Source organism: Chrysochloris asiatica, unplaced genomic scaffold (assembly GCF_000296735.1).
Source record: "Chrysochloris asiatica unplaced genomic scaffold, ChrAsi1.0 scaffold00060, whole genome shotgun sequence".
Lineage (NCBI taxonomy): Eukaryota > Metazoa > Chordata > Mammalia > Afrosoricida > Chrysochloridae > Chrysochloris > Chrysochloris asiatica.
In genome coordinates, this window is record NW_006408578.1 from 13542164 (window position 1) to 13665997 (window position 123834).

The following is a 123834-nucleotide window of genomic DNA, read 5'->3' on the forward strand; positions in this document are numbered from 1 at the left end:
CCCACCCCCCAGTGAGATGGATTGGCAAAGTGTCAGCATCAATGAGCATGGCAACGATAGTGAGGTTGGCCCAGGATCGGACATATATGTCGCTATGAACCAGAATCAGCTCAACAGCACATAGCAACTACAACACTATGCAACATGTTTGAGCCTTGGTGTGGCACTATAGGTTAAGCACTGAACTGTTAGTTAAAACCCATCAGCTGGTCTCAGAAATCCTGTATAGGGGTAAGAGTCAGAACCAACTTGAAGGCTTATAACAACAACATAAAACATGTTTAAATGTAGGGTCTTTTTTTCTCCTAGCACAGCACAATTGCTATTGTTCTAATATTTTCAGTTTTACTAATTATTCCTTTCTTTCACTAATTCAAATCTGCTGAGTCCCCTTAGTACATTTTTCACATCAGTCACTACATTTATCAAGTCCAGAAATTCCATTTGATTTTTATTTCAAACAATTTCTATCTCTATATTGATATTCTCGATTGCTGAGACAAACTTTTAGTGTGACGCTGTAGGATAAGCACTGGACTGCAAACCTCAAGTTGGCTGTTCAAATCCACCAGCCGCTCCTTACCAACCCATTACAGGGTGGTTGTGAGTTGGAACTGACCTGACGGTACCACTTAACAACAATTGATGAGATACTGTCATCATACTTTCCATTCATTCTTTAATTCTATTTTCCTTTAGGTGTCTGAACATTCTGTAGTGGTTAATTTGAAATCTGTATCTGTTAAACCTGTTCACTCCCTAGCAGTTTCTTTTGTCTGCTCTTTTTCTTTTCTGGAATTCCTATTTCTTTGCATTTCTTACAATATTTTTGTTGTTGGAAACTGGATATTTCAGATCATTTCAGAGGGCTTTAAAAAGTTTCTGGAAAAATGAAATTCAAAGATAATGGATTTTTTCCAGGAACGTTTTGAAGCTACCTCATATACTGTGTGTCATTATAGGATAAAGCACAGAACCACAAGGTTGGCTGTTCAATCTCATCAACTGTTCCTTGGAAACCCTTTACAGGATTGCTATGGGTTGGAACCGACTCGGCACTTAACAGTAACATATGCCGTAGCAGGACTCCTGGTGTGGCCCCGGGGATCAGCACTGGATTGCGAACCACAAGATCGGTGGTTCAAACCTACCAGATGCTCCTTGGAGATTTTATACAGAGTCATTATGAGTTGGAACCGACTTGAAGGCACAAAACACATACTGTAGCAACTCTGGGTACTGTCCCTCCCCCTTGGGGTTTGTGATTGTCATTTGCTTGTTTATTTGTTTACTGGCTAGATTTTTATAAAGTCTGTTTCCCAACCTATCCTACCACACTACTGAGCAGCTGATGTCCCTCCTCAGGGGGCCTAGTCTGGAATGACATTGGTTTTAGGCAGAGGTTTGTCTGTCTTTTTTCCTGACTACACCCAATTGTTAAACTACTAATTGCTGTGGGATTGTTCTATTGGTTTTGATGGTGCCCCTGGGCATAATTTGTTCTGCAGACTAACCCATTGAAATTCAGGTTCCTTTGAAGGAGTAGTTCCAGAGGTCCCCCCAAAACCCATTGAATGGATTCCGACTTGTAGCAACTCTGTATGACAGAGTAGAACTGCCCCATAGGTTTTCTGAGGCTATAAATCTTCCTAGAAGCAGATTGCTACATCTTTTCTCCTCCGCACAGCAACTGGTGGGTTTGAACTGTGGACCTTTCAGTGTTTGATGTTTGCTCTTACCCTAGGAGAGCGCTTCCCAACTTCCTCTTTACCAGTTATCTCCAGCAAACTGATCAGCCTACAGGGTAGGCTATATGTCCAATGAACATACCAACCGTATGGTCAATGTGCTGGGCTGCAAACTTAAGAGGCTCAAGCTCACCAGCTGCTCCTCAGAAACCTTATAAAGGGTCGCTGAGTTGGAACTGACTCAATGGCACTTAACAACAACGTGTTATAACCAGAACTCCTAGTGTGGTGCAGTAGGATAAGCACTGGACTGCTAACGGCAGGTCCGTGGTTCACACCTACCAGCTGTTCCTCAGAAACCCTACACAGGGTCTCTATGAGTCAGAATTGATCATGTTGTAGCCTGCTTCTCTCCCAGGCAGTCTCTGAGCCAACGCGGTGAGAACCAAGGTCCATTTCTCTTGTGACACCCGCTTTAGGTGCCGAATGCTTGGTGGAGGGGTGGGCAGCTGTGGCGCCACTTGTCTTACAAGCCAGGGTAATGGAGCTCAAGGCCCCAGGGTTCTCAGCGTAACACCCAAGATTGGGACTTCTTACCTGAGAGGGATATGGTGGAAGATGGGAGCCCCCACCTCTTGACCACACCTGCCCTGAAATCAACGGCAGCAATAGGACTCTGGAGGCTGGACCAGACAGGGCAGTAACGCTTCTTCCGGGAAGACCGCCCTCTTGCGGGGAGCTCGGGGAGGGCGCCCGTGCCGTTAGCGCAACAGACCGGAATCTGCCGCGCTGGGAGTAGCCAAGGAGGCTCAGGTACCCAGTCTCTCCGTTGTTACGCTACCAAATTTAGGAAAATTTCCTCATTTGCTGAATTTCTTTAGGACCAGTTCCAGAGGTGTTAAATTGTGTGCTTTTGTATTTGTTTTTATTTTTCCTAAATCATCTGCACCTGTTTCACTGAAGTGCAAGTCTTCATAGCTCCATGCTGGGATTACACATTCCCATTCCCTGTTCTTTGAACAGGGTTCACATTTTCATTTTACAGTGGGCCCCACAAATCCCTGGCAAAAGCACACATATAAAAAGACAGGTGGCCCAGGGGTCCAGGAAGACACATCAGGTAAAGAACCCGGCTCCCATAATGCTGTGCCAATGTCTCACCCACCTTTTAGGGTGGGGCTCAGTCCCAGGGTGTGGTGAGGGTCTCTGTGCAGATACAGGTAGAAGAATGGCTGGGAAAGAGGTCAAACAGAAAGAGGGAAAGGGGCTTAAAGGAAGGTTCCAGCATGTCTCCTAGACCTCAGCCAAAACAATGGCTCTCAGGTGAGTGTGTACAGACAATTTTGCCTTAGGGTTAGCCTGAGGTGCAACCCGAGGTACAACTGAGGGGCAGGAGTCTCAGACTGCCACTGACCACTGGCGCAGTTGACTTTCAACCTTTCCTGGACTTCTGAATACCTTGGGAATTTGCTAAAAAATGTTTCTGGTTAGGCCTTACCTCTGAGATTCTGAATCTCAGTAGGTGTAAAGCTGAATTTTTAACAAGAAACCCAATCAATTTTTTTTTTCATTGTAGTAAAAAAAAAATATATATATATATATATATATATATATATATATATATAGAGAGAGAGAGAGAGAGAGAGAGAGAGAGAGAACGTTTACCAATTCAGGAATTGTCCCATGTACACTTCAGTGACATTGATTATATCCATCATGTTGTACAACATTATCCTTTTCCTCATCATGCAACCACATTAACAGAAACCCAAAACCTCCTTAAGAAACAGTTCCCCCTTTCCACCTCCCTCCTGCCCCTGGTCACCACTAATAAGCTTTGTTGTTAAGTGCCCTTGAGTTGTTTCTGACTCATAGCAACCCTATAAAGAGTTTCTGAGGAGCAACTGGTGAATTTTGAACCAAAGACTTTGTGTTTCAAATAGACACCGTGGTCTAGTAATTATTCTACAGTGCCACACCAGGACTCTAAAACTTGACGTTGTCAGGAGTGGGATTTGAACCCAAGCCTCCATCTGGAGACCAGAAGCCCCAATAGCAGGAAACAGAAGCTTGAGTCTGCTGCCTTAGACCACTCTGACACAAGTTTTGGCCTCTCTATGTTTACCTCTCTCACCACTGGACTGTGACCCATCAAGTTGGCACTGCAAACCCACCAACTGCTCCTCGGAATACAGGGTCGCTATGAGTTGTAGTTGACTGGATGACACTTAACAACATATTTGCCTGTTTCATTTCAGTGGAATCATACACTGCCCTTTTGTGACTGGCTTACTTCACTCACCATGCTGTTATCAAGGATCATGTTGCGGCATGCATTGGGAAACACCGCAGGGTGTTTATACATTCATCTGTTGATACACATTTTGTTGATACAATCTTTTCGCTATTGGGTACTGCAGCGAACACAGGTTAGTTCCGAGTCATAGGGGTTCCTAGGAGTGATCAGTGAGTTTGAATCGCCGACCTGACCTTGCAGTTCACAGTGCCACACCAAGACTTTAAACTGAGTTGTTGTGTTGTTAAGTGCCCTCAAACTGAGTAGGGGAAGAAAGAAAGGAAGAAAGGAAGAAAGGGAGGGAGGGAGGAAGGAAGGAAAGAAGGAAGGAAGGAAGGAAGGAAGGAAGGAAGGAAGGAAAGAAGGAAAGAAGGAAGGAAGGGAAAAGAGGTGGGAGGGAGGGAGGAAGGAAGGAAAGAAGGAAAGAAAAACAAAACAAAACAAAACCTAGCTGCCATTTAATCAATCAGTCCACACTCTCGGGGACCCCACGTATCTCAGAGTAGAACTGGGCTCCCCAGGGTTTTCAATGATTTAGTGTTCCTAAGTCGATCGCCAGGCCTTTCTTCATAAATGCCTCTGAATGTACTCAAACCTCCCATGTTTCCGTTAGCAGCTGAGTACTGGGACTGCGCAAACTTCCCTTTGATTTAAAACTCCAGGGGAAGAGCTGTCCCACAATCAGCGAGGAATGCAGACTGGAAAGCAGCTGCTGCAAAGCGCAGGCTCCCTTCCTCAGAAGAATCAGGCGCCCCTGGTGTGCATTAACTCACTCTGGGGCAGCCTGGAGAGAAGGAGCTGTGTGCCAGGATTCTGGTTTCCACATTTGGCTGTGGCCTGCCTTCCCCTAAAAGTAAAACTGGAGAGGAGTGACCACTTGTTTCTTATTTAGGATACTGGCTTTGGCAGCCTGGAGTCGGAGGGGGCTGTTTGTTGTTGTTAAAGGGCAACCTTCAATTTGAAGTTTAAAATAGGTGCAATGATCCTTCCTAGCTCCCACCTAGGGCAGTAGTTGGTGGTGGAAACAGCAGGAGAGAGCCCCAGGCCTGAGGCACTGTGTTGAAGGCACGCCAAGGGCACCACTCACTGACCCCTTCAAGGAGTCTTTGGGATGAATTGTTAAGTGCTGTGTAGTGAGTTCCAGCGTACAGAGGTCCTATATAGGGAGGGTTTCCAAAGAGCAACTGGTGGGTTTGAACCGTGGATTTTGCAGTTAGCAGTTCGGTGCTTACTGTACAGTGCCACCCCAGGACTCCTTGGAATTAATTAACTTGGTAAAAAGGCCAAAAGCTCAAACACAAATTTGAAGAGATTTGTGAATTAGATCCCAGCTGACTGGGGGTGGAAGATCTCTGGAGAGTAGTCCCCAGCAGGGCCTAATCTGGGGGCTCTAGAAACTTCTCTGGGCTTTGCCCCTGGCTCCTGAGCAGACATGGCAGAATCCAGCTTTGTGCTCTTGGATGTGCTTTGGTATCCCCTGGGGTTTTGGTAAAGTAGGTGTGGGATGGGATAGGGACCCAGGGTGTCTGTCAGGATTTGGGTTGCAGGCCCACACCCACGGGTGTGGGTGTCAGGTTCACGCTGGGCAGCCCCTCCCATCCCTGCCATCCTGATGTGGAGACTTCTTGTGGGGGAAGTGGCTCTGGAGAGGAAGATGCCAGAACTCAGGGCACGCCCCCTCCCAACATCTCCCAAGGCGGGGAGTGAGATTAGGATCAAGATTCACATGGACTTCTCTGGGCAGTGAGGCCAGTGTGGAGTGGGAGGTGGACTGAGGAGGCCGGGCCTGCTCTCTGGTATCCTCCTCCCTTGCAGGGGGCTCTTGCCTGGTTGGGTCTGCTAGAACCCAACCTTCTCCAACCCCAGAGGAGAGGGCAGAGCAGGTTGGGTCCAGGGCTTGTCTTGGGAACCCAAGGGACTGGGAAGAAATCTGTGGTGGTAGCGTAGTGGTTACGAATCAGGCTGTGAACCGCAAGGTCAGCAGTTTGAAACTACCAGCTGTTCCACGGGAGAAAGATGAGGCTTTCTGCTCCCGTAAAGATTTACACCCTCGGAAACCCTGTACAGGGTCGCTATGGGTCGGAACCAACTCGACAGCACTTAACAACAACCACCACCACCAGCAATCTTTACGGAAGCAGATTGCCAGGGATAAAGTTCAGCAGGCCAGCAGGGTAGGAGATGACAAATAAAATGTTAAGTATAGAAAAGGAGTGGGAAGAATGCTGGGGGACTGCATTTAGTGTCACCAAGTAGGTAGGAATTGTTAATGAAAAAGCAATTTGCTCTGTAAACTTTTATCCAAATCACAATAGTTAAAATAGAAAATGTATTGCCTTGGGCTAATAGGTTGAACAAGAACCTCTCTATAAAGTCACTGAAAATGCTGTGGAGCACATCTCTGTTGTGACACGCATGGGGTCGCCATGACGTGGAGTCAACTTGATGGCAAACGGTTGGGATTATGGAGGGAACCCTGGAAAGGGAACCCAGGAAAGGCATCTGTTCAGAGCACGCCCTCTTACCTTGCTGCAGACACCCCGGGCTCTCAGAATCACATTTGAGCCGTCACACTTCAAGCCATCTCTCTTTGCCCTGAATCCAACTTCCTTCAGTGCTGCCGTTGGAAAATGCTCTCCATTTAGTGAGCTTTACAGTGGAGATTCTCCTAAGCATGGGGTTTGTCCAGGGTGTCACTGCTCTGCCAAGCCCTACCTCCGCTCAGGATACCTACACTAACAGGTTTTGAGTTATCTGAGCTCTCTAGCTGGGGAAACTCAATCATCTCAATGATTGAGGAGGAAATAATGCCTGGCTTTGGCTGTTTGCTAAAGATGGACTGAGTCCCTGTGACCCACCTTTGGCCCCTCGTACCCTCAGGTCCCTGCCTGCTGGCCTTACAAGAGACAAATCCTGTGCAGCAAGCTGAGGTGAAGTTTCTGGTCCAAAGCTCTGACAAGTGATATACCTGAGTAACTTTGAATACTCTCTTCAAAGGCTATCCCAACAATTACGGCCAAGAGCAAGAGGTTGCTATTTAAGGATGCCACTCCAGCTGCCCATGCTGGTGGAAAGAGCGTTGGAGACCCTCCAGTAACATAAATTACCTGTCGGCAGGCAGGTAACACAGATGACTCCGAAATGAAGGGTTAAATTAAATCACAGCACAGCCATGTGACCGGCAATCTGCAATTTTTAAAATATACCATTTTATTGCTTAGATGGTTTGATACAGAACAGCTTTTCTTTTCATTTTGAATTTGGAAGTACTATACAACTGAACACAAAGAGGAACAAAAGTACCAAAAACCAAACTTGTGATTCTCTGTTCATGTGGTATAAACCAGTTTTGTACATAAACATGTAGCAGCAGTTTTTTAAGTTCCCTTTAGAAAAATAATGAATTCTACACATTTATTATTGTTTCCTGTTTAATGCATGGGCTGAAATCACTAGGATTAACTTCCTTCTTGAACTGAACGGAGGGGAGGAGAGAGACCATCAGAGGGTCAGGGGACACGGCGAAATCTTTCTGGAACTGCCATCTGACTGTTGCGTAGCTTCCCCAGGGTGAGCTAGAGACCAGTCATCCAGCGGGGTTTTGCTTTCACAGTCACGTGTTTAATGTAGTGATTGAATCTCGGCATTATGTTCATTCATCAACGAGTAAAACAAACAGAATAACTTGCACCTCAAAAAAAAAAAAAAAAACTTTTCAGAAGATCCATATATATATATTTTTTTTGTAAAAGCCCTGAGAGAAGGAAAAAGAGAATCAAACAAAATGTAAAGAAACAAATTAGCTGGACATGCAAAAACTAAGCTATGATTCACCCAGAGTTTAAACAAATCACAAATTTCACAGTTTAATATTAGGGGATGTGGGGGAGGGGAAACAACAAACAAATAATACATTTCTCATTCTCACTAATAAAATGTGGCAAGACCTTATCAACTACGAGGGTATAGATAAAGGCTAAATAAAGCTTTAAATCAATAGTGATTATTGCGAGCTGCAGTCCCGGCTACGTTGCTGGGAGCTGATTACTGCTACATCTCACGCAGCGTAGAGTTTAGTCATGGCCGCTCCCCCACAATATTGCGAGTTTTAGTGTGGGGAGTTGCAAAAGAAGAACAAAAACACAAGAAACCCCAAATAATAACAACAAAAATAATAATAGTAATAAAGACAAAGAAATCAAGGGTTGTATGAACTGGTTTTCACAGGCAGATCACACTTGGTAAAGTCGGGCAAGGGATCATTGGTTCTGATTTGCATTCATCTAGACTCAATAAAACCTCATTGTAAAACTGGTTCATACATCCCTCATACACTTAGAAGTCATATATACCTCGAACTTCTTCCTTTCATATGCAATGCTATCACTTTTCATTCTCTCCAGACTATGCATGCGTCTTCCCCTGACATTGGGTGGTTGAATTTCAGCCACCAGAAATGGGTGAAGAAGTGGAAAACGTAGGTGTGCGGCTCTCTGTGCACAAGTGTAATAAGCGCAGGAACACGGAGATGCACAACAGGCACCGTCCCGGGACGGGACGCAGGGGGTGGGGCTGCCTCCTCCAGATGAGGCAAGAGGGTTCAAGTGGCGGACAGCACCGGGAGCCCTGGGCAGCTCTGCGGCTTGGGCGTCCCAGACGTCTCGCTGAGGGCAGATGCTGAACGGGGTGCCCCGCTCAGCTCAGCTACAGTAGGATCTATTTCTTTCCACTGCTGACGGCTACAGCGAGGGAATTCTATTGCCTGCACAGGATGCTCATGGGGTCGGGGCAGCCAGGCTATTGCAGAAACTAGAAACAGCAAGTTTTATCTTCAAGCACCAACCCTAAACTGCAGGAAGGTTATTCCACATCTGTTTCTTTACTGAATCTCGCATGTATAGTTCCTATCACCAGTAGTAGTATTTCCTTGCTTTCCAAAAGGCAGTAACACAGCGGGGTTAAGGCTGGCGTTGGGTTTAACAGGCAGACTGAGAAGACCTTGATCGAGCTCCCCAGGCATGGGCAGGGACACACACACTCCAGCATCCTGCTCGGAACCGCTCCCCCACTGGTTCCAGAGGGCTCGCGCTACTTCCCGTGGAGTCTCCAGCCCGTGGACGAAAGGCTGGTCTGAGTACAGTAGAAGAGCTACCACAAGGGTGCTGGCCCCGGTGTGGCCAGACACATACACGGGGCCCCAGTGCTGGTACCGGGGCCCCGGGACAAATATTGCCCATTTGTTTCTGCTGACTGTAGAGACTCGCAGACTGATGATATTAAAAATAATAATATAATAATAACAATAATATTAATAATAATATATTGAAAGGGAGAAATAAAAATCTATGATAGCTGTGCATAATATTTCCATAGGTTACACTGCCAGGGTAACTCTTCTTCTCTGTAAGGCAAGAATGAAGGTCTGGAGATGTGAGCAGTCAGACCACCTCGGATGCTACAGGAGTGGGAACACTGTGAGGTGGACGCTAGAGTCTCTCGTGTTTGGGGCTTAAACCCAATATGAAACCATCAACCACCTCCTGCAACACCAGGGACAAGATTCAGCTCTACCAGGTAGCAAACAGGAAAAAAAAAAAAAAAGGTCTGAGAAATTAGCATTTTATCCATAGTTCCTCTGGTAATTTACATGAAATTCACATCATTTTTATTCCAGTTATTGGCTATGGGTATCCACGGGCATTTTTTCTTCTGTTTCCAGCTCACAGAACAAACAGTACTATCACAGATTCACAAGAACAAGCTCACACACACCAATACAAAAGGTAACATTAATGCTTAAATGAAAAAGTCCTCTCCAAAACAATTCATTGAAATATTTGCTTTGCTTTCGTTTCTTAGGAAGTCATTTTGGAACAAAACAAAACAAAACAAAACAAAAACGATGATACTAACGGGTCTGGTAAAGTAGTTAAGGCACTCGGATCAGTCTGTGAGTCGTCTGGTGCTGGTGGGGACGCGAGGCTACAGCACCGAGGCGCAAGGGTCTGCCTTGCGTTCGTTGTTTTTTTTTTGCCCATGCGCATGCGCGCTCCTGCTCCCAAACTGCAAAAAGGCATTGAGGACGCCTTGGGAGACGCAGAGTCGCGGCGCTCTGCTTTGCTCTGCTGGCTCTGTGTGCTGGGGTGCCGGGCACGAGTCATTCCATTCCCAGGATTGGCGCTGAGTCGTCCTCAGCCGCCAGGACGGGCTGAGCCGGCCTCCTGCTGGGCGTCTCCAACAGGTCCCGCTCTGGGGTGGCCGGGCCCTCCTGGTCAGCGGGACCCTGAGACGCCTGTTCCTTGGGGCTGGACTTGGGCACACTCTTGCTGGAGTCAGCCTGGCAGGAAGTTGCCATCCGACCCGCAGTCTTCTCTTCCTTGCGACTGGCCTCCTTGGCCAAGCTCTCCTTGCGGCTCCTTGTGATGGCCATGTGGTTGCTGGTGGTCAGCGTGGACTCGGCCTCACTCTCTGAGATAGGGTTGTTGCCGCTGTGTGTGGACTCGTTCTCGCTATCCTCCTCACCCTTCTCGTCCTGGTCACCATCTTTCCCGTGGTGCCGGGCCTTCTGGTGGATGCGCTGATGGCGAACCAGGCTGTGCTTCAGCGTGAAGGTGCGCTCACAGGTCTGGCATTTGTACGGCCTCTCCCCTGCAGGGACAGCACAGAGACAAGTACCCATAAGGGATAAGCCCACCACTGTTAGGCCCCCTGCTCTGCATGAGAGCTGCAGCTAGGGTAACAAAGGGAAGCCCGGGCAAAGGGGCAGTGGGGATGCCGTGTGCATAGGGGTGCCTAGGACTCACTCCTACTGAGGGAAACCTCATCTGTCTGCATGGCAACCTGGGGAGCTAGCGTCAAAGTGACAAGGGTTGTGTCCCTGTCCAATTTTTTAAATACTCTGATCTAGGATGTAAAAGTGGACATCTCAGGGGGTCCAGGCTGGCTGAGCTCAGGGCTTGGGATACTACAGGAGGGCCCTCTTGTGGGCAAGTGGGCGCGTCCTAAGGGCTGACATGGAGCAGCTGCAGCCTTCCTCCTGCTGGAAACACTGAGCAGCTGAGGACAACACCTGTCGGGAACCCAAGAATATCATCCTTCTGTTGGGAGCCAAACACCAGAGCCTGCAAACCCTGAGGCCACAGCTTGGGTCAGGTTGACTGTGCAGAGCCCGGCAAGTGTGTGGGCACTGGGCTGGCTACGGCACTGTGTGGGCCAGGGGTGAGCTTGCAGGGGAGCATGGCTGCATCAGGAGGGGGAATGGGAAGAGAGAGCAAATGTGACCCGCCTAAGGTTTCTGCGAGTGGCAGAGGGAGGTCTGTCATTTGGCCTCTCTGCTTTGGGTGTGGCCTCTGGCCTCCATCTCCTGGTGGGGGAGCTCCAGGAGGGACATGGCCAATGCTCACCCAGGTCGCTCTAGCCCCTGCACTGTTATAACAGCCAAAGGAAGGTCCTGGCCCAACAGGCCAGCTAAAGTAAAGCAGAAAAAGTCCCTGGGATACCACGGCGAGTGTGTAGCAAGCTTCCCATGTTACTGCTGGTGGGATGGGGGCACCCAGCTCTTCCTGGCATAATCTGGGGCAGTGCCAGAAAATATGGCTCTGCTGATGCTGCCCAGGCCAAATTCCAGTTCGTCCCCAGGGCCACACACACACAAAAATCCAGCCCACAGGCCCCAGGCCTGACCCACAAAGTCCTTGTAGATATCCATGCCCACCGTGAGAAAGCCTGGCAGCAACCCTCCCATTCCATAGCCAGGGAGACATGTGCAGAGGGCCACAAGCCTAGTTCTCTCTAATGCTCCTGAGCCCACAGGAAGGACTAGGAGAACTAGGAGACCCCCCACCCTTACCCAAGCAGAAGGGACACAAGTACATTCTCTCCCTGTGGCCCTGGTTCCCCTGAGGCCTCCCCCAACTCATCCCAGCCCCTTACCTGTGTGCGACCTCATGTGCCGGGTCAGGTCCTGCAGAGACCAGAACCTCTTATTGCACACGCTGCACACTTTCTTCCTCTTGTCAGCCTTGCTGGCCACACTCTTGGGGGAGTCTGTCTTTGGCTTCTTGTCATCATCGCTTCTCTCCGAGGCCTTCTTCTCAGCTGTGCCCTCCCCATCAGAGACGCCTTCCCCCTCCTCCGGGGGCTTCTCCAACAAGGTCTCCCCAGCACCTGGCTCCACAGCGGCGGAGCCGGTGGGCATGTCTTCAAGCTCCGGGGTAGGGCTGGCCACCGGGGTGGGCAGAGGCCCCTCAGCCCCTCCCAGCCTGCCCTCCTCCTTCTGCTCCTCCCGGCTGTGAGCCTTCTTGTGGCGGCTCAGGGTCCCCAGGAACTTGAAGTTCTTTCCACAGACATGGCAGGCATGCTTCAGCTCCTGCTGGGGAGAGCCCCCGCCTCCCGCGGCGGCACCCTCGGCCAGCTTGAAGTCCATCAGCTTGCTGGCGAAGTTGAGATCCAGGCTTTTGTTGCTGCCCGTGTCCTCCTCCAGGCTCTCGGCATCGTCAGCCCTCTCCTCGGCAGCACCTGTCTCCTCTGGTGCCCCATCCTTCTCCTCTCCCTTCTCGCCCCCACTTGTAGGGGAGGCTGTTCCTCCCCTGGCTTCCTCTGCTGGGGGGTCTTCTCCCACCTGGCTGGGCTCAGGAGCCCCTTCTGGTGCCTGCTGCTCCTTCTCCCGGGAGGTCAGGTCTAGCACCTCATTTACTGCTGTCGATGTCTCCGTGTCTGACTGGCTATCTGCGGGCAAACACACAGGGAGAGGGGCCTGAAACAGGATGGGACACCTACCCAAAAGCCCCCTTCCAGCTGAATCCACCCCCAAGCAGCCCACCTCCAAACCCAGCAAGGATCTCTCTTGACCCAAATTCTCTTCACCCCTTCTTCCCCTTAGAAGGTTACGGTGAATTTGGGAGACTTAAAAAACAGCAGAAATTGCCTTGACTTATATACACAGGCTGGGTGTGCAGGGCTGACTATGCCTTCCACCATGACCCCCACTGCCCACAGAGGCGAGTGACCAGGGTGGAGCAGAGAAGGGAACTGGGAGAGAGCAGAGTTGGGTGCATTCCGGAGACTCACAGTACTAGGGAGGTGGAGAAAGCGGAGTTCTAAGAGGAATTTACATGCAACATACACAGGACTCCTCCCTCTCCCAACACTCCCAAACACTGAGTCTGACAAGAGTTTCAGAGCAAATGCCCCAAAGCACATCTCCTGTGTGCATGGTATACACATGCTTGCCTGATGTCCTGCTAGAGAACGCAGAGCAGGAGACACATGAACACTTGTGCTTTCCTGGTTTGGTTAGTACTTCTAGGAGGTGGTGGGAACTATCAGAGAAGGGTCTCCTCGACTTTTGCTAGGTACGGTCAGAGTACCCAGGATGTGTGAGAACAAGAAGGGAAGGAGGCTGTGGAGTGTGTGAGGGGTGTGGGGAATGAGGTCGGGATCTTGCCAACTTGGATTCATGTCCCTTGACTGTGTCTATCTGTCCACTTTCCACAGCAAAACAGAATGTGAACACTCCTCTCCAATTTGCACGACTTCCTCAAGGGACGGGACCCCAAACAGGTGGCAGTCCTGTCTAAAGCGCACTCTCCTTCTTCTTCAGGCTAAGCGAGCATGTAGTGCCTTCTAAAGATCCTGTTCCACGATTATGAAGTTGAAGCCTATTGGTGCCTTCTTTTCAGTTGTAGATCTAGTGACCAGTTAATTCTGAACAAAATCAAACTGACTGCACACTCGATTTCAGGGCATAGACATCAGATGCGTGTCTCTAAGTGCTTTAGACCTGCGACTGTAGGGCTTAGGCAGCAAAGATCACTGTGTCTAAATGGGAGAGAGCTTTCTACAACTTGACGCACCCAAATGTCAAATCCTGTCCACGGCTCTTTCTCAGCTTCACACACTCGATTTATTTGTAGTCAGGTCACAGGGTGGGATCAAGGAGTCAGTTCCATACTCCCGTGACTTGAAGAGGACTAGTATGGGCTCCTCCTACCTATGTGGGTCGATGCGTGATGGCTTACTGAAATCCATATGCACAGCAGTTCCACACACTGTATTGCATGGCATTTGCCTACACCTTTTGGAAGTCATTGTTGGGTGTCCCACGGCTTCAGAAGTTACACAAGTAATTATGGTATGAATTCAACATTTTGAAAAGCAATGATTTTTGGAAATTATCTAAAAGCTTTGATAATCGGAATCTTGAGATAGGCACACTAATGTCTAGGGCATGGGCCAAGGAAGAACTATAAAGGCTCTTCTGAATCATTTAAATAGAGAGCATCTATTGAATGCATTTTGTATAAACTCTGAATTAAAAGACACAGAAGGCTGTTTCTTATGTGCTGATTTTGTGAGCCTTTAAATTAGAAAAAAGGGAAAAAATAAGGATAAATTTCTGGCTACTTTTCTGCTTTGTACTATCAGTATATTCTAGGCTATTCTCATAATCATTCGTTTTCCCCACCAAAGACAATTCCAACTCAGACTTGCATGGAAATTGAAGTTCACCCTTTTACCAAGGGAGCTTGGTTACACTCAACCCAATTTCCACTAGGGGGAGCGTTTCAGCAGGGCAGCTTCTGTCCTTCCATTTTCAGCGACTGTACTGATTCGTGATTCTGGTGAACAATAGACTGAACCTCTTCCCATATCCGACATGTAATGCCAGGTCCTATTTTGGTCTCCGCCCTCAACACAAACCCAGACAGCCTGGTGGATAACAACCTGCAGCTGCTCCTACAGGGAAGTGGAGATGTCCCCAGTCATTCCAACGGAACTACTGCCTCCTAGAACTGGACTTGACAAGCTACCAGTGGGAGTCACTGACCAGGCTGGACAATGGCAGCACACCAACAGTCCCTCTGCCGGTGTTTCACCTAATGCACCCTGGGGCTGGCAGCTTTCCCTGCAGCACCATCCACATTGGCGATGGGACTCCCAGGTTGGTAGGGGTATTCATGGTTCAAAGATTTTCTACAGATTCCAGAAGTCTGCATTCATTGTCACACAAGGCTGCCACAAGGGCAGAAGTGGCCACCACACTCTCCGTACACAGGAGAGGAAATTTCAGTTCCATTTTAACTCTTTAACTCTGAATATTCGCAAAGTCCCCAGAGCTAGAATTCTGCCTACTGAAGCATTTTTGGAAGGTCCAGATTTGTAAAGGGCTTTATATGACTGAAAACGGCAGACTCCCACCAAACAACACATGTTTAGGGATTTTAAGAAAATGTAATATAGACATAGATAAACCTAGAGAATCATTTACTGCCTTTGCTTTTTAATCCCCACACAACCTCCCTACCAAGCCTTACTTTTAATGTCACTGGAGGCAGCCTGGCAAAGGCTCCACCCTGGATCCTACTCTCCAGGTTTAAAAACCCTCCCTGGAGTCACTGAACGGAATGCTGTCCCAGACCTTCTTGTGCTCCCTCTGAAACCACAGTCCCTCGAGCTTACCACAGTGTGATCGCAGTTAACCCAAACATCCATTTTCTCCCTGATGGTTTTGCAGCACAACTTTATAAGATTTTCAGTTCCAAAAGATGTGTCCCTTAAAGTAAACCTGTATGTTTATATGGCTTACAGGGAAGGGCTTGGACTGGATTTGAGGCAGCAAAACTTGTGAATGCAGACTTAAAAACACTCACAGCATAGAACCTGGCCCTTCAGGGGAGCTGGGGCCCCGAGTTCCAATTTAACTTTCTGTCTGCAAGCTCCCATGCCCAGGCAGGTTGATGGTAAGAGTTTTTGTTCCTCAAGTATGACCAGGCTACTGAAAGCAAAATATGCGTCCAACACAAGTCGTTACACTTTAAGATTTTTCCAGACATAGGAAATTATGCTCCCTTCAAATGCCTGCAATCTGCATCTGTCCAACCTTCAGGACGTGCTGTGGGTGAATTACTTAGTGGCTTTCTAAATCATGCTCAGCCATTGATCAATCATCTATGTCCTGCATGTGTTCTGAACTTCACTCTGGGTTTCCTGTAGGTGGAGCAGCAAAAGATCCCAGGAATCCGTGTTTCCCAGGAATGACAGGATCCCCATCTGCATCTACTGCGTGCTTTAAGTCAAGAATGCCTAAAAAGTATGTGGAAATGGAAACTGAAGGGGAGGGACATGAGAGCAAACTGGCCAACAATTTCTATACTTTTAGGCCCTTGTTCTGGCCTTTGAATTGACCAGACTAATGGTGCCCTCTTGCACAATGCGCTACACTAACCCCATGATCAGCTGCATAATGAATCACGGTGATCCACTGGTTTTTGGAAGTAGATGACCAGGTCTTTCTTCCTAACCCATCTTAAGTCTGGAAGCTCCATTAAAACCTGTTCCACATCATGGCAACACACAAGAAAAGACTCCAATGGACAGATGTGTGGTGGTTGCATATGAGGTACGATACACTGGCTGGGACTCAGCCCAGGTCTCTGAATTCAGCCACGAACAGTGTTACAGCCTTAAGGAAAATTTCTTAGGGAAATAGCTACAGAAGCAGACTGTCCAATGTTTCTCTCACGGATTCAAACCACTACCTTTCCGTTAGCTTAACACCTTAATCACAGTGCCTTTAGAGCTTTTCTCTCCTCCTAGCTGGGACCCAGAAATGCCATACAGGTGCTCCGTGCCTTCTAACGACCCTCACTCAGTCTGGGAGCACCCCACCCCATCCAACTCCAGTTTGAGGAAGAAGCCACAAGACCCAGTATGACCCTGGAGAACCACAGCTAGGGATGTCTTTCGTAAGTGCAGAAACTTGGAGGCTTTCGTCCAATCCAGCACCTGTTAATACTGTTAATACTGTTACTAACCAGGAGCCAACCAGTCACGTGTCTAAGTTACCTGCAGCCAACTGTTTTGTGGTGTGCTTTGGTTCAGTTTTGGGGGGTGGGTGGGGGCAGAGACCTCCAGCAGTTAGAAATGATGGACGCTTCTGAGAGGAGGCACACAAGTCAACACAGGAGTGGTGAGAAAGGAAGCAAGGCATCAGAAGAAGTGTGGGTAGCTGTTAATTGCTCTGCAGGGGGCCAGAGGAAGGGAGCACATAACAGCACATCAGTCCAGGCAGAGTGTGGCTACAGAAAGGACATGCAGGGCATCGGATGGATACTGCCAGTGAGGGTGACTGAGGAGGAAACACCACCCTCTTCCCTCAGCATCACTCAGCCAGGGGGAGCCAGGCCTGGACCCACCCTGATTCCCAAATGCTGAATTCAGAGCTGTCTCCTGATTTCTGTGGGAGCTCCATCCATGGTCTTCATGAAGGGGATGGACGGGGCTGGGGTTAAAAAATCAAAACCCCCAAGCCTTTCATGCTTCAAATTCATTTAAATGTGTTCATACCCACTAGCTAAAATTGGGCCCTCCCCTCGCATCCCACCCTCCAGATGTGCGCCCACATCATACTCTCTTCTGGGAAGGTGGCCGGCAACCCTGGCAGATCAGACAGAGATGCCATCTCAGGCAGGAGGTGGGGGAGGGGTATGAGCACTGTGTTCTGAACCCCCTGGAATCCTGACTTGGGGTCACTCTCCAATCTCCAGTAGGATCTACCTTTGTGGATTCTAGGTCTGACACAAATGTTGGAAACCCAGCCCACCACGACTTGGATGGTTGGAGATTTCTAGAACTCTCAGCCCTTGTCTCTCTCTCTCTCTCCCTCCGTTCTCAACAACCTGGAAGCACTACCTGTACTATCATGGGCGCCAACATCACTCTCTCTGGACTGGGGGAAAAGCCCGTTTCTTCTCAGGGAACAGTTGGTAACTCCGTGTTTGCGCAACTGGTGGCGTTCACAGTTAGATTTGGTAGAAAAGAAGGCATCGCATTTTTGACAAGGGAAAGGCTTCTGACCTGAACGGGAAAAAATATATATATTTATCTGGCTTTCTAATGAAAAAAAAAAAAAAAAAAAAAGTTGCTTTTGATTCAGTTTCCTGTGAGTATTGACGTTTCCCCCTCCTCGTAAGAAGATAAACAAAATACTGTACATTTAAAAACAAAAAACCTTAGAGCACCAAGAATGACAATGATCGTTTTTCCTTATCCTGGCTGGAGTGGATTGTGTTTTTGTCTTCAAAACTTAAAGAAACTTACCACGAAACCAAGGCATAGACTTTCAAGAAGGCTTCAAAAAAGTTCATGGAAAAGTGGGAATTAAAAGATAATGGGATTTTCCCACGAGCTTTCTGAAGCTATTACAATTGAAAAGGTAAGTATCATCAACAACAAGGAATGAAAGTAAGTGTAGGAATTTACACTGGCTAGAAGTAAAAAAAGTGTACTAACAATTCCAAGCATGGCCAACAGTATGGCGTTAAGGGGAATCCACAGGGTTAGAAGAAGCCCTCTGGGTGGGATCTTTACCCCCTACCCCTGGGTATCACCACCACTGGGGAGAAGTCTCCCCACTGAAGTCATGGGCATCTTGGGAACGTAGCACCCCATGCACTGACTGGAAACAGCTGCTTGGGCATGACTCCTTGACCAGTGACCCCCAGCCCAGGTCACTGTGGTCCTAGTCCTTTAAGGCCTGGGGGGAGGAAGCTCCTTGTGGTATTAAAGGTTCTTTAGCCCCTTGCACTAAGCTTCTGCACTGCACTACACTACAAAGTTGATCTGAGCCACAGGCCAGTGGTTCAAATCTACCAGTTGGTACCAACTCGACAGCACTTCACAACAAGCTCTGTGTTGTTTTTGTTGTTGTAAAGTGCTGTCGTGTCAGTTCTGACCCACAGCGACCCTGTATAGGGTTTCCAAGGAGCAGCTGGTGAGCTTGAACAGTCGACCTTGTGGTTCAAACCAACTTTGCAGTCCAGCTCATTAACCCACAGCGCCACCCCAGGACTCCCAACAAGTTGCTGCAAGGCAGTAACTACATGAACAGAGACGATACTCCAGGCCTGCCTTAGATGGCAAGCACCCCCACTGGGAACCGGAGGGCTGGGGGTGGGGGCCTTGCTGTAGCCCACCCCCACCCCCTCTCTTACTGTTCTCCAAACTCCATAAATGGGGTAAGCCCAGGAAAAAGCCCCCGCCCCATCCTGCCTGCGTCCTGGGGCTTGGTCTGTTTATCCTCTCCTCTTATTTGGCTTCTTTCTGTACTGTAAACACGATGTTTCAAAATGCAAGCAAGACTCCCTTCAATTTGCCTGGGTCTGCCTGGATGGCCATGAGAGGAAAACAGAGCAAGGGCAAAGGGCACAGAGACTGAGAGGGCTGGGGTGGTGCCGTGCTGGGTAATTGTTTACAGGGTCACCAGGCTCCTCGTTTGTCCCCCATCACTAGATCCTAGGCTTCTCCTTCCCACCTGCGCAGGAGAAAGGTTTCAGGTATTAACACACATGACTCTCCAGCTGTGGCCAAACTTTGGGATTGCCCTGGTCAAACACTTCTCAGAGAGCTGGTGCTCCCGTCCCCGACACAGGAGCCTTACCTTGGAGCAGGGGCAGAGAGCCCTGGGCCAGGGAACAGAGCCGGCATGTCAGAGGGTTAGCCCCACCACCGTGGGTCTTCTGGGGGCAAGGTTAGCACAGCTGCACCACACAACTCCAGGGGGCGTTGTTCACACAGAGTGCAACTTAGTACCCCCAGCTCTGCCATGGATGTCATAAAAGGTACCCGTGGGGCTTTTAAGGAATCTGATGTCAGAGACAATCACAGAGCAGAGACTCGGGGAGCTATAAAGATGTTCCATGATAGACCCTAAAGCTCCACAGTGCCTGAGAATCCACCCCCTCTTCTTTACCAAGCTCATGAGGGGCTTTCTGCTACCATGATTTAAAAATTCCTTTCATTTAAGAATTTAAGCTGAATTTTTAAAAAGTAAACATTATGCGTTTGCATGAAGACTAGCAGTGAAAGAATTTAACCTTTACTGTGGTGGTGGTGGTGACGTGTCATGGAGACATCTTTCAAATTACTTCTCACTCTCCACTAAATCGTATACACAATATTTAACGGTCCTTTGGCGTCATTTTAATTAAGAAAACAATGCTTTCCCTTCTGAACACTGTCTCACAAAAGGCAACATCAGGGCTTTTCCACATAATGCAAGACTGAGCAGAGAGAGGCAGGCAAAGTGGAGAATAAGTCAGAAGCCATGATGACCGGATCCTGGATTTCAAAGGAAACTGCTTTCTTGCTCCTGCAGTCTATTACAACTGCCACACTGGGAAAGGCTGAACCTGTACAGTTGGTATGGACAGACTGATGCCCTACAATGAAGTCTGTTGTTGTCAAAGTGACCCCAGGTGACAAGGCAGAACTGCCCCATAGGGTCTCCTGCAATCTTCTTAAGAGTTGCTCGGTGGATTCTAGCCACCAACCTTTGGTAGCAGCTAAGTGCTTAACCACTGCACTACCAGGACTCTTACAATAAAGGTTACTCATGCTAACTTCAGAAAACAATTCAATGACAACCAAGCAATGCATTAGTTATAGAGATTCCCAAAGCAACAAGGAACACAGAATTATTTTAAAGTTCTCATTTCACTGCCCCGGACTTAATTTTTAAATAGCATTATGCTTGCTTATGAGTCCTGGTGGTGCTGTGGGTTAAGCATTGGGCTGTTAGCCACAAGGTCGGCAGTTCAAAGCCCCCAGTTGCTCCTCAGGAGAAAGAAACTCCCATAAAGATTTATAGTCTCGGGACCTCTCGGGAGCAGTTCTACTCTGTCCTGTATAGTCGCTATGAGTTGGAATGGATTGGATAACAATGAGTTTGGCTTGGTTTTCTTTAGTATGTTCACTGGTTACAAGAACATAGAGACACTTAAGGCTTTTCGTATTTTATAGTATTACAGGCATCAAAAAACTTTCGTTGATCATACTGATTTGGTAATCGCCACAAAGCCCTGCTTGGCAGGAGTGTTGTTAAAGTACCTGCAACTACAAGGCTCTACCTTTGCTCCCAAGACTCTGACCTGTTCCCTGTGGGCATTAGCCAATTCTCTCACAGAAGAGCTAAGTAATGAAGGTAGAGTTTGATACTCAGATCTGCAGTCTGGCAGACAGTGGTTATTAGAGACAAAAGTGAACCGTAAGTCTGATGAACCTGAAGACCAGCTACGAGAAATACACAAAAGGACAAATAGTGTATGATTCGACTTATATGAAATAAAGTAGGTTACAGACCCCCAGGGCCTGGAGGGAGGAGAGGATGGGAGCTGATGATTAAAGGGCACTCGGTTTCTGTTTGGGGTGGTGAAGAAGATCTGGAAATATGTAGCAACAATGGTTTACAATATGGTGCCACTGAATTGTATGCTCAGAAATGGTCAAAATGGTAAATTTTGTGATATTCGAGGGAGCTTTACAAAGCTCATGGAAAAGTTCCACTATCTTTTCATTCTATTTGTACATGGAATTTGTACATTTGTTCATTCTGTTTGAAGCCCCCTGGACTATTTTACCATAATAAAAGATCAGGAGGACCATATACACACATGGGTGTGCAGATGCACACACACACACACACACACACACACAGAGGAGTGTGACGATGCAATAGTGATCTTGCGCTCAGACCCATCATCAGAAGGATCAGGAAACCAGAACTGGCCATGTTTTTAAAGTTGTTTTCAATTTTTTAGTGAGCATCAGGGTTAGAAGAGCTGTAATTAGGGAGAAAAGCCTTTCAGCTGCCTTTAATACAGAGATGAAGTGGCTTCTGACCCTCAGATACCTCTCCATGGATGGCCCCCACCCTCGAGGGGCTCCTCCTGTGCATGGCACATGTGGGGCTGCGCGGCAGCGGCCAAATACAACTGCTATCACAAGTGCTTTCCACACTGAGGTTTGGAAATCTTACTGGTTTTCATTCTGATGCTTGGAAGATGGAGAGAGACCTAAGCTGGCAAAGAGCAGGGAATTAAACCGTGAGAAACGTGAGGGGGTGGGGGATCCCAGGGTGTGGTAAAAGTGTGGGACCGCCACAGTCCCAGCCCCTTGTGAGGAGGAAGCAGAGAAAGGAGGGAGCCAAGAACAGAGGCTGGATGGCAGTGGCATTCTCTCCTTCATTGTGCCCTGCAATCCCAGGAGGTGCTGGGGTGGGGGAGAAGGGCAGCACGAGGCTAGCTCCTCAAGTGTGGACACTGTTCAGGCAGAGAGAGGAGGGACCAGGAACTGTTCCTGCTCACCAGGAAATGCTGGGTAAGAAGGAGGCCAGCAGTGGAAGAGGAAATTCAGCAGCGAGTTGTTATGTGCTGTGAAGTCCCCGTGGAGTCGGTTCTGACTCATAATGACCCTGCACAGGGTTTCCGAGGCTGGAAATCTTTACGGGAGCAGAAAGCCTCATCCTTCTCCCGTGGCACAACTAGTGGTTTCAAACTGCTGACCCTGAGATAGCAAATTGATTTGTAAGCACTATGCTACCGGAGCAGCGAGTAGAGGGCTACAAAAAATGACAGTAGACTTCCAACTTCCCCATTCAAACACAATTCCTGGAACCACGTACTCCAGGCCCTCAGCATGCAGGCGGTGCTGCCTCTCCTGGGGGGTGGGTGTGGTGGGGCCATGTCAGTGAGACAAAGCACAGACATCACATGGGTGCCATGCATTGGTGGAGGGGCCAGGAGCAGGCCCACTCTGCAGACACAGACTTGTAACTTCAGTGTAATCTCAACTGAGGCCACTCAAAGCCTCTGACAGAACCCAACTAGATTTGAATACTCCAATTTAAACAGACTACCTGTTCCTTATGTGACACCTTTGTTGACAGGGAAGTTTCAAAGTTGATGTTTAATTTCTGTCCTCTTCAATGTACGCCTAGGGTCCCTGGGTGGCGCACACAGTCTGCGCTCAGCTACTACTAACCTAAGGGTTCCAATCTACCCCGTGGTGACTCGCAAAAAAAAAAAAAAAAAGGACTGGAGATTTGTTTCTGGAAAGATTACAACCCCAAAAACCAGAGGAAGCAGTTCTACTCTATAATATACAGGGTCACCTTGAGTTGGGGTCAACTAGATGGTGATAGGCTTTGGGTTTAAATGTACACCCTAAGCCTTTTATCAAAGCTTCTGGAGGCAGCATTTCCCAGAGGACTGGGGAGCAGAACATTCAGCTCCAAGATCCTCCAACAGCAGAGCTTCCCATCAGGAAAGTGTTAGGTCTGCATAGTCCCAACACGGGATGAATGGAATGTTCCAAAGAGAACCAAGCACCTTGGCCAAGTGACTTATACACCAGTTGGCGATGAGCTGACTCCCACTCATGGGGACCCATGTGTGCTAGAGTGGAAGCAAGCTCCAGAGGGTTTGCAGTGGCCCATTTTCCAGAAGCGGATCACCCAGTCTTTCTTCAAAAGGTGCCACTGAGTGAACCCAAACTGTAGACCTTGAGGTTAGCTGAGCACAGCAGCTGTTTGTACCATTCAGGGACTAAGTGCTTTACAACATGATTTAATAAAGATGATACTGAGATTGTTCTTGGAAGCAAATACAGTGACATCCAAACACACAAAGGTGTGAGCACAGTCTTAAGCCAACATTTATGACATCACTGGTGGGCCGTACAAAATTATCAACTTAAAAATAGCCTGCTATATTTGGTCAAACATTTAATTAACTCACCCCTAATGTGCTGGCCGGAACCGCGGTTGCCATGGCAGGACCAGATGCTCACCGTCCCTGGTCTACTGGGTGCAAACTTTATATGGTTGTTACACATATAATTAACAAAAGTCATTACTAGGAACCTAACTAATACTCTGCGTAGATTTGTGTTGGACTCTTATCTCAAACCACTTTCAAGTCTGCTGCATGTAAGACATGTCAGAACCCAGTCAGGAAGATGAAAGCATGCTCTATAGACATGCACCCTGACCCTGGGCTTGCTGCAGGGGGGTTAGCCCTGGCTTTGACTTTAATTCTACCTCTTATTTCTCACATGATGGTAGGCAAGTGGCCTCAATTTCCTCCTGGAAAAATGGAAACAACATCACTCTCATTGACAAGGTCCTAAAAGACTTACTAGTATAAAGCCCCCAGAATAAGAACATCTATGATAGGATGCATTTACAAACTTCCTTCCTTCTTGCTCTGTTTCTGACCCTGCCAAATTTTAAACCGCTGTAGGATAAGCACTGGACGGCAAACTACAAGGTCAGCAGTTCAAACCCACCAGCTGCTCCTTGGAAACCCTATACAAGGTTGCTATGAGTTCGAACTGACTTGATCACACGTAACAACACTAACACGACATTTTGGCATCAAATGCCGGGCAATCACAACTAACGGGTTCCCAAGTAGGAACAGACACCAGGCATCTGCAAAGACTCGGGCACAGCTCTTTAAGCAAGCACGGGCCACTCCCCTCAACTGAGGGAGACAGGAAAACATCCAAGAACAAACACCCTCATCCAAGGAACCCGCGCAGAGTATTACCCAGACAGGGACTCAGAACTGAGTAAGGTGGATGGTGAGAGGTGAGTTGTGAGGAAGGACAACAGCTAGGCTAATAATTAGATGCAGACCATCTGCCTTTTGAAAAGTAGGAACAGAAATACTCCTCCACAGATGCTCTGCTGGGACAGAGATGAGATGTCACCCAAAGGGGCAACCCCTCTTTCAACTTTGTCTTCTCTTCTGAACCTTCAGTAGAACGACTATTTTGCTCTCTTAGGAGCAAATGATTTCAAAGGCAAAGAGAAAGATGGCCTGTGAATGCAGTGTAAGCTTTATGAATCGAGAAATCCTGGCTCTAGTTAAAGGAGCCCTGCAAAGCCTGACACTGCTTAGTCACTCCTGCCTTCTGCTCCTCAATTCCTGGGCTCCAGGTCCCAGCCCTCCATCAAGGATGGTTGGCAACTCATGTGGCCAGGACAACTTCAGGAGATTCCAACTTCCTACCCACAACTCCACAGTGGCTCTCATTTCCGGAATCTCCTCAGTGTGTCTCTGGCTCCCAAAGGACAGTCACACGACCCTCTTCACACCATTCTCCCTTGTTCTGAGCTTCTTCAGAGACTCATGTTGTTGTTGTTAAGTGCCATCGAGTCGATCCCGACCCATAGCGACTCTATATAGGGTTTCTGAGGAGCAGCTAGTAAGCTTGAACCGCTGACCTTGCAATTCAAACGGCTTTGCAGTCTGGTGCATTAATCCACAGTGCCACACCAGGACTTCTAGGGGTGTTTAATTCTCGATTAGCGTCTCCACCAAGTACAGAGCCCCCTCAGTCCCTCTCCCCTCTCCATACTGCATAAACCTTGGGGTGCTAAACTCAGCAAGTCAAAGTACAGGATGTCCAAACAAATCTGAACTTCAGATAAACCAGGAATCAGTTTTTAGAATAGGTATATACAAGGAGGCTTCAAAAAGTTCATGAAAAATTTCATTATCTTTTCATTCCATTTTTCCATTAACTTTTTGAGGTCCCCTCAGATGTACCTCTCACTGGTGATCTGCCTCTGTAAAGATTACAGCCAAGAAAATGCTATGGACCAGTTCTGCTCTGCACCATACGGGGCTGCCAGGAGCTGGAATTTCTAATGCAACCACAGGGGTGTGGCTTTGGGTTTTCAATATCCCAAATATTGTGTGGAAAATACTTAGCTAAAACCCACCCGCTGCTTATCTGAAATGCAAACTGCACTCTGAGTACTCTGCATTTTATTTAGTAACCTTGCACAACACAGAATTCTTAGTTCAGTTTTGTTGTTGTTGTTGTTAAGTGCCATCGAGTCGGTTCCGACCCATAGCGACCCTGTACAGGGTTTCTGAGGGTGTAAATCTTTACGGGAGTAGAAAGCCTCATCTTTCTCCTGCGGAGCGGCTGGTAGTTTCGAACCGCTGATCTTAAGGTTCGCAGCCCGATTCGTAACCACTACACTACCAGAGCTCCATTAGTTCAGTTTTAGGATCCATTAATATTTTGGTTGCAAACTCCAGAAAGGTAAGCATTTACCCAATTTACTCTTAGTTCAATGATACTAATCGTGTGTGACTATTAAGTAGACTGTAATTAAAATAAGAGTTGTATTTATATTTGAATATTAGAAAGTACCTGGTTATAAAACCCTTTAAAATTTTTCTTTAAAAGTCAACTTATATAGTGACTTGGATTGGTCTCTGCAAAAATCAACTTGCATAAACTAACATTAAAAAAAGTAAACTGCTTGTGAAATAGCTTGCTGGAAATTTGACACTGCTATTTAAATATTACTTAGATTTCGATGTTTCCCTAGAGCAGCTGACAATTTTTTTGCCTAAGTATAATTGAATAAAGCCCTATCACAATTCACAAGGAAGACTAGACTGCCTTGGTAAACTGGCATCACTACACACATGATCCCTTAAAAAAAAACAAAAACAAACAAACAAAAAACGGACAGCCCAAACAATGTCACAGAACGTTCAAGTGTAGCAAGGTGCACTGAGGACGCCAGGATGCACCCTCTCCCACCCATGTACTTGTTGTTCGTGCTCTAACACTCTCCTGGAATCAGAAGGCAGCCCCTTCTCAAGGTAGGGCCCAAGGGCCAACAGACACCAGGGATTCCAGCTGGTGTACACTCACGATCACTAACACACCTGCTCTGCTAATACCTTGCTTCATGGGCAGCTATGCTTGGAGGGCTCAGACATAGGACAAGAGGTCATGCTAGTAAATGACCGGCTTAAAAAGGTCACTCAGTTTACTGAGAGTGCACAGGGGATAACCACAGCATCACCAAACTGGGAAGAGAGAAGGCAGGGAGGACTGTGGGATCCCACCCCTCAGCCTCTCCCATTACCCACTGTGCAGAACCCTGCCAGAGAGCAGCTTCTTACCTGTGTGCGTGAGCATGTGCCTCTGCAGGGAGCTGGCCCACGGAAAGACCCGGGGGCAGTGCGGGCAGCTGATCCTTTGCAGGCAGTTGGCATAGGAGTTCCGCCTGGCCCTCAGCCCCTTGTCCTCTGGGGGGCTGGCCTGCTCCTCGTCACTGGGACCGTGGGCATCAGCCGGGGCTGAGGGCGCCTCCTCCTGTATCTCATCCTCAGTGTTCTGCAGGAACGGACTGAACTTGTTGGTGTCGGTGGTGGCCAGCATCTTCTCAATGCTGGCAAACTCCCCGCTGGAGTCGAGGTCCACACCACCACTGGTGACCTTGGACCGGCCCCTCGTCCCTTTCTTCCGGCCCCTCTTCTTGGATGTGCCAGCAGGTCCCTGCTCGGTGGGAGAGGTGGTCTCAGGGCTGGTGGTTGTTGGGGGTAGGTCCCCAGATTCTTGCGGGCTTGTGGTGTCCACAGGGGTGTGGGCAGTTTTGGGCACGGCACCTCCCAAAGTTTCGGGACCTGCGGGGCCACTGCTGGTGCTGGCAGGCCCTGGCTCGGCCACCTTGGTCTTCAGCAGGGTGGGGGCTGAGGACACAGAAGAGATGATCTGAGCGATGGAGGCCAGCGGGGGCAGCTCCTCGGTCACAGGGGGCTTTGGCAAGAGCAGGGGTGGCTTGGGGCGCAATGGCCGCAACAGGGATGAGCTGCTGATGAGAGCTGAGTTGCTGAGAAGGGTGGGGCTGCCCAGGAGCGGAGAGCTGTTCACGACAGCTGAGGAGTAAAAGGGGACCGCGAGTTGCACAGGTCCCTGGAGGGCCTGAGCATGGGGTTCCCGGGGAGGCACTGTTGAGGCAGATGGGGCCGTGGGCTTGTCCGTGCCACCATTGGGCCCAAACACCCCTGGCGTGGTAGGGCACAGGGGTGGACAGACCAGTGATTTCTCGCCATCTTGGGGGTCCTGCTCAGACTTCCCGGCCTCGCTGGGAACATCTGTGTCCTTGTCTCCTCTCCGGGGGTTCTTCGGGATGGAGAGGTCAATAGGTTCCATGGAACAGTCGTAGGGGGCCAGGGAGGAGGGGCTGAGGAAAGAGGCTGCGTTTTCCTGTTTCACGTGGACCAGGCCCAGGCCCTTCTGGGAGAAGTCAAGGGGCTCATTAAAGTCCACTGCAAAGCCGCTGGTGGGTTCCAGCTTGACGGAGACGTGGGGGGCTGGTACAGGACCCCCGTGCAGAAAGCCGTTCTGGGCCTCCAGGAAGGCTGTGATGGGCTTGCGGTCCACAAAGGCACCACAGCCACCCTCCTCCACCATGCCGGTGGCCTCTGCTATGGGCCCGTCCGCAGGGACGCCCCCATCAGCAGCCAGGACGTAGCTCTCGATCTCGTGTTCGGGTACATGCAGGTGCTGCTTGAGGATGTGGTGGATGCAGTTGCGCTTGGCTGCAAAGGATGAGCTGCACTCCTTGCACTCGAAAGGTTTGCGGCCCTTGTGGCAGCCTCCCAGGCCACGGCCGCAGTGGGTCCGCATGTGGATACGCAGCGCCCGGTAGTGTTTGAGGTCCTCACCGCACAGCCGGCATATGGTATCTGGGGTGCAGAAGGCTTCCACCATCTCAGCAGCGCTGCTGGTCACATACTCGATGTTCTTCTCGATGTCCTTGCGGGTGGCCTTGAGATGCTTCTTGCGCAGGTGCCGCTCGCAGTTGGCCTTGACAGTGAAGGGGTAGTGGCAGATCTTGCAGATATAGGGCCGCTCCCCGCTGTGTGTGCGCAGGTGGCGGATGAGGGCAGCCTTGTCGGCAGCAATGTAGTCGCAGATGTTGCACTGGTATGGCGAGATGCCCAGGTGGGAGCGCACGTGGGCGCGCAGCACCCCTGAGAAGGCGAACACCTGGTTGCAGAAGCGGCAGGGGTACAGGACCTTGCGCATGGCGGGTGCCTTCTTGCCGGCAGGCCCTGCCATGAGTGCCTTGAGGTCGCCTTCTGTGATTTCCTGCTTGATCTTGGCCTCCATGCTCAAGGGCAGCAGCGCCTCGATGATGCTGTCTTGCTCCAGCTGCGTCTTCATCTCGGGCTGACCTGGCAGCTCGGCACGGGGCTGCAGGAAGAGCTGGGTGGAGGCATTGGCCTGGGCCCTGGACTTGGACTGCAACAGGTGGGCATTGGAGGTGGCCTCCACCGAGCCCTTGAGCATCTTGAGCGGTGGAGGGGGCAGGCTGGGGCTGATGCAGCCTGGGGAGGCCTGCTGGGCATTGACGAGGGGCGGGGGTGTGGAAGTGGCTACCACCGTGCGGGGTGTAACCAGGGGCTTTGGCTTCAGCGGGGGCATGTGCTTGAAGATGGTCTGCATGGGGGAGGCTGGGGCCTTGGAGAGGGGCGGAAGGCTGATCTGGGGGGGCGCCGAGGAGGCCATCTTCAGGATCTGCTGGATGTCGGCCAGCTCGATGGCTGACTCGCTGGAGATGGGCTTGACCACAATACTGCTATCGGGCTGGATGATGAAACCCTTCTGGAAAGGTTGCAGGGACAGATGTTTCATGCTCTCCTTGGTGGCGGGGAGGATGGTGAGCTGGTTTCCCAGGGAGGTGGCCTCAAAAGGGGGTAGACTCAGCAGGCTGGTGCAGGCAGGCTCCTGAGGTAGCTGGCACTTGAGTGTCTCGAGCTGGATGGCTTGGTTGTCATCCGGCGGCGGGTCCTCAGCTAGGGTGGGCTTTGCGTCTTTGGTGTGTTGCAGGCCCAGGAAGGCCAGGAAGACCTTTTGATCGAGTGTGTCCCCATCCAGGGGCTTGGCTTGCGGTTTCTCTCCCCCCGGATCCCCGGTGCCATGGGTCTGCCGGTGCAGGGTGAGTGAGAGGGGCATGGGGAATGCCTTGTCGCATGTCTCACAGACAAAGCGGTGCTGCTCGCTGATGCACCGCCGCAGATTCGCTTCACACCAGGCCTGCACCAGAATCCAGGAGAAAGGAAAGCATTAAAAACCAGAGAGCCGAGATGCCCACAGCACCCACCATACAACTTCTTACTGTGACCCCTGCTTGCTAACCTCCAGACTTGGCTTACTCTGAGTAAGTCAGTCCGCTGCAGAAGGACACATCGTGTACGATCTCACTAACATGAACTATCTAGCCAAGGGAAGCGTATAGAAACCAAAGTTAATAGCAGATCCCAGGAGTGGAAAGCTATTGTTTAGGGGCACTGAGTTTCTGTTATACGTGATGAAAAAATTTGAAAAAGGATAGTGGTGCTGGATGTATAACACAGTCAAAGTGTACCATGTCACCGAATTATACATTTAAAAAAAGAATGAATGGGTAAATGTTTTGTTGTCTATGAAAAGGCTTTAAAAAGTTGGTGATTAATGGAATTAAAATATAATAGAAGAATTGTAGATGCTTGGAAACAGTTAGTTCAATGAACTAACGAAACGTGAACATCAGTCTCCACGACTCTGAGACCAGAGGAACTAGATGGTGCCCAGCTGCCTACAACCAACCGTTCTGAAAGGGATCAAATGAGAAGGCTCCAGTAGAATGGTGGGAAATGTGGCATAAGACTCAAAATTATTATTAAGAAAAAAAAAAAAAAAAGATTGGCCTTACTGGTCAGAAAGAAACTGGAAGAACCGGAGACTACACCCCTCAACAATGCTTTTGGTCTGGAAATGAACTCAATCTTGTGGCCAAAATTTCAGTCAAACAGTAGAGAGGTTCATGGGGCAGGAGCACATTAGTAAGGTATGCTCACTAGGGAATTTCGGTCAATCATTCAAAATCAAAAGGGCACCATCTGCCTAAGGACACAGTTGAGAAGGGATGGGACGGTGGGTGGAATAGATAGGAACCACAGGGATAAAGATGGATAAATATTGTTGCATGGAAAAGATTGCCATCATTGGGGTAAAACAAAGCGTCTGATTGGTTTAATGTAAAACTGGTGTTCTTGTCTGTAAACCTTTATTCAATTCACAATAAAAACATTAAAAACTAAAATCACATTTGTTTGATGGATAACATTAATCCCTAGGGGAAGCAATGAGCCACAGGTAAGCAATAATTCCATGAAGGTAGCATTAGTTAATCCTCTTTTTAAAAAGGAAAACCATGCAAAGCTAATGGAAGGTGACACAGATGGTGGCGTGAGAACTGCCTAGGAGGGGCATCAGGGCGTCTTCAGGTGTCGGGGCATTCCTTCTCTACCGTCCTCTGGGCAGTTACACAGGTGCATGTGTATGCAGTAAACCAGAGCTCGAGACATTCACACCCCAGAACTTTACTATCGATAACAGCATATCTCAATTTTTAAAAAATAAACCAAGAAGAGCCCTAGTGGCACAGTAGGTTAAATGCTGGGCTGCTAACCAAAAAGTTCAGTGGTTCAAATCCACCAGCAGTTCCGAGGGAGAAAGATGAGGCAGTTTGCCTCTGCAAAAACTTGTCTCGGAAACCCTATGGAGCACTTCTACTCTGTGCTACAAAGTGGCCGAGAGTCAGAGACTCGATGAGATGGGTTATAAACAGAGAACAAGTAAGTTCTCTTCCTATTCAGATATATGATGACCTGTCATTTTCAGTAGAAGCTACAATGCTGGAAACATCTAGCTATGATGTGAACTTTAAGGTCCCTGGGTGATACACACCATTTACCCTCAGTTAAGAACTAAAATGTTGGCAGTTCGGAACCACATAGCAGTGGTGTGGAGGAAAGACCTGGAAAGCTGCCTCCCCAGAAAGAAATCTGTGGAGCAGCTGTACACATCTGGAGGGGAGAAACACCTGGGGCTCTCATGGTGGAAGTGACTCAACAGCAATAGGAGTTTTTGTGTGTGTTTTCTGAATGCAGACGTTAAATTACAAATTCCAGCCAAGATAGGGCTGCCATGGCAGTGGGGAATGATTCACAACTTTAAATCCAACCAAATTCCCCAAGGACACACAAAAGGCATTGATGATACAAACTCATACCCACATCAACACGAGATTCAACACAAAATCAAAGACCACCCATCCCTCTCAAACCAACGATCAAACAAAGGCTGGGAGGGGTCACGCTGAATTTTAAGAGAAAACACAACACTGAACAGACATTTTAAGGAAAGGGAGTTCAGTGTAAGGACAAAGACTGGGGAGCTCTAAATACCTGAGAAATTCGGGGAAACTTCCTACAGGAGAAGTCGGTGAATCCCAAGTCATGGAAGCCAGCAGGAATGAGAGGGTTGTTCTGTATGAATGGCCTCCCCATCGCGTCTCTCGGAAGCTGTTTGTGGACAAGTGCATTGTGGCGCAGCAATCCTCGATGTGTCCGAAAGGTGACGCAGCAAATGTCACATCTAAGGACAGGCAGAAGATAACACAGAAGGCAGCAGTTAGAGCTTCCAGGCATTTTAGTCACTTTATCTCAATTCAAAAAAATAATGGTGACAGGACATCAAGAAGCCAGCCTGATCACAGTTAGTGCTAAAAAAAGCTAACCTTTCCTTAAATAAATAAATAAAATTTACATCCTATTAAACTTCTGGTATAAAATATTTATAGGCAGTTCAGTATGTAAAAATGGCCTGACCATCAGGAGTACACATGTAGGACTGTCTGGCTGTTTGAATTTCAGGCAAGCTCTTTGCTGTGGAGGCATTAAGTCAAGAAAAGTAAGCTCATCGGGGGAAACTCCCTTCTAGGACTTAAACTTAAAAGTAATCATGAGCAGTCTAGCATGCTCACTGGTGACCACCTGGGTTTACTCATGCATGGAAGTGGGGGAAACTCAGCAAGGAAGACATAGGCTGAGTTTGACCACACTCCACTGACACCCGCTGACCTTGAGATGAAAGAGAAGAGGAAGGACTAGCTGGTCTGAAGTTATGAAACATTCGTGAACTCCTGAGCTCATGGGTAGCCCCTGGGGGGTAGGGCTGAGAGTCAAGTGGCCAGCTGGTCTGCAGTGCAGGAACGTGTGTGTGAACTCCCAAATCTGCAGCTAGTACCCATCTGACTTAGCCTGGATGGCCAGCTGACCAGAACTTGAACAGAGGGAGATACAGATGTTTGATAACTTGACAAGTGTAAACTGCTACAAGCTGATGAACTAGACTTTTGCTTATGGATGCAGTTGCTCAAAATTTGAACTGGAATGGAAAGATTCTTCATATTAAGGTACAAGCTTATTTCCTCAGTGTACTGGGTTGACAAGGATGGACAATCTAGATATTGGCTATCAAAAATGGGGGGTTATAAAGTTATGAAGTGGCTGGCTTATAAACTTTCATGAGTGTGCTTAGTTTCAGAATGAGGGGGTTAAGGCAGAGTCCCCCCTGACTAGTCTTCCTCTTTTCCAGATGGATCTGGTGAAAGGGGCTGGGGGATGATGGTTATAGGAATTTATGATTCAATTGTGAGTAATTGTTAGCAGGACTGAGATGGTCACAACTGTAATTGTAGAAGATGTGTAGCTAAAAGCAGGGAGTAGTTACTCTTTCATTTCAGGAACAGACAATCTCAGGACCATCAAGGAGGAAAGAGCATGAGTGGAGCGTGAGATCCCTACCTAGAAAAACGGCAACAGCAGAGACGGTGGCAGAGGTGATGGCATGGAGAGCGCAGCTGCAGGCTCTAGGCCCATAGACTGAGAAAGGCTGTGTGCCTGTGGGCAAGAGGCTGGCTTGCAGAATATGTCCTTAGGATATTTAAATAAATATATATTTTTTGTTTTGTATATGTGCATCAAAAATTTTTGCTTTGTTCATTTGTGCAATCAATGTAAGATGCAAAAGGGAAGGCCCAGGGAGGAAGCAGGGTAACTTGTTGCAGGGAAGGGATTGTAATGATTAAGATGAAACAAAGCATGTAATTTGTTGAATGTAAAACTGATGATCTTATCTGTAAAACCTTCACACAATTCACCATAAAAAGGTTTTTAAAAAAGGATGAGAAGTTGAAGGATGAGAAGCTGCTCAGAGTCACACAATTTAAAGTCTTTGTTTCAGGGCTTTCTCACAGCATCAGCCCATTGGAGCCTAGTTATTCTCAGTGTTTAAAACTCAAAAAAGCATACACACACCAACATCTAGAGCAATCAGGTCAGCATCTCCAGCAACACAAGGGGGTAAAATGGCAATTCTCCAAGCAGGTCAGTAGCATGTGACAGAGCATGTGACGTATGGACTTCTGATATTACTACCATCCTTATCTGAAAAGTCAGAGACTCCCATTTATCAAGCACGGACTCTGCAGGTACGGCCCACACAGCTGTTCTGACAGGCAGGCACTAGCATTATTACCATTTTATAGACGAAAACACTGAGGTTCAAAACTGTGAAGCAAAGTGACCAAGGTCGCATAGACATAAAGAATTAAAAAACAAGTGAGAGATGAGGCCTAGTCGACTTCCATGGTTTTCCTGCCCACACCGACCATGAATGACTCTCAAAGATGGAAATTTACTAATCCTCTCCTATCCATGCAAAAACTGTACACTGAATAAGGAAGACAGAAGAATTGATGCTTTTGAATTATGATGTTGGCAAAGAATACTGAATATACACCATGGACTGCCAGAAGAACTAACATTTGTGTCTTGAAAGATGTACAGCCAGAATGATCCTTAGATGCCAGGATGGTAAGACTTTATCTCAGGAACTTTGGACGTGTTATTGGGAATGACCAGTTATCCTTGGTAAACACTGTCTAGGCTTGTGCCACTCCCAAAACTGCTGTTTTGTTTGATTCCATTAATTGCCATCACTTTGTGAATCCAACTCATTGAGGGGATCTTCCTAGTTTTTACTTACCTGATACACCAAATTTGATGCCCTTCTCCAGGGACTGGTCCCTCCTGATAACATGTTCTAACGTGCATGAGGCAGTCTCGCCAGCCTCGCCAGCCTCGCTTCTAAGAAGCATTCTGGCAGTACTTCTTCCAAGACAGATTTCGTTGTTCCTCTGGCAGTCTATGATATGCATATTCAATATTCTCCACTAATACCAAACTCCAAAGGCATCAATTCCTTAATACAGTGCCCAGCTTTCACATGCATATGAGACTAATGAAAATGCCATGACTTGGGCCAGGCCTTAGACCTTAGACCTCAAAGTGACCTCTCTGCCCTTTAAAACTTTAGAGAGACCTTTGCAGTAGAGCTGCCCAGTGCAATATATCATTTGATTTCTTGACCGCTGCTGCCATCAACAAGGATTGTGGATCCAAGTAAAATGAAATCCTTGACAACTTCAACCTTTTCTCCACTCATCATGTTGTTCAATGCTTCAGTTGAGGAGTTTGTTTTGTTTTTTACGTTGAGCTGTTAATTCACATTAAAAGCTGTATGCAGTCTTTGATCTGCTTCACCAAGTGCTTCAAGACCTCTTTGCTGTCAACAAATAAGGTTGTGTCATCTGTACACCACAGGTGGCTAACGAGTCTGTCTCCAATCCTGATGCTAGGTTTTTCATACAGTTCAGCTTCTGGGTTATTTGTTTAGCATACATTAGCCCCATGGAGTGATTTCAGTTTAAATGAATGAAAATTCCTTAGTTCACAATTCCGGCAGTGCACTTCTATTGCAGAAACTTCTATTGGATCTACCTGGACTCATAAACTAATTACTGATAGCTTGCTGTATGCAGAACTTCATTCCCGGTAGTTACACATACAGATGTGTCTGACCCTCAACAGCCCTCTAGAGTAGGAACTATTGTTTCACAGAACTAGAACCTGAGGCACACAGAGGGGCAAAGCCATTTGTTTGTGCTGGGAACTTTTTTGCATTGGAATTCTCTAGAAATCAAGAGGTGACAATATCACCCATGAACTCCTGAGCCTGTCTCCATTAAGACTGAAAGCACCAAGTGCCAAGAACTCTCACTGTGGTGGCTTTACTTATCACGCTGGGACAGGGCACAGCGGAGAACTGTCCTGATGTACATTACCCGCCTAGCTCCACTGTTACCATCAACCCATCAAAATGCCAGTTCCCACCAGGGAGTTCTGCGTAGTCTACCAACTAGGGCCCAAGTTTCAGATAAGGGATGCACCAGTAAGCCAGAGCACCTCCAGGGCAGCTGACAGTTCAATGGGAGAGTCCCCACCTTCCATGCGGGTGGACCAGGGTTTGACTCTCAGCTAGTGCACCTCCTGGGCAGCCACCGCCTCTGTCAAAGGGGGCTTGCATGCCGCTATGATGCTGAGCAGGTTTCAGTGAAGTTTCCAGACTAAGAGACTAGGAAGAAAAGCCTGGTGATCTACTGAAAATAAGCCAACGAAAATGCTATGGATCCCAGTGTTCTGATCTGCAACCCACCATGGGGATGGCCCAGGTCCTGGTAGTGCTTTGTTCCACTGCGGATGGGATTGGTCATAGAACGGAGCCAACTAGACAGCGGCTAACAATAACAAATCCTGTCAGTTCTTATAGCCCTGTGTTCAGACATTAACTCCTTCTCCTTGCCCATGTCCCTGGCAACCCCTCATGTCATCAGAGTGACCATCTCGCCCTGCTTGTCCTGTCAGAACTGTATCCAGAGGTGAGGGTCAGAAAGCCGGGGAGAGGGAAGTTAGTCTGTGCCTCCCCTTAAGGGTGAAAATAGGACAAAGTGGGACAGTGTATGCAGAGAGTGGGAACCTGTCACCCAGAAAGGCCAACGGGCATTTTCCAATTGCATCAACAATGCCCACTCCTCCTGAAATAACAACCGGCATTTAGCACACACTGCGGGTGAAGCATTCGCTGAGTGTTTTGAATAGATTTTCACTGTTACGGGGACTGCCCTTGGTGTGGGGACCTCAAGACAGACACCTAAGCTCCTGTCACTGTGACGATTTAGGAACTGAGTGTGGTCAGTGAATCACCCCAGAGTTGAACATATGTTCTTGGCGTACCTTGCCCTCTGTACATTCAGTCCAAGTAAGCTTTGCAGATAGGATGGGAACTGGTCAGTTATAGGTTGTTATTGTTGTTCAGTGCCGTTGAGTTAGTTCCGACCCATAGGGACCCTATATAGGGTTTCTGAGGAGCAGCTGGTAAGCTTGAACCACTGACCTTCCAGTTCAAACAGCTTTGAAGTCTGGAGCATTAACTCACAGTGCCACATGAGGTAGGGTTCGTATAATCACAACTCATAAAGACTTCCGTGTGCTTAATTCTGCTTAAGTCAAACTCACAATGCATCACCTCTGGTTTTTGTTATAGTGGAGCAAGGACTTAGCTTTCTGCAGATTGAATCTGAGATTTTGATCATTTCTCCTAATTGCTCAGTGTTCTTGCCTACCCAAAAACACTCTGTCCCATCTGGGCTGTGAACAAATCTTTCCAACTTGGTTTTCAGACACCATTTTTAGTTAAAAACATTTCATTGGCTTGTATAAAATTTAATCAAATTATGGCAAACAAAAGCTAGTATTGCTGACATACACCGATTTGAGAAGAGAAAATATCAACTCTTTGTACACATGCAGAATCACCAGCAGAGAAGAGCAGGAAGGCCTGCGAAAGTCTCCCATTTTTGGAAGTAGGCAATTCCTTCCATATCAGTAAAAAAATGTGAACATTTACCCATATGTATTTGTTGTTTATGAACAGGAATGTGTGTATATGCATGCATACATGGATATATCTGTATGTGTATATTTATGAGGGGACTTCAAAAACTTCATGGGAAATGGAATTAAAAGATAGTGGAATTTTCCCACTAACTTGTTGAAGGCCCTCATATATGCATGTAAGGTCCCGTGGTGGAACCGTTTGTGCTTGTCTATGAATCTAAAGGTGAGCAGTTAGAACTCTCGCCAGAACCACCACAATCCAAGTCCTGGTGATCTGTTTCTGTAAAGATTACACAGGAAACCCAATGGAGCAGTTCTACTCCATACCGCATGGGTTTTCCATGAGTGGAATCAACTAGATGGCAATAGATGTACACACACACACACACACACACACACACACACGTATTTAATGTGTGTGTGTATGTTGTTGTTATGTGCCGTCGAGTTAGTTCTGACTCACAGCGACCCTGCATAAGGTTTCCAAGGAGCTGGTGGGTTTGCCAACTGCGTTTAGCAGTCCAGTGTTGATCCCACAGCACCACACCAGGACTCTGAATATATGTATAATGTTGTTGTTAAGTGTTGTTGAGTCGGTAGTGACCCTGTAGAGGGTTTCTGAGGAGCGGCTGGTGAGCTTGAATCGCCGACCTTGCAGTTTAAACTGACTTTGCAGTCTAGCGCATTAACCCACAGTGCCAGCCCAGAACTATACGTGTGCATATGTATCTACGCATGTATTTCATAGGTAGATACAATGTGAAAATAGAAAAATGAAGGGTGATAGAAACGTTCTCTTATTTGCTCCCTGTATCCCAGAGATCTTTCTGAATGCCTCTCCCACACCTGTGAGCTTTCTGTCCCAGCACACAGCCTGCTGGTCAGGCCTATTCAGTGAGAGGGCTCACATAGGGAATGGGGAGTGCTACTTAATGCAGTAGAATTAGAATTCGTGGTACCTTTACTGTAGCAGTGTATTGGTAACCACACTGAATTTCATCACTGAATTTGATGGCTTGGTGTCTATCGGGGTTCCCCCTTCTGTTCTCTTATTTTGTCACCTCCCCCACCCCCGATGCCTCCTGTTTCACACAGAGCCACTGTTTGCAATCCAGTCAGTCTGGATTCACAGTGACCCCACGTGTGTCCGAGTAGAACTTGGCTCCACAAGGTTTTTAATGGCTGATTTTTTAGAAGAAGATCATCAGGATTTTCTTCCATACTGTCAGGAGGGACCAGTCCCTGGAGAAGGATCTTATGTTTGGTAAAGTGAAGGGTTGGAGAAACAGAGGCAGATCCCCAGCGAGATGGACTGACACAGTGGCTATAGCAATGGGCTCAGGTGTAGCAACGATTGTGAGGTTGGTGTACAACTGGGAAGTGTTTCGTTCTGTTGTGTACAGGGTCGCTGTGATTCGGTACCAACACAATGGCACCTAACAACAACAGCAACAGCCATTTCCTAAACAACTGCTTCCTCCGGCACTGCCCGCCCCTCCAAGAGCCACAACTTAGGAAGTATATACAATCACCGCTGAATCCAAGCTTCCGAGACTTGTAATCTAGACCCACCATCCTTCCTTCTCAACTAGGGTGCTCCTATCTCACTTCTGGAAAGAGAGAGGATGCTATTCCACAGGAATCCCTAGGTACCCAGAGGCACCTCAGAAGCAAGCCCTGGAGATTTACTTCTGAGCGGTCACAGCCACCGAACAGTCTATAGCACAGTTCTACGCTGACACACGTGGAGTCACCGTGAGTCAGGGTTGATTTGATGACACCTAGTGGTGGTCATTCCACAAACAAACCCACTCACTGCCACCCACTTGATTCTGGTTCAGAGTGACCTTGTAGGACAGTGCGGAACTGCTCCATGGGGTTTTTTGAGACTACAAATCTTTAAGGGATCAGACAGCCTCATCGTTCTTCCACGGAGCAGCTGGTGGGTTTGAACCATCCATCCTGTGGTTAGCAGACCAATGATTAACACACTGTGCTACGAAAAAGTGACCAAGAAGACAAATCTGCTTTGAAACCAGAAGTATGCTATGAGGCTGGTGAAGGGAGAGGAAAGAAATACCAACAGGCAAGCATGGCCTCCCTCCCTCTTCACTCAGCACCTGACAGTCTTAAATCAGACCAGAGTGTGAAGCCACCACCCAGGACACTGGACAGGCCTTTATCAGCCGGAGGCTCTCCAGCTCAATGAGCCCTCCATGCCGGGTAGGCACGAGCTGCAATCTTGTTTCAGAGGCGCCCTTCAAGGACAATGGTGTCATTGTAAAGAGGGGGTGGGGGTGAGGCTGCAGGCCCTGTTCTCAGGCCTCTCACAGACTCGTGTGGGCACGGCAGTCTAATGAAAGGTCCAAACTGCTAAGTGCACAGACACACGACTGGTGGTCCACGCAAATCTCCAGTCCGCCACAGTTTTGGGGACATCTCCATGGGGCTGGAAAGAACAAACAGCAAGACTGTAAAATATTCACATGGGGTAAAACTGTACTTAAATCCAAGACAAAGTTACTTTGCAAGTGATTTTGAAAATGGGCCAAAAGGGAAATCTCACAGATCTGAGTGGCTACCCTTCTTGACTTTATGGCAACAGACATGACCACCATGTGTTGTGTTGGACACTGAGGGTAACTTTTCTAAATGGAAACACAGTTAGCTGTCAGTGAGGTACATGGATTTTGGGGAGAGTGTACTGTTGCGTAAGATTTTAGGAAGCTAATGACACTGCAAAGCTGTCTGAACTACAAGGTTGGCAGTTCAAGCTCACCAGCCGCTCCATGGAAACATTATACAGGGTCGCTATGGGTCAGAACTGACTTGATGGCACTTAACAACGATGCTGATGTTAAATGCCATTAAATACCACTCATTGATGCTGTTGTATAGGAGCGGCTGGTGGGTTTGAACTGCTAACCTTGGGGGCTAGTCGTCCAGTGCTTATCCTGGAGTGTCACACCAGGACTCTAGGAAGCTAACAGAGAACTTCATTCTCTGACCAAATCAATTACTCTCAGGAAAACAGTGGACAGAACTCCACAGGATGGTTCAGTAAAGTGAGAGTCCACTTGAGACTGTATTTGAACAGTAAAGATGAACGTTCACACAGCCCCAGCTTCGGGTTTGCAAAGGCTGCTCAGCTACCAAACCAGCGGCTACTGTGCTGACTCCGACTCGTGGAGACCTCATGTATGCCAAAAGGGAACTGTGCTCACACAATATTAAAGGGCTGCTTTTTCAAAAGCAGGATTGCCAGACCTTTCTTCTGAGGTGCACCTGGTAGACTCCAACCTCCAGGATCACAGCTAAGAACAGTAACTGTCTGCACCATCCAGGGACTCCTTTCCAAACACAAGCAAATTCCAAACCATTTTCTCAGTGTTTCTGTTTCTTCAGGCAGCCCTCAAATGCCTATTTCACCCACAAAGTGCCTGAAGTCTACCAAATGTTTTAGAAGAGAATGTTGTTGTTGTTATGTGCCGTGGATTCGGTTGAGAGAATGTAAAATTTTAATTTAGAAAGTCAGTGGTTTTATCACTCCCAGGAGTCCTGGTGTGGCACAGTGACAACACTGGGCTGCAAAGTCTGTTTGAACCACAAGGTCAGTGGTTCAAGTACACCAGCTGCTCCTCAGAAACCCTATATTGGGTCACTATGGGTCGGAACTGACTCTATGGCACACAAAACAACAACAAAGACCCAGACATCACACCCAGCTCCCAAATTATGGGATCCTGCCTCCTGCAAGCCCCTGGGTACAGGGGCTCTAGGAAGTGTCACTTGGGGTTGGGTGGGTCTAGGTATAGAGTTGGGGTCTGAAGTTGACACTGGAGACGGGGAAAGCAGCTGCCTGTACTTTATCGCCTCTGTTAGCACCACTTGTAATGACATTGAAGGGGTGGCTGGGTAGGCGTGAAGCGAAGATAGGAGGGAGGGGTGGTCTACACAGCACAAGCAGCTGGGTGAGGGGAGCGCCTCCTAGCATGCACAGTAGGCAGGCTGAGTTATAGTGGTGGCCACCGGCATGTAAAAGAACAGACAGGCAGTATTAGGGGCTGCCAATACCAGGCGTTAGGAGAGGCACCAGGGCCTCCAAGAGCATCCCTGTGTGCTTACACAAGTGGCCTGCAGCTGCCCATGGTGCAGGCAAGCACTGTCATAGAAAGTGTGGGTTCTAAACACTATATTCTTTTTGCTTTTCTTTCAACAAAAAGAATTGAAATCAACCACACGAACAAAATCCCATAGCACACTGGTGGTGAATTATTCAGAGCAAAATAAGCTTGATGCTAATATGGTCAGAAAAACAAGTCCGATCCTCACAAGAGCCAGCTTGAATCACACTTTCTTCCATCATCACCTGGGGACTTAGGTCTGGAAGGAAGCCATTCTTGTAGGGCAGGAAAGCTCCCAGTAATGAGTCAACCGTCAGCTGTACTGCAACAGCTAGCTAGCACTTTGCTGTGATGCTGGAAGCTACGCCACTAATATTTCAAACACCAGCAGGGTCACCCAAGGTGGACGGGTAAGCAGCAGAGCTTTCAGACTAAGACAGACTAGGAAGAAAAGCCTAGGGAATCCAGCCTCCAAAAATCAGACAAGGTAAAAAAAAAAACAAAACCCTGGAGATCACAAAAGAAGATTGTCTGATAAAGTGTCTGAAGTTGATTCTCCCACCCACCCCCCTGGCTATAAACACACAGTAGGCTGCAACAACGGAGTTGCAAATACCAATGATCAGGAAGATGGAGTAGGATCAAGATAGGTTTCTGTCTTGCACACGGGGTCACCATGAGTTGGTGCAGATGTGACAGAAATTAAAATTGTAAAGGGGGTGCACTGGGGGAGAAGCTTTCAATGAGCTTTTAGAAAAATGAAATTTTCTCGTAAACTTTTTTTTGAAGTCCCCTTGGACTTTACAATTCTCAAAGGACGTTAATGTAACAGTATAATGCTCTATTTCATACTGAAATGTACTATTAGTGTTTCGACCAACAACAAAAAACAGTTGGTAAACTGAAAACTGACGGGTAACACAGCACACTGAATCAGGCAAGGGCACCAAGTAGCTGTTGTTTGGACAGTAAATGCTCTTGGCCATGGGAACAGACACACTACATCCTTGCTTGTCACATTTTTTTAAAAACGAAAGCAGAATAATTCTGGACTGGGGTAGAAATATGGGGTGATGAACGTGTAGTGTGGCTACTCTGTGGGGAAAAATAAGCAGCAAGATATAAAAAATACTACCAATGCTAAGCAGTTTCAGAAGGCCTGATGTGGTGCTGTGGATAAGGTCAGCAGTTCAAAGCCGTCAGCTGCTCCATGAGAGAAAGATGAGGTTATCTGTTCCCTGAAGAAATCCCATGGAGCTGTCCCATTCTGTCCTACAGGGATGCTGTAAGTTGGAGTCAGCTTGACGTTTGTCGGTCTGAGATTTTTTTTTTGTTTGTTTAAGTAGATCCAGGAAACCCCTGGGTGGTACAAATAGTTAAGTGCCTTTTAGAATGTATCCCAGAAGTGGCACTGAAAGAAAGGCCTGGTCTGGTGATCTCTGACTTCTGAAAAGTCACAGCCACGGAAAATCCCACCGAGCAAGGTGTCATGGGTGGGAGTCCACTTGATAGTAACTAGTTTGGTTTTTAAATTGTTTTGGTCTAAGAAGACTTAACCTCTGTGCCACCAAGATGACTTTATTTGTAGCTAAAGAAATAAAATATTTATGTATTCAACATGTACCATGTGAAGCTGTAAGTTTTCACCTATTGTGGGTATCTGCCTTATGTTGTTTTGCCTACATGGCATCTCTTTAACGCTTCCCCTTGTGTGGTGCTGGGGAATAATGCACTGGACTGCAAAGTCAGTTTGAACCTGAAGGTTCAAATTCACCAGCTGCTCCTTGGAAACCCTATACAGGACTGCTATGGGTTGGAACCAACTCAACAGCGCTTAGTAACAACAACAACAACAACATGTACAGAGCCATAGAGTGGCACTGTAGGATAAGAAGTGGACTGTTAGCTGCAAGGCTGGGGTTCAAACCCACCCGCCCACTCGGCAGTACTTAACAACTGTACACACATACTTCTTTTGGGTATATCACCTCATTTTTCTTCTGGGAAACCACACTTTCCCTTACTCTCAGTTCACAAGCTTGGCAGCTGAGTTCTTAGCTAGTGTACCACGAGGTAGGGCAAACCACTACCAATCAAAATACACCAGCTCTGAAACAGGAAACCTGTAAGGGCCGAACTGAAACCATTTCCCAAGAAACCCTTGGGGAAAGCCTAGAACAGGAGGCAAAGGCGGGCTGGTGCAAACACACATCAGACCAGAGCTAAGCCTCAGTGAGTCACATCCAGAAACGAAACTTAGGCAAAAAAAGTGGAGGCTAAACAATTTGGGGATTAGCTCCCCTCTAGCTCCACCCCGGAGTCCTGGTGTGGTGCTAATGTGTCAGACTGCAAATTCGTTTAAACTGCGAGGTTGAGGTCAGTGGTTCAAGCTCACCAGCTGCTCCTTGGGAACTCTATAGAGTCACTACGGGTCGGAATCAACTCAATGGCACTTAACAACAACTCCCACCCTATGCTTGCTTCAAAAAATATCTTAGTCACCTAAACACAATGAAAATCCTGAAATTAAAAAAATTGGCTTAAGAACAGCACAGATAAATCATTCAGGTGCTCTTTTTACTTTCACATAATTCTATCAAGTCTACTAAGGAGTTCTGGTAGCATAGTGGGTTACGCGTTGGGCTGCTAACTACAAAGTAAGCATTTGAATTAACAAGTCGCTCTGCTCCCGTAAAGATTTACAGCCTGGGAAACCCTATACACGATGGCTAGGAGTTGGAACCAATTTGACATAACCACCAGTTAAGGCAGAGATATGAACCTACCCCATCAACTCAGCCAAAAAGTATCCCAAGCCCACTGCCATCGAGTCGATTCTGACTCAAGGAGACCCTACATAGGGTTCCAAAACGTTAAATCTTTATGTGAGCAGACAGCTCATTGTTCTGCAAGGTGGCTGCTGGACTTGAACTAAAGAACCTTGTCCACTGAACCAACTTAACCCACTGTGCCACCTGGGCTCCTGATGTTTATTATGCTGACTAGATTTCTGAAAGACTTCTGGTACACTGGAAAATTTCAAACTCCAAGAAACTAATTTCTTCAGACTCCCTAATTTCCCCCAACAATGTAGAGAAAAAGGACGCTGTAGGGTCGGCACTGGACTGTGAACCACAAGGTGGGCAGTGCAAAGCCACCAGCTGTTCTGTTCCTCAGGGTTGCTATGAGTTGGAACCAACTCAATGGCAGGTAACAACAACAACAACAATTTATTTAAACATGCTAAGCCCCTTAAAGCTTCTAATTATCTGGCTTTCAAGGAAGTTTAATCCCAAAATTTGGTAGGTAGGATTCAAACCAAATTTAAATAGTCAAGCAGTTTCCCCAATCTTTATAAAAAGGAAACCAGATAAAAAGCAACTCTTTCAAAATAATAACAAAGGGTAAAAGGACAAATTGCCTTTATGTTTTCTATCAGGCAAACAGTTCCTGGGGGAAACCCTGGAACTTGACTCCTTTTCATTAGCACTGGAATGGGACGCTCCAACAGTGGCGCAAAATCAGAACCGCCAATATTGGAAACTTTTAAATATTTAAAAAAGGACACATGTTCTAAATCATCGAGTCACAAGTGAAACGTTCATTTGGAATAGTCTAAGGACTATGGTATGGAGTCCTTGTGTGTTGCTGTGGGCTAACTGCAAAGTCGTTTGAAATACAAGGTCGGTAGTTCCAGCTCACCAGCCGCCTCTTGGAAACTCTAGACAGGGTCGCTATGGGTCAGAACCAACTCGAAGGCACTTAACAACAATGACAACAAGAGCTATGGTATCAATCTGTGGATTATCTCCCTGAGTCCTCACTAAACCAAACCAAAAAAAGTCAGGCCGACTCATGGCACCCCATGTGTCAGTGTAGAACTGCTCCACAGCTGATTTCAATGACCATGACCTTCAGAAGATCACCTAGCCTTTCTTCAAAAGCACCTCCAAGGCCCACCCAGGGACTTCTTAATCCTCACAACAGTCCTAAACTCAGCTTTGCTGATAAGGAAATTGAGCCACACATATATCAGGACTAGGCTGGAGCCTGTGGGCTCAACGCCAAGAAGTTCCCATAGTTATTTGCAGATACCCTAACTCCTCACACCACCCAAGTCATGCTCTTAATGCCCTGACAGGATGGTGGCTCAGCTGAGAGCATTTCCTAAAGGACAAGCTCCCTGCCCCCATCCCACTAAGAACATTGCAGCATGCCCTGGCCACTTCCTGGAAACAACTGCTTGCACCTTATAGTTTTCTAAGGGAGAGGCTGACTGACATTCCTTTTTAAAGGGAATTTCATGCTTCCTTTTTCCTTCTCCGTTTCCAGAGGCAAGGAGTGCAGGAAGCCCCACCCGGATTCAGGCATTCCTCCCCTCCCCCAGCCCTCTCCCCCTTACCCATCCCAACCCTGAGAACTGACATCAAACAGCTGCACTAATCTCTCCCAGTTGCTAGGAAAGACAGGGAGGGCACTGGGACAGCTCCCAGGCTGCCCGGTGGGCGGCGCCTCCCCTCCCTGGAGCCCAGGAATCCACTCTGGCTGTTTAATCAACCCTGAGTGGACAGAGAAGTCGGGCTGGCCATTCCTTACCCTTGCACAGTGTGGATGCTGCCCCCAGTGAACACACCTCCCTGTCCATCTTTAGTCTCCAGGACTCTCAAATACAAGAGGTGGTGGGTATTGTGTTAGACAAACTTTTCCAATTTTTAGAATGGCATTTAACAGGACCAATGCCGCACTAGTCAATCCTAGGTCTCTGCAAGTGACAGTTATGTGTATGGGGGAGGAGGGGAGTGGGCAGTGAAGGCACGGGACATTCCTTGGAACACTGGAGAATTCTGAAGAGGAAGGTCAGGGAGTTGGGCATCTACCACCAAGGGGCTGGCTTTAGGACCCCCAGAGACAATGTCCTTCCCTCCAAGATTGTGGGTTTGGGGTTCCCTACATGCTAATATGTGAAGCTGACATAAGGCATCGTCCAAAATCCCCTCAGAGACAACCAAGATCCAGAGTTTGAGAAGGGCCTCAGTCTGGAGGAGGCTCAGAGAAGTACCATACCATCTGAGGCAAAACACCACAAGAGAAGCTTTACTCCAACCAGACCCAGTCTCTTTCCTTGGACAAGAAAGCAAAGTGGTTCTGAATGCACCCTTTCCCTCTGCTTTGTAGCTACCCACTTACTTGTTTTCTGACTAGGCTGTGGCTGTCTGCAAAGGCCCTATTTTGAACACTAGTCTCAGTTCGGTAAAGTGCCTGACCTGTAATAAGTTCTCAATGACTTGTTGAATCTGCCTTAATGTTGCTCTCCTCTCACCCACGGTGGGCTTGTCCTAGGCCTGCTCCATGTGGTTACTGAGCCTTTGTAATGTGTCCGGTTCAAACTGAGATGCGCTGTCACTAGAACATACACACTGGACTTCAGACAAAGGACAAGAATGGAAAATATATTGTCAGTAGTAGTTTTTCTACTGACAGGTTGAAATTGTATTTAGAGATACCATCAAAAAAAATATTGCTGTCACCTGTTTCTTTTAACTTTTTTGAAATGACACATGTGGCTCACATCCTATTTCCATTGGGCAGGGCTGACCTAGACTTCCCTTCCATCTAACTCTATTCACAGAAGCTACAACCTGTCACTCTGTTCTATTCTTATAACCAAGTAAGATACCCAACACCACGCAGCATCCTCACACAGGGGTGTCCTTTTTCCATCTACTCGCTCCCTGAACACTGTTAGCCTTAGATTCCACAGGCCAGCTCCAGCAAGCCTGGGTCTCTCCCCTGGCTGCCTTCTCTGCTTAGGTGGGGGGCGGGGGTGCTGGAGAGAGTGAGGATTTACTGCTGGTCACGGCAGGGTGCCAACGTAACCCACACCAAGAGCCAGAAGTGCTACAAGAGGCTCCGTGTCCCTTTCTGTTGTACACCAACACTCGGTTCATTTGAAACACAGGGAAGTGGAGGAAAATGGACTCAGCATTTTGACGAGTTTGGATTCCCATTGCATTTAGGAAGGCCCAGCGGGCACCTTGCCAGCCTGTGGGGAGGAGAACAGAGCAGGAGAGAGTGAAGCCAACAGCTGTTTTGAGTTATAAACTTTCTGTCTGAGCTGGTAGCATCCCTCTGTGGTTCTGCTGCCTTTGGGGTTTGAAAATGGAGTTGGTGCCTATTTTAGCTCTGGTTAGCAGTGTCTCTCTCTCTGTACTAACTCCGGTCACAGTTCACTGCCTGGTTAGGCCTTCCTGGCTCCTGCCCACCCTCAGGCATCCTCTTATAGCCGGGTATTATGTGGAATGGCGGGGCACTTAGGGAAAAGAGGAATTAACTGTGTTCTGTAACCAGCCCTAAGCCCCACCCCACCCAGCAACAGTTATTAGACAGACAGGGTGGATGGCGGCATTGCCACCCTTGGGATTGTTCGGGGGGATCTAGGATGCCCACGCCCAGGACACCAGACCCACTGCCATAGAGCTAATTCCGGTTCTTAGTGACCCTACAGGACAAAGCAGAACTGCCCCACTGGGTTGGCTGTGCTGTTGTGAAATGCTGTCGAGCCGGTTTGGACCCATAGCGACCCTGTATAGGGTTTCCTAGGAGAGGCTGGTGAGCTTGAACTGCCGACCTTATGGTTCAAACCGACTTTGTGGTCCAGCACATTAACCCACAGCACCACACCAGGACTCCATAGGGTTTGTTGTTGTTGTTGTTGTTAAGTACCGTGGAATTGGTTCTTACCCATAGCGACCCTGAACAGGGTTTCCAAGGCTGTAAATCTTTACGGGAACAGAAAGCCTCATCTTTCTCCCGTGGAACAGCTAGTAGTTTCAAACTGCTGACCTTGAGGTTAGCTGCCCGATTTGTAACCACTATATGGGTCGGACCCGACTCGATGGCACTTAACAACAACAACAACAACATGCTACCAGAGCTACCCCCTAGGGTTTACAAGTCTGTAAATCCATAGGAAAGCAGGCTGCCTCAGCTTCCTCCTGAGAAACAGCTGTTGCATTCAAACTGTCAATTTCTGGTTAGCAGCCACGCACCTAACCCAGGTGCCACTAGGGCTTCACCGTAGTCAAGTCCTTTCTGACTTGTAGTGACCCTAAGGGGCAGAGTAGAAACTGCTCCTTAGGGTTCCTAAGGCTAAGTATGGGAGCAAACACCTCATAGCAGCTGGTGGATTTTGAACCAGCTGTCTTGTGGTGAGTAGCCCAATGCTTAACTCACTAAACCACCAGGGTTCTTGAAAGGTTGCCCAGGAGTGGAATCTCAAACAGGATGTTACTGTTGAACAGTTAAGAACAATGGTCCACCTTGCTAGGAAGGCAGGAAGAACCGGAGTCCAACATCAGCACCCTACTACTGCCTGCCTGGCCCATAGCCTTACTTCTCACCCATAGCTAGTATGTATATGGATGGAAGAAAGTGCCCAAGTGCACTCCCACCTTCCTCTTCTCAGAACCAACTGCCCTCCAGTGGTTAAACTATAGGATAAACTAACCACATGGTTGGTGGTTCAAACCCAGCCCTCCCCCACCCCCACAAAAAAAACCCCCACAAAAATCTGCTCCTTAATATGAGCTGGAACTGACTTGATGGCACGTACCAACAACAGCTTCTGGTGGTGTTATGTGCTATGTGTGCTACAGTAGACCTGGTGTGCTCCACAGGTATTTCCGGAAGTAGATTGTGAGACTTTTCTTCTGAGGAACCTCCAGGGTGGACGTGAACGGCCAACTTTTCGACAAGCAGTGGAGCACTCAACTACATCACCAGAGAGTCCACCTTTCCCCGGAGCACAGCTCCATTCAGAGGACCAGGAGAAACCACACGGCCCATTGCTCCACTCCGACTCATAGCGAGTGACCCTATACGCGGTTCTGAGACGGCAAATCTTCATGAGAGGAGACAGCCTCATCATTCTCCCATGGAGCAGCTGGTGGGTTTGAACCACAGACTTCGTGGTTATCATTCCAAAGCCTAACCCACAGGGCCACCAGTTTCTTTGTTCAAACCAGCCCTTAAGGATGACACACTTTTTATCACTGTTACACACCTGTAGGCTCGAGCTACTTAAAAATCTCTCTTGAGAGTCAAGTTTTTCCTGTGAAAAATTCTTTAGAAGCAGTTCTAGGATGGTATGTGATCACAAAGTAAACAGTACCAAATGCAATAAAATAAAAGGCAGAGGACAGAGACAACGAGTGGGTTTATTGTTCTGGGTGAGGGTGCTATTTGGCAGGGAGTCAGGGTTCCTGCCTCTCTACCACAGCTCCCCATGTACGGCTGGCTCCTCTAGAAACATCACCTCCACTTGTTCAGGTTCTCCCCCTGGACAATTAGTTCACTGTCTACCACCCCCTACAATCCTTCATCCTGGGAATACTGTAGATGCTGATGAGTCTCAGAATCAAGGGGCTTCCTGAAGGAAGAGCTAAATGCTGTTTCTGGGGAGGGCAGATTGTCAGTCAGGTTTTAGAGCCACAGAATGTAGACCTGAAAAGGGACCATGGTGACTGTCAGGTCCAGCCCTTCTGAATGTGTTGAATGAAGAAACTGAGGCTCAGATACGCCTGCTCAAGGATCCTGTGTCCATGCCACCTCAGGAAAGTGCCCCGAGACTGGGGAGTTACATAAAGACATTTCATAGCACTTCAACTGCTTTTCTCCCCCTAATGGAAGAATGTCAAGCTAATGTGATTAAGGATAATGATATTTGACATGGTTTTAAGTTACTATACAATTAGGTTCCCCGTTACCCCCCACCCCACCCCCAGACCTTCTCATGCCTAAGTCACAACTAAACACGTATCCTCAGGAATGAAATCCGGCCCAGAGAACAGTGCTTCAGACTAACAAATGCTCAAATTTTTACGCTCTCAGGCTGTCTTCACTTACATATACACACACACTCAGGCCTCCACTCTTGGATGAGACTTAAGCTATGATTTTCAAAGTACGGCTCCTTTGAAGTTTGTCATATGGTCCTTGTTCTTCTCAATGCTGAAAACTATGGTTGTTGTTGTTAAATGCTGTAGAGTCAGTTCTGACTCATAGCGACCCCGTATATAGGGTTTCTGCGAGTGGCTGGTGGGTTTGAACCACCGACCTTGCAGCTCAAAATGACCTTGTCAAATCTATGGTAATTACATTTTAACATGTAATAATTCCGCAAGAGAAGGTTCCAAACCTAGTGGCTCATAAATAACTCACGATTTTTCAATCAGATGAAGAAATAATCAGATTATCAAGGTAGAGAAGTAAAGATTGAGTTTTCCCTTAAGTTTGGCTGGAAAACACTCCCAGCATCTGTGTCTTTTGTCTGATGAGGCTGGGCTGGCAGCGGCAAAGCCAGTACAAACCTGAACTGAACCTGTAACAAGAAGCCCAATCATCTATCCTGGAGCCACAACGGCTTCACTTTCAGCCAAGTGTTTCACACTGTGCAGAACTCTCTCTTCTCCCACTACATGCCCTTAGGTTTCTGTGCTACTGGTCCAGCGTGGAGGACTTAGGATGCGCCAGCACTGTGCTTCTCTCCCTGCCCTTACCACATTCTCATGCACAGCTATGGGGAGAATATGCTTCTAAGTTAGTACCAGAGGTACTTCACTGAGGGAAAGCAAGCAGAGTGGGCCTGGAACAACTCCCTGAGACCACAACCACCCTCACGAGCAGCTCTCAGCCTATACTCTATGCCATCCTAATGCCTTACCAATGTCACTGGTACAGCTCATACACGGCGTTCCTCCCATTGTCGCTGTTGTTAGCTGCCCTCAAGCTAGCTCCATCTCATGGAGGCCCCGTGTACAATGGAAACGAAATGCTGCCCGCACCACCCCCAGGAATGGCTGCAGATCGAATCACTGTCATCTACAGGGTTTCCACTGGTTCATTTCCGGAAGTAAATCGCCCATCAGCCTTTCTTCCTAGTCCGTCTTAGTCTGGAAGCTCTGCCAAAATCCGTTCAGCATCACAGCACCACACAAGCCTTCCAGTGACAGATGGGTGGTGCTGTACGTGAGGTGGGTCTAACCTGGGTCTCCTACATGGAAAGCATGAATCTGACCACGGAGCCGCCTGTAGAGTTCCTGGGTGGTACAAAATATTAATGCATCAACTGAAAGGCTGGCAGTTCCAATCCACACAGAGGTGCGTTGGAAGAAAGGCCTGGCAACCTACTTCCAAAAAAGCCCAGTCATTGAAAAGCCAGTGGAGCACAGTTCTACTCTGACACACACGGGGCTGCCATGGGTTAGAATCAACTGGATGGTTTTGGTTTGATGGCATCATACACAAGTTAGATCATTTTAACCCAGTGTAGAAAACGAAAAATAAGAATGTATCACACATGAACCAGAACAGAAGCAACAGAAATTCTCCTACCTTAGGGGGTTATCTGAATGGGTCTCCATGTGGGTTTCCAGCCCATACTTGCAAACAAACTCCTTGAAACACACTGGGCAATGAAAAACTTCATCGGTTTTCTTCTCGAGGTCACCCAACTGCCCATCTTCTACCATCTTAGGGAAAAGGAAAAGACAGTCAGTCAGGAAAGACAGTCACTAGGGAGGGTTCCCATGTGGGTCTGCTTCAGGAGAAAGCCCAGCATTAAATCAAGACACTACCAAGAAGGAGAGGGGTGCTTTCCCCTGTAGGTGGTAAGGAATGCTACTCATCAGTCACTCCCTTACGTAACAAACACTCACTGAATACTACATTATCATCCTTCAATCCACTCACCCATTCAGCAACTACTATGTGCTGCACAAGCCAGTTATCATGCTCAGTTGGTAAATGAAAGGTGGGCAGTTGATGTCTATCCAAGAGGTGCCTTGGAAGAAAAAAACAGCCACTGAAAAGGCTAAGGAGCACAGCTGGATTCTGATGCATATGGGGTGGTCAAGAATTGGTGCCAACTTGATGGTAATTGGTGTTTACCATGTGCCAGGCACTGGGGACACAAATGTGTGGACAACTAAGATCCTAACTCCTATGAAGCTTATGTTCTAGCCAGAGAAGAGAAGCTATTTTTAAAAGAGCATGGGGAATCTTAAAGTTCTTCACTTCATCATGGGGCTCAGGGTGGTGGCTCCAAAGAGGAAGCACACCCGCATACTCATTTTTGTGAACACTTCACAAAATGGCATGGGAAAATGGGTTAAAAGTTTAGGGTGGATTTTTGCCAAGTCCCCAAACTATGAAAGTACAGACTAGAGGTAAAATTCTGCCAAAAGTCTCGTGATGAGGCTTGTTGATGCCGGGAGCAGACAGGACCTTTTTAGCAGGCGCAGGGTCTTCTTTCTCAGACTCAGCATCGTGACTCAGTTTCCGCTTGGAGGCCAGCCGCCTGCGCTTCAGTGGGGATGGAGGGGCTACAGCTGTGGCACTGCTAGGGTCCTTCTCATGAATCTTCATATGTCTGAAAAGAACACACACACAAAATGTGTCTTAACAAAAAACCTGTTCAGTAGTTCACATATTTATCTTTTACATTTTTCATATTTAGGCACTGGTATTTAGTTTCCCTTAATTGAGTGGAGAGATACAGAATCTAATTCATATGGTTACTTCTTTCTTTTAAACACTGTAATCTCCTAAAACGTCTAAAGCTCTTACAAAGTGCTATCCAAAAATGTTGCTCAATGCTTCGCTGTTTGTTGAAAGATGTTCATAAACTTAACTGGCGTTAATGAGAAGAAACCAAACTCTCTGATGGCTGTTCTATTTATTCCAACAAAACAGACTATTTTAATATAGTGCATTTTTAATAGAATAAAGGTCTTCCAGAGACCAAAGCTTTTGCACTAGCTCATAAACCCAGCTATCGCCTGTTTATGCTCCAAAATTCACCGCTAACTTTCTGGTATGTGTTTTCTCTTCCTGCCATTGGAAGTGTTGGCAGGGAGATGTCCTGAAAATCTTTCCATGATGTTTGTAGTAGTACGTGGATTTATAGATTGTAAAAGTAGCTCTGACACTGTGATGGGTAAATCACTTGCTGCAATTCTGCTATCTATGTTGTTGTTGCTAAGTGCCGGCGAGTCGGTTCTGACTTGTAGCAGCCCTGTATAGGGTTTCCAAGGAGTGGCTGGTGGATTTGAACTATCAACCTTACAGTTAGCAGTCTAGGGCTTATCCTACAGTGCCACACCAGGAGTAGGAATACACATCAAGAATGTATTACATATAGTATGTATGTATATGCTCCAAAAAAAGACTGATTGAAGTGACTATCAAATCTTAAATCAAACATGCTAAAAATAAGGTCCCAGCATATACACAAGGGGGCTTTACATAATGGAATTTGTCCATGAACTTCTGTGAGCCCCTTCGTACTAAAAAGAATAGCATCACAAAAAGATCACCAGTCTCAATTTCGTAGTGTGACATAAAAATGGTTTTGTTTTCCTGTGACCACCATCGCCATCATCAGACTGTGTGTTAAACTGTGCCAGGTGTAGCTGTAGCTTACCCATCTAACAGGCTTATTGTACTTGAGAATTTCTTGGGAAAGGGAAGCGACAGCAGTGTTCATAACCCATCCCGCCAAGCTTTGGTTTAGAAGGGCATTCAAACTCACGTCTTACTGTGCCTTCTTCAGAGGACTTGGCAGGTGAGCTGAGGGTGAAAAGACTCATGAACAGTCAGACGCACTGGCCCCAGCTGTTCACAGTAATCAATCAAACAAGGTGGCTACAAAAATGCCTGTCCTACACATAGGCCCTGCCCCTACAGTACCTGGGACTTGGCTTTTCTATGAGTTTGTGGAGATAAGATGCTGGGGATTACCACCTTACTTCTCTTGTTCAGGTTTAACGACTCTAGAAGGTGGAGGAGTCCCCTCATTAATGCCCCCCCAATACTGTCCTCCTACCAAAGCAACAGTCCTATAACCAATCCACCGACAACTGACCAGGAAAGGAGGCTCGGGCTCTGTCTCTAAGGGAACCAGAAAGATCTAGTGGGAAGAAATGCAAAGTAATCACAGACAACCATATGTCTACACTCAAACCATTCCTTGCCTAGATTATTAGAAAAGGATGCTTTATTGCTCAGTTCTTGATCACATGGAGACTTAAGAAAGTTAGTGGAAAGAAACAGGCTTACTCCCGTCCAAGGTGATTTGTTATTTATTTAAGGAAGACCATCACTTAAGATCAGCTTTTGGAGGAAAAACAGAAAAGGTGGTGAGTTTCTTTGGAAATTTATTAGAGAAGACACAATTTTAGAAATGTTATTAAAGTTTGTTTTTTCTTTTTTCTTTTACATTGAACAAAGTATGATAATATTTTCTTGTTAGCTGCTATCAAGTTGGTCCCCAACTCACAGCAACCCCATGTGTTACCTACAAAACAGAACTGCTCCACAGGGTTTTCTTGGCTGTGATCTTTAAGAAAGAAAATTACCAGGCCTTCTGCGGAATTCCTGGGTGGGTTCCAGTCACCAAATTCGAGTTAGCCATCAATTGCAAACACTTGCACCACCATAGCAATATTAAGGGCTATAAATTAGTATCAAAATTATCAGCCACATTAAAAAAAAAAAGAAACTCACCCTTTCAATAAATTATTTAAAATTAATTTTAAAAAGTAACACCATTTCCAAAACATCATTGATTTGTACAGATGAACTTAAGGCTGACTACAAGAACCTATAAGAATTTTAGAACTGAAGAAACTAAAATTAGTAAATAATTCACTAGTACCTTGTGAATCTTGCCAATCATATGATACAAATTTTTATGAAAATACAAAATGATGTTTTTATCATTTAGTTCTTGGGACTTATGAGAGAAGCTACTTTCCCAGACCAGAGGAAGAGGAAGGACAGGAAACAATACTTGGCGAGTCTATCTCTACTGGTTACAGATGATTATTTCCATTTTGCAGATCAGGCGACTGAGGCCCATAGAGCCTGGCCTGCCCTGACTGCACAGCTGATAAGAGGAGCATGACCTAGAAAGAATCTAGGTTTGCGAACTCCATAATCCATGCTCTTTCCCTTTCACCAAACAGGCCAAGTGAGTGGCCAGTTTCTGAGAGCTTTCACCTGAACTTAAATACTTCCTCTCTGCTGGTATGTGAGTGACTGTAACCTATGGTCAACCAGATGGTACAAACTGTAATCTAATTTCAACAGGAAGACAAATGCCAGTGAGGAACCCACAAATTGGGACTTTCCAGGTCTCCAGTTCTGCTCATCAAGGACTAGAGCCTATGTCTCTCATTCTTAAGAACGTGGTTTGCCTCAGGACTTCATTGCTGCTAGGGAGTCAGAGAGAACTGAGGTCAAAGGAATCTAATGGGCTTTGTTGGAGAGTACAGGGTTGCCGAACATGTCAACCCACTCCAGTGCTCTGACTAAGCCCAGCTGGAGTTCCAGGCTCTACATCCAAGCAGCACTCTCGTCTAGGGTTAAACCTCTGGGTGTTTGCTAAAACACAGGGAAGAACTAAACCACTTCGCTCATGGCTTCTCGGCCACGTGACAGATAATCAACAGACGCAAGCTTACTTAAGAACTCAAATTTTATCCATTCAATTTAATCCACAATTAACAGCCAGGACATAGAAAGGACAGCCATTCTTAAAGCTGGCAGTGATCTGTAAGTCTGAGTCTTTCTCATACTGACCCCTTCTCTTCTTCCCTGGCCTCCAATAGCAGAAGTGGCCACATTTCCTCCCCAAACACACACAGGAAGTGGGCCAGGCACCAGGATGAGCCAGTGATGGCTCCTTCACCTCAGACTGTGGTCAAAATAGAAAGGGTATATGTGTATGTGTGTTAATTCTAGTTCTCTTCTTTAGAAGGCTCAGCTCTGTTTTCCTCCCAGGTTTTATACAAGGGATAATTAATTTAACTTTCATGTACCACAGAATCAATAAATTACAATGTGCCTCAGAACTGGAAGTGACTTGAGAAACTAATCCAACCTCCCACTGGACACAGAACTTCCCTCCCACAGCATACTAAGGGGCTGTCCTTTAGTTCTGCTTAAGTACTCTGCCTACAAGTTGTTCTCCATTCTCATCAGCTTTAATTGTTAAAATCGACTTCCCTATATTAAGTAAAAAGTTCCATGTGTTAGACTTCCATGGACTTCAAATGTCTGTCTGTCTTCAGGGACAATACAGGATACTGCTCTTCTACATGGCAGCTCTTCAAATAGTTCAAGGATAACTACTGTTTTTCTCCCCCGTTCTTTCTTCGCAAAATTAAACAGCTCCTGCTCTGTCAAAATTGTGCTTCCAAATGTGTTCAGTATATGGTCACTCTTAGCCTTGGGGCATTCTCCAATTTACAAATGTCATAGTTGTTAGTGATGGTCTAGTTGGTTCCGACTCATGACTACCCAATGCACACAAAAAAAGAGCAAAATGTTACTTGGATCATGTGTTCAGCTGCCTTCCAGAAAGACTGTTAACAATTTCTACTCCCACCATCAATAGGTGAGCACCAGGTTTCTGTACTGTGCCAATATTGCATTTCATTGTAGGCTTTCTCATCCAAGCCAGTGCTGGAAGGGAAAAGAAGTTACTTGCTCAAGCGCAGCCTGGCTTAATGGCAACCTGAACAAAAGAAGCCATGAGAATTTCAGCTGACAATAAATAAACTCAGTAGGAACTGGGAGGGTAATTCAACATAAACACATAAGAGGAAACTCGGGCTGCGTTTATGACTGATGGAGGCAGTAGGTAGTCCAAATCCCTGAGCTGTTTGCTCACATCCACATACAGATTGGTGCTGTGTGTCTAAAATTTCATGAAGGATATTTGTAAACTCCATCCACCTGTCAGTTTGTCATACTGTGATGACTTGTGAGTTGCAATGATGCTAGAAGCTAGGCTACCAGTATTTCAAACACCAGCAGGGTCACCTGTGATAAGACAGGTTTCAATGAAGCTTCCAGACTACGACAGATGAGGAAGACTCTACTGCCAAAAATCAGTCAATGAAAACCTAGGAAATCACCACAAAATATTGTACAATACAGTGCTCAAAGAGGAGTCCTGGTGTGGTGTGATGGTACAGGATCAGCACTGGACTGCTCACCGAAAGGGCGGTGATTCAAACGTACCAGCCGCTCCTTGGAAACCCTACATAAGGGTTGCTATGAGTTGGAACTGACTAGACAGCCCCTATCAACAACAGTTCCAAAAAATGAGTGCCCGAGGGTAGAGGGCAATCCAACCACAACAGAGTGGTCACAACAGTGGAACTTCAACATACTCGTGATTATGAAGATGGTGAAGGGCAGAGAAACCTTTTGTTCTGTTGTACATGGCCTTGACTGTCTGAGCAGATCCCATGGCAACAAGTTCTGTCTAGGTTTCTCAAACACATCCAACTCTTGTCTGCATTAGAACCGGTACCCCGGGATGCATAGCTTCAGGTTATCCCATGACTGCTGGCTCCCAGCCATTCAAGGCTCAGCCTTCCTAGAGGACTTACTTCAGGCCCCCCAGTGCAGACGCTCTCAAGTTCATTACTCTGTTTTACTTACTTCAAGGAGCACAGCATTAACTACAATGTTTGTCAGTGTACTTACTGGTCTCTTCACCTTCATCTAAATTAAGTTCCATCCTAGCAAGGACCTTCTCACTCTTGTTCTCCACATTAACCCCTGGTGACACAGAGTAAGTGCCAAGTGACTAAATAAATGAGGTAATAAGATCAGTCAAAAAGTATCACTACTAGGGTTTCACTTCATATACACATAGGTTTATTCTAAACAAAATGTCAATAGACATATCTCTGCAATTAGTGGATGGCTGCAGACACGTTCTCTCAGTAACACACGTAAGTAGTCTCTTTAGGGTGCCATTCAAAACCTAGAATTTTCTTGTGTCATGAAAAAAAAAAAACAATTTTGAGAAAAAAGGCAGTATCAAATTTTTAATGAAACTCAAGTGGACATCTTCCCAAATCATTGAAGCTTCACAACAAGTCTATGGGAAAGTCAGTCCACATAAAACAACAGCTTTTTAGATGGATCAAGTGTCTTAAGGAAGGTCAGGAAGACCTCAAAGATAAGCTAAAACAGAGAAGACCATCAACCATGATGAATGAAGAAACTTGGTTGAAATCCAGATACTGGTAGACAAAGACCACAGAATTACCAACAGTGCGAATGACAGCTACTAAAGTTGGGATCTCACATGATTCAGCATTTTCAATTTTAAGGGAACATCTTGGCCTCAGCAAGCTCAGTAAGATGTGAAGCTAATGAAAACAATGTTAGGGAACGAATCTTAACCAGGGATGCATTTTAGATTTACCAATATGATCCAGAGAACAAGGTCAACCAAAGTAGCAGATTCCCAGGGGATCTGCTTTGTGAAACTCATAGCTGAAAGGCAAGCTCAGAAGGTTATGATGGCTACTTTTTTGGAAACTAAAGGGGTCATCTTGACAGATTTTCTCAAAAAGCAAAGATGACCACAAGGGCTTATTATGTAGAAGCTTTAAGAAATCTGAAAGCTGCATGATGAGAAAACGGCCAGGAGACTTGCGCTGACAACTTTTTCCCCATTACGATAGTGCATCTGTTCAATCTGTTCATTCGTCAAGAGTAACAAGGGTTGTCCTATGAGAATTTCATTGGGAAACTTTACACCATTCACCCCACAGTCCTCATCTTGGCCCTCCAGACTTGTTTTGATTCCCAAAACTCAAAAAGAACATTTCAAAGGAGCATGATCTGAAGCCCTCAAGGATGCCAAAACCTGCTGTTTTGACACGGTATAAATTCAAGAGCTCAGAAATCTTCAGGGAAGGGTTAGAGAGATGGAGACACCAGCTTCAGAAAGCATAGAGACCTAGATGGAGGATATGCTGAGAAACAATGGCTTCACATTTCGACATTTTTCTTAATAAAGACTTCAAAGATTTTATAGCAATGTTCCTTCATTTGCATACATGCAGAAACGCTGTTACACTCAGGGATGTCCTCAAGTCCTCAGACATCCTACAATTCATCTTGCTACTGCCACTACTGCATGTCATTGTGTTGGTTCCCACTGGTAACGACCCTGCATAGGGTTTCCGAGGCTGTAAATCTTTACAGGAGCAGAAAGCCTCATTGTTCTCCTGCAGAGCAGCTGGTGGATTCAAGCAGCGTACCCTGCAGTTAACAGCCCAAGTATGTTAACAGGGTACCCTATTAGGATTTAATGTGAGGGAACCTGACAGGGCTATTCTGAAGGATCTTTATGAAACAAACACCCCACCAATGAAAGCTGAGAACGAGTGCCGATTCTTTCTCTTAACAGAATTTGTCTGCGTTCACTCTGCACAAAACAGTACTACTACTACACGCGTAGTAGATAGAAGTTCATGCAAAGTCAACGACGATTCTACCTTTGCAAATCACTCTTGAGTTGTCCTTTGGGGGCATGACACTTCAACAGGAGAAAATCTGTCACATCTTGATCCAAGGGAGGAATTTTATGAGAACTCTTTCAGGAGTAACTAAAGAAGTTTCCCTCATTTATAACACTGGGGGTGGGGGGAATTGACACATTACACATTAAAAAACAAAACAACAACAAAATCAATTAGGAAGAGTATTAGAATCTAAATCTAAGTACTTTTTAGCACTGACTATCTCTGAATTTTATGGTGAAAGCTGACTTTCAATGTCAAGTCTTCTTCCTGGAAATATAATCCTTGATACAATTTGAAAATACCCACTCTGCATAGGGTGAGCTGTCCTAAGAATAGTGACTGTCCCAGAGCTAAAACACATTCACCTTGAACTAAGCTGAATGCCAGTAAGGAATTCAAAGGAGAAAAAAACCAATTCCTGAGACGCATCCCTCCCAAGCTCCCTGACCATCCTTGTTTCTGCTTCCAAATGTGGAATTTTTTGCTGACATTTCTTAGGCATGAAAATCATTAGGTTTGGAAAGTTCTTAACCATCCAAGCACTGGCCTGCTCTGAGAAGCCAGCAGGGAATTAGGGTAGATTACAAAGCATACTTGGAAGAGTGTGTAGTAGAGAGAAAGACACCATGGATCAGCAACACAGTTTGGGATGGTTTTCACAGGCAGTCTTGGAGCCACGAGCCTTTTCAGATGTTGGTGGAGCTGTAGGAGACTCATCGGACTGATAACCACAAGGTTTGTGGTTCAAACCCATCAGCAGCTCTACAGGAGAAAGATGAGGCTTTCGGCTTCCATAAACGGCCAGTATGAGACAGAATCAACTCACTGGCTGTAGGTTTGGTTTAGCTTAGTTTATACGTGTTCTTAGCAATCTACTGAACATCAGCCAGTCAGTTAAAACCCAACAGATCACAACAGTCTGAGCTATTTGTCCTGATGGGACACAGGGCTGCGCGGTGTTTCTCTCCATTGTGTATGAGGTGCACCAAATGATGGGAGACTGATTTGACAGCAGCTAATAACAACATCACCATCATGCTGGTTCTATAACCTGGGAGCTGTTACCTGGGCCACCTCAGCTTCAGTTTCCACATCTGTAAAGTGGGTTAATACTACTATTCCCAAACCAAACCAAACTAATCCCACTGCCATGAAGTCCATTTCAACTCAGTGACGCTCTTGAGCATTTCGGAGACTGTGCGTCTTTCCAGGAGCAGACAACCCTCAGCTTTCTCCCAAGAACAGCTGGTGGGTTTGTACTGCCAACCTTGCAGTTAGCAGCCCCACACCGAAGCCGCAGGGGCACCAGGCAACTCTCCTGGAACATTCATTTTCAAACTACTCCTCATCAGCATCACCTGGGAGTTGGTTTGAACAGCATAAGCTCAAGTTCCACCAAAGAACTGTTGGTTCAGAGACTCCAGCAGTCCGTTCACACAGTCTTCTGGGGGAGACTCATGCTTGTCTGACCCTGAAGCAGATAGTGAAATTCTTCATGTGGGTCTGGTTAGCTGGCCAGCCAGGATGCCAACATCATCCCAGATGCCAACCATTAAACCTTTCCAGGATCTCCCAGCATACCAGCCATACCTTGTAAGTTATATAACAAAAAGAAGGTGGTAATGTTCACATTCTTAAAGTTAATTTGGGGGCAAAAGCCTTTGGAAAGTTTTCAGACATTTAAATGAGAGCCAAACCAAGGAGTCATTAGTAGCAGCTCTCCTTCTGGCCTGAGAACATTCTTCTAGGTCTTATCTACCTACTTGATGTCTGAAGGTTAAAGGCCAGGAGAGAGCCAGACCCTTCCAAGTGCTAACTCTGCACACATGTTCTTTGCTGAGGGGCTGTGGCCTGACTCCGAGAGTGCCCGGCACTGCCATGAAGAAGGTCATTCTTTCGGTACACAAGATGCACGCTCGACGCAGGTGGCACTCACCATGCTTGGGGCCCGCCAGGCTGCATGCAGCCAACAGGCCCAGACAGGTTTTTGCAACCCGATTGCTAACCCATCCCCATCTCTACCCTGATGTTCGTTTTTCTTTTCTAACAAAGGCTTGTCAAAACCAAAGAGGGAGTAAAATGGAAAGAAGAAAACACCAGCGAGCTTGACAACCGACATATTTGGCTAAAGGAAAGCAAGAATCCAGAAAGAAGCAGTTTATGTTGTCATAACAAATGTTCAGGAGAGAAATTTAAGGGTGGGGAGTGGGTGAGCACCTTCTCATGATTTCAGTCAAGACCACAGTATGCAGACAGGGGGTGTGAGGAGGAAGACTAAGGTAGAGGAGGACCTGGGGAGGCTGGCAAGGCATCCAACAAATGCGCCATTCCCAGGCTGGCCCCACCTATGAGCTCAAAGGCACCTTCTAGTAATTCAGGTGTTGTTCGAGCTCAGTCATGCTTATCCAGGTGGCAGGTCACGCCAGCTGTGCCAGGGTGTGTAGCGAGGGGTGTGGATGGTGTAAGCAGCTGTGCTGACCCAAGAACCAGCACTCTCAGAAAAGTCTAGAAGGCAGTCTACTGTGGGGCTGCAAACCTCAGAAAGGCGTTTCCTGCTGAGTGCAGGGCTCTGTGGGAATGCTTCCGCCAGTCTGCTCCCAAGGCTCTGGGGGTGCTACTGGGGAAACACCTCACCCTGGGTTAGCAAGACACTATCTCCCCTGACAGGACAATAGGACAACTAGGACAAACGGAGGCCAGGGCAAAGAGCATCTGGGCATTTTAGTCCTAACACTTTACTTTTTAATCCCAGGAATGTTGCTTAAGGAGAAAAGCTGACGGAGGGGTTTCTGAAGACCATAGCTTACTTGGAAGCACAGTTTCCCCCCACAAACTCCTCTTTCTCACAGTGTCAGGGAGACACACTCAAGAAGTAGAGAAGAGCTGTCCTCCTTGCTGGCTGTTGTGTCAGGATACACCCACATCTCACTGAAAGTTATCAAAGCGGTCACCAGTGGATTCTGACCAACGGCAACCCCGTGAGTCAGGACATAACTGAGCTCCACAGAGTTTGCAATGGCTGGTTTTTCGTAAGTGTATCACCAGGCCTCTCTTTTAAGTGCCTCTGAGGGGATTTAAACTGCCAACCTCTCAGTTAGTGTCTAATAAAGGTGAAGGGAATCTTACTCAAAGTAGGGTGTACTGGGGATTCAGCTTCACATGACTCATTAACAACCATTCTTGGTCATCTCTCTGCCTTCACTGCCCTCAACTCACAGAGTTCCCATCTATGCCCAGGCCTGGGGGTTACAGTTCCAGCTGAACTACTAGTTCCGCTCTTCATCCTCACCTCCTCATCTCTAGGAGCCTTTGCAGTGTTTGGGAAAGGTGGGTCATTTTCCAGCCTGGTCCCAAGTAGAACCTTTCTGGATTCTGGTTAAAAGTCTAGGTACAAACACTTCCTCACTGTAAGACTGAGCTGGGATTATGATGCTGGAGAATTTTTTTTCCCCCTCAATGCCCCCATCCTCCCGGTCATCCCTCAGGTAGGAACAGGAAACCCTTCAGGCTGCTGCATCCCCCCATTCCCCGAACATATCACTTGAGCACAGAGGTGACTGTCTACTGAGAAAATATCGAGTACATGGGTGGTGCAAATGGTCAACTTGCTCGGCTGCTTACTGAAACACTGGACGTTCCAGTTCACCCAGAGGTGGAAGAGAGGCCTGGTGAACTGCTTCCAAACTATCAGCCAGTGAAAATGCTACAACAGGGCACGGTTCTAACACAACACAGAAATTTACAAAACAGAGGGCTCTTTGCTGCTAATTCTAAAGCTTCTTCCTTCTCTCTGGACTTTCAAACTCAGTGGGGCAAGGAAACAGGCAGTCAGTCCATGCTGATAAATATTAACCACTTCAAAATCTGCATTCTACACACCATTCCTAACTGAAAGCGTCAAATCAGCGTGCCTCAAATCTCTGTGTACTTTAGTTTTTACCTGCCCTTGTTTTACTAAGATAATTTTTCATTTGTTACACCATCCTCTCCATATATTTGGCCCTTTGATACCTGTTTATTATAGCCACAAAGATTCATAGGACACATTTCCATATAAAATCACAGAATGTTCAAATACCAACAACAACAAAGATGACCCTAGAGGTTGAATGAGTTGTCCTGTCTCTTACCCAAAGAGCTCTTGTGCTCAGCTGTAATCTGCCTTCCTGCCCCTTTCTACCTTAATCCAGAGAAATGCGTACACAGTTACTGTTTTCCCAAAAGGGAAGCATTCGAGTAGTTCAAGGAGGTCACCACATTGCAATGGACTGTTTCCTAACCCCAAGTTAAACTTCCTCCATTTCTTCAACTTGCCCATTCAGCCTGGGTTCCAAATCCCACATTCACAGCTGGCCTAACCCAGGAGTGACCCCGGTGTAACTACTATCTTAGGTAGTGGAGCCAATACTGCTAAAGTGGGCACCACAGCCCAGAGCCAGGACCTCCCAGGGAAGGAATAACCTGGGCAATGGTGGCAATACTACAGCCACGCCAATCCCCAAAGTTTCATGGTAGAAAGGAAACGACCTAGTCACTGAAGCCAATTCTCATGTCAGTCTCGATGGGAGTTAACTTTAGGTTTCTTAAAGACTACAGAATGCACATTCTTCTTTTTGGAGAGGAGGAAGAGGTGAAATCTCTTCATAATAAGCACTAAGTCTCTGTTTCTCAAAAGAGAAACAAGACAGATGTAGGGTGGACAGACATTTCAAGATGTCAAAGAGGAAAAGGAATGGCTCAGTCAGGGAACACTCAGAAGCACAGAGAAAAGAAGTCTCCACCACTCCAGGGACACAGTATCCTATGACGTATGAGGCAATGAGCACTAACCAAGAAGGAAAGAGAGAGCAGAATGAGGACTTCACTGAATTGAGAGAAAGAAATCTCACCTACCAAAACCAACTCAGCAGCAACAGCCCGTTTCCCTGTGATTACATAGGCCTATGGGATGAGCTCTGCTTCCCAGAGAGGATGTTAGCTCTGACACTTGGCGACCCTATGCACACAGAATGAAATGCTGCCTGGCCATGAGCCACCCATGATTGGGTGCAAGCCTCCACTGACAGATGGGGGATAGCTGCTCACAGGGTACACTGGGAATCAAACCCAGGTCTCCTACAAGCTTGCCTTCCACCACTGAGCTGACCCTTCCAGAGATGGGAGCGGTCACCTGATGAAAAGGGAAGAGCAGAACTCAGCTCTGTCAACAGGAACTGCGGGATCAAAAGGAGCCAGCAAGATGGGTGGATGACAACTGGCAATTTGCTTTAGATCTAGGCCGAATCCCATCTAGCTCAGACCTTGGTTTTCCTGACTGTACAATTGGAACAACAGTGAGGCTCCTCTTGAGTGGTGAAGTGTGAAGAATAAGAATGAAGGGTGGACACACCAATGAACCCACTCTGCAGCCGCACCTCTGGCTTTAAGGACTCTCCATTAAGGATCCTGGCACTTTGAAAAAAGTGTGTGTGTGTGTGTGTGTGTGTGTGTGTGTAGGAGGGGAGGACCAGAGAATACATATCAGAAAAGGACAATGCCATAAATCCATAGGCTTCTTGTTCACTCTTTAATGGGGAAGGAAGGGGGGGAAGCAGATTTTGCTGCTAATCACCTTCCTTAACAAATCAGGAAAAAGTTGACAGTGAGTGGGTACGTTTCAATGTTTGCTAGCACCAGCTTGCTCAGCTCAAACAGGTTGGACAGGTTGGATATTTAAACAAAGGTGGAAAAATGCATGTTATAAAGCCAGCCATGTGCAATGGGGGAGCTGTAGCCCATATCCTGCAAACAGTTTGAGTGTGTGACCTAACACTGGAAATTGGGTTCTTGCTCCTCCTCCTCACTTTGTTGTTCTCACATTATAAAACTGAACCGGACACACATTCAGGATCTGCTCGAAACCCTCAGGATGTCGTTAGATACTGGAACAGTAGGAGAGAGCTGTGCTTGGAGTGGAGCCCGCACTCTACGCCATATCCTACCCCCAGCAGACACATACCTTACTACCTTCCGTGACCTAATTTCTAGCACTCACAATTGCCTGGCTGTTCAAGTGTGGGCAAGCATGAATGCTCCAGATTTTGATGCCATTCTCCGGTTTTAGCTGGTGCAACTGAGTTTCTGACATATTTCAACAAGAGGTGTCAAAAACATTGCAACGCATTAAAGAAAGAGATTTTCTTCTACAACTGGCTATTCTCCCAAAGCAAACTAGCAAACACCACTTCCCAAAACACCTCAGTTATCAACATTAGCATCCCGTAGGCTAAATGATAAGAAAAGTACTTAGTTAAGAGCCAGCACATAAACTTGAGAAAAAGTGAGAGAACAAGAAAGGTTTGGATAGTTCTAGAAGTGAACTCCCTCTTAGGCACCACCAAACTTGCACTGGTCCGTAAGAGACACATTCAGGACACACAAAAAAGCACCTCCCGTCACATGTACCTTTTCCAAACATTCTCTGAAAAGAATAAAATACACTGTTAAAGAAGCTTCTGAGTTGGGACATTCTCATTTCAAAAGACATGCAGTCCAATCCAGAACTGCTGGGAGAACGAGATTCTCACTGAAAGAAAGACCTGCAGAAAAAAAAAGCAGACTGTTTGGCTATTTGAGTTTTAAGCAAGCTGTTTGCTTTTGAGACATCAGGGCAAGAAAAGTCAGCCCATCAGGGAAATCCCCCTCCTAAGACTGAAATTCAAAGGAAGCCCGCGAGCAGTCTAGCATACTCATGGTGACCACCTGCGTCTACTTGTTGAGTGAAAGTGGGGGAAATGCAGCAATGGAGGCACGGGCTGAGTTTGGGCATGTTCTACTGGTGCCTGTTGACCTTGAGATGAGGGAGAGAAGAGGAAGGGCTGGCTGGTCTGAAGTTTAGGGAGATGTGTGAACTCCTGAGCCCATGGGTGCTGACCTAGCCCCTGGGCGCTAGGGCTGAGAGTGAAGTGGCCAGCTGGTCTGAAGTGTGGGGAGGTGTACATGAACTCACAAACCTGCAGCCAGTACCCATTTGACCTAGCTTGGATGGCTAGTTGACCAGAACTTGACCAGATGAAGACCTTGCTGTTAGTATTGTGAGCAAGCGCAAATTGATGAGCTAGACTTTTGCTTATGGATGATACAGAGTTCAAAACCTCAACCACAAGGGAAGGATTCTTCATATGAAGGAATAAGCATGTTTTCTCAACGTATGGGGTTGATGATGTTGTTGTTGTTGTTAAGTGCCATCAAGGTGGTTCCGACCCATAGCGACCCTGTTTAGGGATACCGAGTAGCCGGTGAGCTTGAACGGTGCCGACTTTACAGTTCAAACGGCCTTGCAGTCTGGCGCATTAACCCACAGCACCACTGTACTGGGTTGATGTTGATGTTGCTGTTCTTGTTAGGTGTCATCGAGTTGGTACCAACTCATAGTGACCCTATGCACAACAGAACAAAGCACTGTCTGGTCCTGGACCAACCTCATCATGGTTGCCACGCTTGAGCCCACTTTGTCACTCCATCTCGCTGGAGTCTTCCTCTTTTTCTCTGACCCTCCACCTTACCAAACATGATATCCTTCTCCAGCAACTAGTAGTCCATCCTGACAATATGTACAAAGTATGAGAGATGAAGTTTGGCCATCCTAGCTTCCAAGGAGCACTCTGGCTGCACTTCTTCCACTAGGGGGTGGGCAATTTAGATACTGGCTATTAAAAATGGTGGGGCAATAAAGGCATGAAGTGGCTGGCTACAAGCTTTCATGAGTGTGCTTAGTTTCAAAACAAGAGGGAAAGGTAAATACCTACTGACTAATTTTCCTCTTTTCCAGATGGATCTGGTGAAAGGGGATGAGGGATGATGGTGATAGAATTTTATGCTTTAATTGTAACTGTTAGCATGATTCATTGTGATTGTCACAACTCTAGTTGTAGATGATGTGTAACTAAAAGGAGGGAGTAGTTAATCTTTCATTTCAGAAACAGATGATCCCAGTACCATTAAGAAGGGAAAGCATGGGTAGACTGTGAGATCCCTACCTAGAAAAGCAGAGTCGGTGGCAGAGGTGGTAGCAAAGGAGAGACACAGTAGCAGTGGGCTGTAGACCCGTGGACTGAGTTAAGTCTTGTGCTTCAGGTAGGAGGTGGCTTGCAGAATGTGTGCTTTGGACATTTAAATTAATATATAGTTTTTGTTTTGTATGTTCTTGTCTGTAAACCTTCACTTAACTCACAATAAAAAAAAGTTAAAAGTAAAATAAAAATTAAGAGAATTAGGAAAGAAGAAAAAGCACAAAGTAAAAGGAAAATGTTGTTATATGCCGTGGAGTCAGTTCCAACTCAAAGTGACCCCGTACAGGGTTTCCGTGGAACAGCTGGTAGTTTCGAACTGCTGACCATGAGATTAGCAGCCCGATTTGTAACCACTATGCTACCAGAGAGGGTTTAAAATTTTTGTGTGTGAAAATTCTATTATCTTTTAATTTCCTATTTCCAAGAGCTTCCTGAAGACCCCTGATACCTGAGAGAATGTCAAGTCTAGCAAACATGAAACAGAGCGCAAAGACTGTCAATTACCTAAAATCTAGGGACTCTGCACTTTGATGGTTTCTTACACTTTTTACCTTATTTCAAATATCAGATAGCAACAAATCATTCTTATCCTTGTTCTCAGAGACCCATGGTAGCTTTCTACTACTTTCAGGCTTCTGAAATGTAAACTACGTAATTCTGAAAAGGACTACAGTTCAATCTCATATGATGGTTTAAATGCCAGTCCACACACAAAATAAAATTATCCACAGAAACAGCAATGCAGAATAGAGAAGGTGGTCAAATAAAAATGAGGCCTTGAAAGCGCGACTCACAATAGCCACAAGCTGGAAACAACCTAAAAGTCCATCAACAAATGAATGGATCAACCAAGTGTGGTACCTACACATAATGGAATAGTATTCAACCATAAAGGAAAGATGGTCTTCACACATCTACCAAAGAGATGAACCTTCAATTCTTCACGCTGTGTGAAATCATTGCATGACCCCACTTAATGTTACCGAGCTGCAGAGGAAGAAAATGGTGAATTGGAAAATGTTTTGTTATATACATTTTTACCACAATAAAACATTTTTTAAAAGTAACAATTTAGAAAAGGAAGTTTAGGAGGTTGGCACAGGCACACAGCTACTCTACAGAACACAATTGGCATGCTTGGCTCTTAGAATGAAGCCGATGTTATCAAAGTATCAAAGGGAGAAGGGCAAGGAAGGGAACTAAAACTTGAATGTGACTTAATGTGAATCAGAGGCTTGGGTATATTTACAGCACTAAATTCTCATCGAGGCCTGGTTGACGCTAGAGCTAAGGACTGGACTGGTAGCTGAAAGGTTAGCAGTTCAAACCCATCAGTTGCTCTCGGAAACCCAATAGAGGGTCACTTTGAATCAGACCCAACTCGATGGCATATAACAAATTCTCATTATAACCTTTGTGGATAAAAGTAAGCCCTGTTAAAGATGAAAAAACAACCAAAAAAACAACCAAAACCAAACCTACTGCCATCAAATCAAATTCAGACTCATAGTAACCGTACAGGACAGAGTCGGACTATTCCCTACGGTTTCTGAGGCTGTAAATCTTTAAGGGACCAGACAGACAAGCCTCATCTTTTTCCCAAGGAGTGGCTAGGTGGAAGTGAATCACCCACCTTGCGGTTAGCTGCCCAATGCTTATGCTACCAGAACATATGACAAGATTAAAAGCTGGGCTCTCTCTTCACTGTCTTCTGAATCATCTTTGGTCAGCTCCCGCCAGAAAGGAAGATACAGCTACTCTACGGCCTCTGACGCATCTCAGAAGATGCTGCCTTTATTTAAGCTGCTACTAAAGGGGCCAGATTCCTGATCCTGGTGTGGCACTGTAAGATAAGCACTGGGCTGCTAACCACAAGGTTAACAGTTCAAACCCATCAGTCACTCCTTGGAAACCCTATACAGAATCACTATGAGTCAGAACTGACTCAATGGCACACTTAACGACAAAAAACAACATTCCTGACCAACTAGTGGGCACGGAAGTGGTTCCTGGCAGAGTATCCTTTACCTCTGAGCTACAACAAAATCTGGGGTTAGGCCTTTTTGAGTAAGGCAAATTGGCCTGGAATACAAGGGTTGCAGAATATCTTCCACGAGAAAGAATCCTGATCTAAGGGCAGCTGAGAAATGTCAGGATTTAGCCCAGTAGAAAAGGAGCCCAGGTGGCACAGTGGGTTAAGCATCAGGCCGCTATCCTCAAGGTCGGCAGTTCCAGCCCACCAGCCGCTCCAAGGGAGGAAAATGAGACTGTCTGGTCCAGTAAAGATTTACAGTCTCAGAAACCCTAAGGAGCAGTTCCACTCTGTACTACAGGGTACCTGTGCGTCGGAATTGACTTGATGGTAGTGGATAAAAGTTAAAATAAAAACAGATAGGTTTCAACGTCAGCCAGTGAGATATATGGAATAAAAAAGTGTAAATATAAAGAGTAAACTTACTTGGCAAAAGCTTAATAATGCTAAATGAGGAAAACATGTAACTCTGACATTTTGTTATGATTAAGAAATTTCTAAAAGGCTACTCTCGTGGAGAAAATCATGAGCTTGTTAATGATGTGAATCCTCAAGTGAGTGAATTAATATTAAGAGCAATGATTAGGTACAAGGGGATTACAGTTAAATAATTGTTGATCGGTTTAAAAACCTGTTAAAGAACTGTTCTAAACAATACCAGAAGTAGAGTTTCTATTAAAGATACAGATATAGCCAAATGCATTAAAAAGAAATAAACACACTAAAAATTGCTTTCATACACAAGAACTATCATCATGAAACTAACAAACATTCACTGAATCCCAACATATGTAAGAGTATTCCATCCAGCACAGCTCTCTGGGGGGTGTAAATGGTTTACACAACTAAAGACTACCACGGAAGAAATGCCTGGCAGTTTGCTTCCATTAAGATAACAGCCACATGAACCCCAGAGCGCAGTTCTACTCTTTAACAAACGGGGTGGCCAGGAGTCAGAATCAACTCAACAGCCATGGGTTATGTCCAACACAGTCCCTCCAGCTATACTGACTATGTATATACCATCAAAGTCTCATTTAAACAAATCCTTCAACCATTCCTGTAGAAAGCTCTACACATAGTCACAGAACGCTTATGGACTCCTATGTGGAAGGATCACCACCCATCTGCCAGTTTGTCGGACCGTACTGGCTTACATGTGGCTGTTGCTGGATGTTGGAAGCTAGGCAATCAGTATTTCCAATACCAACAGGATCATCCATGGTGGACTGGTTTCAGCGGAGCTTCCAGACTAAGACAGATCAGGAAGAAAGGTCTGGTGATCTGCTTCCAAAAAGTAGCCAATTAAATCCTATGGAGAACAGCACACTGTCTGATCTAGTGCTGAATGCTGAGCTCCTAAGGCTGGAGGGTGTTCATGTACACAGTGGTGACAGTGAACTCAAGCACACGGCCGTCATGAAGAGGGCGCAGGATCAGGCAGCATCTCGTTCTGTTGCGCGCAGGCTCACCATGAGTAGATGTCTACACAATGGCAACCAACAACATGGTGTTTCCTGGGTTGAGATCTCTTAGCAACCCTTATGTGCATTTTCTTCTGAATTGTCTTCTCATCAAAATGAAACAAAGGGGGAAATGTGGTGGTGGTGGTGTACCATGGAGTTGGTTTTGACTCCTAGAGACCCTATATAGGGCTTCCGAGGCTGCAAATCTTTATGGGAGCAGAAAGCCTCATCTTTCTCTCATGGAATGGCTGGTAGTTTTAAACTGCTGACCTTGAGGTTTGCAACCCGACTGGAAACCATTATGCTACCAGAGCTCCTTAGGGGGAAACACAGTTAATACCTTTCTCCCACAGAGGAGCTGGTGGGTTTGAACTGCAGACCCTGAGACTAGCAGTTCTATGCTTATCCTATAGTGCCACCTTTGTTTAATACTACATAACTGAAATGTTATGTATAAGTATTTTCTTCCTCTTTGATAAAAATATTTCCAGGGAAACAAATTGTTCATATTTGTTTCCTGGGTAGGTTACCTGGGTAGGGTGACCGTAACACACAAACTTTTATGAAACCAATGATTTCTTCCCATGTAAACGGGGCCTGATATCTTTCCTCAGAGGACATGTCAGGGGAGCTGACACCTGGTGATAAAGAGATTCATTTCATCTCCCCCTGCACCTGAGTGGTCGCCTCCAACCTTGAGAAACAGCAAATAACAGAGTACTTCAAAGGGTGCAAGGTGACCATTTAGGGCTCCACATGCCTCTTGATGGCATGGGAACTAGAGAAGTGATTGTCCCCTTCCTTCTCTAAGACACTACCCTCCCTCCAGCTCTGCCGTGGACCGCTGGCCACCTGTTGCAGAGATACCCAAGTACACTGTGCATGCCAAGGCTGGCTCAGCCTGAGCATCTGAGAGTACGTGTGCTAAATCCAGAGCCTCCACGGCCACACTGGTCATGGACTAGGTCACATTTCTGGGCAGCTAGTATTTTCTCCAAGCATAATAGGAACACATAAGCCTTTGCTCCTGAAGACTGTTATCCAGTGGCATCCTCAGGGCCTGTGTCTTCTATACTTAGCAACCGAGAAGACCATGCCCACTGCAGTTGGAACAAGCTGGCCAGAACACCACTAGATGATGCCCCAGAGGTTTCCCTTCTTCATCTTCACCTTGCTAGTGGCCTCTATGAGATGATAAATGGAGAACATAATCATACAAACTTGCTACTGCCATCAGGTCCTTAAACACAACACATACGCCACAACTCAACTCTTTCACGGATGAAAACTTCTATTGTAAAACAAGAAACAAATGGAAATTAACTTCCTCTTTTTCCAAGACAATTATGGATCTCCAAGAGAAAAACACTCATTTCAGACAGGTTTACTGTCTTTCAATGATTGCTTCTTCATTCCAGCACTTCCTAAAAAAAGTGTTTTGAATCACAAAGCTCAATGTCCTGTATTTTCCTATATCGTGTTCTTCCAGAGGGTGTGCTCTGGCTCAGTTTCCCAAGTTTGTTTTGGAAGACAAGCACCATTCAATCCAAAATTTCAACCTGGGAGCAACTGATAAAGAGTTCTGGGAAACTAGACCTGGAGCCGTGTGATGTTTCCATGGTACATCTGTTTTGCACTTGATGGCAGCCTATTATTCTGCTCAGGAACTAAGCTGTGGTTAGAAAGGTTTGGGATAAAGGATTTCCAAACCTCAAAAACACGTGAATCCGCAGACAGGGAAGTGGCAACTATCAGCATGGGGCCAGACGTGGCAATAAATTGAAACGCTCTCTCCAACCTTTCTCAGAATAAGCGGTAGTTAGCATCACTCTTGTCTCCCACTTATCAAACACAATTCCTTTATTAAAAAAAAAAAAAGTACTTATATTCATTTTTTTACTGAAGTACAGTAAGTGATGTGCTTTATCAGTGCTACAAAGCCAACTGTCCACAGGACTGCATACAATGTAATCCAATATGCTGCCTCATTCTGTGAAGTTTATTTCACTCATGTGTACCACCCCCTTTACTTACTTCTTTGACTTCACTAACTTGATCACAGACAAGGGTCCTTCCAAAAACTAAGACAAAACTGTACAAAGGCCAACTAAGGAGAGCTAAGCTGTTGTTAAGTGCCGTTGAGTTGGTTCTGACTCACAGAAACCCTGTATAGGGTTTCCAAGGAGCTAACCTATATACTCACAAACTGACTAGTGGCCAAAGGGAATAGAATGAGTTGCTCAATAAAGTGGGAAGTTCTAAAGAGCACCTCAATGGCAGCTAAGAATAACCTGAAAAGCATGTGGTCCTAGGGATCTGTGTTGGGAGATGGACGAGGAGGCCCTTAAGATGTTGTAGGAGCAGCAGGAAGTCACAAGTGTGTGTGTGTGTGTGGTGGTGGTGGTGGTGGGGGACCCTGCCTGTCACCTGCAGCTCTCTGCTCTATAGCAGATCCCAGGAGGCTAAGCTTTTCACTATGAAGGTATGCACTCGTGTGCAAACACATACACAAGTACAGGTGACCTTTGTGACAGGAAATGTGAGGAGAATGCAGAGGGAAGAGTGGCTGTTCCCAACGACACCAGCTTTCAGATCCACCTTTGGAAATAAAGTTCTAACAGACATGGGTAAAGAAATGTAATCCACAGCGAGCCACGCCATAGTGGGGGAAGCCATACAAGTCAGGGATCAGAAGTCTGTCAGGTGAGGGGCTGCACAGACATCCTGGGTGTCCACCGGTACTAGGGGGCGGGGAGTGGGGAGAGCCTGCAGGCTCTGAGCCAGCCACACCCTAGGGAGCCCCTGGGCTCTGCACTGGCTCCAGGCACTGCCCACGTAGCAGCGGTGGTGGAGGAAGGGAAGCTGGAAAAAAGGACTTTGGTTTCCAGCAGCAAACTCTCTTAGCTGACTCAAGTCCTCTGTGTTTTGAAAATCAAGCTAGGATGCAGCCAATCAAGACCTAGGTTCTGCTGGTTCCCTTTAATTCCTGCACGAAAGTACCAGGGCAGCTTTGGCCCCAGGTTAATGTAACACAGGTAGGTATTTGCAAAGATCACACACTCAGGTTCTGGAACCAATCCACTGGGCCAAGTCTAACTTTGCGCTCTCTGACACATTTTTCTAAGTGCTTTTACATTATTAGTTTTTTTTTTTTTGGTTTCAAAAACCAAAGTTTCCCTTTGGAGATGTAAAATTATTATATATGCCTGAGTGGGTTTTTTTGTTTGTTTTTTAAAAAGCTAAAGTGGATAAAGAGAAATACTGTTAACTGATGGTGCATGGAGGGGATTATAATCAAAGTAATGAAACAAGGTATATGATTTGTTGAATGTAAAACTGATGAATGATGACATGCCCTGCAAACTTTCACTCAATCCACAATAAAAATCTTTAATAAAAAAAAGCAAAAAAAAACAAAACAAAGTTTGCCAACACTTTAAGATGATAATGACTTTACTGTGACTGACTACCAAAAACCAAATCTTTTAACCTCTTCTTTCCAATTTTTTTTTTAATAGAAAAGACAAAATAAATGTAAGATAAATACAGTGTAGCAATCTCTAGTATTCCAAATAAGTTTCTAGTATTTAAACTATAAATTTAGTATAGTGAAAGCAAAACAAAAACCTCTCCACTTACTTTCTGGCATTATAGGAATGTTTATTCAGTATGGCTTTTCCCTCTGTGGAACGTATAATAATATTATTAATGACTACTTACTTATGTCCACTATTTAGCAAGGTTTTTTATTTTTGGTTAAGTTTATCCTAAGGCACTGATGGTTCAATGAAAGAATTCTTGTCTGTCATGTGGGAGACCGAGGTTCAATTCTTGCCAACGCACCACATACAGCTTCACCACCATGGAGACTTTTATGTTGCTGTGATGCTGAGCAAGTTTCAGTGTAGCTCCAGACTAAGACTAGGTAGAAAGGCCTGAAAATCTATGTCTGAAAATCAGCCAGTGAAATCCTGTGGAGCACAATGGTCCGATCTCACTGCACACGGAGCCACCATTACCAATAACATCCTAAGTGCTTGTAAGCACTAGTTCATTAATTTTCATAATATGAAGAGGCTTCAAAAAGTTTGTGGAAAAACTGCAATTATCTTTCAACTTCACTTTTCCATGAATTTTCTGAAATCCCCTCAGATTACCTAGAGGCAAGTGTGAACATTATTATACCATCCTTTAGGACACAAAGAAGTCAAATCACTTGCCTAGAGTCACACAGCTCATAAGTGGCTTCTCTTGATAGTGAAGGCTCTTTTTGCTCTAACAATACAAACTCAGAAACATTCCATCTGGACAGTTCCACAGACAGCACACCTTCAGATAGCCTTCACAAGGGTTGACCCATGGACCATCAGTTTGAGCCCAGGTTCTCAATGAACTATTGCAGAAGTTGAGATTTCCCCAAAGTTCTGCTGAATTTAAGACTAGTACTCAGCCTCCAACTCTTAGTCTGCTTTTTTGAACCAAGCTGCCTCAAAGTAAAATTAATGAAAAATGAAAAAATGAGCACATACATACAGCCTTAAGACCTTACAAGCATTAATTTTAAAACAATTCTAATACACAGTATTTGTAAATGAGAAACCTATCTTACGATAGCATCAAGGTCTGTACTTTCATAGAGGCATCAGCAAAATTCTGCGAAAACAGCACACACATTATGTTATTTTTTGAAACCTATTTGAAGTGGACAATTCCTAGAAAGAAAAACAAAAAACAATCCGACAAAACACTGAAATTCACTCAGGAAGTAATAGAAAATATAAATAGATCTATAAAAAAAATAAGTGGAGAGATTCATTACTAAGATTTAAACTTCCCACAAATAAAAGCAAACCCAGATGCCTTTACTGGCGAATTCTACCAAACATTTGAAAAATGCTGAAAAGAAGTAGTGAAAGTAAATACAAACATTACAAAACATAGGAAAACACGTCTCAACTCATTTTAGAGGCTTCACCAATATTTTATGAAAATAACATGCATACTATGCACTTTTCAATTTTTTTGCAAACCACACAATCCCCTTGTGTGCTAGTTTCCCAAGCGCACGATGAACATTATATGTGCAATAAAAGTGTCCTGATGCCAAAACAAGACAAAAAATAGTAAGACTACAAGGCCCAGTATCTCTTATAGATGTAAAAATCCTTAACAAAATATAAGCAAACCAAATTCATGAACATATAAAAAAATGTGAAGGTACACCATGACCAAATGGTAATGCAAAGCTGGCTTAGTATGCGAAATGCAATACACAATATTAATGAACTAAGGGTGGAGGGTGGAGGGTCAGAAAAAAGAGGAAGACTCCCAGCGAGATGGATTGGCCAAGTGGCAGCATCAATGGGCTCAAGCGTGGCAACAGTAGTGAGGTTGGCCCAGGATCAGGCAGTGTTTCATTCTGCTATGCATAAGGTCGCTATGAGTCGGTACCGACTTGATGGCACCTAACAACAACAAGGGCAACAACCACACAATCATCTCAATATATGCAGAAGAGAGCATCTGAAGAGATCTAACACGTCTCATAATACAAACACTCCCAACCAACTAGGAACTGGAAGGAACTTCCTCAAACTGTTCAAGAGCATCGATGACAAACCTACAGCTAAAGTAACTAACGATGGAAAACTGGAGGATTTCTCCCTAAAATCTGGAACCAGACAAGGGCAGTTGTTCCCACCCCTTCTATTCAGCACTGCATTAACGGTCAGGGCACTCAGGTAAAAAAATGAAACAGAAAGCAACCAGATTGGAAAGCAAGTCAATTTATTACTATCTGCAGGTCACATGACTTTGTTTAGAGAAAATCCTAAGGAATCCACTGAAAAAACTTTTAGGATGAATAATTAAGCTCAGCAAGATTGCAATCATAATTTCTATACATCAGCAACGAACAAAGGCACCCTGCTGGCACAGCAGTTAAGCGCAAGGCAGCTACTGAGCCCATTCAGAGTCTTTGTGAGAGGAAGACCTGACAAGCCGCTCTGTAAAGATCACAGTCTAGGAACTCTCTGGGGTAGTTTGACTCTGTCTAGTAGGGTCACTATGCAGTACTGATATGGAGCTCAAATTGACTGGCTGCTCCTCGGAAATCCTATACAGGGTCACCATGAGCCACTATGACTTGATGGCACTTAACAACAATGGGATCACAAGAATCAAAACTGAATGGACAGCAGTGGATTTGGTTTTGGTTTATTGTTATACAATGGAGTATTATACACAGTTAACAATAACATGGAATGAAGTTATTGATTCATGCTATGACACAGATGAATCATGAAAACATGCTAGGTGGAAGAAGTCAGTCCACAACAGACCACCTATTGTGTGGTTTCAGTTATATGGACTGTTTAGAACAGGGCAATCTATACAGAGAGGACAGATCAGTGGTTGACAGGAGCTGAGGGAAGAGAGGCTGGGAGGAAACGAGGCATTACTGCTTATGGGTACAGGGTTTCTTTTTTGGGGAAACAAAAATATTCTAAAACTGATTATAGTGATGGCTGCATACTTTGTGAATATACTAAATCCCACTGAATTGTGGAGGCCAGCAAAAACGAGGAAGGCCCCCCAGAGAGATGGTTGGCACAATGGCAGCAGCTATGGGCTCAGGCTTAACAATGATTGTGGGGGTGACACAGGACCAGGCAGTCCTTCTGGTTCATTCTGCTGTGCATAAGGTTGCTACGGGAGGGGCCGACTCAGTGTCACCTAACAACAACATTCAATCACAGACATGGTCCGAAGTAGAACTTTTCCAATTCAGGAGTTGGACCTATCAAAAGTAGGATGCTATAAGGAATATACTACACAAGAAAGGTGCTCAAGCATATCAACAAATTGGGTACTATTAAAATTTCAAATGATAATAATAGAAAGTAACATTTACTGAGGATTTGCCATGTGGGAGGAACTGTGGGCTAAACTCATTCTATACCAGTGTACCACAGAGTTTATAGTTTAAAATGATGGTTTCAGGTGGACTAAATTAGATCATTTTTCATTTTCGTATTCATGTATTTTCTATATACTGAGAACATAGCCAGCATTTGCCATGTATAGAATTTTTTTTCATATAATTTATATGTTTTCATATAATATAAAATTTAACTGCATTAAGTAAACATTATGAAATTAACAAGTTATATAGTTTAATTTTAAACAAATATGTAACAAAAGGTCAGTCAATTTTTGAAAACACAGCATGACAGTGACTATAAAGGACTATGGAAAAAGCAAAATAGCCTGATTTTCTAGAAGGTGAAATTCTGAATTCTTTTTTTTTCTGTTCCTAGCGTATCAATGTTCCTAAAGAGTTTGTGTAAATAAAAGTTAAGTGTTTAAAAAAATAATTCTGCCCTAACCCCTCAAAATATAACAACAGTTCTCTAATGTCTATTTCCTATTGGTTTGCCCCACAACATTTTAACATGCACACCACTCCTGAGTGAGGAGTCCATTTCTTCTCTCTCAGGAAGTTGCTTTCTGACATTTAGCAGATACTGTTTCTTCTTACCATATCCCACAGCTCCAAGACAAAGCCACTTAACTATTCATTAAAAAGTTCCAGACATTTTCCACAAAGAAAAGCAGACATATGGCAAAATTTTCCAGTGGACAAGGTGCTACTACTCCCTGGGGTTACTCTGCACAAAGCTGCCCATCCACCTCTGCACCCAAACCAAAAAATTCCAACTGGCAGAGTAGGGCAGACGCTTAGTATTTCCTTTCGAAGAACCCTGCTGAAGCAAAGACTTGGTTTCTCATGACTGGACGTCTGTGATACCCACAAGATAGGGTATACAGACAAGCATACCATTTCTGATGTTTCAATACAGTGAGCACAACTCAAGAATTCTTTGTGCCTTTTGGCAAGTCTTCTGATCACTTAGGCCAGGTACCAACCAGCTTCCCAAGGGAAGGCTCCCTCACACCTACCTGTGCATGTTTCCATTGGTGGTGAAGGACTGGCCGCACACAGTACACTTGTATGGTCGTTCGCCTGAGTGCACCAGCATGTGGCGGTCCAGGGAGCTGGCCGAGCTCAGAGACTTCCCGCAGATGCTGCAGGAATGGTCGGCTCCTCCAGTGTCTGTGTTGTGCTGGAGGAAGCAAGAACCTCAGTGATCACTTAGGAAGATGGGCTAGAGATTCAACTACTACTAAGCGCAAATTCAGAACGTGATGAAAAAAGACCAAAAAACTAGTGCTGTTTTCAGGTACTTTAATTTTTGTTTCATTTTAAATATCTTCTGTTACAGGCTGAATTGTGCTCCCCCCAAAAAGGCATGCTGATGTCCTAACTCCTGTTCCTGAGAATGTGACCTTGTTCGGAGAAATGAGATTTTGTAGAAGTTTGAGGATGCTGTCAGTCATGTCATACTCCTGACCCTTTTTCAGTGGTGTCTTATCAAAGAAAAGACAAGACACATAGCACATCATATACAGAGAGAAAGCGTACGGGAACACATCTACAAGTCAAGGAATACTAAGAGATGTCCAGCGCTACTGGAAACTGAAAGAGACAAGGAAAAATCTTCCCCTACACACAGAGAAAGCAGAGCCCTGATTTCTGACTCCCAGCCTCCCCAAAGGAACCCTGGTAGTTCCTTTAGCCCAGTGGTTAAGTGTTCCACTGCTAATCAAAAGGCTGGTGGTTTGGACCCAACAGCTACTCTGCAGGAGAAAGACGTGGCAGTCTGCTTCCGTAAAGATTTAGACTCTTGGAAATCCTATGGGGCAGTTTCACTCTGTTCTAGAAGGTAGCTCGGAGTCCTAATCGACTTGGCAGTGGGTAGCCTTCAGAACTGGGAGGTAATAAATATGGTTTTAAAAGCCATCATTTTGTGACACTATGTTCTGGCAGTAAGGAAGACATCTGTAATATCAAAATGTATTAGGAATACAGGCAAACAACTATTTTTGTATGATCGTCTTCCACTCCCAGGTTCTAGTCTGGGAAAATACCTTCACTGTAAGACTCAGAGGTAGAAGCTTTGCAGGATTTATGAGATGAAAATAGATGAGCTGACCACAGATATGAATTCCTATGAGAATTCACCTTCTCAACTATGAAGCAGACATTGAAAGGTTACAAGTCAAGCCCTTCTTCAAGCTCCATGGCTCACCCCTGCTGTCGGAGAAGAACCAAAACCTGCAGAGATTAGAAGGTTTTGCCTCTGAACTAGGGTTTGGAGGACAACCTTTCTACCCAAACCCAAGTAACCCTCATTATTCAGTGCCATACCCTCCTCTGTTCTAGACTCATCAATACCCTCACAAGCCAACCATATGAAAGGGAAGAGGATAAATCTCATTATACAGGAGAAAACCATAAAAGACTCCAAACTAAGTAAGCTCCCTGCTACTGGACTTAAATTCATACCAATATAATGACAAAAATCTACATTTACAGCCTTGTTATACTGGGAGGGAATTTGTTGACACTAACAAGACCCCTGGCCCAAGAAAACAGTCTTTTGTTTTACATACATGCACACACACACACATATAAATAAATATTCAACTAACTAGGTGTTTAAAACAAATCTTAATAAAATATTCTGTGTCGGTCTAAGACTCAGAACCATTACACAAATACAAAAGAAATGAACACCCAGCACTTCCTTCCCAAATGACTAAGATGTTAACTCTAAACGGAATACAGCCAATGAAAATGGAGCCACCAGCCCTCTGCTGATGAAGAATGGTTTAAAGCAAGGCTAGGAAAGATGGCGGCCAACCTGTCGGATGTGCATAGTTAGCTGGTGCTGTGTAGCGCAGATCTTCTCACACAGGGGACAGTTATAGGAAGACTTCTCCTCTTTTGTTTCCTTGAAGAAGAAGAAGAAGAAAAAGACATTAGCAGGGAGAATGAATTGCATTTCTGTAATGGGCACCGCTATCAGGAATTCTATCAACGTGGCTAGGAGCGTGGGCTCTGGAGCCTGGGAGGGCGGGTGAGCTAAGTTTGCCCTCGCTTTCCTCATTAGTCAATGGCAGGTAGGTTCCCAAAGGTCCACAGAACCACCTGGGGTAGCTTTGTGAAACATGGATTGCTAGACCAGCCTTTCCACAGGCTGAGTTGGAATTTTGGGAGAAGGGTGGGGTTCTGAAACCCAAGCCTCAGAAATCTGTTTGCGTTATAATCACAAGTTGCCTAGGAAATTCTGATGTGTGCCTGGGATTTTTTAGAATGATAAGTGAGGTGACCATGAGCACATGAGGAAGCAGTTGGGAACAAAGTCAGTGGGGACCAAGGCAGGAGACCAGGTCCCCTCTTAGGGTCAGGTTGTACGTCAATAGACCCTTTATACTTGAACTAGTTTGATGCATTTCTGCTGCTTGCAAATAATAGTGATACTACATTTAGCAAGTATTTACTTTGTGCTAAACTCTGCGTATTTAGGAATGTTGGCTATTTCATAATCACTAAGAAATACCCACTATTCTGGATCTTATTTTCTCAATGAGGAAACCGGGGTACACAGAGGCAAGTGACTGTCCTAAATCAGGGGACTATCAAGTAACAGATATGGATTCAAATGCAGACAGCTGACTCTACCAACCATGCCCTAAACCATGGTGCCATGTGAGTCTGACCAAGAAAGAAGGCTGAAGGCACAGGCAGGAAACATCTTTGTATTTGTTCATGAGCGATGATGGAAATAAAAAAGTTACCCCAAGCCAACAGAGACAAATGGCCCCAGCGAGCAGATGGGGAGGAGGACATGTAGGAGAATGTCTTTGTGCATTGTCTAGGGCAGTTCTCTCACACTCCTTTCTCTTCTAAGACGCTCAGACCTATTTTCAATAATACAGACGGTTTCCTAATCTGCGGAACTGGGCCGGAGAATGAGGCATACTGTACATTTCTCACAATCTTAACAATATGAATTCTAAAAAGCAGATCACCCAGAGACAGTCAAAGGCTCCCAGTGTCACCTCGTTATCCATAAACATCCACTTCTCCCAGAGGTACACAAGGTGGCGGGGGATCGTTCCTTCTCAGCTCAGTTCTACAACGATAGCCAGAATGGAGCCGGCCAAGGATCACCAAACAAAACAAGTGGCACAAGTATAAGAACACTTGCTATATCCTGAGGGGGTGTCTCATAGCATGGCCAAAAGTCAGGGGGGAGTTCAGTCTCTGAGGACTTTTTCTAAAATTATTGCCCATAACTTACATCCACATATATATACAAGTATATGTACACACATGCAGCAGTTTCTGTTGAGTGGATTCCAACTCAGAGCCACCCCATGTGTTTCAGAGTTGAACTGTGCTCCTTGGGTTTTCAGTGGCTGATTTTTCAGAAGGAGACCACCACCAGGTCTTTCTTCCAAGGCACCTCTGGGTGGCCTGGAACTTCCAATCTTTTGGTTAGCAGCAGAGCACATTAATCAAGTGCATGACAGAAGAATTCCATACCCAAAGGGGCTTCACAAAGTTTGTGGGGAAAAAGTTTCCATTATCTTTCAATTCCATTTCCTGCAAACTTTCTGAAGCCTCCTCTTGTATGTGTGTACAATACAATATAGAAACAGAAATACACATGTGTGTATGCACACATATGCATATAAAGAAAGATTCACCAGTAAGATGTGAGTAAATGTTAGAAAGTCAGGCCTCTAAGTGGCCGGCTAACTTCTTGAGGAGACAAATTTAAAAAGAAAAGACACAACCATTCAAGTTCACCTTGAAGGAGACCCCAGACATACTATGCAGCTTAGTGGAGCTGGCTGGTGTTGACTCTGGGATTTATCATTAACGGGAACCCAAACTTTCTCTGAGGTTGGCAGTGGTATGTTGCCTACAAGGCAGGGCAGTAAAACCCAAGGTGGTGCGCGAGAAGGAGGACTGTTGACTCAGACTTGAGTTTTGAAAACAAACTAAACAGAAAAGAGACCGCTGTGGCTCTTGCTGAGGCTCTCCTGGGGATGAGGAATCCAGCCCTGCTGCTGAGAGGAACACACTTCCTGAGCTGAAAGATAAAATTAGCAGCTAATGTGATAACTAGCCATTCCATAATGAAACAGTCTGGCAGCCTTGTTAGGCATCTGCTGGGGCTAATCTGTCTTGGAACTCTCGGGGAGCCCTGAATGGGACTGCTCCCTCTCCATACCCTCCCTACCCTGCTCACAGGTAAGAGATGCTTCATTCTTCTGGGCACTCTCTCTCTCTCTACCATGTCTTGTTTTGCTTGTCTGTTTTCTAATTCACTGAATATATCATGCAACATCTGGCTTGGATCTCCCATTTTCAAAAACCCAATCAGTGAAGGGGAAGAGGCGCTGGGCACAAATGGCTCAGTCACACCTGCATCAGCAGCTGTTTTTTCACACCTGCAAGGCCAATCTCCACCAACACGTGGGAAGGGCGATGCAGTGGGGTCCCTCTGTGACTGTCTCTGAACAACGGGGTACAAGCTGAAGCCTGCACCTGGGCCATCCAGCCAAGCTGGGCCATGCTGGACTACTGAAGGAAGCCCTTTTCCTACAAGACCTCCACCACATTTTCCTGGCGGAGCAGCACCTAATTCATCATGAGGTGCAGGGTCCCTGGGGACAGTTAAATGGACTGATGGATGGATGGATGGGTGGATGGACAGTCATGTACAAGTAGAAGTAAACCTTTTCTTCTCCTTCTTGCTCAGACCACAGCCACGCAGGCTGAGTATTTTCTCAGGCACCCATAGGAAGAGAGGCATGTGGAGATAAAAGGAAAAAAGAGAGAAAAGAGATCAATGCCCAGTCCTAAAGTACCACTTAGCTGTTCACGCTTCAGCCTTGAGAAGGGGCGGGAAACACATTCCTATACACAGCTGGGGGACTGCAGGCTGCTGCTGTTTTTTCGGGAAGGCCTGTTGCCTCAAAGGTCTTTATTAATGCTGTACTTCTAAGAATTTATAGGAAACCGTCAGAGATGTGCTCAGAGGTAGAGTCACTGTACGATAATCACTATAGGATTATTAATAAAAAAGGAAATCAATTCATGTAATCCAACAGGTCTATCTTCCTATCCACCCCTAGATAAACCCAAAAGAACATCTTCTCTTGACGGTTTAGGATAACCCATTAATTCAGATCAAGGAAAATGAACTGTGGAGCTAATGCAGTCAATTCATATTATCTGGATTCCGAGAAGCAATGATATCTCATCCCCTTGTGTCTTGCTCCTTAACCTCATTCATTAAAGCAGAACTGCAAAAACTTTTCAAAAGGGCCCTTTTGCACATTTATCATAAGATTCATGCCATTTCCCAATGGACTTTGGGGGTTGGGGAGCAGATTATAATGAGAGAAAATGGGACTTTCCCTCCCCACCCCCTTGCATAGACTCTTATAACATGATTAACCCTCCCCAACCCATGCCCATTTACTCTTTTCCGCTTCTCCTGAACTAATGCCTGCCTCACCGAAAGTTTAGAAAAATAAAACAGCAACCTAAATGGAATTCTCTGGAAGTAATGTCTGTTTTTCCAAAGATAGAAAGCAGAATAGAAGTCTCGACTTAAACAGTAGTAATCTGCTACCTACAGACACTGAAAAAAACAAAAACCCACAAAGACCAGGTGGTAGCTTTGAGCATCCCATCAAACAGCTGTGTGAATAAGGAAACAGTGCACATTATAGCAAAAGAGTCCTAAGTCAGGTTCTTTGCTTTGGTCATTATATGAAGAAAGCTTGCATTCAAATCAAATTACGGTGTAAAGAATAAGGGAGCTTTCACCAACATTTATACCACAGCAAAGAACATTTTCTCCATGAAAGGAAATTGACATAAGCTATGAAAAATGTGCTCTTGAAATATTATTAAGGCCTCTGGGCTTGTCTATTTAATTCCACACAAAGCCAAGGTTTTGTCTTAGAAATCTGGGACTCAAGGGAACCTCCTTCTTCCAATATTCTCAGCAACTAAACCCACAGGCTTCGCAGCCGAGTCAACCAAAGCTTACCTGGTTCCTTCTGCCAATCCGATTTGGTCCTGGAGGCTTTGAGGGGGACTTGAGGCCCTGGGAGCTTCCGCCATTCTCAGCAATCTTCCCTACACTCATGACTGCTGACATCATGGTGTTGATGGAAGATAAGTCTGAACCTTCCAAGCCACTTGACATCATTGGGACGAGCGTTTAAGCTCCTAAGAAGCCTCTGCCATAGAACTGAAAATCGGAAATTGCTGATGTGATTGAGTGAACGAGTTTAGGCTGAAATCATGGCCAGTTGGCACCGGCCAGGGCTACTATAACTGTAAGTCAAGTCAAAAAGCCGAAAGCCCGCTTTCTTCAATTTAAACTGGTATTCATGCCTTTAAGTATTCAAACATCGAACTAAATGAAGGCTCGGCATAGCAAAGACTGATGACTTTGCTTTCTTTTTGACTTTATGCCACCATTAAGATTCACCTGTCATGTGTGGCAGGATTCTGTGCCTTTCTGAACTTTCCAATACGCAGAGTGGGGAAAGGTCCATGGAGCTGCACCCTCCAAAGAATGTAGAGTCATTTACTACTTACACGAGTGCCTTTCACTCAAACACTAGTGAGAATTTTCAGGTTGCACTAAGCTCACTGCTCAAAATACAGTGATTTTAATGGGGGGAGGGAGGGGTCCAAATTTTCTGCGAATATGGAAAGATCAATCCTCTATCAGAATTGCAACCAAGTTTCAAACAAACATAGGAAGCCTTGCTTCTTTAGGTAATATACCTGGACGAGCTGAGAAACTACAAACAAGAAAAAGCTGCCCCCCACTGCCAATTACCTCCATTTTCTGCCCTAACTGATACACTATGGCATTGCCCCTGCTATAGCTATCGTCCACATGTAGCAGCAAATGAGTCTGTGTTGGCTTCTTTCTTTCCTGCGTTTGGAGCCACTCGTTGACACTGGAAGGGAAGCAGAAGTAACTAGGTTTAGTATTTTTACTTAGTGAAGGAGAAAAGCTGAAGTCTCTCATTTACCTTCATGGAAATACAAGGAACATAGCTGAAAGGCAACTTCTAAGACACCTCTTCCGTTCCAAACCACACTGTATAGTTATTTTATAGTGTGGTTTGGAAATCTTATTAATGCCCCCTCTAGGAGTCCTGGTGTGGCACTATGGGCTAATGAGCTGGACTGCAAACTCGGTTTCAACCACAAGGTTGGTAGGTCAAACTCACCAGCCACTCCTTGAAAACCCTATAAAGGGTCACTGTGGGTAAGCACCAACTCAACAGTGCTTAGCAACTAATAATGTACCCTATGGCGCTGTGGGTCAATGCACCAGACTGCAAAGCCATTTGAACTGCAAGGTGGTGGTTCAAGCTCACCAGCTGCTCCTCAGAAACCCTATACAGGGTGGCTATGGGTCGGAATCAACTCAATGGCACTTCACAACAACAATAGTTCTCTCACCTTACTACCAACAGGCAAGATTCTGTGGTATTTTACTTTCTGATGTTCACACTGCTCACACGGAATCCTGTCATTCCGTCCCTCCTATCCCTCCATATATATGCCCAAAGATTCTAAAACTACTGCCAGACCCACCTTGTGCCTCTACCTAACACTGACCAGCAGTTAAGAAATTCACTACGGTTAATGGTTCATAGTCTACAAGGTACTGAAGTTGATTCAGACCTACAGTAATGCTAAAGGACAGAGGAGAACTGCTCCTTCAGCGTTTCTAAAACTGTAAATCTATTTGGGACAGACAGCTGCATCCTGCTCCTGCAGAGCCGCTGGTGGGTTTGAACCACAGACCCTGGGGATGAGCAGCCCAATGCTTATCTCACAGCGGTACCTTAATTCGAGAAGGTATTAAAAATCAGACGCAAAAGAGAAACCTGGAAAGATGAACAGAAGGACAGTTCTGAGAACTGTAACTAACCCACAGCCACATCTTAATTAACTTTTCAGGGATTCTTTGCAAATAGAAATACTTTGGCTATAGAAGTGGACAGAAATATACCTATAGGCAGCTATTTCCCTTCTTGTAACTGGGAGTTCAGTGGCTCCATATGATAAGCATTGGACTGTGATCTGTAAGGTCTGCAGTTCAAGCCTGCCAGCCTCTCCATGGAAAGATGAGGCTTTCTGTTCCTACAAAGATTTAAAACCTTGGAAAGCCTGTACAAGGTTGCTATAAGTTGGAGTTGACTCCACAGCACTTAACAACGACATCTGGAAAGTTCTTCTATAACCGAAACCCTGCTAATAAGTCACATATCCTACCATCCCAAGTATGAGCTGTAGTTGCTAAATGCCACCGAGTCAGTTCTCACCCACAGTGACCAAGGAGTGGCTGGTGAGTTTGAACTACCAACCTTGTGGTTCAAAAGGACTTTGCAGTCTAGCACATTAGCTCACAGCACCACATCAGGACTCCAAAGTATGAGCTAATATGTTCTAAAAGTCCCAAACAGCAAAGATTCTCGCACAGCACAATGCAAGAAAGAACATGATTTTCGTGGTGTCTCTTCAAACATTAACAGAAACACGCAGAACAGCTACAAACATTAATGTTCTAGCAGCAGAGCAGCAAAAGCCTGGAGCTAGAACTTTATTAAGTGATGCACACCATCAGCTAACGTCTCAAAATCCTGCCAAAAGAGAATCTTCAGAAGCAGTGCCGGTGCTTCCCTTGTCAAGAGACAAAACGTACTTCCCTTGTTAAAAGACATTTTGAACCTAACGGTTTCTAAATGGTGGGAAAAGAAACTACAGAGATATACAATGGAAGATTACTGACACACCCTCACCTGTCACCTTTCCCCAGCAATAGAAGACAGTTACGGCTAAAATTAAAGGAAGGAAAAAAAAAAAAATCAAACTGCTTACTTTCCATGAAAGTTTCCCATGCTTGAAGATCATTTAAACTTATTTAAAACTGTGTACCAGACGTTCTGTTTTTAACTGTCCTGTAAGTTAATCTGAGAGACCTCCTCTAGGAATAAAACATGTATACAAGTATACACTTGTGTGCGTACACACACACAGCACGTCTTCCTTTTTTTAAACAAATGATTACATACAGAGGGAGTCGTTTTTATTAAATCAGTAGTTACCAGCCTTGGCTGCACATGAGAATCACCTGGGCAGGTTTAAGAATTTAAGATGCTGGGGATTCCCTATGTACCTGAGTTTCTGATTTCACTGGTCTGGCCTGAGGTTTGGACACCAGTAGGTGGTTGTGGGTTGTTTTTGTTTTTTTTTTTTAAAAACACCTTTTATTGTGAATTAATGAAGGTTTACAATACAGACCAGCGGTTTTACATTCAACAAATCATATGCTTCTGATTGCAATCCTCTATATATATGATCATGCGCGCTGGTAGTGTCGTGGTGGCGAGTTGGGCTGCTAACCTCAAGGTCAGCTGTTTCAAGGGTTTCTGCTCTCAGAAAGAATTACAGCCTCAGAAACCCTATTCAGAGTCTCTGAGAGTCAGAACCGACTCCTCTGTACACATTGGTGGTGGCGGTGGTGGTGTGCCATGCCATCAGTTAACAGTATTTTACCTCTATTTACTTTATCTTACATTCCTCCCTGTGTCTCCCACTTCCTTCATCTTTCCTCTGCCTTCTTCATTATCCAAGTTAACATGGGGCTACCCTCTACCCAGTGAATAATTTCTCCTCCCTCCTAGCCCTGATAGCCATCATAGAATGTTTCTTTCAGCAAGATAACACTTTCTTAACTTTTTACAGCAGTGGTCTCACACAGTATTTGTCCTTTTGTGGCTCATTTCACTCAGCATAATGTCTTCCTGATTCATTTATGTCCTTTCTTAACGGATTTTTAACAAAAGTATCATTAGTTCTCTAAAACCTTTGCAATCAATCAGCATGTAATTGTTTCTGATTCAAATAAATATTTTCAATTACCAAATCCCTATCACTCTTTTAAATGCACTCTTCCCATAATCTTAATGCATAGCAAATTATAAACTAACAAATTCATTACTGTAACTGGTATGTCAGTAAAATGTAAAATTAACTTTCCTTCCAATATTTATGAACCTTGGTGTGGTGTTCTTGGGTAAGCACTAGACTGGTAACTGCAAGGTCGGCAGTTTAAACCCACCAGCCACTCTCAGAAATTTTATATAGGGTCGCTATGAGTCGGAACCAACTCAATGGCACACAACAACAACCTATGTATATGGAGTTCTGGTGTGGTGCTGTAGGATAAGCACAGGACTTCTAATTACAGGCTGTCAGTTCAAATTTACTAGTCATTCCTTGGAGACCCTATACAAGGTCACTATGAATTGGAACCGGCTTCATGGTACTTAACAACATGCAAAAGAAAAAAATGCATAATCGAGTTTCCTCAAATCTGGAAACAGGTTACTGCACTACTTTCCAGACTAAATGTGAAACTGTTATTGTTAAGTGCCGTCAGGTCGGTTCCAACTTAGAGCAAACCTGGACAGGGTTTCCTAGGAATGCGTGATGGATCCGAACTGCTGACCTTGTGGTTAGCAGTATAGTGCTTATTCTATAGTGCCACACCAGGACTCCGTAATGTAAAATTAAAGGGTATGAAAAACATACTCTCTATTCATCCATGAAAGGTATCTGGAAGGAAAAAAAAAAAAAGTACGACCTACTTTCAAAACAATAAGTCATTCCTAACATCAGCGATGCATTCTTGCAGTTTACTTAAGTAACTTGAATACAGATTGCCCAGCAAGTTACTAAGGAGCCCTGGTGATATAATGGTTAATGTACTTGGCTGCAAAGTGAAAAGTCAGCAGCAGTTCGACTCCACCAGCTGTTCTGTGGGAGAGAAGACTCAGCAATATGCTTCCATAAAGATTGTGGCCTAGGAAACCCTACAGGGAGTTTCTACTCTAGCAGATGGGGTAGCTAAGAGTTGTAATTAACTCTACAGCATACAACCATAAAGAGCAAGTTGCTACAGCTAGCCAACAGAAAGCCTTGAAATTACCAGGGCACACAAACTTGTTTCCCATTCTCTCTGAACAAGTATACATTTGCTAAGTTTATATCCTGCTTTGGGAGCAGGTGTGAAGGTGGCACTGCAAACTGAAAATGCCAACATCACCTATGCTTATTCCCTCTTCCTATTTTGCATGTAAGTAAATAGCAACACAGATATTATTACTGTTGTTGCTGTTACAGGCCATCAAGTCAGTTCTGACTTAGTGACTCTGAATATGGTTTCTGAATCTTTGCGGGAGCAGAAAGCCTGATCTGTCTCCCATGGAGCAGCTGGTAGGCTAGAACCGGCAACCTTGTGGCTTAAGTCTAGTGCTTATCATATGGAGTCAATGTGCTCATATATATATGTTGTTATTGTTGTTAAGTGCCATTGAGTCCATTCCACTTCATAGTGACCCTGTATAGGGTTTTCAGAGAGGAGCTGGTGGATTTGAACCTTGCAGTTCAAATGAAGCTTGTGGTCTAGGGTGTGGTGCTATAGAATAAACCACTGGACAGCTGTAGGATAAAGTACTGGATCGGTACTTAACAACTATATACACTATATATATGTTATACTGGTGTGGCACTGTAGGAGATAAGCACAGCACCTCAAGGTCAGTTTGAACCTCAAGGTCAGTATGAATTAGTTGCTCCTTAGAAACCTTATACTGGGTCACTAGGGGTCAAGACTGACTCAATGGCACTTAACAAAAAAACAAAAAGTATGGTGCTGTGGGTTAAGGCATGGGCTGGACTGCAAAGTCGGTTTGAATTGCCAGATCAGTGGTTCATGCTTACAAGCTTACCTAGGGTTGGTCACTATGGGTAGGAACCGATTCAACAGCATTTCACAACACGTTGTTCTTAAGTGCCACAGACTAGGTTCTGACTCCTAACGACCCGGTCTAAGGTTTCCAAGGAGCAGCTGGTGGGTTTGAAGCGCCAACCTTGCAGTTAGCAGTCCAGTGCTTATCCAACAGTGCCACACAAGGACTCCATATATACATCCATCTATTAGAGGACAAAGATACCAGTTTTATGACTAAAGTGCACCTGACCCAAGCCACTGTATTTTCATATGCATGTAAAAATTGGACAGTGAATAAGGAAGACTATAGAAGAATTGACACATTTAAATTATGGTGTCGCAGAATATTAAAAGTACCATGGACTGCCAGAAGAATGAGCAAATCTTTGTTGGAAGAAGCACAGCCAGAATGCTCCTCAGGAGCCAGGATAGCCAGACTTCATTTCTCATACTTCAGACATGCTATCAGGAAGGACCAGTCTCTAGAGAAGAGCATCATGCGTGGTGGTAAAGTGGAGGATCAGGAAAAAAAGAGGGCGACCCCCAACGAGATGGACTGGCACAGTGGCAGACTCAAGCGTAACAACAATTGTGAGGATGGCACAGGATCGGGCAGTGTGTCTTTCTATGGTGCATAAAGTCGTCATGGGTGGGAACAGCCTGAAAGGCACCTAACCACAACAAATAAATGAATGCATAATACAGAATCCATGTCTTTGATCTGAGAGTGTAACTGACATATGGAAACATCCAGCTAGCTACACTGTTTAGGGTAACTGACAAATGGAAACACCCAGCTACACTGTTTAGAAAGGCAAGTTGTGGCTGGAACAATCAATAGCTTGCCCCTTGGAGCTGCTGTTAAGATTTGACTTCATTTTGTTCTGTGTCTTATACTTGAGCTTTTTGGGACCATGAAGCAGGAAACAATCTGGTATAAAATACAATGTAGCTCACTGTTCCACAGAGAAAGGGGATGGAAATCACATTAAGGATTATCTATGCAGGTTAAAGCGCCAGTCTGCAGGGCCCGTTTGAACGGCAAGGTCGGTGGTTCAAGCTCACCAACTGCTCCTCAGAAACCCTATACAGGGTCACTATGGGCCGTTATCGACTCAAGGGCAGTTAACAACATACAACTAATTTAACCAGAAGCGAATTGACTAGAATTAGTCAATTCTTTCTCTGGAATGTACTAGAACAATAGCCCAAACTAACCAACCAAAACTTTAGACAATCAATCTCAGGGACTCTAATCTAGGTGTCTGAACAGAATTTTAAAGGTTTAAAGTACAGGGACAAAGCATATTTTTCTTTATGGACATTTATAATCCGATTTTGTTCATTCTCTCCTCTGTACATTTCCTCTCCCTGATACTATTCTATGCATCACCTCACCACTGTAAAACAAACAAAAAACCCCAAAACAAGGAAACCCCTGGACCACTTGTTCATATAGCACCCTTCGGCTGGAATAAAAGAAGACTAGGAATCCAGATGACAGTCACAAATCACAGATATGAAAAGAAATCATTCTCTTTGTTGAAATCACCATGCAGGCCAGCCTGCTGTATCCGTTTCAACACAAACATCTGGTTCTGGGGTGGGGCGGGAGAAGAAAGGGGCCGGGTATCTACAGTGCTGCTTCCCTACAAGGCCAACCCAACAGTAAAGACCCTTCTGGGATTTCTCATTCCACATCACAGCCCGGCTACCTCAGGAACAACTGGAGATCCAATTGGGTCAACTGCGACTTCAACATGACTTTGCACCAAAGCTCAAGGAGGCTCTGAAACAGACAGGGTCTGGGGATAGGATGACAATTCACAGGGGACAGAGGAAGGGTGAGGAAGGAGAAGGTAAGGAGAGACTCAACATTCACAGTTACTGCGACTGATGTCAAAAACGTTCAACTGACCTGTTTTTTTGTTTTGTCTTATCAGGCTGGCCCTCCTTACTGAGGCACTGGTACAGGCTGGGCCCCAACTTGGGCAGGGTCACACCTCAAAGCCACTACCTCTGGAGCACAGACGCAGAGCAACCTACAAGAATGAGACGAGACAACATTAAAATGGGGGGGGGGGGGGGGGAAGGCCAGAAATGTGTAACTGTCTCCATTTCATATCACCCAAACCCAAACCCAAACCTGCTGCACTCCAGTCAGCTCCAACTCAGGGTGGGCCCATATGTTACGGACTAGGACTGAACTCCACTGAGTGTGGCTGTATTCTTTATGGAAGGCAAACGGTCACACATGTCTTCTGCAGCACTGCTGGGTGTTCGATCTGACAACTTTTAGGTTAGCAAAGTATGTGTGCCACCCAGGGATGCAAATTATGAACAACAAAGTATTTCTCATTCCCTGCTTGTGCTTACAATAAACTTTCAGTTCATATACCACTCTGTTTTCCAATTAGTAGCCACATAAGGGCAATGGGAGTCTAGAATGTCTTGAACAGACCATCTACCATCAAGTCAACCCCAACTCATGGTGGCCCCATGGTGTCAGAGTACAGCTGGACTCCATTTTCGATGGCTGATTTTTAGCAATAGGTCATGAGGCATTTCTTTCTAAGGCAACTGGTTAGAAGCCAAGCATGTTAACCGTTTGTAGCCCCAGTGTTCTTCCTTGATCAGACAGGAAACCCCAAACCATCAAGATCCTATAACGTTACAACATTACAATATCACAAGAGAATAGCAGGTACTATGGGCTCCAGACAGAACTCCCTGCATCTCAGTGGCAGATGCTTATAGACCACCAGTTTACAGGGAAGAGAAAAGTTTTATCAAAACCACAGTGAAAAGGAAAAAAGCTGAATAAAGAAAGAAAAATCAGAAATATGAGAGGGCTTGAAAAGTTCCTGCTAAAATTCATTTTCGTTCTGTGATACAGAGATCGAGCCATGGTTGGAATGTGGAAAAGGGGGGAACAATATTAAGATGCTTGGCTGTCTTTTGGATCTTGGTTTTCCTTGCATTATATTATAAAATAGACACTGGAGGGGGAGAGAAAGGAATAGCGAAAAGCATCACCACAGAAAGCTTGTAAGTCCGTCTTCTGCCTATAAATGATTGGAACACCTAAAATGGGGCTACAACGTGCCCAGTGAAGGAGGCTTCCTGTGGAGCCTCTGCAATACATAAGACTATAGGTGGAAGCCTAAATCACATCCAGATCTCCAGAGATGGGGAATTCCCACTTGAAAGGACAAGCAGACCAACCTGGAGTGGCTAGAAGAACAGAAGATACTTCTTGAAAGAAAGACCTACAGGAAAAATATAAAATCCATTTTCCACGGACTTTCTGAAGGCCCTTTTAACAGTCCTTCCCTTTGAAATAAAGGAGAGATTAGTTACATGTTAGCCTGGCTGATGGGAGAAATCTCTATAACCCTCCCTTTCTGTAGGGGCTAACCAAAACAAACCTATTGCCACCAATAGCAACCCTGTATAGGGTTTCTGAGGCTGTAAACCTTTCTTCCAAGGAGTGGCTAGTGAGTCTGAACCACCAACCTCATTAGCAGTCCAGTGCCTAACCCAAGTGCTACCAGGGCGTCTTTCCTGTAAGGAAGACGCAGAAAACATTTCAATGACTTTCGTTCTTCAGGAGTTGGAGAAAGTCTTCTCTGTGGTACCCACAGCCTCAAAGGCCCTCTAAAAAGTTACAGATGGTAATGGGGATATTCCATGGCTAAACGCATTCAGCCCACCGCCAGTCTGTCGGACTGGTATACTGTGGTGGCACCGGTATATGCTGCTATGATGCTAGGAGGTACCAAATACCAGCGGGGTTACACACATGGTGGATAGTTTCCTAATGAACATACTAGGAAGAAAAGCCTGGTGATGTACTTTTGAAAACCGCTAGGTTGGAAGGCACTCAGAACGCACGATGATCACATATGAAGATGGCACCGAGCTGAGCAACATGTCATTGGATTGTACAAGAGCTAACAACAGCAACAACAAAGCAATTAGCCAGTCTCTTTGTCTCTGATTGCAGCATCCCTAAGCTTAGCTGAAGAGTGTGAAGCTGGAAGACTGAAACTAAACGAAACCAAAGCCACTGCCATCTAGTTCATTTGGGCTCAAAAAACGATCCTATCAGGGCAGAGTTTCCCAGGCTGTCATTTCTATGGAAGCAGGCTGTCACATCACTCCCACAGAGCAACTGGTGGGTTTGAACTACCAACCTTTCTGTTAGCAGTTGAGTGCTTAACCAGTGTGTCACCAGGGCTCCTTGGGAGTTAAAAAAGATTTGTCACAGTCAGGTCAAATAGTTATCCTGAATCCTAGTTGCCTGCCACAAAACAAACACCTGCAACAGGCTAGACTGGGCTGCTGGGCCAGAGGAAGCTCAACCGACTTATTTGGAGGCAATTTCTCACCATTTCTGATACCAGGCTCTCTCCAAGTAGTTTCTCTTTCTACACTGACTGCTTCAAACTCCACTTCTCTTTCTGTGAGTGTTCCTCTTTTGAAAAGTGTTTTGGATTTTAAAACATATTACCAGGAAACAAGGAGTGCCTCCTAAAGAAAACCCCTAAAATAAGACAAAAAACAAACAAATAAGAAAACACAAAATCCAAATCTACTGCCATCAAATTGATTTCAACACAAAGCAACCCAAAGTAGGAACGGTTTCAGAGACTGTAAATCTTTGCAAGAGCACAAAGCCTCCTCCTTTCTCCTGTGGAGTTAAGTCCTGGTGGTGCAGTGGATTAAGAGTCGGGCTGCTAAGCAAAAGGCCAACAGTTCAAACCCACCAGCCACTCGGCTGGAGAAAGATGAGGCTGCCCATTCCTGTAAAGATTTAGTGTCAGAAACCCTTGGGAGCACTGTTGGTTTGTCCTAGAGGGTGGCTATAAGCCAGAATTGACTGAATTACGTGAGTGGTGGTGGTCGACACTGCCCTGGCCCAACTGCTTGTGCTGTCCCTCACTTCATCTTTTACAACTCTTCCATCCTCTCTCCTCCCCAGCCTGCCCCTCAACTGAGTGAAAACAGGACTGAATGAATGGCATAGCCTTAGATCTATTAGAAACCAAGGCACAACAAAACCCATTTTTAAAGAAAAACTCCGAGAGAGAACACACGTGTGCTCTACTAGCGGACAGATTCATTCCAAGAGGGAGTGTGGGTGGGGGCCTGCTGGCTTTGGACACAGTATCAGGAGGGCCAGGGGTCCCAGAAACCCATCCAGGGACAGCAAGATAAGAATTCTTGTTTGACTTAGGACATGTAGGCTTTCCAAACATTCACGGACAAATAGAACGAAAAGCTAATGAAATTGTTCCATGAATATTTTGGAGCTCCCTCAAATATATATATATATATATATTATAATTTAATTCCATTTTGTTAAAATTCTTATGCAATTTTCAATAAGCACAAACAAAACTTCCTTTCAGATCATCCCTACAGATCAATAGAGGATGTCCACAGTGACATTAACACTGTTAACAAGCAAAGCTTCCCTGTTATTACTCCTTTCTATATTTGTATCAAATTTTATTAAGACAAAAAAGCTTGGAGAAGCCAGGAAGGGGAAGATGGATAGGTGGTGCTTCATGGTATATTCTAGAAATGTCCAAGATCTTAGAATAAGTAAGTCAATATTTTTATACAACATCAATTTAAAACATTCTTCAGAATCAAAGTCAGGTCCATGGAATTGAAGATTTTCAGAACATGACTAAAACTCTCATTAAAATTTGGGTCTACTCCCCTCACCATTAAACAGAAGACACAGTTCTTAAAAATCCATCAAGTAAACTATACCAGATCTCTTCAAGAACCAAGCGGGGAGAACAGAAAAAAAGTTTCAAGAAAACAGAAAAAAGTTTCAGGACAAGGAGCTATGGCTGACAGACTTGACTCTTTTAAGCTTTAATCTTCTGGTGCTGACCCTAAATTAGAATGTGAAAATGTCATGCAGTACAGCAGAATTACCTACTGTTTGTTTTGGGATCCACTGAGCCCTGATGATTCCACCAGCAGCTCCACAGGAGAAAGGTGAGGCTAAGTCAGAATCGATGAGGGCAGTGGATAGGTTAGGCCTGAGAACCCAGCCCATCTCATTGCTGTGGGGTGAATTTGGACTCACAGGAATCCCATGTGTTACAAAATGGAACTGCTCCATAGGTTTTTTTGTTTTTGTTTCTTTCCCCACCCTGGCTGTAAGTCTCTCTGTTCCATGGCAATGTTGAGTAGCAGTCCGCCTCAACCCAAGGAACTTTCATAGAACTCAGAGCGTGGAAAATTACTGGGTGGTTCTTGGGAGAAACCTCAAGATACCCCTCACCCCCACCATGGTGAGGAACGGTGAAGGCTGTGGGTGACAAAGCACAGGATGGACCACATGAAGGGTCGACCCCTTGGGTACAGAGCCAGGAGGCTGCATTTCTTGATTTGCATTCCCACACAGGCTTTCCCCAAATCTCACAGAAAAAGGAGAGCTTGCAAAGAGGGCAGAGTCCCATCTGGGAAGATGCAGGAGTGGGAGGGTAAGCCCACATCCCCAGAGGAGATAAGGGAACAATGGCATGTTAAACTAGAGATGATTAAGGAGACTGTCTCCAGATCCAAGGAGAAAGCAATGGAATGGTGCAAGATAAAAGGTTAGATGGTATACAAACAAAGGGCTGAGTCCTAGCTTCTTCAGAAGCAAGGATTCTTAAAATGAAATCTAAAATCTTTCCTAAGACCCCCAGGCAATATGAGGTAAGTTTATGTGCCTAAGATGATGGTATAGAGGCCTGAAAAAATGTTCCTACAGACAATAATATAGGGGGCTTTATAACACTTAACCAGAATGACCCACAGTGCTGAGCAGAGAAAATGTTCACAAATACTCGGGATGGTTGATCAAATGATAAGGGCCAAGCTGACCAGTTTGGGCTGACTCGGGTACTAAAATGGCAGCACAACAAACAGCAAACACTTCTCTTGAAAGAGGGGCTCTGATTGGCTGGGTTAGAGTCAGACTCAGAAAGATTCCATACTCCACTATGGCAATGCCTTCACTCCCCTTGTCTGTAAACCTCAGGGCTGCCTCCCATGAGCTCAAAAGGCTAAAACAGCTGTGATGACGGCGCAGAGTTCCAGGAAGTTGATGTGTTTTTTGGCTTAAAGTTCAGTCTATGCCTTGGATAGGCGGCAGCCCATAAAAGTCACCCCCCCTCCCCTCCTCCCCAACTTCGGGCTGGCATGGGCTTTGGTAAAACTGAGCCTTAGCATGTCACGTGGAGTGTGTAGCAACCAGGCACCGGGAGCTGGGTTGCTGAGGAGAGATGGGGATGTACCTCTTACTCAAGAGAGCAAAGTGCGGGTGCAGGCGAGGGTGCCAACCTTAGAATGATACATACAGGTCCTTTGGTTTTCTTCCGAGTTCTGTCTCCAAAACAGCCCCACTTCCTTCCCCTCACGATGACAGGAAATGGTCAGACTCTAACTTGCCATTCAATGCTTTCTGTGCTCTGGCCCCAGTTTACCTCCTGGTCCCTAGTTTTCCCCTAGGACCACTGTGTCAGTCAAACCTGGACCTGGCAGCTGTCTCTTCTCCATAAAACAGAGCCACTTTCCACATGAAGGCTCCTCCCCCACTCCCAAGGACCCAAGGTTGTTGGTTCAGGGCACACTTTACCGTCCTCTGTGCTTTAATAACAATTACCCTCCTCTGTGTTTTAATAACAATAACAGCAGCTAGTGAGTTTTGAACACTATGTATCACATGCTAAGTACTAATGATCTCATTTAGCTCTCCCACCAACCTATGAAGGCAATTCCCACTGTCCAGATGCGAAAACCAAGGTACAGAGTGGTTAAGTAACTTGTCTCCAAGGTTATAGGGTGTTGTGTCTTAAGAGCAAAGTGAAGCTAGTTTCTAAACCCTGTTTAGTTTGGGCAACATGAAGCACGGGCTTAAGAGAATAAATGTACTCACTCAGTCACAATCTCTGATTTCTAACAAACTTACTCTGAATCCTTCCGTCCTTCCAGACCACTTGGTTCACAGGCCTTCCATTTCCATATATTTCTATGTAGGGGAAAAAACCCCAACCCACACCTCCCCATCTTCACCTCTCTCTGAGCAGGAGGCAGGATGACAATGACAAGGATCTAGAACAAGGCGATGGTAGTTTGAAACCAAAGAATGGGTAAACTTTGGGGTCTACACCCTGGGTTCTACAAACAGCCAGGCAGGGAGGTTGGAGCTTCCCACGAGGCCCTGCTCCAACTCCAAACAGCCAAGGCTTGGCGCAGGTGATCCCCCAAGGAGGAGCATACAAATGTCCTACAAGTGTCCTTCTGGCAGCTTCTGCAGTTATAGAAAAGCAGTCTGGACTGGAGCAAGAGGCAGCCTGAGGGGGTGGGGTGGAGACTCCAAGCCAGCAAGGTGTGTGGCTCAGGAAACAGGTAGAGGGGGTTGGGATAAGGGGGACAACAAAAGGCCAGTAAAAACTAGAACTGCAAGAGGCAAACACAGTAAGAAGGGAAACCCAGTCTCATCTTGTATTACATCCCCCCACCTCCACCACAGTGAATCCATGAACATCCCCACCCTGTTAGAAATGCAAATTCTTGGGCCCCACCTCAGAGAAGGAATCAGACACTCAGGGGCAGGGAGGGGTGCACAGCCTCCAGGGGATGCTGATCTAAATTGGAGGACCAGCCTCAGACCCTTTCTGCAGAAGTTTGACAAGAACCCAGATCTCCCTGGAAGGAGTGGCTGTGTGATCCACAAGCCCAGAGGAAAATCCCAGGCAGATACTTGGATCAGAATGCTCACTCTGGTTTCAAATGAGGGGGAAAAGGATTCGCCGGTGTAGCAGGGCCCATTTCTGCTTCCTCAGGAACAGGGGGAGTCAGAGATGACAGGGGGCCAGCCTGCAGTGCTCACAGGAAGCCAAACCCTCCCCACTGATCTGTGTGGCCAGCAGGCTGCCTCAGCCACCCCAGATGCTTTTGCCACAGTTGAATGTTCCTTCGAGGTCCTATGGAATAGTCTCTAAAGCTGAGCCCCTTGGCAAGAATTTCTGGGGGGCCCTGGATACTCTTCCCTCAAGTCTCCAAATGTTTTCACTCCTGCTCCTTGGAGACAAAGACCATGTAACAGGATGCAATGAGAAGAACCCAGAGAGGGTAACCAGAAGGGAAAGTAACCAAAAGGATCCAGAACAGCCTGGAAAAGGCTGCAGGCTCTGCGGCAAGGTCTCGGTGTGTCAGGAGAACAGAAGACATGGAGACTCTCTCCACAAGGCAACGCGGATACCCTAGTGGTCTCAGCCTGCAGCACTTTCCTAGGAGTAACAAGCTGCTGATGCTGCTGTTATTCAACAGGAATGGTATTTCAGTGTTTGGGAAAAGTGTGGGGGATGAGGAATGGCTCAGGGAAGTAGTGATGGGTACCATGCGGTGAACAACTTTCCTATTAAAGTTTAAAATGACTGTCATTTGTTTGTTGTTAGGTGCCATCGAATCGGTTCTAACTCATAGCAACCCTGTGCCCAACAGAACGAACACTGCCCAGTCCTGTGCCACCCTCTCAATCGTTGCTACGCCTGAGCACACTGATGCTGCCACTATGTTAACCCATCTCGTTGGGAGGCTAGGATATTTTAATTGCCACGGTAAATACAATTTAAGCAGGGAGACGTGTGTATTGACTTCCAAGACAGGGTTCTGGCCTCTCAAACGGATCTGAATAAGTGCGAGGAGATGAAATCTACAGCATATGAACTGCTGGAGAATGGAGGGTTTTCAGGTCCTTGCCAGATAAAGCCATCCTGTGAAACATTGCTCTCCTCCCTGCCCTACACCTCTTCTGAGGAAGGAAGTGGGGCAAAGTCCTGATGGGAAACGATTCTGTCTGTAAATGAAGATGGTTACGTTTACTCCACTTCACTTCTTGCGGCTCTCCTCCCAGGAGCACCACTCCTGGACAGGGATTTAATGACTGCCAGATTCTGGTGGCCAAGAAGCAGCTGCCACTTGGCAGCCATTTGTTACAAAGCTCTTCTCAGAGGCAGGGCCGACCAGCTGTGGGAGAGCAAAGTCCAAGCCCGCTCCCGCTCCCAGGCAAGCCAGTCTTTTCCTAAACTTGTTTTCCTGCCTGGCCACTGGGACCTGGTATTTCATCACTTTCTTGCCCAACTTACCAGAAACCTGTACATTTTGCTCTCTGTCTGAGGAAACTGGTGGGGAGAGACAGAGTGGCCAAGGTGTCCTGTATGTAAATACAGACACCCTCACCCTGGGCACACATACCACGTCCACCTCCAGTGTAGGAGCAGGAAAGGCCTGAGAAAGCCCTCGAGGGGATTAAATTTAGGAGCCCACTCTGCAGCCCAACCCGAGATGTGCTCTGCTGGCTTTATCAGGGAGACTCAGACAGAGGAGAGGGTGGGGAGAGGTCTCTACAATACACCTTGGTGGAGGATTAAAAACAGAAAGCACCGTTTAAGAGCAACAGAAATCAAGTTCATGTGTCTATTCAAATACCTTTTTTTCAGAGGGCCCCCTAATAACTAAGGGCACACAGACTGTGATACAAACTCTATGTCAAAAAATACGCTAGAGGTGGGGGCTTCAAAAAGTTCACAGAAAAGCGGAATGAAAGATCATGGAATTTTTCCACCAACTTTTGGAAGACCCCTCCAAATATCATTTAATCCTTCCTATAAGATTCTAAAGTAACGGGTTAGATTATTTGCTGGATATTTATATTGCCTTAAAGGGTTGTTGTTGTTGTTGTTGTTGTTGTTAACTGCCGCCCGGTCAGTTTCAACCCATAATAACCCTGTATATGGTTTCTGAGGAGCGGATGTTGGGTCTGAACCGCTGACCTTGTGATCCAGTGCTTATCCTGCAGTGCCACACTGGATGCCTTAAAGTGTAGTGCTAAGACTAGCCCACACTAAAATCCATGTGCTTTCCACTCCATTGCAATGTTTATCAAGAAAAATATTTTTTTTTCAGAGAAGGACAGTCAGCTTAAGAGAAAGAATTGGAGACACTACAGAGACAATATGAGAAGGACCAGGTATGGAAAAAGGGACCAGGGACAAGAACTAGGTGTGGGTAGGACAGGATATGGGAAGCATGTCTAGGACTCCATAATTCTTTCTATCAGAACTCCGAACAACTAGTACCTCCCTCCCATAAATGGAATAATACCTAAGATACGGTAGTGAACTTGCTGTTCCTGGTTGAGTGTTCAGCCACTAGTGACAGACTTTATAAGATATAGTCCTCCCGCAATTCCACTCCTCAGAATATATATACACACACATACACACACACACATATATATGAAAAAAAGAGAGCAGGAATGCAGACAGGGTATTTGTAAGCCAATCTTCATCACAGTGTTATTCATAGTTGTGGAAAGGTGGAAATAACCCAAGTCCCTTAACAGTTGAATGGATGAAAAAAATGATTATTCAGGAATACATGAAGTTGATACATGTTAAAAGTGTGAACCATAGCAACATTCTGCTAAGTGAAGTAAGTCAGACACACGAGGACAAATGTATAATCTCATATATAAAGTATCTAGAACAGAGACCAGAGTTTATTGGTAGTCACCAGGTGCTTGGGGTAGACATGGAGATTTATTGTTTACGGGGTACTGAGTTTGTTTGAGGTGATGAAAATGGACAGGGATGACGGTTGAACAACACAGTGAATGCAATTAATGCCAGTGAACTGCAGAGTTAAAAATGGTTAAGAGGGCAGACTTTTTGTTACATATATAATAAAATTTAAAAACAAAACAAAAAAGTCATGCATCAGGTAGAAGACCAGGTTAAAATAATGCTTTTGACTTCTAGGTGCTGAACTTCTCAGAAGACATTCCCTTTTCTCAGGATATGGTAAGATTCAGAAGCACGCCAGGGAGACTAAACCAGCATGGTTTACTGTAGCGAGCCCCTGAGGCAGAGTCATACATACTGGATGGGTAATCCAGCTCGCCACCAAGACACACAGAGCTTTGGTTTTCTCTTCTGAAACATTAAGCTGACATCTACACCTCTCTCCCTATGGTAGAGAACAGAAATCCACTAGAACAGTATTGATTAGAACACTTCACATCCAGTACAGCACCTGCCATGATGAGCTCTCTGTGCTGCTAGGCTATCCACCTACCAGCACGTCAAATTAGCACATGCCTGTACCACCCCTAGAAAACCCGATCACACCACGGCCTTCTCGACCACACTAACAGGGCTCTGAGGGCAGGGGCCCAGATACACCATCTTTAAAATACTTCCTTCTTATCCTCCAATTAAAAAAATTCAATATAAACATAATTTATCTTATCATAAACGCAACCCCACTGCCAAGAACGAGGGTAACAGCTGCTGACACACTCGCCATGCTGTACAGCTAGCAGGAAATAAACTCCTCTGGCTACAGTTCCCCGCTGAAACAAATCCTCCTTCATATTTACTTAATCACAGAAGCGCACACTACGGGCTCACAAGACGATGTGTTCCTTCCTTCCCCAAATTTGCCAGCACCTCTCCGCTCCCAGCTCTGGAATCTGAACACAGCTTACGCCCAGCAACTTGCCTCAAACTTCCAGGCCATGCTTTAGCAACCGGGTTGTTCTGTACATGCCTACAAAGGCAGATACGAATACCTCCAGTCACATTTGCAGCTTTTGGGGAGAAGCTGGGGTAAAGTTGAGTAGCAGTTTTGCAGAGTGTTTTGGGCAATATCCTGCAACTCTTTCACAGGCCTGCTTGAGTAAAAGGGTCGGTCATAGCAGAAACAAGAGTCTCCATTTTCCCCTGGGGAAGCTGCCTGCTGGCGAAGCAACCCCAGGGCAGGTGGAGAACCTAGGAGTCCAGCTTCCAATTCCTGTTAACTCAAGACAGTTTCAGGACATCCCGTCCCTTATAAAAGGAAAACTACTTTGTGGAAGATAAAAGTTTAGTTCAAAACGCTTCTACCCTAGCAGCTTTGAGAAAGTATCCCTCAGACCTGCCACACAATAAAGAAGAAGGTCAAATCCTTCTTCCCCACTGGAAAAGCGTCAGCCGTGGTCAGTGTTACACGCAGGCGAGCAGACATGACAAACCATCAGCTGAAGATGACTACGTTAAGATTCACTGTGCCCAGCCGCCAAGGACTGGACGGATGAAAGACGGGCCCTTCACACGATGTAATGGGTGACCTTCCTACCCCCCCAATTTTGCCACTGTAGCTATAAAGAAAACCAAACATCCTGAGATACAGTGCTTGATAAATGTTTGTCACAAGCCAACAAACCCCCAAACACTGGCAAGCCATTTTCCCCCTCAAAGTAAACTGAGCAAAAGGAAAAGCTAGTACAGAGCAGAAGGAGACACTGCTTGGCGTCTGTCTACCAGCTTAGGCCTGGCAGCTGGAAACAGAGGTGGCAGGAACGGCCAAGCCTGCTCTCCTCATACACTAATGAACTGTGCTAGCAGAGACTCTTCTCAGAAGGGGGGCAGCGCTGTGGGGATTAGCACCATGCTAGGGGGTCCCAGTACAGGTCCCCTAGACTGTTCTGCTCCAGCCCACCAGGGGGACAGAGCATTAGCTCACAACAACTGCCTTCCCTGGGTGTCTAATTGTGCTGCGGCTTCAACAACACAGAAACCTGCAAACCAGATGGCACGTTCAGCTCGCCCAGGGCCACTGAAAAAGCCCCAACTCCTAATGTGGGTTCACATTTGACAAGCCTGCGTGATTCAACTCAGAGCAACAGATAACCTCTTTGCAAACCAGCTCCAGCTCACGACAACCCAGAGCAGAACTGAGCACCAAAGGGTTTACAATGGCGGATTTTTCGGAAGTAGACAGCCAGGCCTTTCTTCTGAGGTGCCTTCTGGTAGATTTGAACCTCCAACCTTTCAGTTAGCAACTGGTCAACTTTTGCAAACTTTTAAACTTCCCCCCAGATGTTACAGAGAACAAGAAGGGAAATGTAAACAGGGGAGATAAAACACCATTTGGACAGGGTCCTTCCTTAAAACTTTCTCCTACCTTCATGCCAATTCAGCCAGCTTCAGAAGTAAACCTACAATAGGATGGAAACACTGCTGAAAAATCAAGGAAATGAAGGCACTGGAGTACACTCCCCACTGCTCGGGAGAGGCTGGCCAACACCCACACACTTTATCCTCGCTCAGTGCACGGCCATCGGCTCCCCCAAGGACAGCGTAACTCCAAGGTCCCCTCGGTCACATACCTCAACAGTGAAAATCTCTGTGGCACAAAGATTTGGGATCCCCAGTTAATTCAATTTAAGTCTGTTACGTTTAAGAAGTTAACTAATGTGGAAATTCCCAATCAAGAGGACTGTTTTGGTTGAAAAAGGGCTGGTCTGGACCACTATTTTTCAGGACAGAAAGGTGCTTTAGTAGATCTGTGAAGCCAAACCCTGCTTCTCAGTGCACCTACAACCACACAACCCTTGCTCACCCTTTATTTTACTTGAGTGCATATGATAAAGGCACCCTTGTGTTGTTCAAAAGGAACATCCCTGTTCTTTCCCTTTATCTTCCCTTAACAGTTCACCATCCAATGATAGGAGGGGCCTCGCCTCCAACAGTCCACACTTTTATCTTCCGCTGACCAAGCAACAACGTGAGGCCAAGGGCTGGATTTCCTGCTGCTCGCTGAGAGGGGCTGTTTGCCTTGTTTAAAATATTACTTGCCTCCAGAATCTTGGAACAAAGCCTGAGCAACACCTACCCAGCATCCATTTCAGTTCCAACTTTAAAAGTCTCGAAGTCCACCGTACCAACACGCCTTGCGTGTGACTGGGAGTGGGAGAGGCTGGATGCTTTTCAGAAAGAAAACTTCGTTTTCAGGCCTGCTTGCTATCTGCGACATACACAAGACCCAGCCTCATAAAAGTTCAAAAACCCCAGAAGTCAGTTACAGTAGCTCAAGTTAAACTCTGAGTTTATACTAGTATTATTAAAATGATTCAGTAGCATTTAATAACTTCCTTAAACCACTGGAACTCAGACCAGTACGGCATGTGCTTCCTTGCACAAGCCAAAGGCCCAGAATATACTAGTATTCTGTTCTGTACCAGGAGGGCAGGCAATGGTCTTTAGATGTCTCTCAATCCCGACTCGCCCCTGAAATTCTACTCTGTTGCCATATGTGCATGCTTTGTAAGTCCAGTCTCAAAAGCACTTGCAATTGTCTCAAACTTTGTATGATCTTTCCCACTGTCTGTTGACTCTGAATAGCAAAACCTACTTTTCTGGTGCATAATGGCAGTTGCAAGGCTGTGTATCTCATTTGCTGGCTGGCATCACCAAAGGGGATTCCTACACAAGGGGATAGAGGGCCCTAACTCAGTGCCATTAGGGGACAAGAGATCCAACTTCTTCTTGGTACCATATTCAGCATATCATGAGGTTAATGGGCCCAGACAAGCATCAAATCAGATGTTTAACACATTCCCCCGCAGTTCCTTTCTGGGGTATAAGGAAGCTTTTTAAAACCAATTACAAAAGAAGACAAAATCCTTGGTCTGAATGTCCTGAAACGCCTCACAACCTCAGGTGAAAGGGCCGGGTGGGAGAACAGATATAGAGGTTGGGAGCGAGAGTGGGCAAAACCATGAGAAAAAAGTAAGAAATTAGTGACTTCTAGCAGCCAGAGTTCAGTCCACAAAACCATTTCTACACCAACAGTATTTTTAGAATTCTTTTCTTTTTTAAAAAAAAAAAAAATGGGGCTAGACAAAGAGCCCTGGAGTCCTGGTGTGGCTCTGCATGATAAGCACTGAACTGCTAACCTCGAGGACGGCAGTTCAATCCCATCAGCTGCTTCCCAAGAGAAAGATGAGGTTTCCTGTTCCCGGAAAGATGTACGGCCTCGGAAACCCTGTACAGGGGGTACGCTCAGTTGGAATTGACTTAAGGCAATGGGTGGGTGGTAGGTAACAAAGTAAAATGAGGATGGCAGAGAGCAGAGGAATCATATCCTTTCCATGCAAAATCTAGAATGCAACATTCTTTACATTCCCTCTCCTACAGCTACAGGTAGCTCAGTCCTGCCTAGGGTGGGGAGGTGGAGGCTCTGAAAACACGAGCCAGATAAGCAGTTCAGCCCCAGCAGTCACAAGGCAAGCACTCTCCAGCATCCCTGACTTCCTCCCAGCCATGAAGTTAGGAACAACCTGTACAGACAAAGAAAACAGAAAACTTGCGAAACCTCGGCATCTACCATGCTCACTGAATGTGCCTGAGGAAACTTTCTCAGAGCCTTTTAAGATGCTTCATTACAATTCTGGGAAGAAAATGCAGTCCACTGTACCCAGGCATATACATGTTCACACAAACCCCATCTCATGCTCTGCCGGCCCTACAACTAAAAAGCAGAAGTCAGAACACATGTAATCCCAAGAATGGCCTCATTTATTTAACAGATTCAGAATTATAACTAATATTTCTCCATAAACTAAATTAAGGAGAAGGGGCACACTGGCATGCTCCTAAATTTGGAAACAATTGCAACATATAGTAACCCCACGTGTGTCAGAGTAGAACTGTACTCCATGGGGCGTTCAGTGGCTGATTTTTTCTGAACTAGATTGCCAGATCTTTCTTCTGCGGCACCTCTGGATGGGCTGGCAATGAACTCCTAAAGCTGTGCTCTAGCCGAAGCAAAAATCCTTTTAAGGCCCTCCCCCAAAACACACACACTCAAAAATGAATACAGTGAGGACATTTTTTCATCCTACTAGCCAAGATTCAGTGTTTCGTTCTGTTGTGCATAGGGTCGCTATGAGCTGGTACCAACTCGATGGCAGGCCAAGATTCACTTAATGATATTAGAGCTTGAGACAGATATGCAAAATAATTCTAGTTACACCTACCTTACAGAGAGATGTTGAAAGTATCATGCTATTGATTCTAATCATATATTCTACACAACCTAGAATAAGTAAATTCTCCTTTGTTGTAGAAAAGAGAAAACAAAGGGAAACATTAATCTCTCAAAGCCTGACATCATTTTTCATTTCTTTGCACCTGTTTTAGTTCTAGGCCCATCCGTAACCACTCTCAGATATGCCCAGGCAAAACACGTCTGGTCTGTGCTCTCTGCAAAGTATTAATATTAGTTGCTTAAGATGTTCCATACTATTTTTGGACCTCAGATGTGGGGCAAGATTTGGTATCAAAATGAAAATCTGAAATATGATGATGATCAACATGAACCAGTAGCATCTACAAATATTTCAGATGTTAGTACTATCAAGAGTTGTAAGACAAAGTCCCTGCCCTCAAAGACCAAGCAGGCTGAGAAAACAGAGAATACTCAAAGACGAATTTCAATGCCAGGCATAATGGAATAGGAGCCAAACACCATCAGAGCCTCAGGGCTCACCACAGGTAAGCTCATGTAGCATGAGGGCAGCAGGGCAAAAGCAAACCTGAGTTTGAAACCAGGACCCACCTCTCAGCATATATAGGCAGAAATGGCATTCTGGTTAGTAGGAAACACATGGGCAAACACATGGGATCCACAGGGTACATCTGGAGAACAGTGTGACCAAATCTTTAGCTCTCAAATGCTGGTGTTTTCACCCTTCTTCAGTGGAGAAAAACCAGACACTTTTGAGTTTCTTAGAATACTGAATTCTTTCTTTTTTTAGGTTAAAATGCTCCCCGTTTAAATTCAAAGATAGTAGATAGCTGAGATTATTTTTTAATCTTCCTTGGTAAAAGGGGGGAAAAAAAATTAAAAAAAAAAAGCAAGTCCATGCCTAACTGCAAAAGTTGTTATTTTCTGGCCTATGAAAATAAACCCCTTGAGAACCATCAGACTATGTCAGCACATTATGTGAAAAGAGGGAGAGGGGAGTGGGGGAAATGGCACAAGATGGAACCAGCAAAATTACACAGAGGACAAGGCTCCATCTAATACGGATGAACTTTCTCCTATAGGCGATGGGACCCCACTGAAGGGGGCCTCCCCTTTCTTAGCCATGGAATGAAATACTCATTTCCATACATTTAATGTGCTTTAACAGAAATTTCTTAATTATGTGTTTGACGGTTTTAGGACTTAAGAGGCACATAACCCAGCTAGGGCACTCCAAGTGTGGTGCTGTAGGATCAGCACTGGACTGCTAACCACAAGGTCGGTGGTTCAAACCCACCAGCCGCTCCTTGGAAATCCTATACGGGGTCGCTATGAGTAGGAACTGACTAAAGGAGGGAGGTCCAGGTTAGGGCGGGCATTCATCATCATGACCAGACTGAAAGGACACAAGGACCAATCTGGCTTTGAGAGGTCAAGGAAGGGGCGGGTCAGAAAGGATGCTGGTCCTTCCTGGACTACACAAGATAGGTGGAAAGGCAGTTAACTGACAGGGCCAACAATACTTGTAACAAAAGACTACAGCAGGATGGGACTGGTCATCCAGGAGGCAAATTTTAACAGGAGCTTTGTTTCAAGAAGGAGCCCAGGTGGTGCTGTAAGATAAGCACTGGACTGTTAACCACAAGGTAAGGCTGATAGTTCAAACCCACCAGTCACTCCTCAGGAGAAAGATGAGGCTTTCTGCTCCCTTAAAAACTTACAGCCTTATGAGCTGGAACAGACTCAATGGCAGTGGGCTTTGGTATTTGTTTTAAAGAAAAGAAAACCTAAGAATGTCCAGAGCCAGAAATAAGTGGGGGCCGGGGAAAGAAGAAAACCCAGAGGTGGGAAAGCAGGGAAAGGAGGGCTCCCAAGCACCGCCAGATAAAAGACTTGTGGTTAAAACCTAACACCTAACATTATCTTTACAGACACACACATTAATTGTCCAACTGGACTTTACTAATGAAAATTGACCACAAATAACTGCTGAGGTGGAAGTACTTCATTAACCTTAATTTACAGAAGATCAAAAGTCCACACAAAAACTTTACCAACTATGAAGGGGCTTCCAAAAGTTTGTGGGGGAAAAAAAAATCCCATTGTCTTGCAATCCCCTTTTCCCATAAATTTTTTGAAGACCCTTGTATAAAACTCAAGAGGGATAAATAAAACATGCCTTCCTTCTTTCAAAGAGCCCACCATAGGACACGAATAGTTGGAGACTTGAATTTCATTTCATTGAATCGATAGGATCTAGGGCAGCAGACCTTTCTGGGATGCTGGGGTTGTTCTCGAGCTGTGCTGTACTGCCCATATACAGCAGGGGACTACTGAGCACTTGCCACGTACCTAATGTGACTGAGACGTTGTTGGGTACCTTTGAGTAAGTTCCAACTCATAATGACTTGAGAGGGTTTTGCAAGGAGCTGCTGGTGGGTTTGAACTGCCTACTTGCAGTTAGCAGTCCAGTGCTTATCCTACAGCACCACATCAGGACTCCGTGACTGAGGCAGTGACTTTAATTTCATTTAACTTCAGTTTAAATTTATTTAGTCCCACACAGCTAGTGGGTATTCTACTGGACAGAACAGGCCTATGGTATTTTTTCCTTAGCATTCTTTGTGTGCTTGATGTTGAAATACCAAGTTGCTTACTTACATTCAGCAGCTTGCCCCAGACCTCCAGTCGCTTTTTTCAGTAAAAGGGCTGTTCTATACACTTGTGCATACTGTCACCATCTCTAAACCATAAACTCTGCAAAGTCCTTGAGGAAGTGTTCTGTAAGAGCTCCACATATAGGTGTAAACATGGCCCAAGCCCTAATGGCTCCTGGAAACCTCAACGGGGTTCCAGAAGAGACGGTGTTCTTGTGAAGGATGCTTATTTTGCAATTACCAAAAGAGAACAGGTACCTCCCTCAGCAAGCCTCTTACATACAAGGCAAGAGCTAAAACCAGGAGCCCCACTATGCACTTGACAGTTGTTCTGAAATTGCAACGTATACACAAAGTGAACGTGAAAAGGGATGATTCTATAAATTATAAAAGTCAAAAATCACAATCAGGGAGAATGCAAAAGTGACTGGTTAAAAGGTGTTGTTAGGAGTAGGCTGGCTCAATCTTTGCTTCTTCACGTGGCCTTTGAAGGTGAAAACTCACCAATGTTTTTCTGACCTTCAAGCTGTCAAAGGTTAAAAAATAAACTGGGCCTGACATCTCCCCTCCAAAGATTTTGGGAGAAATACACTTCACCCAAGGCCTTCAAATACTTCACAATGATAAAAATGCATTTTTCAGTTACTTCAAATCAGTTAATTATTGACTCACCACTAGACTAGCTGGACGAATGCAGAGGTTTCTGCCTTTAGCTCAGAAAAAAAGGCAGATACCTCGGGAAGAGAGACTGAAGTGTTGTCTAAGGCCATACTGAAAAGTGGAGGGACACAGGAGGGGAAGGAGCCTCTGTAAGGAGCCCTGCTCTCAGAAAGAGCTGGAAGAAGCCCCAGGGCTGAGGAGCTGGGGAGTCTGTTACAGAGGATGCTGCAGGCTGGGAAAGGGGACTGGGTCCAGGGCAGAAGGGGAGCTGAGTGTAGGCAGAGGAAAGATGATGTAAGAGAGCTTAAGAAAACCTGTTTGAACATGGTGTGGGAGACCTGACTAGAAATGGGAACAAAGGGAACAGAGAGGGAAAAGTAAACCGAAACACCTTCTAGAAGAAATGACGGCCTGAAGATGGAATGGACTCACAGGACAGAGAAGCATATGGAAGAAAGGAACTGTTACCCACTGGGGCCACAGGCTAGAATCCCTGGGGCACTAATGATAGGAGGGATGGGCTGAATTCTTCTTTAGACACTGAAAGTAATGAAAAACCCAGAAGAACGTCTGGGCACTGTGAGATTTACATATAGGTGAGAAATCAGGTAGAAGAATGGGTATTGGTTGGACCCTCTACACACAGGTGAGACCAGAGTTGGGAGAAGTGGTGAGTCTGAGATAGAGGCACCACAGAAGGAACAGGAAGAGGAATAAGGGCAGGAAACCAAGAAGCCAGTTCCAAGGTGAAGCTCCAGACAGAAATGCCCAGGGTCAAAACCCTATTTCCCACTATTGTACCTCCAGTGTCTAGTATGTGCCAAGCATACAGAACACACTCAATAGATATTTGCTGAATAAATACATGAGCAGAAAGACAGTTAAGGGACGACTTTCCAGAAGACACAGTCCCTCCGTCAGGCTGTCATGTCCCCTCTCCTGCCCTCCTCTGGCAGGCAGCCTTCCTTGCCTCATCTGTTACCTCTGTTTGATCCTCATTTATATATATATATATCATCTCCCCATCCCATTCCTACAGCCTCCCAGGACTACCTCCAATACCATCTCTCATGCTCCCTCCCCCACCCCCAATCCTATTTCCTTTAGAGCTGCAATGACTCACTCTCCGCTGGTTTCTTCCCTCTGCCTGTGAAGATGCTCACTTTCCACTATACTGGAGAAAATAGAGTCCTGGTGTGGCGCTGTGGGATAATGCACTGAACCACAAGGCCGGTTTGAACCATAAGACTGGTGGTTCATACTCACTAACTGCTCCTCAGAAACCCTATACAGGGTAGCTATGAGTTGGAACCAGCTCGATGGTACTTAACAACACCAACAAAAATTATGGAGAAATAGTCCCTTATTCCTGCTTTACCCTCTCCCATTAACCCTTTCCCATCTCAGGGCATTTCTTATACGAGGGGCTTCCAAAAATTCAAAGGAAAATGCCATGATCTTTTCATTCCATTTTTCTACAAACTTTTCGAAGTCCTCTGGCATGTTATTTGTAGACTGCTGCAGGTCAGAAAGCACATGTTTTCTTCCCCTTTTTTATCCTCCATTGTAGCCAGTTCATTGCTTTCTTTGGGGCAAAACATACATCTAATATCAGCTGAATTTTACATAATTAAAAATTCCAAAACAAGGCAGGAAGAATGATGACAGAGAACATCCTTTCTCTTGGCAAGAATATAGTCACTGAGAGTGCAGTTTCAGTCCAACGGGAGCAGAATCCAGGTGGTAATAAGGTTTGACAGGTGGCTGCCAAGGGGTAGCAGTAATATTCTCCCCAAAGGAAGGCTAGAAGCGTAAGAAGCAGGCACAACAGCAAAGTCCATGAGTCCTTCTGAAAAGGAGACTGTACATACATGAAGGCTAAAGACAGACATTTATAAAAATAAAAAGGGTGAAGAGAAGGGGGAGAGTAAGAGACAGACAGACCAGAACAGACATTGAAGAAAAAATACTGGCTGAAAGCAAATGATGACAAGGAATTGCAGAAATGAGGTGACAAGAAGGGAGAAGGATGTGGTGTCTAGAATGGTTACAGCATTGGCTATGAGTGGCACACACCTTCTCTGGAGGCTGAGAGGATGAAAGGTACAGAAAGAAACATTAAATGAATACACAGGAAGCTCTTGTTGGGTGGCCTTCATCTCAGGCACACAGTAGGCTCCTAAACAGTTTACTAAGTAGCAATCTCAGTGGCAGAATTCTTGCCTTCCTTAGGGAAGACCTGGATTTGATTCCGGGCAAATGTACCTCATGTTACCACTTGTCTGTAGTGCTGCTATGACGTTGAACAGATTTCAGAGAAACTTCCAGACTAAGATGGGCTAGGAAGAGAAGAAAAGCCGAAAATGAGCCCACGAAAACCCTATGAATTAATAACGGTCCGATCCACAACCAATCGTGGGGACGACGGCGCAGGACCAGGCAGTGTTTCATTCCCCTGTGCACCGTGTTGCCATTGAGCTGGGCAGCTGATGACAAGAAATGTCAATAAAAAGAAGAAGTCAGCCCAATGCTGTTGAGTGAGGAGAAAGGGGAACTGATGGCTTAAGATGCACAGGACCCCAGAGCAAAAGCCTCCCCAGCAGCCAGGGACTGTGGCACACTGTCGGTTAGCTTAGGTACTTAGCTGCTCTTGAGCAACAGTGGGCCCACAGGAGCAGCTAAGCAGCATTCCAGAACTCTCTCCTCACAGAGTACATCGACATTTCCTACCCTAGATGGCTGGCTACCTGGAAAGGGTGAAAGTGTGTTTTGTTAAACAGTTGTATCACTTATTCTGGTACTGGAAAGCAAACCTGATAAGCCCCCTCCCCTACCCCAACACACACACAGATGTCAAATTCACACATGGCTTGCCCAGACAGTAAACAAGTGGATTCTACATAAAGAAAGAAAACATTTCCCTAAAAGCCTAACCCAAAATGGCTTTAAAATTTTTTCCAGAGTGAATTTCCCTCATTCCAGACCAACAATTCCTTGGTGCAGAATGCAGCTGGGATATTCACATGGACCTCACTGCAATCCAGAGGCACAAACCCACCCCACCCACTCTACCCCCAGCAGCGGTCCCCAGGTTCTTCCTGCAGGTTAGGCTGACCTGCATAAATATGTGAGCAAAGGCCAAGTGATTCAATTAGTGTGAATTAGGCTGGTCTCTTTTAGGTCAGTTCTTTCTCCTTTTGTTTAGCTTTGACTCAAAACTTACTTCAATGATCTCTACTCCTGTTAGAGTACCTAAGCAAATTAAATCATTTCAAGTGAAGAGGGGAAAGGAAATGGCTGGGTCTTCAAAACAACATATGCAAACAGCTTTCCTACACCACCACCACCCTGGGAATCTCTCTGTCCTCTTCAACTAGGAAAATCTGAAGCAACTGCTTCCCAGATGAAAATTCTGGACTCATCTGTTTGAGTGTGAAAACCATGCAGCTAAGCCCCGGCTTGCAGAAACCAGAAATTTTCAGCAACTATGGAATGACTAAAAGCTGCCCCCAGTCAGCATGAAAACCAAAAGGAGTGATCCTCTACCTCCTGACCTACAGGCAAAGACAGCCCTGTCCAGGGCAGAGAAGCCAGGGAGTGTGTTCAGTTCTAAGACTGCTGAGCAAAGAAGACAGGGGAATTGCATGGGACCAACAAAACACGCTTAATAACAACAAATAACAGCCCACCCAGAAGAAAGAAAATGTAGCTAATAATTTAAAATTTTAAAGGGATTCAATGAAACAGCACTGCTTGAGTAGTAGTTCTTTTAGTCCTTTGGAAAGTCCTTTTAAATCCATTCAAAATTCAAAGTCAGATGCAACCTAGTTCTATCTGAATTTCCCCCACTAGGAGGAGATCAACCCTTTTATCAAGTATCTTGGCAGGAAAAACACATTTTCTCTGACTGAAATGGAAGACCAACTCATCAAAACTCAACACACAGTTTCAGACCACCTTGTGGAATCAGACCCTCTAATAATCACCTATGAGATTGGAAAGATGGACCACAGGAAATGAAAGATGCCAAAGAAGACTTAAAGGGAAGGTGAGGACGCAGGACCTGAAATCTACACATGTTAACTGAAGAGAACACTGCTGAGAGAGAACTGCCTCACTCTGAGAAACCACTTCCACTACCTCCTTCGTTCTATTTATTGTTCAGTTGTAAATGACTGGGCAACTGCTCCTTGGCCACGTGTCTCAAGGATTGGCCAATCTGTGTCACCAGCCCACCACATACACAAACCACCAACGAATGAAGCGCGTGGTGAGGCTGCTTTGTTTTATGTGAACTGATACTAACATCCTGCACTTCCTGCTAGTTCTGATTATACTTACTATCTCTATTCAAGGAAAAGTCAAGAGTTACTCATAAAGTCTGCTGGACTAGTACCCTTAAATCAGTAAGGCCAAATGGCACCAAGGATTTAAGGTAAGGAATGGATTCTGGAGCCATATGCCTGGGTTCAAATCCAGACTCTACCACTTACCAGCTGCGGTAAGTGGCTTACTTCAGTAGCTTCTGAAACTCTCCGTGCCTCAGTGTCTTCATTTGTTAAGACAGAGACAACAAGAAAAGCTACTTCATAAGTCTGTTGTGAGAAACAGATGAATTAAATATGTAAACACTGTCTGGGGCACAGTACAAACAACCTATGTGTTTGCTATGACCATATATGCGGTCACACCTAAACATATGCTTACGTACATGCATGTGCCTATCCGTTCTCCTGGGCTAATTCACAGAACATCAATCAAGTCAACACGTGCTAAAGGTGATTACATTCATATAGAGCTGTAGTTCTCAAACTTGAACATGCTTGTGAAACCAGATTGCTGGGCCCCTTCTCCAAGGATTTCTGACTTAGTAGGTCTACAGTGAGCCTTGAGAATTTGCATGCATTTCTAACAAGTTCCCAAGTGATGATGTTGCTGGTCTGGACACTGCACTTTATGAGAAGTACGTATGCTATGGAGCAGTTAGTTCATGTTCTAGGTCTCAGGTCTAAGCCCTACCTACCGAGTTCACTAACGTAAGCCACAGGAGATGAAATGAGAAAAGAGGGTGGCAGATACACCTGTGGCAAAGACATTTGCTGCTCAGAGAATATTTGTGTGCTCTCTATATTTCCTAGTACCTCTGCAATCAAGGACCTCTGGTAGCATGTTGTTGTTGTTGTTGTTAAGTGCCTTTGAGTCGGTTCCGACCCATAGCGACCCTGTACAGGGTTTCCGAGGGTGTAAATCCTTACGGGAGTAGAAAGCCTCATCTTTCTCCCGCGGAGCGACTGGTAGTTTCGAACCGCTGACCTTATGGTTCGCAGCCCGATTCGTAACCACTACGCTACCAGAGCTCTAGTGGTTACAAATCGGGCTGCGAACCTCAAGGTCAGTAGTTCAAAGCAACCAGGGATCAAGATGAGGCTTTCGCTCCCATAAAAATTTACAGCCTTGGAAACCCTATACAGGGTCGCTATGAGTCGGAACCAACTCCATGGCATATCACCACCACCTCTGCAGTCAGGCAAGGCCACATGACTTGTTCTGTCCAATGGGCTGTAAGCAAAAGGGGCCAGCATTACACCTGCAGGCGAAGCTTTTAAAAGTTGGTGTGTAACCCTCCAGCTCTTTCTCCTCAGGATGGCACCCTAGGAGCCATGCAGGATGGAAGGAAAGCTGCCAGGATCCTGGGTTCGCTGGAAGAGAGCTATGCTCGTACTCAAGCGATGCTAAACTTGCAGAGATGTCACATGAACACATATAGGCACCCCTGATTCCTAAGTCTGCTTTAAGTCAAATTTAAACAAAGTTGCAACAGTTAGTTTCAGCTTCTTATCTAACATCAGTTTGTCAAATGTTGTCTTTGTTGTTAAGTGAAGTGCTGCCCAGTTGGGTCCAACCCCTAATGACCCTGTTCAGCATTTCTGAGGAGCGGCTGGTGAGTATGAACTGTCTATCTTACGGTTTGCAGTCCAGTGTGGCTCAAACTGACCGGCGGTCCAGGACTTCCCCACAGCACTACACTGTACAGTAGTATACAGTGTGTACCTTTCCATGCATGAAAAATAAATAAATAAAAGCAACACTTCCGTATACACCAAAACATATTTAACATAATAGTGCAATAATGCTTTGATGCAAACTCCCTTTGTTATTACTAACCGTTATGTTGTTTTTATGAGCTATTGAGTGGATTCCAACTCACAGTGACCCTGTACAGGGTTTCCCAAAAGTAGCTGGTGGGTTTGAACCATCAACTTTGTGGTTTGCAGTCCAGTGCTGACCCTATAGCACCACACCAGAAGTCCGTTTCATATATATATGTACCTCAGATTTTCAACACTAGGCTTTACAGGGATTGATGGAGTTTGATTCATAAACTAAGTCATACATAAGTCGAACGTTCAGAAGCCTAGAGCTGTTAGTAATGTCATCTTATGGGTTGAACCACTGCGATCTCAATGTTCGTTGATACCTCAGCATAGCTTAATCTGAATAAAACAACTCCCATTACTATCATTAAAAAGGATATCCAAAGAATCCGTCACATCTTAGGCCCAAACTACCAAACACAGATATGAGATACTTTATTAAGGATTTCTCCCCTACTCCTGTTCACTGTTATCTGCCAAAAAACAAACAAACAAACAAACCACACCTATTTAGGGCCTGTTTCTCACGGAATAGCAAAATTATTAATTGCAACATGATTATGTAACAGTTGCTAAAAAACTTAGAAAACCAAACATGCTAAAACATACTGAAAATGTGAAAAGCAAACATGCTATAAGATTTGGTTCAAAAGTCCCATGAAGCCAGAGCACAGACATCCCATTAATGGAATCCACTGTCTCAAAGTTACCTCCTGATGACCAGTCAGGAGTAAAATGTTTCAACTCTATTTATTTAATCATTTGTGAAATGATCATGTATTTTGCCCAAATAAGAGGAGATGTCTGTAAGGTAAAACATCAGCACTTATCCACAAAGCTGCTTTAAGAAAATCATAAAAAATAAATCACAGTCTCTAGTTACCCTAGGGAAAGTTTTACAATTTAACATGCAAGTAATGAGCTGTCCACAGAATACGAACTACCAGACTATGTGAAATTAAATATAATAAAAATTCTCCTCTCCCCTAAGTTAACACCACATACTCACACACAGCCTAAACAGTCACCCAGAACATCTCAGCCATCAATCTCCTTGGAAATTTTAAGCTATACACACAACTAGGAGAGACGAAGAGAGATTTAAAAATGTGTAATAAAATCACGTAGGACCTTCCAGGTCTATTGGGCACAACAGAACTGATCAGGAGGGCTATCTACAAGGAGCACTTTTATGGGGATAATCCTGGAGTCCTGGTGTGGCGCTGTGGGTTAATGAGCCAGACTGCAAAGCTGTTTGAACTGCAAGGTCGGTGGTTCAAGGTCACCAGCTGCCCCTCAGAAACCCTGTATAGGGTCAGTATGGGTCGGAACCAACTCAAAGGCACTTAACAACAACAACAACAAATCCTAAAGTTAAGGAATTTCTCACCAGGATTCTCCTTGGCTCTTTCTACAGAGAGCAAAAGAAACAGCCCTTTGTAGATACACACTCACACACACACATTGTATGCTCATCAACTGAGGAGCTCAGTGGCCTGGGATTTCCAAATAGCCCTGGGAGAGCCAAGAGAGGAGAGGAAGGGATCCTGTGGCTCAGTCCCTCAAGAGTCCATTCTCGGGGTGTGTCACATTCCACTTCTTTAGGTACTTCCACGTGTAGGGGGTGTGGGGAAGGTAAACACTCATACAATACATTTGGTCACATATTATAACTCAGCTGCAGAACCAGAGTTAAAAACAAGAAAAAAGCTGTAATATTAAAGGTTTGATTTCTCTAGTATTTTTACAGCTTTTTAGTAACTGTTTCAGAGTCCCTGGGTTGGTACAAACCATCATGCTCAGCTGCTATGATGAAAGGTTGCATATTTGAGCTCACCCACAGGCACCTCAGAAGAAAGACTGGTGGTCTACTCCCCATTCCAAAAATCGAGACACAATTTTACTCAGAAACACATGGTGTCACCATGAGTCGAAATCGACCAGTTACTGGTTAGCATCTGTTGAGTTTTTGGTGAATGGTTTTTTTCTTTTTTTTTCAGGAGATATGAAAAGGCTACATGACCTAGAACTCCAGAACATTTCCATTTTAAGGAGAATAATAGTCTTCACTGCCATCGAGTTGAGTCCGACTCATATAGCTCCTGTATTGTTTCCGAGACTGTAAATCTTTCTCCCATGGGGCAGCTGGTGGGTTTGAACTATCAACCTTGAAACAGGATTGTTCCTTTCCTTTAAGGAGTTAACAGTTGAATACACTCTCTAATATAGTAATATTAGAAATAATAGGAGCAATGGGCAACTGGATAACTGGATTTATTAATATACACAAGTTAAAGGAAACTTAGCATCACATAATAGCACGTTAGTACAACTGTTGTTGTTAAGTGCTGTCAGGCCCCCAAACTCCCTATGATTTGGAAATTTATTTTGTAACATTGAAAATGTATCCTCAAATCAGTCTTTGTAGTTTATCTGCAAGAGAAACACAATAGAAAGACAATTTCATGTAATTTTTATACTATAACTTGCTCAGCTTACTTCTCCTATAGTCACTTTCATAATAAGAGAGTCTAAATCAAAAACACCAAACTCACTGCAGATAAGTGAATCCCAACTCATAGCAACCCAAGAAAACAGTACGTGCCCCTCAGAGTTTCCAAGACCATAAAATCTTTAGGGAAACAGCCTGCCACATCTTTCTCTGGTGGGTTCTAACTGCCGACCTTTCTGACAGCGGTTGAACACTTAGACCAACTGCACCAGAGAATCAAGCTGTAAGTAAACACATAAATTGATAAATCTTAAGCTCATTATAGCCAAAATCTCTTTTACATTTACTGACAGCCCAAGGAGGTTTGTGGTTTTATCGTCCTACACATTGTTTTTATGTCACTAATTTATTGTCAAGAGTTTAATACAAGGATTCTCTCTATTCCCTAGTCCCAACCTGACTGGGGCCACCTTCTCTTCAGGATTGAAGGAACTGAACATGCTAATCAGTACAGTTGCTCTCCTCGGACCTCACTACTGCTGCCTCCTTAAGTGCCACCAACTCACACCCAAATCAATCTCGAGCCATTCATGTGTCACCCCTTAAGCCGTGCAATCTTTATGCAGACAGAGGGCATGACCAAAACCAGTTCTCGTTTGACTAAATGATTCCCAAACCAGCACATCCCACCCACTTAGAGGTTCCTCCTCTGCATCTCCTCCTTTGCTCAGAGGCTGCTAAGGCTTGCTGCTCCTCAGGGCCTAGCTCACACATCATATGACTGTTGTAATCCCTCTGAAAACAGAAGACTTTGTCCACTTTTCCTTGAGTTCTTAAAATCTTGGATAAGAAGACCACCAACCAGGTTAACATTTCAAATCTTCAGGTATCTTTAATCAATTGATAAAATTCTTCTGGGTTTCAACCCCCACTGCTCCCCGTCTTTATTATAAATAACAGTGTTTCAAGAAGGTCAACAGTAATGAATTTAAATAAAATATTGGGATTATGTAAAGGGAGGATAAACTTTTAGACAAATAGGGATGTTATGGATTGAGATGCTAATAACTATCCAATAAATTTGCCATGTCTTCCAAATATTCTCGGGGCATCCAGTATGAACAGAAGGCACACTCCTTTACTTCCTCCTCCCATCCTCTGCCTTGAGGCCCAGATGTCTTCCTTCCACGGGGCCTCTGATTCATGGAGGGTGGTCTCCAGCAGCTGTTCAAATCTATGTCTCTTTATTTTTCTCCCCTTCACCTCCATCTCATCTCCACCATCCCAACCTCTCAACAGTTGTCTGCAAGACCCCACCCAATCAGCAGATGTTCCCACATCCCTATAGTCAGTTATAGGCCATGCCCAAGGTTCTCCACCTGAGCCACAACCCTCCCATGAACCTCTAGGCATCATCCCTACTCTGGAGTCAGAGTGCAGACCTTGCTTTTTGGCTTGGGAAATAATGGCTTTATTATTTTTCCATCTGCCAGGAGTTTCTAACAGCCAGAGAACGAATTTGTCTCTTTTATGCAATTCATATATATTTTCTTCCCTTGACAGTGTCTCAAACGTCTACCCCATTAAGGGAATACACCCACCATCAACATGGAAATTGCGAGGCATGGTTTTCATGGAAACTCATTAGACTGAATGTCACAATTAATTACATTTTCAAAGAGAATAATTTCTCTTATTAAAAAACAAAAAGCAACCCCCCAAACCCTACTTTATTCAGGAACAGAGTAGCTTATGCCAGATTCACTCGTATGTTAGCTACGTGTTACAGCACATCTCACCTGGGCACAGAGAGAGATTTGGTGCAACATCACCAGTGTTCTCAATGAAAAATAAAATTAGCAAACAGTCTTAAAAAGCAATAAAAAAAAAAAAAACCTCTGCCAAGTGACCAAGGTGAGATCATTTCTTCTGAACACCCCCCAAAAAAAATTCAACTCTAGGACTGACAGCTGTGTTCTTGGAACCACCACCCCGTCCCAGCACCAAGGTTCTGAAACCTGAATGGCACAGTGTATTTCCAAGCATATCTCAATATGAATTGAGGAAGAACACTGAGTATAATGAAGACAGATTCACAGATAAAGCCAAGTGACCTCTAAAGTCCTGTTCAGTTCTAAAACTGGGCCTTTTGCTTGGATAAGGTGACCTTGTTTAAATATTGAAGTTTTATGAGTCTTGTAAAGTTTTAAAAGCTTTAAAGTTTTAAAGTTTTATCTTCCAATATAGCTATGAAATTTTCAGTACCCAGGGGTCTTTGTAACATCTGCCTCTAAAAGTCCATGACATTTCATATATTCCTTGAGTTATAAACACAAAAGAATAATTCACATGCAGAATATAGACAGACAAACTGGCAGTATCAGTTGGATATCATTTGAGCCTATTAATGAATAATTTCCTTCTATTAATTAGAACAAAAGTAATTAATTTTTAATATAAAACTCCTGGGTACAAATCATTCTATAGTTCAAACTTCCCAATCTCCTTAAGCAGAGCATGGTGAATATGATTAATCTTTGGTGGTGGTGGGGGGGCATGACTCAGGATCAGCACAATGAACAGCTGTTAGTTGGAAACAATTACACTGTCTCTCACTGATTTCCCCCCATACCACATGGCTTCAGTTGGCCATGCTTGCATTTTCGATTGACATTTTTACGAAGCTAATTGTAGGTTCACACACAATTACAAAACATAACAGAGACCTTCTACACACTCTGTCCATTTCCCCCAATGGTAACTGACCTTTCTTTTTGAATCACCTGATATCTTTTCTTGTTGCTATCATCCGATGGCTTTTCTCTATCCCAGCCCCAACTCTGGTTCTAATTTATTGACTGTAAGATAGAAGAGACAAGATGATGGTAAAAGGAGGGCCTAAAGGATTATCATGAACCAGAGGTAGGATCGTTAGTACCAGGACCCCATAACACCCATATGAACTTTTGAAAGCTGGTGTGGCACTGGGAAGATAAGCTCTGTACTACAAGGTCATTTAAATCGCAAGGTTGGTGGCTCAGACTTACCAGTCACTCCTTAGAAACCCTATACAGGTCGCTATGGGTTGGAACCCACTCAATGGCACTTAACAACAACAACAACACCTCCCCACACTGATGGCTCTCACTCATTCACATGCACATCAGCTGAATGTTCTGGACCTCAGAATGCCAAATAAGTGCCCTCCTGGTGTGGCACTGTAGGATAAGCACTGGACTACTAACTGCAAGGCTGGCAGTTCAAACCCACTAGCTGTTTCTTGGAAACCCTATAACAGGGTCGTTATGAGTTGAAACAGACTGATACTAAGTGATGTATTTATTTTTAAATCATGTGGGTGGGTACTAGCTTATCAATTGTTGTTTCCATCGCTGGTAACGGTACTTTGGCAGTGGCCAATGTCTTGCTCTGAACATCATCTACCAAAATGATGCCAACAGTTTGAAAGGAATACACGTAGCTTTTTTTTTTAAGTTTTTTTTTTTTTTTTAATCTGACTGCCTTATTTCGAGGAAGTTTTATCAGTTGCTTACCCTACATAGAACAATTCAATTGTAATATAAATTGAATGGATAAAGTTATAGAAAAGATACACTAAAGAGCGTTATGCTAGTGCTTTAAAGACTTCAGTAAATAAGAAAACGGTCACTTTGTTAAACTGCATTAAGAACTTCTCAAACAAAGAGGCTTCATCAGAGCAGACAGAGAGGGGCTTATCAGCTTAGGAAATGGGAAGAATGGCACAATTAACTGTCACACAGTACGATATAATTCACTCTGATGAGGCTAGTGGAAGAAAAAAAAGGCAAAGAGAGTGCCCATCTTGTCTATTTATATAATACCCAAATATCCCATGTTACAAACCACTTTTTCCTCAAGGGTTATCTATACACGTGGCCTGAGAGGAAAGGCAATAGC

The 123834-nt window shown here is 45.3% G+C and overlaps 1 protein-coding gene across 3 annotated transcripts; it reads right to left on the reverse strand.

Annotated features, from left to right (window-relative positions):
* Positions 1-10141: 10141 nt before the first annotated feature.
* RREB1 (ras responsive element binding protein 1) lies at positions 10142-85526 on the reverse strand. 3 transcript variants are annotated; one of them, XM_006864106.1, is made up of 11 exons: positions 85322-85526; positions 81107-81196; positions 79302-79465; positions 52679-52823; positions 51788-51924; positions 31878-32067; positions 26760-29682; positions 17677-17841; positions 11917-12711; positions 10337-10632; positions 10142-10282 (listed from the first exon to the last, which is right to left on the reverse strand). In XM_006864106.1, exons 1-11 carry the CDS (start codon positions 85481-85483, stop codon positions 10142-10144), a joined length of 5208 nt encoding a protein of 1735 aa, XP_006864168.1. In that variant the 5' UTR covers positions 85484-85526. The 3 variants fall into 3 exon arrangements, with proteins under 3 accessions (XP_006864168.1, XP_006864169.1, XP_006864170.1); XM_006864107.1 differs by lacking the exon at positions 17677-17841; XM_006864108.1 differs by lacking the exon at positions 11917-12711.
* Positions 85527-123834: the final 38308 nt, after the last annotated feature.

Bases quoted from the DNA above. Each gene is read 5' to 3' on its own strand.
- RREB1 (XM_006864106.1), bottom strand. From the start codon at position 85,483: ATGATGTCAAGTGGCTTGGAAGGTTCAGACTTATCTTCCATCAACACC. The intron at 79,466-81,106 runs GTTGGCCGCCAT...TGCTTCCTCCAG, and splicing joins TAACTATGCACATCCGACAG to CACAACACAGACACTGGAGG. The intron at 51,925-52,678 runs GTCCTGTCTGCT...CTTTTCCCTAAG, and splicing joins ACCCTGCGCCTGCTAAAAAG to ATGGTAGAAGATGGGCAGTT.